We start from the raw sequence: 144179 nt of genomic DNA on the forward strand, positions 1-144179 counted from the left end.
GGAATGGGGAAACTGACACAAAAAAAATTAAACAATGCCAAAGAGTTTGAGCCACTTATAGGCAGCTGGTGAATCACAAGATCTCATCTCCCCTAACCAAGGACACTCAGAGGAAATGGTTTATGCCTCTCCTCCTTAACCAGAGAATGCATGGTTTGACTCAACATAGTCTGGGAAATAGAGAACAGAGACATAAGTACTGTTATTTGAGCCAGCTAAACACAAGGACAGATAAAGTCAGGTGAACAAATAACCAAAACCCTTTTAGAAGCCACACAGAGCCATGATGCAAGTGAAACAGTAGAGTAGACTGAAGAATATTCCCTAACACACCCACGTGCTCATTTTGATTCATCAACATATTAATAATGCAAGTGGAAAGCTAATACATATTCTGTTTAAAACCTGCCCTAAGATTCTTACCCAAAGAACAGAGATAAGCAGCCCACAGTTTAATGAAGTGTTAAGCTAGAAGCCCCCAAAATCCCCAAGGCCCCAGAGCTATTGCTTGGAGGAGGGGGGAAGCAGAGTGGGCCATTGTGAGTAAATTGGCATAGATGAAGAACTTGGCCAGTGTTGTAGAAATGTTAAAGGCTATGCTAGTTCAGAGCCAGGGACATGAGCCTGACTCTAACCCCGGTATAAGAGGTAGCTGGAAGGGATTGCTGTGCTTGTGAGAGAGTGCAGGAAGGTAGTTAGTTCCAAATCCCAGCGCCTTGCTTGCCAGGATAATCAATGACAGCCAAGAAAGGCAGAAATGACCAGTCTGCTGGCAAGTATAACCCTTTGGGGGAGGAGTCGGAAATGGAGTTACTGAGCAAGATCCATGCCATGATTTAAACCCAGGTACAGTGGCAACCAGAAGTGTGTGCTCTCTCTCCCTCCCTCTGCCTCCCCTCCCCCACCATCCCCACATCACACCCTACCACCAGCCCCATGCTGTGCCAGAACTCTGTACAATGTGGAATGGAGAGTAAGATATCACACGTAGGCTCTCTTTCGTGCATTCTCTTAACCATGAGTCTTGGGAGCAGAGACAGGATTCTTAGCCATGTGGTTTAAAAGTATGCAGAAGGATTCCTAGGGCCTACCCTGAGGATGTGGTTTTGGATTACAAGCAGGAGCCTTAGCCAAGCATGGATCTCTCTACAAAGCTGGAGTACAGACAGGAATTAGTCAGGGTAAGGTAGATTGTGTTTGCCTTCCTGGGAGACTGTACCTGTGACTGTCCAGCTTTGCCTCGGGGGCACTGGGGGTGGCAGTAGTGAACTAGGCACTTATGGGTGGTCTTTGTTTTCAAAGGGCATGAGCCCTAGCTGGTGTGGCTCAGGGGATTGAGCACTAGGCTGTGAACCAAAGGTTTACCAGTTCAATTCCCAATCAGGGCATACACCTGGGTTTTAGGCCCAGTCCCCTATGGGGTGCATATGAGAGGAAACCACACATTGGTGCTTCTTTCCCTCTTTCTCCCTCCTTTCCTCTCTCTCTAAAAATAAATAAATATAATATTTTTTTAAAAATTAAGGGAGTGAAATCTAACAGCAGAATTCCAATAGTATTCTAAACATGTTTAACTTTTAAATAAATAGCTCCTTTCCTTTTCATAAGACTCTGGCTTTGCAATTAACTGTTCTTATGGGTGTCAGGCAATAGAACACAGAGGTTCTGTTACAACAGGACGCAACTCAGAGCCAGCTACTCCAGAGCATGCCCATGGACCTCCCCAGGCATGAACTTTTTACTTCCTCCTAAATTCTAAGGGTCTTCACAAGCTTTGCAGCCCAGTAGCAGCAGAAATTATCAGCTCCACCCAGGTTTACCTGTTGGGAACCGCCCTGACTGGTATCAGAAACTGAGACCCCCGCCTAGCTAAGGCTAAGGGAACGCCCTTGGAACCGTGAGCCGGCAAGGAGACAAAAGCTTATCTTCCTGGCAGAAATGCTGTTTCTGCTGATGAACCCCAAAAAGCTTGGTCGGTTAGCCAAAGACGGGTAAGATTCCCCCACGGGGGAACAACCCAAGCCAGGCACGATCACTTTGGGAGGCCCCCCCCAAAAGAAGGACTTGGGGGGCTGCAGCAAAAGGGGGTGATGGACCCTCACTCCTCGGCTTTGACAAAGTCTGAGTTCTCAGCGTCCGGAAGAAAATCTCCTTATCTCTCGGTGGCCTTAGTTCCCGCGCTCCACCTAAGCCTGAAACAATGACGGGGAAGTACAGCTCGGTACTGGGAAGTGCAGATTTCCCGGGGTGATCAGGCCTAAGAAAGAACATGTAAATTACTGTGAAACCTTCTTTGTTCAAGAATGCTCTCAGTTGAATGAGGAGGGTCTTAGGAGGAAGCTAGTTTGTTCCTCAGCCTTACAGCTCTTTGACCCCCAACTCAATAGACCGGCAGAGCTCTTTGTTTTCTATATTCCTTACTTCCCCTAATGAGTATTGTACGTTACCTGAGTTATTATGCAAAATGAGCCTAATAAAAGCAGGTATGGACGGTGGATCAGGGCGCTCCCCACTAGGGGGGGTGGCCATTCTGTCCCTACTTCCCCACAGAAACTGGTTTGTCTCTGTGCATGTGTGTTTTTTCTCGCGTATTGTCGAGCCATCCACAGTGTGCCGTGGTCACTGCTAGCCGGTGACTCACGCGCAACATTTACCCAGTAATGGTGTCTCCATGGCCCCATTTTCTCTGACTTCCCAGTAGCCAGCAGTAGCCCTGCCTTGGCTCATCCTTTCCTATAATGTTTCTAGGGAGCCAAAGCAGAACACCACCTGGGCTCTCTCCTGTTACTTTTTCTACCCCAAGGCCTTCCTTTGTTTCACTGCAACCAGCCTCTAAAAAACGTACTCTCAAAACCACCTGGACTCGTGATGTGAACTCTTTCCTACTCAAAGTCAAGATTCCACACATTACATACTAGTTTGTTTGAGACAGACCCACTCAGGGCCATTTCTCCTACAGTAAGATTCTGGTCTCCAATACGGGGCACTGGAGTAATTTTCTCTTTTCTTGTTTTTCTCTCCCTGTTTAATTCATCCTCCTGGCTGTTCTCATCCCTCCTGGGAGGAAACCTACCTGTCAGCTGCAGAGTAAGTCCCTTGTCAAAATGTCAAAGCTCAAACTGAAGGTAAGGCTGCCCTCTGGACATGGAGTCATGTCAACACATGACTGTCCTCAGGTGACATCTGGGAGATGGGGTCCAGTGAGCCAGGAGCTGATCACCCCTGATGCCCAAAGGGTTCCCTTACCATGCCCTTTGCTGGTCTACATATAGTATGAGATGCATGGTAGACATGCCCATGGGGCAAACGTGCTTTGTATTTCTGTTCCTCTCTGTGCCATTCTGGAATTGAGGCTGCCTTCTGAATGGGGTGAATCCATCCCTGGGGCAGCTAGCCAATGTCCTGGTTGATGGAAAAAACACTTTCAGGGCACGAGGTAGACACGGCCATGAGACTACCACCCACTTTCTCTTTGTATTTCTTTATCTGCCAGTGTGGAGTTGACACTTCTGAGGAATAAATCTATCTTCAGATAATCTAGCCCAGGTCATTGGTGAAGCCACCTGAGGGCAATCCACAGGACATTTCTCCAGTTGTTCTATAACTCACCGTTCTCTCTCTCTGAGGCATTTATTACACCAATTATGGCAACCTCATTCCACTCATGACACATCTCATCTCTTGATACTGGGTTTTTCTTTCTCCCACTTGAATGCTTTTGGGCATGTGATATGTGTAAGTTTTTAAACTAGGCCTAGACTTTCTTTGTTTCCACAACTCATTCATGGCTTTTACAACTTTCATTGAGAGTCCTAACAAATCTTCCTACTGGGGAATTAGAATAAAAGAGATATAGTAAGCCTTTTTAACATCCTAAACTGTGCAGGCTGTGGAAGCAGTAAAGGTGAGTGTCCCTCCCTCCAATGTGAAAGGAAAAAACAGGTAATTTTTAAAACTGTAGCAGCTGAAATCCCCCCAAGACTGATAGCTCACCCATCTCCCTCTTCTCCAGCCTCCTTAAAGTTGTCAAGGACAAATAAAAAGGAGAAAAATCTGTTTTCTCTACAATCAATAATACTGCTTTGTGTGTGGTAAAGAATAAAGAACTATGTCAAATTCTTCTTCATGATCCTGTGGTCTGGGAAAATATTTGATACTGCAGCTGGTTTAAGTCTGGGTACTATCTTTTAAAGTTATTAACATAAATACCAAAACAGTAATTACTAGGCAAGTCTTAAGTTCACCTGCTTTTAACTTTTTATTACAGAGAAGGTAGAAAATAAGTTTGAGGCTGTTAGTCAATGTCTTATTCTTCATTAGAAATATGTCAGCCCTGGCTCACATAGCTCAGTGGATTGAGCACGGGCTGCGAACCAAAGTGTCGCAGGTTCGATTCCCAGTTCAGGCTACATACCTGGGTTGCAGGCCACGGCCCCCAGCAACCGCACATTGATGTCTCTCTCTCTCTCTCTCTCTCTCTCTCTCTCTCTCTCTCTCCCTCCCTTCCCTCTCTAAAAATAAATAAATAAAATCTTAAAAAAAAAAAAAGAAATATGTCTCTGCCCTGGCTGGTGTGGCTCATTGGACTGAGTGCCAGCCTGGAAAACAAAGTGTCTCACACTGGATTCCCAGTCAGGGCACATGTGTGGGTTGTGGGCCAGGTCCCCAGTAGTGAGTGTGAGAAAGCCAACTACACACTGATATTTCTCTCTCCTTCTCTTTTGTTCCTCTGTTCCCCTCTCTCTAAAATAAATAAAATCTTTAAAGAAACAAAATGTCTCTCAAAGTTACACATGTGATTTAACAATGGAGGACCCTGAGTTTCTAGAAGTTATGAAATATATTTGCCAACCTAAACAATGCTTTTATTTACACAATACAGCACTCACTTTAGAAGCCTGTCTGCATCACCACCTCCTGAAGTGAGTCTCAATTGTTGGCTGAATGGACTTGTCATGAGATGGTTGAGTTGGTCACAAAAATTCCCTATCAAGGTGATAGTGCCTTGGGGATTCCAGCCTATCCCTACTCTGGGAGAATCAGCTAACAGCCTCTGTGTTCCAGGCTCAGATCCCATTCCCTTGTCTCACTTCCATCAGGCAGGGAGAGACTTCAGTGTCCTACACACACGGGGACCTGGTTCTATGTCAAAATTTTGGGCATGTTTGGTTGGAGAAAGACAAACCCACATCCTCCTTGGCATTCTCAGCCTCTGCCTTCTTCTGCTCCTCTTGGGGTATAGCTGGTACTGTACTTGTAGTAGGTACATTCAATGCACCAATGCTCTCACCACCCAGGGACTTCTCCAAAACAACTAATGCAAAGATTGTGAGGTGTAGGGGTACTGTCTTCATGGTGTATGTGGTAGCTCAAGATATGGCACCTTCACCTCAGAGAACAGGTAGCTGCCAGGCCAGCAGCCTTAAGGGGCAAGGACAATAGCCTGTTGGATCTCCCGACCTTCTCAAGGCCCCTGTGTTTATCACAACCCTGCAGCATTCTCACAGGCTACCTGGCTCCCTCCCCAGATCTGTAAGTAACGCCAAGGCTGGATACAGGGTTCAGTCTGTCTTGAACAATGTGTCACCATAGGTGAGCTCCCCTATAATGTCAGTAATAAATGTCATGTCCACAGCATGTGCACCTCTGCTGGTCCTCTGGGTGGTGTGTTTCACAATATCACAAACACAAGTGCAGTGTAGCTGCCTGGTTTGGAACTCCTGAGAAACATACAGTTCGGCAATAAAAGATACAAAAAGGTGAAAATACTTGATGAAAGAGAAAGAATTTGTTCTAAAGTTGGTTATTTCTCGATGACTTAAGAAGAAACAAAGCAAAAGGACTGTGTAAGTGGCACATGGTTTATATAAGTTAAAGAAGCTTTACAAAAAGATCTGGAAGTTATATAGGTAAGTTTAATAATCAATTTAATTAGGTAAATGAGTCTAAATATGAAAAGTACACTAACACAGAATTTATATGGCTCTCTTTCAGTATGTTAAGCAGAAAAAAGTTCTTCTTGTAACTGCCTACAAAGGTCAGATTCTGTTTTATTACATTTATGTGTCATGTTGTGGTAATAAGATACTTGTAACTTGATGAAATTTCAAGAGAATCATTTCTATTCATTATAGGTACTGAAATTTTGCCTGCATGGATTAATGTTTCATACATTTGATTATTACCTTAACTTAATAAAAGTTCAAATATCATTTCATAACAATATATACTCCTTAGTTCAAATAAATTTGACAAACATGTTAAAATTGACATTTTAAAAGGCTCCTTCTTAACCTAGAAAAATCTTTGAGATGGTTCAGTGGGCCCCTGAAATATCTCAAGAATTTATTCTTTCTCCTCACAAAAGAGAAATTTTGGATGAATTAGGCCTATTTCCTATACTTATAGCACATGAGAAGCTTTTCTAATTAAAGAGAGAGTAACTCGGATCTACATGTACACATGGTTTATTAATAAAGCAAACATTCTAGAGGGTATGTAAAAATCTCTAAGAGTCTACACAGGGCAGACACACATTCATCTATATTGGGAAAATAATGGGATGTGGTGTCATGTGCGAAAGAGGGGGATCCATGAGAATCACATTGGGATCAGACGGGTGGGCAAGTCATTTATTTTTGTCATCTAGAGACAGTAACTGTTTTGTTACTGTCAGTTCCTCTTACTGTAACACAGAACTGCCAGTTACTGTCAGATCATTATTTAAAAATCCATGGAAGAGCTGTGAGCTATTCCAAATCATTTTCTAAAAATAAACTTTCAGAACATACCAATGAACAGGACAAGTTTACAAAACTCTAAGCAATAACAGAACTGGCCCTACATCTGCTGCCCCACATCCAGGCAAACAGAGCATTAGTCATCAGCTGCACCCATCAGGCAAAACAGACACAAAATGGGCTGCACCAAAGCATCCCTTGAGATTCCCCCAATCCCAGGGTGTCTCCTTGAAAATTGGGTCAAGTTAAGGGTAGTGCTCAGGAGAAAAAAAATACCTCATCATCCTTTGAAGTGACACTGGCCTCAACATAAACCCAAGGACAGAAAAGTCAGGCCTGTAACTGGATGTCTGAATTATAACACTAATGTCCAACTAGATTTGTTTTGCAAAAATGAAAGCAAATGGAATGAATGCCTTATACTCAGGTGTTCATGGCTCTTTACCAAGACAGGGATTAAGAAAGTCTTGTAGAATGTTTGTTGCCACAAAACAGATGACTTAGAGAAAGAACACCTTCCTCACAGCCCTGGTAAGAGACTGGACTACGTTTCCAGAGAATGAAACAAAACCCATGGTGAATGCAGAACAGCCTGCTACCCAGCTAACGGCCCTGCTGCTTCCCAAACAGCAGCAGCAGCTCTTTAATTTCTCTTTCTGCAACACAGAACTGCCAGCTCCTACGCAGGCTTAACAGTCCTGCCACTACCAAGAGTGGAACTAAGTATCATCCAAACCCTAACATGTCACTTCTGAGGGAAGGAGGAAATACAGAGCCTAGTAAAGAATTATAAAGATGCTAGGACAATTCCAGAGCCAGTGCAATATGAAAACTGAGACAAGAAAATTAAAGTCAAAAAGTTTGAGCAACTTACAGCCAGCAGGTGAATCACAAGACCCTATCTCTCCTAACCAGGGACACTTGAGCATAAATGGTTTCTATCTCCACTCCCTACCAGACAATACACAGCTTCAATCTCCCCGGTCTGGAAAATAGAGAACTGAGATCAAATGTCATTTGTGCCAGCTAACCCAAGGACACATGAATTCAGGGGAGCAAGTAACAATAAACCCCATTAAAGCCAGCCACACTCAAGAAAAAGGCGAACCACCATAGCACACCAAAATATATTCCCAAACTTTCCCCTAAGATTGTCACAAGCCAAACAGAAATAAAAAGCTCTCAGAAGAAACGCTCGGGGCTGGCTGGTTCTGGGGTACATCCATTCCCCTTCCCTGACATGAACTTTGTACTTCCTCCTAAACTCTACCTGTCCCCATGAGACTTGCAGCCACTGGCATCTTGACTCCAAACTACCCTTTGAAAATGTCTGCAAGGCTTCCTTTGCTCTGACTTTCCTGTGACCTGAAAGCAGCCTTCTTGTGGCTCACTCCTTTCTTACAACTTTTCAAAGGAGTGAAAGCAGAGCACCACCTAGTCTCCTGTTACTTCCTCTACCCTAAGTCCTTCCTTGGTTGCACTGTCCTCAGTCTTCATAAACATACTCTGAAAATCGCCTGGACTCTTGTTGTGAAATCTTTCCTGCACAAAGTCAAAACCCCACACACTATAGGCTGCCTGAGGAGGATCCACTCCGCTTTGGTGCCTTTCTGTAACAATTTGACTGTGGGTATCATTTGAGAATCTGAGATTTGAATGCAAAGTGCCTCATTCAGGCCATGGGAAGTCTGATCATGACCACCTATTTCACTGTGCATGAGCTTTTGGATTAGAAAACACTCTGCACATCCTGATGCCATTGGGTCTCCTTCAGAGGCCTGGTCTATCCAGAGAGCCCCCAAGATATAAAACCAGAAAAATGGGATTACATTACACTACAAAACAAGGGCTTATTGAATTATCAAATGACTAAACTTTTTCAACTGATAAAGAAGGTTAATACTGGAGGCTAAAACGAAAAGTGGTCAGTGCATTGTGCAAAATATAGAGAAAAAATATTAAAACTTGATTCCAATACAAAAAATTTTATTTCATGAAGCAAGAAAGGTCAGACATGAGAAATTCTAACATGCACTTTGTTGTTTTGCTGTCCTTTTGTTATAGAAAACTGCCAAAACTACTATCAGATTAGCTAGAACATAGGATCAGACACATAGCAAAGATACAGGCATAGCAAATGCACATCTGAGAAAAGGTTCAACAATAACCCTTAGAAACATAATTACTAAACAGTGAGATAGCAGCACAATGTTAAAAAAAAGGTTACCATCAAAACCCAAACATGACTGACCAAACCAAATATTCCCTAGAATGTTGAGGAACACAATCTTTCACACACTGCTTGAAGAATGCAAAAAGGTACAATCACTTTAAATCAAAAGTTGCTAATTTCTGTAACTTAGCATTCACCTGCCATATGACTCATATTGTGCAGTTATAGACAAAGGTAAATGAAACTCATATGTATATAAAGAATTATAACAAATATTTATACCGGCTTAATTTTAAATAGTCAAAAATTAGAAATAACCAAGAGGAATAGATCAATACATAGTGCTACCTTCAAAGATGAGAATATTTCTGACTTCTGGCCAAGATAGAGAAGGGAAATACACTTTGCTTCCTTGCGCAACCGAAAAATGAACAAATTTAAAAACAACAAAATAAACCAGAACTGCCAAAAATTGAACTATGGAAGTCTGACAACCAAGGAATTAAACATTCATCCAGCGAGGTAGGAGGGGCAGAGACAGGCACCTGCAGTGGCAAGGACACCTGATGAGGCAGTTACAAATTGTGTAGGCCATGCTCCAGCAGGCAGAAAGAAGGTCCAACATTCACGTGCAGTTATGCCAGGAGGAACAATTGGAGGGTGAGACGGACTGCACAAGTAAGGGTTCCAATGTGGGAAACTAAGGCCTCAAAACCTCTGGCTGTAAAAACCCGTTGGTGTTGCAGTGGTGGGAGTAACTTCCAGTCTCACAGGACAGTCCAATGGAGGAATACATCAGGCCCTAGAAAGTACACAAACTCACCCAACTGGGAATCAGTACCACAAGGCCCCAGTTCTCTGGTGGGTAGCAGGGGAAGTGACTTAAAGTGGAGCAACAACCAAGCAAGCTGCATTCCTTCTTCTCAGACACCTGCATTCTATACAGCACTTACAACATGGTGAAGGGGATTGTTCTGCACTGGTGAATACCTGAGGCCCTCCCCTTACCATGTAAGGCTGGCACCAAAACAAAGAAATATAGCTCAATGAAAGGACACATCAAAGCCCCAGGAAAATAACTAAGCGATTAGGAAAGAGCTAACCGACAAGATGCAGAGTTCAAAACACTGGTAATCAGGGTGCTCATAGAAAAGACTGAGTATGGTTGCAAAAGAGAGGAAGAAGGGAAGCCTGTGAAAAGTGAAATAAAGAAAGATATGCAGGGAGTCAACAGTGAGAGGAAGAAAACCAGGACTGAAACTTAACTATCTGAAACAGAAGGAAAAAATAAACATTCAACTGGAACAGGAGGGAAAAAAAAGATTCAAAAAAATAAGGAAGACCTTTAGGACCTCTGGTACAACTTAAACTTTGCACTGTCCGTATCATAGGGCTGTCAGGAAAATAGGAAAACCAAGAAATTGAAAACTTATGGGAAAAAGTAATGAAGCAAAAATTCCTCAAATCTAGCCAAAAAAAAAAAAAAAAAGAGAGAGAGAGACTTCCAGAAAGTCCAGAGACTTGCAGGATGTCCAAGCTCAGGGAGTCTGAAAGAAACTGGACCCAAGGAGGACCACACCAAGGCACATCAGGATTAAATTATCCAAGATTAAAGATAAGAAGAGAACGCTAAAAGCAGCAAGAGAAAAGCAGAAACTTAACTACGAGGGAGTACCAATAACACTATCACCTTATTTCTATAAAAAAAAAAAATCACACACACACACACACCTTACAGACAGGAAGTATTCAAAGTCATTAAAGGCAAGGACCTACATCCAAGATTACTCTATCCAGCAAAGCTATCATTGAGAATGCAAGGGCAGATAAAGTGCTTCTCAGATAAGGTCAAGCTGAAGGACTTCCTCGTCAACAAGCCCTTATTATATGAAATATTAAAGTGAGTTATCTAGAAAAAAAGATAAAAATTATGCACAGTAAAATGACAACAGACTCACAAGTGTCACCAACTGATCCTACAAACAAAAACAAACTAAGAAAACACCTAGAACAGGAACAGAATCACAGAAATGGAGGGTTACCAGTGGGGAGGCAAAGGGAGTAGAATGAGGGGAAAGGTACAGGGAGTAAGAAACATAAATGGTAGGTACAAACTAGACAGACACAGGGAGGCTAAGAATAGTATAGGAAATGGAGAAGCCAAAGAACTTGTATGTATGACCCATGGACATGATCTAAGGGGTAGGGGGAAGGCTGGAGAGAGTGGGGTACAGGGTTGAGGGGGAGAAAGGGCAGAAAAAGTAGGACAACTGTAATAGCATAATCAATAAAATGCACTTAAAAATGATTATTTCTCAGCATAAGCAGACGAGCCAAAATATATCATTAATAAATCTCCAAATACATATGCAATGTATATGATAGTGGAAACTTATTCACATCATCTAATATTAAGAAATTACAAAGCTATTTATTAAATGGAACATAAATCATTGTTTACTTCCAGAGCTGTGAGGGGTGGGAGAGATTAAAATGGCCATGAGGTAAATTCCCAGAGACAGTAATGGTCAGTACTGTGACAATGGTGACGGTTTCAATGTCATGTATGAGTGAAGACTGATCAACCATTATACTTGAAATATGTTTACTAATTGTGACATTTTAAAAGTGGATCAAAATATTTAAAATGTGTACATGCAACTCATTTTGAAAATAGGCTTAGCAACTCTATATTCAGTCCATGTTCTAATGTGTTGTGGGTGACCCTTTCCGTGAATAAGAGCATATAAAGATAAAATAAAATAAGTCACTGAAAGCAACAGCAATGCTGGCTGGGTCAAAAATCTACATCCCTGAATATAGCTTCACTTTTTCTTCATTTTTTTTTCTGCCAGGACACCAGTGCCTCTGACATTAACATCAATGAGGCAACAGAAATCCACAAACTTTTTAAAACTTTTTATTCATTTTAGAGAGAAACAGAAAGGGGGGGGCAGAGAGAGGGAGAGGGACAAAGGGGAGGGCAGAAAGGGTGAAAGGGAAGAGGAGAGAGAAAATAAAATCTGGGTTTTAGTTCCAATTATGTGTGCATTCATTTGTTGTTTCTTGTATGTGTCTGAACCAAGAATTGAAATCACAACCTTGACCTATCAGATGATACTCTAACCAACTGAGCAACCTGTCCAGGAACACAAACCATTTGACTATATTCAATGACAAAACTGAATAAACAGAGATAAATATTCCTGCAGATCCTGCCTTTTGTGTACACACCGATCCTGCAATCATTTTCTCAGAAATGTTTCTGGATGCATGCTGAGAAAATGCATATTCTGTCTAGTTGCCTCAGTCTCCTCCAGCACCTGTCACAGCAGTGTTTCTCTTGCAATCAGTTTCCCTCACCTCTATGGTGCTACCACCTGACCATCCACCATGGAATTGTAGAAATTATGGCACATGGCCCTTTGCAAGGCCTGGACCAGAGATTCCCTGCAAAAACATCACCATCCTTTACATGAAAAAAATTCATGCTGTTCCCGACATATTGAGGTTGGCATACCTACCCCTTCTTTGTAGTGATGTCCATGTCTCTTGAAACTCACACCATTGAAGCTTCTCATAAGAACTACAAAGCCCACAGTCTTGCCTGGGAACACATGAGCAGGAATGCAAGGCTGGCAAAAACCACTGAGTTGATTTCTGCTCTAATCTGTCCCCACCAAGCCAGAGAAAGTTGAGACACACTCAAATGTTCTTCACGGCTTGATGCTTGTGGGGCCCAAAACTCTTTATAAACTACCCCACACAATAAGTAGAACACCCAAGATTAAAGAAGACCTGGGAAAAAGTACTCCATTATTTTACCAAGCCAAGGGAGATCAGCTTGGCAGTTCCTGAATTGGTGATTTGGACACTCAAAAATGACCACTGGTTATGTAAAAAAAGCATGTCCCTCAAAAATGCAGTCCTCCTACAAGCTGACATCTGAATTCAGATGATGTTTTCTTGGCCAAAATTGAGTCATATCAATGCACCAAGTAGTGAGAATGTAAGGGAAAAAAAGACCTAAAAAGCTAAGCTACTCCTAATTTTTTCCAAGAAGTCACAGAACAATTACCTTTTCTGACCACATGAAGCATAACTCATGGAATCTCTTGGAACCTTATAGGTGGTACACAGAATATACATTCAAGAGAAATATGCAGTGAGGTGGATCTGGGAAACCACATGGATAAATCAAGAAAGTGCAACATGGACACACATGCTTCAAATATGAAACATAATGATGTGAAACCTCTTTATTGTTGATGCTTGGATGTATGAGATTTAATACAAGGCTTCACAGAATTGTTATTTTTACCATGAAAGTAAATCCTGTATATGTCCTAACATCTAAGACCTTTTGCACATTCACTGTACTAATAAGGCCTTTCTCCTCTGTGAAATCTCTCATGAGAGCACAAGCTAATTTTACTGTGATAAGATTTCCCACATTCACTGCACTGATAAGGCTTTTCTCCTGTGAAAATTCTGATGGTAACGAAGCCCAGTGTGACTGCAATAAGATTTCCCACATTCACTGCACTCATAAGGCCTTTCTCCAGTATGACCTCTCTGATGACAACAAAGTACACTCTTTTGGAAGAAACATTTCCCACATTCACTACATTCATAAGACCTTTCTCCAGTATGAAGTCTCTGATGACCACAAAGTGCTTTTTTCGGAAGAAGTATTTCCCACATTCAGTACACTCATAAGGCCTTCCTGTGTGAAATCTCTTATGAGAACGAAGACTACCTTTAATGCTATAACATTTCCCACATTCACTGCACTCATAAGGCCTTTCTCCAGTGTGAACCCTCTGAGGACAATGAAGTGAATTCCTTCAGAAAAAAAGATTTCCCACACTTACTGCACTCATAAGGCCTCTCCCCTGTGTGAACTCTCTGATGACAATGGAAACGAGTGCTATCGATGAAAGATTTCCCACATTCACTACATTCATAAGACCTTTCTCCAGTGTGAATTTTTTCATGCAAATAAAGGCTACATCTTGTTTTGAAAGTCTTCCCACATACACTGCACTGATAGGGCCTTTCTCCAGTGTGAACTGTCTGATGACAATGAAGTTGGGACAATGTTTTAAAAGATTTCCCACATTCACTGCACTGATGGGGCTTTTCCCACTGAGAACTCTCTGAAAATAACAAAACCTAGAAATTCTGGGGAAGTACTTTCCACCATCATGGCACACAAAACACTGTCCTCCAGTATGGACACCCTTCTTTTGAACATATGCGTGTTCGCAGCCAATGGGTTTTTTACATGCACTCAGGGTGAAATAATTTTCTCTGCTTTGATTAGTGTCTCCAGATGGCGAGATTTCATTTGGCCTGTCCCTGGTGTGAGTAGTCTCTTGTTGGAGATGTTCTGACTTGGTAAGGATGTCTGTTCCAACCTCCCCACAGGTGAAAAGCTTCTGGGACACACTGCCATTGCAGCCTTCTGCAAGTAGGATCCTGTTCCCACCTCTTCTGAAAGGATTCTCTTTCACATGGTGCTCTTGGTGCTGGTGGCACTTTGTACTGAAATAAAGTCTTTTTGCACATGCCCCACACTGCAGTGATTTCTGGCTGTGGTGTGTGTCCTGCTCTTCAGTCAAGTGGAAAATGTATCTCAGCACTGGCCCACAACTCTCACATGGGTGGCTCTTCTGGGAACACAAAGCCACTTTGGGATTCTCTGCCTCTATCACTCTTACAGAAATGTTTTGTTCAATCAGTTCTTGTACGTTCCCTGCTCCACAGCAGCAACCTAAACAAACAAACAAACAAACAAACAAACAACACTGCTGAAGTATATGTTGACCCTATGAGGAAAAAATATCCTCAGCATAAATGGCCAGCTCTCACAGCTAGGCATGATTCTATGAAGTCATTTTCAAGAGACATGAGTTACACACTGAAGAAATAGCTGTTATACATCACTGGCCAAAAAGCATGGCAGTCTTAGTGACCTCACCAAGGAAGAGACACGAGTGTAGGATGAAACAATGTAGGTAGTAAGGGTCTACTACTATTCTTCACATATGGTTTCCTGTAGGATCTTTCCCACTGGTAGGATGAGGTTGCGTAGAATAATTTCAATGAGCTCAACCTCATCGGGATCAATTATACTAGAGCCTGTGATGTTTAAGGTCAATGTAGTGATATGTGTGCACTCCAAGGGTTTGTAGGCATAGACCAAAGTTAGAGTGAAGTGAAAATAAATAAAACAAAACAAAACCTGTATTAGAAAGATTGAGGCCCTGGCTGGTATGGCTCTATGCATTCAGAACCAGATTACAAACTGAAAGGTCACTGATTCGAATCCTAGTCAGGGCACTGGCTTACAGGCCAGGCCCCCAGTTGGTGGTGCTCAGAAGGCAATCAATCGATGTACCTCTGATACATCAGATGTTTCTCTTACTCTTATTATCCCTCCTTTTCCCTCTCTCTAAAACTACATACAATCTTTTTAAAAAATGGTTGAGGAGCAAACTTTAGATAGGTAAAGATTACCTGTGGGCTGATAATCTGAGTAGAAATGATAACTCGGAACTGAATATTTGACACATTGTCAACAATAAACAAGCACAGGTAGAACAGGGTGAGGAACTGGCAATGGTAACAAATACTAATCAACAAAATGGGTCCCTAGTTATCTTTTTATTTTATTTATTTATTTATTTTATTTTTAAAACAATACACTTTTTTTTTACAGATTTTATTTATTTATTTTTAGAGAGGGAGGGGAGGGGGAGAGAGAGACACACACACACATATCAATGTGCTGTTGCTGGGGGCCATGGCCTGCAACCTAGGCATGTGCCCTGACTGGGAATCGAACCTGCGATACTTGGTTCGCAGCCCAAGCTCAATCCACTGAGCTGTGCCAGCCAGGGCCCTAGTTATCATTTTAGCAGAGCCAATGTGCCAAACCCTCTCCAACACCCCTTCACCAAAATGTGACAGTCTCTCCGTCCACTCTGCATGGAGAGAATTGTGTTTCTCCTGGAATGCACAAATGCAATGTCCCCTTTAATTCCAGTGGAGCTATTACATGGAATACACATGATATAAATTGAAAGAGAAGAACTGAAGAGGTGGGTGGGCAACATTCTGGTAGAACAAGACAGCACAAGAGACCACAGAGAAAAAGGTGTATGTGAGTGACTTCAGCAAGATGGGTGAGTAAGAAATAGGAGAATTCTCCCTTCTTCCATAGCAAGTAGATGGCTATCCAGAAAAACATCAATCCTGCAGGAGGGGAATACAGATTTAATTAAGCTAAATAGAAAATCAGACTTGATCAGGTAGCTCAGTTGGTTACAGCAGTGGTCCCCAACCCTGACCACGGACCCATACCACTCCTCAGCTTGTTAGGAACTGGGCTGCAAATGAAGCTCCCCTGAAGGAGAGGGGTCCTCCTGTAAACTCCTGGCCCCTTCCACAGTAGGTGAGCAAGAAGCTCACCTGAGCTGCATCTTCCAGTTCCACTCCCCTCAACCCCCTACACCCCCATGCCACCCACCCCACCTTCCAATATAAAGGTTCCTGACACCAAATAGGTTGGAGACTGCTGGGCTAGTACATCGATGTGATATGTCAAGATTGAGAGTTCAATCCTGGTCAAGGCACATACAAGAAGCAACCAATGAATGTATAAACAACTGGAAAACCAAAGTGATGATTTTTCCTCTTTCTCCCTTGCCCTTGTCTCTCTAAATTCAATAAACAAGCATACATACATACAGACACAAAAGACAAGCAGCAATCAATGTGCAAAAAACATAGAAGAGCACAGAAAAGATGACGGGGAAGATGGTTCAACAAACAAGTTTGAATATAGCAAGGGTCAAAAACAAGGGTCACAGTTACTTCAGTCAACTACTGTGACTGCACTCAGGTTGGCCTTAGTGGACTGTTCTGTGAAAAATACTAGAAATTTTTGCTTTGAAGAACCACAGAAATCCCTGCAACATTTGTGAACTCCCCATGGTTTATAAATCAGAGGACCCTACAGAATTTCTCAGCACGAAACCTAAAACACATCCCTTTGTCCACAACCTAGTCCAGGAAGAACCAAAAATCCAGTGCCACCAAAAACTTCAAAACCCTGGATTGTCATTGAAAAGAAATGCTGCCAAAGCAATGGATGACCTGCACTTTTTTTTGTTGTCATTCTGACCTCAGCTCATGTAGCATCAAGGAGACTAGGTTGGTGGGACTTGTCTAAGACTGGGACAGAACACCAACTCAGCTGACCTTGAAATCCACATGAAGATGAATCTATCCCTCTAGCCAGAATTAGTCCATAAAATGGAAAGGAGTTACTGCTTCATCAAATGCATAGACATTAAGAGGATTAAAAGAAATACTAGTCCTGGCTTGTTTGGCTCAATGGATTGAGCACTGGACTGTGAACCAGAGGGTCACAGGTTCAATTCCCAGCCAAGGCACATGCCTGGGTTGCAAGCCAGGTCCTCAGTTGGGGGCCCATGAAACGCAACCACATATTGATGTTTCTTCCCCCTTTTCTCTCTCCCTTCCCCTCTTGTCTAAAAATAAATTAAAAATATATTTTAAAAAGTAATTAGAAAACAATAATTAAAAAGCAAAAGAAATAGTAAAAACAAGGAAACTACCAACAGAACATAATAATTGCCCAATAATCGATAACATATGGATTTCAATGTACAGCCTGATAAGGAATTCAAAATATTTACTTTCAGAAATATCCATGAGCTGCCAGAGAATACCAAGGGAAGCAACTTAAAGTAGAAATTGTAATAAGAATAATAGGAGAATATCAGGTACACAGAAAAATTTAAATAATATAACAGCACTGATGGGTATGGATTTTACCATACCAACTGAGTGGTGGCCTGTGGACCAAAAGGTTATCAATTCCATTCCTTGTCAGGGCACATGCCTGGGTTGAGGGTCACGTCCTGGTGGAGGCCACGTGAGAGGCAAAAACAAATTTTGATGTCATCACATTTTCTGACTTCAATCTACAATAAAGCCACATCATCCAAACCCTGCGTCATTAAAATGAACACAGAGCAGTAGAACACAACAGAAAATACAGAAATAATCACAGGCACTTACGTTCAACTAATCTTTGACCAAAAAAACACAAAACCACAAGACATATGAGAAGGAAAAAACAGTTTGCTTAGTAAATACTGTTGGGGAAAATGGATATTCACATATAAAACAAAATAAAAAACTGGACACCACTGACAAAAATGAGCTCAAACTTCATGAAAAATTCAATGTCAGTACTGAAACTTAGAACTTCTTGAGACAACCTAGGGAAGTTTTAGACATTTGCATTTTTTAAAACCATGTAATTATTTCTTAAAAGAGTTTTACTTACTTTCTTCTCAAAAGAAGGGAAGAGAGAGAAAAAGAGAGAAAGAGAAACACTAATGTGACAAGAAGAAGCCACCAGTTGCCTCCCCCATGCAAACAACTGGACCCCTGGACTGCAGTCCAGGCATGTGTCCTCACTCCAGATATAACAGGCGACCTTCCAGTTTGCAGGACTTAGCTACAGAAGTGAGGGTTGAAGGTTTATTTTTCAAATAATCTTCTGAATGTGATAACCACCAGCAGGCAAAAAAGCAAATACAAAAAGACTGGACTATGACAAATGAAAAAATTTCTTCACAGGTCAGCACTTAACATAATGAAATGAAAAGGCAGCCCTGACCAGTGTGGCTCAGAGGATTGGGCATCACCCCTCAAAGCTAAAGGTGGCCTGCTGGATTCCCTGTCAGGGCACAGGAGTGGATTTAGGGTTTAGTCCCTGATGGGGGCAGGAAAGAGAGGGGAAGGAGCAATGTTTCTCTCTCACATCATTGTTTTTCTCCCTTCCTTCTCTTCTATTTAAAAATAGAAGTCAATATAATATAAAAATAATAATAACAAAAAGGAAGAAAAGGTATCCCCAGGATGGGAGAACATATTCGACACCATATAAAAATATGGCTTGGAGATATTGTGGGTTCAGGTTAGAAAAGTCACATAAATTTATGAATGCTATTAACAAACTAACATCTTAGTCTGAAAAAGAAAAGAAAACTTTCTACATAACTTAAATAAAAATAATTTATCCCTAAACAGCGGTACCCAGCATTTCAGCCCGATGAAAAACTGCAACACTACACTTGCTGAATGCAGAGATGTCATATTGAAATTCTAAAACAATAAACAAAAAAAGCAATATCTGCAAAGCAAAATTAAATGACAAAAGTTGTATACCAGTAGGTGAAAAGGAATTAATATATAAAATATACAAGGGATTCAAAATACTCATTAGCCAAAATTACAGAGACATTTTTTGAAATATTACATACAAATGACCAACAAGAATAGAAAAAATACTTTTTGTCACAAATCAAGGTGGTATTTATTAGTCTCCACACAACATTATGAATGACAAAACCTTCCCTGTGAGTTCACAAAAACAGATACAGGTATTGCAGGGTGATAAAAGAGTGGTGCAAACAAAGCAGCCCTACCAAGGAAAGAAACTGCTCAGAAACCTGGAAAATCGAGCAGTGCTTATAGTCCACGTATGAGGAGAGAGTACCCCATAGAGAACAGGGGGCATAAGGAAATGCAAAGCCTGGTCCACACCACTGGCACAGTGAAGGCATTACCTAGGGAAGATAAAAGCTCAAAGTTCTCCAGCATCACATCCAGGTACAGCTGTCTCTGAGCTTCACTGAGGAGACGCCATTCTTCCCTGGAGAAGTACAGGGCAATGTCCGCAAAGGTCACACCAACCTGTCGCAATGGAGATGAATGAAGAGCTCTCTATCTGAGAACTGGGGTTTTACTTCTTACAAATCTTCCTCTCCCTGTATTTCCTCCAGGGCTCTCCCAGTTCATTGTGGACATCAGGCCTTAATGCCAACGCGGGCTGCTCTCTCATCACAATCCCATTCATTACTGTTATCACAGTCAGCAACAGCAATGTGGCCAATCACAGACAAAGGTCTTCAAAGCCCTGGGCCACTACTACAGGCTCCCATCCTTCCTGTCACAGTCTCCCAGATCATGCCTCCAAGGCACAGCCAAGTAGGAGCTTAGGATTCACCCCCTTATCCTCACACCAGGGCCCAGGATATCCAGCTCACACTCCCTGTAGGTGTGCACACCATTGTGGAATGTCTGCCTCCTGCACATCTTCAGACCCCAGGTCCACTCCCTCAGGTCTGCCACCTTCCTGCTGCACACAGCACGGGCAGCTCTTTGGATTCACCCATGAACTAGGCATGCGGCAGCCAAAGAGTGCTTGATAAGTTCCAGCGGGATCCCGCACAACCACAGTTTTCTGTTGGATCTCACACACGGTAAAAACCCGAATCATTGGCTCTGAAGTCCACCCTGTCTCCTCTTTGCTTCAGTAATACTCACCGAGATCCGCACGGGAGTTTCAGATACGAATAAGCCCTGTCCACTCTGCACTGCACTTTCTGTGTCCTCAGAAACTGCAATACTCCTCTCTCCAATGAGCCTTCCTCTTGAACCCACCCGCAAAGCCTGGGCTGCAGGGCGTCCACACACGGGATGCGGGGTTCCGTGTGGTGAGGCTGTTGAGGTGGGTGAAGGTGTGAGGGGACACACACTTACCTCAGCCGGGTGTCTCAGGGAGGCCGCCAACACACTCCGAGCTCCAGGCGGGGACAATGCGGCGGGAGAGGAGGCTGCCTCCGCCATGGCGACCTCTGTCCCAGCCTTGGTGAGGGCCACCAGGTCAGCGTCGCCCAGCTTCTACCTCTCTGGTGAGCTTTGTGGACCGCGAATCTGGCACCTTCCCCGCCGGGGCATATCTACCAGCACCCAGAGAACTGGGCCTTCTGAGCATGTAATTGAGAGGATTCTGGCTAAAGGAATTTGCCTGCCAGGATGAGGACGCCAGAAGTCCCACCCCTGCAAGTGTGCAACAGAAATGACTTTTTTGACCTGCCCCAATTCGGTACGCGTGGCGGTATTACCTGCACTGTATCATGAGACTCCAAGGCGGTGACTAGGGGTCCTCCCACATCACTGCAGTAGAAATGATCAAGGCCCGTGGCTAAAAGCACTGGGAAATACCAGGTCCCTGCAAGGAACGCTTCACCTTTTCCTGGCGAAGGGGCTTCAGGCCATGTTAATTAAAACAAATGATCTGTGAGCCCAACACAGGAACTTGTAATATAAAAGGTAGGCCTGCACTGCAGAGTCCTGAAAGTATTTACACAAATGACCTACTTACACCATCATATATGTATGTGACAAGTATAACACAAGACTGTAGGGCAAGTCTTTGAAAGAAAAAAGACTAAATGCATAATATAAACAGTAAGTGGAATTCTATTGCTCAGTTATAATTTGAACATCAATTTATCAATTAAGATAAGTAATTTAAGTGAGAAAATTGAATTCTGACAGCAACTGGTATCTTTGTTAATGTGTAAATGCTTTTGTATTTATCATAGTGAAAGAGAATTTGTTCTTTACTGAAATATTTAAGACATGAGTTGAAATGCTGGCTCAGGCATTCTCAATGTTTCAGATTACAAGCGTGTATTCATTATAGTCAGGATAAAAGAAGCATATCTTTATAATGATAGTTGACCCATGTATAGCTCAGACACTTTAAAAAGCACATGAACCCACTGTAAGTTACAGTAATTATGGGTATGCGTATGTGTAATAAACATTAAATTTCATTATAATTAGGTGAGAAGCATTTCCTATTGAAAATTTCAGAGCAGCTATAGCCGGTGTGGCTCAGTAGATGAGTGCCAGCCTGTGAACCAAAGGGTTGCCGGTTCCATTCCTAGTCAGGACACATGCCTGGATTGAGAGCCAGGTCTCCAGTTGGGGATGTGTAAGAGGCAACCACACCTTGATGTTTCTCTCCTTCTTTTTCTCCTTCCCTTAGCCTCTCTAAATATACATAAATAAAATATCTTTAAAAAAAAGAAAATTTCAGAGCATCTATGACACTGAAATAGGAACCACAATTTGAAATAATTGAACTAAGTAATGTACCAGAGTTCAGAAAAATCTAAAAACTTACCAGAAATCATAAAGGTCACTTGTGCATGAACTTAATCCCCAGCACCCTGGAAATGGCACAAGGATCTCAGCAGTGGCCTGACACTGGAGGGGAACTACTCCCATGGGAAGACTCTACAGTGTTTTCTTGTACATGAAACATCTTTCCCATTAAATCAAATCCCTTGCCCCCTCCTTTAAATGTGTGCTCTTAACCTCCTCAGGATCCACATGCTTCTCACTCCTGAGTGCTGGTCAATCTATGTTTCCACATAACAGATCAGCTAACAATGTATTATACCATGGAAGATTTTCCTTTGGAATTGTTGGCTGCTCCTTCAATAAAGCCTTGCAACAACCCTGGTTGTGATCACATTTCTTTAATCACTGCTGTGTAACACACTCCTAGTTCAGCCTCTGAAGCAGTGAGATAATTAGTAAGTGATAATTAAAGCAATGAAACATAATGCCATGGCTATTTTCCACAATTCCAATTTTGTCTCCTCACACCTTACTGTATCTTTCTCACCTCACTTTTTTCTTTGGATCCAAAACCTTTTTCTTACAGTCATATGCCCACCTATAACACCTTCAAGGATGACAACATTTGTAGACATCTTGGTAGCAAATGTAAATTTGCTAAAGGACCCTACTCCCAGATATACACTATATTCTTAGAAAATACAAACCATATTCCCAAAATACATTAAGAAATGTTATGGGGGAAAACAAATATTTTCTGGGGTTGCAAAACAAATACCAAAAAGACCCAGATGGGATATAGAACCTGCAGGTCACCTTCAGCCAGATGAGATTCAGAGAGCTCTAGCGAGTCACCAGGAGATAGATTGCCAGGTTGCTACTGTGAGGTCGGAGTCGCTCAAGAAACAGGATGGACACAGCGAGCTAAGGAGAGCAGGGTTTATTAGCAGGGAATAAGAGGGAAAGTGAATCCAACCGAGGGAGCGTAAGAGGAAAGTGGGGCCAACCAAGGTATGTTGGGACTTGTGGGGAAAAGTGGAGCCAAACCAGGGAGGCTGGGACTCGCTGGGTGTTCTCAGATCAGGGTGTTTAAAAGCAAAAACCTGCAGTTGGGGCATTAGAGTCTGATTGGCTGGAACTGGTTGCTGGGTGAAAGCTGCATCCTATTATGCCATATAGGCAGACCCCAGACCCTAATTTTCCTGGGAAGGGTCTGCAGGCAGCTTTCTACTGTGCCATTTTCTCCCCTGGTGAATTTCATTCCTCCTAGGCCTGCCTAGATCTAACAGAAAGCCCACACAGAGGCCTCAGTGCCCACTACACCTGCCTCTGCATGTGGGTCAGCGGGTTGCTTCAAGCCTGATTACATTCACAAACACACCCCAAAACAAAGGTGCTTGTGAGTACTGGGGGAGTGAGGGGTGCCTGTCCTGGGAATAATTCTGCAGGCAGAGGTGGCAGTGGTCTGAATCTGGGCAGGCTGCAGTCACATCCACAGCTCTGCCAATGCACACCTCAGCACTTGACCTCCAACAGTCTAGAAATAAAACATACCTTATATTCATTTTACAGATGAGAAAACTGAAGCCCAGAACAAGAAAACAGTTCATTTTTTGAAAGAATAGGAAGAACCTAGGAAAATCTAGGCTAGTAGAATGAGGAAACTGAGACAAAAAAAATTAAACAATGCCAAAGAGTTTGAGCCACTTATAGGCAGCTGGTGAATCGCAAGATCTCATCTCCCCTAACCAAGGACACTCAGAGGAAATGGTTTATGCCTCTCCTCCTTAACCAGAAAATACATGGTTTGACTCAACGTAGTCTGGGAAATAGAGAACAGAGACATAAGTAATATAATTTGTATCAGCTAAACACAGGGACATATGGTTAGGTGAACAAATAACAAAGATCCTTTTATAAGCCACGCAGAGCCATGATGCAAGTGAAACAGTAGAGTAGACTGAAGAATATTCCCTAATACACCCATGTGCTCATTTTGATGCATCAGCATGTTAATAATGCAAGTGGAGAGCTAATAAATATCTTCTCAACCCTCCCCTAAGATTCTTACCCACAGAAGAGAAATAAACAACCCCCAGTGTAATGTGGTCCTGAGCTTGAGATCCCCCAAAATCCCAAAGCTCCCAGAGCTATTGCTTGGAGGAGGAAGGAAGCAGAGGGCCATTGAGGTTACTGCCCATAGCTGAAGAACTTGGCCAGTGTTTCAGAAATGTTAAAGGCTGTGCCTGCTCAGAGCCAAGGAGATGGGCCTGACTCTAACCTCTGATAAATGTAGCTGGAGGGGCTTTTGTACTTGCTAGAGTGCAGGAAGGTGGTTAGCTCTAAGTCACAGGGCCTTGCTTGCCTGGACTATCAATGACAGCCAAAAAAGGCATAAGAGACCAGGCTGCTAACAGGTGTCACCCTTTATGGGAGAAGTCGGAAATGGAGATACTGAGCAAGTACACATTTGGATTCAAGCCCAGGTGCAGGGGTAACTGGGAGCCCACATGTGTTCCCTCTCTCTTTCTCTCTCCCTCTCCCCCCTCTCTCTTTCCCTCTCCCCCCTCCCCCACCCTTCTTTCCTCCCTCCATATATCTCTCTCTCCCTCTCTCCCTCTCTCCCTCTCTCCCTCTCTCTCCCTCTCTCCCTCTCTCTCCCTCTCTCTCCCTCTCTCTCCCTCTCTCTCCCTCTCTCTCTCCCTCTCTCTCCCTCTCTCTCCCCTCTCTCTCCCTCTCCCTCTCTCTCTCCCTCTCTCTCTCTCTCTCTCTCTCTCTCTCTCTCTCTCTCTCCCTCTCCCTCTCCCTCTCCCTCTCCCTCTCCCTCTCCCTCTCCCTCTCCCTCTCCCTCTCTCTCTCTCTCTGCTGTGATAGAGCTGTGGACCATGTGGGAAGGAGAGTAAGACAGCCATGAGAGGCTCTCTTTTATGTGTGCTCTTAAACATGAGGCTTGGGAGCAGACACAGGAGTCTTGGCCATGTGGTTTGAAAGGGATTCCAGGGGCCTACCATGAGGATGTGGTTAAGAGTAGGAGCCTGGCCAAGCATGGACGACTCTTGAAAGCTGGAATACAGACAGGAAACTGCCCAGCTAAGCTAGACTCTCTCTTCTTGAGAGATGCTACCTCTGACTGGCCAGATTTGGCCCTGATGAGGGGGGGCGGGGTAAGGGAGGCAGGACTATGCACATATGGGTGTTTCTTTGTTTCTAAAGGGAGTGAGCCCTGGCTTGTGTAGCCTAGTGGATTGAGTGCCAGCCTGTGGACCATAGGGTTGCTGATTCAATTCCTAGTCAGGGCATATGACGGGGTTGTAGGCCCAGTCCTTTGTGGAGAGCACATGAGAGACAACTACACATTGGTGTTTTTTTCACTCTTTCTCCTTCCCTTCCCCTCTCTCTAAAAATAAATAAATAAATAAATAAATAAATAAATTTTAAAAAGAAAGTGATATATAACAGCAGAATTCCACTATTATTCTAAACCTGTTTAACTTTTGAATAAATAGCTCCTTTCCTTTTCATAAGATCCTGGTACTGGGAGTCATGGTTCTTATGGGTGGCAGGCAACAGAACCCTGAGCAATGCAACACAGTGGTTCTGTTACAACAGAACAGAACTCAGAGCTGACTCGCTCCAGTGCATGTCCATGGCCCTTCCCAGACATGAACTTTTTACTTCCTCTTAAATTCTAAGGGTCCCCACGTGCTTTGCAGCCCACACGGCAGCAAAGATTAGCGGCTTGGCTGAAGCTTACCCACTGATCCTATCTCCATGGCCCCATTTTCTCTGGCGTCCCAGTGAGCCAACAGGAGCCCTGCCTTGGCTCACTCCTTTCCTAGAATGTTTCTAAGGGAGCCAAAGCAGAGCACCACCTGGGCTCTCTCCTGTTACTTTTTCTACACTAAGGCTTTCCTTTGTTTCACTGCAACCAGCCTCTAAAAAAATGTACTCTCAAAACCACCTGGATTGATGATGTGAAATCTTTCCTCATCAAAGTCCAGAATCCACACACTACATGCTAGTTTGTTTGAGACAGACCCGCTCTGGGCTGGTTCCCCTACAGGAACATTCTAGTGTCCAATGTGGGGCACTGGAGTTATTTTCTCTTTTCTTGTCTTTCTCCCCCTGTTTAATTCATTCTCCTGGCTCTTCTCATCCTCCTTGTGGAGGAAACCTACCTGTCAGCTGCACAGTATATCTCTTCTCAAATCGTCAATGCTGAGACTGAAGTTAAGGCTGCCCTCTGGACATGGAGTCATCTCAACACATGACTGTCCTCAGGTGACATCTGGGAGATGGGGTCCAATGAGCCAGGAGCTGATCACCCCTGATGTCAAAAGGGACTCCTTACCATGCCTTTTGCTGCCCTGTGTCGAGTTTAAGATGTGTGGTACACATGCTCACGGGGTAAACGTGCTTTCTATTTGTGTTCCTCTCTCCATTCTGGAATTGACACTCCCACCTGAGTGGGGTGAATTCATCCCAGGACATCTAGCCAATATCCTGGTTGACAAGAAAACCATTTTCAGGGCACAGGGTAGATAGGCCTACAAGACAACCACACACTTTCTCTTTGTATTTCTTTATCTGCCAGTGTAGGGTTGAGTCTTGTGTGTGTGTGGGGGGGGTAAATCTATCCTCAGGGCATTTACTCCAGGTCATTTCTGAGGCCCCCTGAGGGCCCCAGGTAACCACGTCCACAGCACATTTCTCTACTTGTTTTAGAACTCTCGTCCTCTAGCTAAAGCATTTATTACACCAATTTTGACAACCTCATGCCACTCACGACACATCTCATCTCCTGTTACTGTTTTTCTTTCTCCCACTTGAATGTATTTGGAGATGTTACATGTGTAATTTGTTAAATTAGGCCAAGACTTTGTTTCCACAATTCGTTCATGGCCTTTAAAACTTTGAGAGTCTGGACAAATCTTCCTGCTGGGCAATTAGAATAAAAATATACAGTCAGGCTTTTAAACAGCCAAACCCTGTGCAGTCCTGGAAACAACAGAAGTGATTGGCCCTCCCCGCCCAATGTGAGAGGAAAAAAAATGGTAACATTTAAAACTGAAGCAGCTGAAATCCTCCCAAGCCTGATAACTCCCCCACCTCCCTCTTCTCCAGCCTCCTTAAACTTGTCAAGGACAAATGAAAGGTGAAAAAAACTTTGGTTTCTCTACAATTAATAATACTGTTTATGTGTATGGTAAGAATAAAGAACTATCTGAAAATATTTTTTCATGACCCTGTGGTCTGTGAAAATATGATACTAAAGGTGGTTTAAGTTCGGCTAATATCTTTCAAAGTTATTAACATAAGTACCAAAATATGAATTACTAGACAAGTCTTCAGTTCACTTACTTTTAACTTTTTATGACAGAAAAGGTAGAAAATAAGTTAGAGGCTATTAATCAATGTCTTATTCTTTATTAGAAATGTCTCTTAAAATTGTAAATATGTGTTTACCAGTGGAGGGGCCTGAGTTTTTAGAAGTCTCAAATGTATTGGCTAATCTAAAGGATACTTTTGTTTATACAATACTGCACTCACTTCAGAAGCCTGTGTGCATCACCACCTCCTGAAGTGAGACTCAATTGTTTGGCTGAATGGACCTGTCACGAGTTGGTTGAGCTGGACACCAAAATTCCCTATCAAGGTGATGGTGCTTTGGGGATTCCAGCCTATCCCTACTTTGGGAGAATCAGCTAACAGCCTCTGTGTTCCAGGCTCAGACCCCATTCCCTTGTCTCCCTTCCATCAGGCAGGAAGAGACTTCAGTGCCCTACACAGGGCAGGGACCTGGTTTCTCTGTCAAAATCCTGGACATTGTCTGGTCAGGGAATGACAAAAGCCATGTCTTCCTTGGCATTCTCAGCCTCTGCCTTCTTCTGCTACTCTTGGGTATAGCCGGTACTGTACTTGTAGTAGGCACATTCAATGCACCAATGCTCTCACCACCCAGGAGCTTCTCTTCCAAAACAATTAATAACAAAGATTGTGAGGTGGAAGGCTAATGTCTATATGGTGTGTGAGGTAGCTCAAGATATGGCCCCTTCACCTCAGAGAACAGGTGGCTGGCTGCTTGGCCAGCAGCCTTAAGGAGCAAGAACAACAGCCTGCATAACCCAGACTTCTGAAGGCCCCTGTGTTTATCACAACCCTGCAGCATTCTCACAGGCTACTGTGGCTCCCTTCTGGCTGCCAGTGCTCCCTCTCTAGACCTGTAAGTAGCACCAAGGCTGGATGCAGGGTTCAGTCTGTCTTGCAACAATCTGCTGCCATTGGTGAGCTCCCCTGTAATGTGAGTAGTAAGTGTCATGTCCACAGCATGTGCACCTCTGCTGGTCCTCTGGGTGGTGTTATTCAGAATATCACAAACAAGTGCAGTGTAGCTGCCTAGTTTGGACTCCTGAGTAACATGGTTTGGCAATAAAAGATACAAAATGTGAAAACACTTGTTGAAGAAAAAGGAAGAATTTGTTCTAAAGTTGGTTATTTCTTAAAAACTTAAGAAGAAACAAAGCAAAAGGACTGTGTAAGTGGCACATGGTTTATATGAGTTAAAGAGGCTTTATAAACAGATCTGGAAATTTTATAGGTAAGCTTAATAATGAATTTAACTAGGTAAATGAACCTAAATATCACAATTAAGCTAACAGAATTTATATGGCTCTATTTCACTATGTTAAGAGGGAAAAAGTTTTGATATCTGTCTAGAAAGGTCAAATTTTGTTTTATTACAACATTTATGTGTCATGTTGTGGTAATAAGATACTTGATGAAATTTCAAGAAAATAACTTCTCTTCATCCTAGCAATTGAAAGTTTGCCAGCATATATTAATGTTTCATATATTTTATTATCACCTTAACTGAATAAAGTCAAATATTATTTCATAACAACATATAATCCTTAGGTCAAATAAGTTTGACGAGCATCTCAGAATTGAAATTTTAAAAGACTCCTTCTTAACCTAGAAATGTCTTGGAGATCATTCAGTGACCCCTGAAATATCTCAAGGATTTATTCTTTCTCCTTATAAAAAGAAATTTTGGATGACTTAGGCCTATTTTCTTTGCTAAAAACACATGAGAAGTTTTGCTAATTAAACAGACAGTAACTAGGTTTGACTTCTGCACACATATTTTTATTAGTAAAGTGAATATTCTAGAGAGTATGTAGAACTCTCCAGGAGTCTACACACTGCTAACACACCTTTACCTACATTTGGAACGTGACTGGGATGTGGTGTCATGTGCAAAGGAGGGAGATCCCTGAGAATTGCAAGGGATCAGACCTGTAAGCGGGTCATTCATTTTTGTTATCTAAAGACAGTCACTGTTTTGTTCTGATACATTTACAAACAAGTCTCACTGTTTACAAATCCATGGAAGAGCTCTGACCTATTTCAAAATTACATTTTCTAAAAATAAAATTTCAGGTCATACCATTGAACAGGACAAGTTTATAAAACTCTAAGGAATAACTGAATTGGCCCTGCATCTGCTGCCCCACATCCTGGCACAGGGAGCCTCCATCATCAGCTGCACCCACCAGGGAAAACAAGGACAAAATGGGCAGTAGCAAAGCATCCCCTGAAATTCATCCACCCGGGGTGTCTCCCTGACAATTGGTCCAACTTAAGGGTGATGAGCATGAAAAAAAAAATGCCTCATTTTTCTTTACAATGTCACTGGCCTCAATATAAACTCAAGGACAGAAAAGTCAGGCCTGTAACTGGATCTCTGAATTATAACACTACTGTCCAACTAGATTTGTTTTGCAAAAATGAAGACAAGTGGAAGAAATGCCTTATACTCAGATGTTTGTGGCTCTTTACCAACACAGGGATTAAGAAAGTCTTATAGAATGTTTGTTGCCATAAAGAGAGATGACTTAGAGAACACCTTCCTCACAGCCCTGGTAAGAGGCTGGGCTGTTTCTAGAGATTCAAACAAAACCCATGGTGAGTGCAGAACAGCCTGCTCCCGCTCACTCCCCTGCTGCTTCCCAAAAGCAGCTGCAGCTGTTTCATTTCTCTGTCTGCAACACAGAACTGCCAGCTCCTGCCCAGGTTTACAGTCCTGCTACTACCAGAAGTGGAACTCAGTAACACCCAAACCGAAACATGTCACCTCTGAGGGAAGTAGCAAACTTGGAGCCTGGTTAAGAATTATTTGCATATGTGTTCCCTTTTCTATGTAGTAAGAAGCAAGGAAAATTCCAGAGCCAGTGCAACAGGAAAACTGAGACAAGAAAATTAAACAAAGTCAAAAAGTTTGAGCAACTTACAGCCAGCAGGTGAATCACAAGACCCTATCTCCCCTAACCAGGGACAGTTGAGCACAAATGGTTCATAACTCCCCTCCCTGACCAGAGAATACACAGCTTCAATTTCCCTGGTCTAGAAAATAGAGAACTGAGATCAAATGTCATTTGTGCCAGCTGACCCAAGGACACATGAATTCAGGGGAGCAAGCAACAATAAACCCCATTAAAGCCAGCCACACTCAAGAAAAAAGCAAACTACCATAGCACACCAAAAAATATTCCCAAACTTTCCCCTAAGATTGTCACAAGCCAAATAGAAATAAAAAGCTCTCAGGACAAAGGCTCAGGGCTGGCTGGTTCTGAAGCACATCCATGCCCCTTCCCTGGCATGAATTTTGTACTTCCTCCTAAACTCTACCTGTCCCCATGAGACTTGCAGCCACTGGCATCTTGACTCCAAACTACCCTTTGAAAATGTCTGCAAGGCTTCCTTTCCTCTGACTTTCCTGTGACCTGAAAGCAGCCTTCTTGTGGCTCACTCCTTTCTTACAACTTTTCTAAGAAGCCAAAGCAGAGCATCACCTAGTCTCCTGTTACTTCCTCTACCCTAAGTCCTTCCTTGGTTGCACTGTCCCCACCTTCCTAAACATACCCTGAACAATTGGGTGGACTCCTGTTGTGAAATCTTTCCTGCACAAAGTCAAAACCCCACACACTATAGGCTGCCTGAGGGAGATCTGCTGCACATTGATTCCTTCCTGTAACAATTTGACTGTGGGTACCATTTGAGAATCAGATTCAAATGCAAAGTGCCTCACTCAGACCATAGGATGAATGATCATAACCATCTATTTCACTGTGCATGAGCTTTCAAAACACTCTGCACATCCTGATGCCATCGGGTCTCCTTCAGAAACCTGTCCATCCCAAGAGCCCCCATGATATAAGACCAGAAAAATGGGATTACATTACACTACAAAACAAGGGCTATTTGAATTATCAAATGACTGGACTTTTTCAACTGATAAAGAATGTCAATACTGGAGACTAAAATCAAAAGTGGCAGTACATTGTGCAAAATATAGAGAAAAAGTATTAAAACTTGATTCCAATATGAAAAAAATTATATTTCATGAAACAAGAAAGGTCAGACATGAGAAATTCTAACATGCACCTTTGTTGTTTTGCTGTCCTTTTGTTATAAAAAAACTGCCAAAACTACTATCAGATTAGCTAGAACATAGGATCAGACATTTAGTAGAGATACAGACATAGCAAGTGCACATCTGAGAAAAGGCTCATCATAAATCCTCAGAAACATAATTACGAAACAATGGTGCAATAGCAGTACAAAGTTAAAAAAAAAAGTTTACATCAACATTTGACTGACCAAATCAAATATTCTCTAGGATGTGGAGGAATGGAACCTCTCACACAATGCTGGAAGAATGCAAAAAGGTACAATCAATCAGTTTAGATAAAAAATTGCTAATTTCTGTAACTTAAGCACTCAGCTGACCTATGACTCAGACTATGCACTGAGTTATGGACAAAAGTAAATGAAACTTATATCTATGTAAAAAATTATAACAAATATTTAGCCTTGGCTGGTGTGGCTCAGTGGATTTAGTGCCAACCTACAAAACAAGTGGCAACTGGTTCATTCCCAGTCAGGTCACAAGCCTTGGTTGTGGGCCAGGTCCCCAGTTGGGGACACACGACAGGCAACCACACATTGATGTTTCTCCCCCTCTCTTTCCCTTCTCTCTAAAAATAAAGATATTAAAACAAGGAGAAAAACATTGTACCAGCTTAATTTTAAATGGTCAAAAATTAGAAATAACCAAAATGAATGTATAAACACATAGTGCTACCTTCAAAGATGAGAATATTTCTAACTTCTAGCCACGATACAGGTGTAGGTAGATGCATTTTGCTGCCTTACACAACTGAAAGGACAAATTTAAAAACACAAAAAAAATAAACCAGAATTGTCAAAAATTGAACTGTATGGAAGTCTGACAACCAAGGAGTTAAGAATATTCATCCAGAGTGGTAGAAGGGGCAGAAACAGGCAGCTGGGGTGGAGATAACTGTTGCAGTTGCAGACTGTGTGAGCAAGGCTCTGGATGGCAGAATGAAAGTCCATTTGTGTGCAGATAAACCAGGAGGAACAACTGGAGGGCGACACAGACCACACAATCAAGGGTTCCAATCTGGGAAACTAAAGCCTCAAAACTTCTGGCCGCAAAAACCTGTGGATGTCGCAGTGGTGAGAGTAACTCCCAGTCTCATAGGACAGTCCAGTGGAGGGACGCATAATGCCCTAGAATGTACACACACCCACCCAACTGGGAGTCAGTACCAAAAGGGCACAATTTGCAGGTGGGTATTGGGGAAAGGAACTGAAAGTGGAGAGAGAGCCAAGCAAGCCACATTGCTCCCTCTCAGCCCCCTCTGTCATATATAGCAAATACAACATGGTGAGGTGTGTTACTCTGCCCTGGTGATACCTAAGGCCCTGTTCCTTACCATGTAAGACCAGTACCAAGAAAAAGAAATATAGCCCAAATGAAAGAACACATCAAAGCTCCAGAAAAACAACTAAGCAATGAGGCGATAGTTAACCCACAAGATGCAGAGTTCAAAACACTGGTAATCAGGATGCTCACAGAAAAGACTGAGTATGGTTCCAAAAGAGAGGAAGAAGTGAAGCCTGTGAAAAGTGAAATAAAAAAAGATATGCAGGGAAACGACAGTGAGGGGAAGAAAACTGAGACTCAACAATTTGAAACAATGAAAAAATAAACATTCAACTGTAACAGTAGGAAAAAACAGGATTCAAAAAAATGAGGAACAGGCATAGGAACCTGTGGGAAAACTTTAAATGTTCCACTGACCAAATCACAGAGGTGCCAGAAGAGGAAGAGCAAGAAATTGAAAACTTATTTGTAAAGGAGAAAAACTTCCCCAATCTGGCCAAGGGGATAGACTTCCAAGAAGTCCAGGAAGCTCAGAGAGTCCCAAAGATATTGGACCCAAAGAGGAACACACCATGACACATCAGAATTAAATTATCCAAGATTAAAGATAAGAAGAGAATCCTAAAAGCAGCCAGAGAAAAGCAGAAACTTACCTATTAAGGAGTTCCCACAACACTATCAGCTGATTTGTCAAAGCAAACCTTACAGACAAGAAGGGGCTGGAAAGAAGTATTCGAATTCATGAAAGGAATTCATGACCAATATCCAAGATTACTCTATCCAGCAAAGCTCTCATTTAGAATGGAATGGCAGACAAAGTGCTTCTCAGATAAGGTGAAGTTGAAGGAGTTCCTCATCACCAAACCCTTATTATATGAAATATTCAAGTGAGTTATCTAAGGGAAAAAGATCAAAACTATGCACAGTAAAATGACAACAGACTCACAAGTATCACAAACTGAACCTAAAAACAAAACAAAGAAAACACCTAGAACAGGAACAGAATTAGAGAAATGGAGGTCACATGGAGGGTTATCAGTGGGGACAGGGAAGGAGTACAATGGGGGAAAAGGTACAGGGAATAAGAAGCATAAATGTTAAGTACAAAATAGACAGAGGGGGGCTAAAAATAGTACAGCAAATGGAGAAGACAAAGAACTTATATGTATGACTCATGGACATGATCTAAGGGGGAGAGGGAATGCTGAGGAGATTTGGGTACAGGGCAGAGGGGGAGAAAAGGGAGAAAAAAATAGTACATCTATAATAGCATAATAAAAAATATACAGTAAAAAATAATTAATTCTCAGCAAAAAGAGATGAATCACTAATATACCATTAATAAATCTCCAAATATATATGCAATGTATAAGGTAGTAGAATGTTAGTCACGTCATCTAAAATGAAGAAACTGCATAGCTATCTATTAGAATGGAATGGAATGATTGTTTACTTCCAGAGCTGTGAGGGGTAGGAGAGATTAAAATGGCCATGAGGTAAATTCCCAGAGACAGTAATGGTCAGTACTATGACAATGGTGATGGTTTGAATGTCATGTATAAGTGAAGACTGATCAACCATTATACTTGAAATATGATGTTTACTAATTGTAACATTTCAAAAGTGGATCAAAATTTTTTAAATGTGTACATGCATCTCATTTTGAAAATAGGGCTAACAACTCTACATTCAATCCATGTTCTCATGTGCTCTTATTGGCACGTTCCCTAACAGCATATAAAGCAAAAAATAAAAAACTCACTGAAAGCAACAACACTGCTGGCTGGGTCAAAATAGCTACACCCCTGAAAATAGATTCACTTTTTCTTCACTTTTCTTTCTACCAGGGTACCAGTGGCTCTGACATGGACATCTTGGACATGACAGAAATCCAAAAACGTTTTTAAAATTTTTATTCATTTTAGAGAGAAACTGAAAGTGGGGGACAGAGAAGAAGAGGGAGAAAAGAGGTGGGAGGGTAGGAGAGAAAAATCTGGATTTGTAGTTCTACTACATGTGAATTCATTTCTTGCTTCTTGTATGTGTCCTAACCAAGAATTGAAATCAGAACCTTGACATGTCAGGATGATACTCTAATCAACTAAGCAATCTGGCCAGGGCCACAAAACCTTTTGATTATATTCAGTGACAATGACTGAATCAACAGAGATAAATATTTCTGAAGATCCTGCCTTTTGTGTACCACTGATCCTGTAGTCTCAGAAACGTTTCTGGATGCATGCTGAGAAAATGCATATTCTGTCTAGTTGCCTCAGTCTCCTCCAGTACCTGACATAGAAGTCTTGCAATCAGTTTCCTTCGCCGCTATGGTGCTACCACTTGACCATCCACCATGGAATTGGAAACATTTTGACATATGACACTTTGCAAGGCCCAGGCCAGAGATTCCCTGCAATACTATTGCCATCCATTACAAGAATAAAATTCATGCTGCTCCCAGACATATTGAGGTTATCACAGCTATCCATTCCTTGCGGTGATCTCCATGTCTTCCAAACCTCACAGCATTGAGGCTTCCCATATGAACTACAAAGTGCACAGTCTTGCCTGGGAACACATGAGCAAGAATGCAAGTCTGGCAAAATCACTGAGTTGATTTCTGCACCAAACTGTCCCCATGGAGGCAGACAAAGTTGAGACACACATAAAAGTTCTTCACATCTTGATGCTTGTGGGGCCCAAAACTCTTTGTAAACTACCCCACACAATAAGTAGAGCACCCAACACTAAAGGAGACTTGGGAAAAAGTCCTCCATTATTTTACCAAGTCAAAGGAGATCAGCTTGGCAATTCTGGCATTGGTGATCTGCACACTCAAAAACGATCTCTGGTTATGGAAAAATGAGCATGTCCCACAAAAATGCAGTCCTCCTACAAGCTGACATCTGAATTCAGATGATGTTTTCTGGGCCAAAATTGAGTCAGGTCACTGCACCAAGTAGTGAGAGTACAAGGAAAAGAGAATGAAAAACCTAGGCTACTCTTAATTTTCTCCAACAAATCACACAACAGTTACCTTTTCTGGCCACATCAACCATGATGACTCATGGAATCTCTTGGAACATTATAGGCAGTACACAGGATATACCTTCAACAGAAATATGCAGTGATGAGGATCTGGCAAACTATGTGGGTAAATCAAGAAAGTGCAACATGGACACACACGCTTCACATATGAAAGGTTATCACGGGAACCTCCTTACTGTTAGTGCTTGGCTGTATGAGATTTCATTCAGACAAGGCTTCACAGAATTCCCTGTTACTGTTACCATGAAAGTAAAATCCTGAACATGTCCCAACATCTAAGACCTTCTGCACATTCACTGTACTAACAAGGCCTTTCTCCTGTGTGAAATCTCTCATGATAGCGCAGGCTAATTTTACTGCGATAAGATTTTCCCACATTTGCTGTACTCATAAGGCTTTTCTCCTGTGTGAAATTTCTGATGATAATGTAGGCTAGAGCTACTGTGGTAAGATTTCCCACACTCACCACATACAAAGGTTTTTCTCCTGTGTGAAGATTCTGATGATAATGAAGGCCAGTTTTACTGTGATAAAATTTCCCACATTCACTACACTCATAAGGCCTTTTTCCTGAATGAAAACTCTGATGACAATGAAGGACAGTTTTACTGTGATAAGATTTCCCACATTCACTGCAATCATAAGGCTTTTATTCTGTGTGCATATTCTGATGATATTGTAAGCCAGCACGACTTCGGTAAGATTTCCCACATTTACTGCACTCATAAGGCCTTTCTCCTGTGTGAAAACTCTGATGACAACGAAGGCCAGTTTTACTGTGGTAAGATTTACCACATTCACTACACACATAAGGCTTTTCTCCTGTATGAATATTCTGATGACAACGAAGTTCATTCTTTCGGAAGAAAGATTTCCCACATTCACTGCACTCATAAGGCCTTTCTCCAGTGTGAAGTCTCTGATGACAACGAAGTGCACTCTTTTGATAAAAGGATTTCCCACATTCACTACACTCATAAGGCCTTTCTCCAGTATGAACTCTCTGATGACAAAGAAGTGCATTCTTTCGGAAGAAAGATTTCCCACATTCACCACACTCATAAGGCCTTTCTCCAGTGTGAAGACTCTTATGAGAGAGAAGTCCAGTTTTACTCTGATAAGATTTCCCACATTCACTGCATTCATAAGGTGTTTCCCCAGAGTGAACTCTCTGATGAGAAAGAAGGTGATCACTTCTGGTAAAAGATTTCCCACATTCGCTGCACGCATAAGGCCTTTCCCCTGTGTGAACTCTTTGATGATAATGGAAGTGAGTGCCTTTCGTGAAAGATTTTCCACACTCACTGCATTCATAAGATCTTTCTCCAGTGTGAAGTCTTTGATGACAACGAAGTGCATTCTTTCGGAAGAAAGATTTCCCACATTCACTACACTCAAAAGGCCGTTCTCCTGTGTGAAAACTCTGATGAGAGTGAAGACCAGGTTTACTGCGATAGGATTTACCACATTCACTGCATTGATAAGGCCTTTCTCCAGTGTGAACCCTCTGATGACAATGAAGTGAATTCTTTCGGAAAAAAGATTTCCCACATTCACTGCACTCATAAGGCCTTTCTCCAGTGTGAAGTCTCTGATGAGAGAGAAGGATATCGCTCCTGGTAAAAGATTTCCCACATTCACTGCACACATAAGGCCTCTCCCCTGTGTGAACTCTCTGATGACAATGGAAGCGAGTGCTATCGGTGAAAGATTTCCCACATTCACTACATTTATAAGACCTTTCTCCAGTGTGAATTTTCTCATGCAAATAAAGGCTACTTCTTGTTTTGAAAGTCTTCCCACATACACTGCACTGATAGGGCCTTTCTCCAGTGTGAACTGTCTGATGACAACGAAGTTGAGACAATTTTTTAAAAGATTTCCCACATTCACTGCACTGATGGGGCTTTTCTCCACTGGGAACTCTCTGACAATAACAAAAGCTAGAAATTCTGAAGACATTTTTTCCACCATCATGGCACACAAAACACTGTTTTCCAGTATGGACACTCTTCTTTTGAACATAGGTATGGTTCCAGCCAATGGCTGTTTTAGATTCACTCAGGGTGAAATGATTTTCTCTGCTTTGAATACTATCTCCAGATGGTGAGATTTTATTTGGCCTGACCCTGGTGTGAGTACCCTCTTGGAGATGTTCTGACTTGGTAAGGATGTCCTGTCCAACCTTCCCACAGGTAAAAAGCTTCTGGGACATACTGCCATTGCAGCCCTCTGCAAGTAGGATCCTGTCCCCACCTCTTCTGAAAGGCTTCTCTTTCACATGGTGCTCTTGCTGCTGGTGACACTTTGTACTGAAGCAAAATCGTTTTGCACATGGCCCACACTGTAATGATTTCTGGCTGTGGTGTGTTTCCTGCTCTTCAGTCACATGGAAAATGTATCTCAGCACTGGCCCACAACTCTCACATGGGTGGCTCTTCTGGGAAGACAAAGCCACCTTGGGATTCTCTTCCTCTACCACTCTTACAGAAATGTTTTGTTCAATCAGTTCTTCCACGTCCTCTGTTCCACAGCAGCAACCTGAACAAAAGGAAACACTGGTGAAGTATATGTTGACCTTATGAGGAAGCATAAATGGTCAGCTCTCACAGCTAGGCATGATTGTATGAGGTCATTTTGAAGAGACGGGAGTTACACACTGAAGAAATGGCTGTTATACATTACTTGGTCAAAAAGCATGCCAGTGTTGGTGACCTTAACAAGGAATAGACACGAGTTAGGATGAAACACGAAGTAGATAATCAGGGTCTACTACTACTCTTCCACAAATGGCTTCCTCAGCCTTTCCCGCTGGTGAGGTGAGCCTGTGTAGAACAATTGGAATGAGCTGAACCTCATCTAGATCAGTTGTGAACACTACTAAAGCCTGTAATGTTCAAGGGCAGTGTAATATATGTGTGTACTCCAAGGGTCTGTAAGCATAGACCAAAGTTAGAGTGAAGTCAAAAAAAATAAAACAAAACCAAACCTGTAATAGAAAGAGTTGAAGCCCTGGTTGGTGTGCCTCAATGGAACGAGCACCAGACTGCAAACAGAAAGGTTGCTGGTTCTATTCCTAGTCAGGCCACATGCCTGGGTTGCAGGCCAGGCCCCCAGTTGGGGGCACACGAGAGGCAATCGATCAATGTACCTCTCACACATCGCTTGTTTCTCTGTCTCTCTTTCTCCCTCTTTCCCCCTCTCTCTAAAAATAAATACAATCTTAAAAAAAGAGAAATAATTGAGGAGCAAAGTTTAGATAGGTAAAGATTACCTGTGGACTGGAAATCTGACTAAAAATGATAACTCAGAACTGAATATTTGACACTTTGTCAACAACACACACACATAAATAGAATAGGGTGAGGAACTGGCAATGGTAACCAAATACTAATCAACAAAATGGGTTCCTAGTTATGACTTTAGCAAAGCCCATGTGCCAGACCCTCTCCAACCCCCTTCACCAAAACATGACAGCCTCTGTGCCTACTCTGGCATGAATAGAATTGTGTTTTTCCTGCAATGCAGAAATGAAACATACCTTTAAATCTCAGTGGAGCTATTACATGGGATACAGATGACATAAATTCAAAGAGAAGAACTGAAGAGATGGGTGGGCAACACTGTGGTAGAACAAGAAAGCACAAGAGACCACAGAGAAAGGGTCTATGTGAGTGACTTCAGCAAGATAAACAAATAAGAAATAGGAGAATTCTCCGTTCTCCACAAGTAGATGGCTATCCTGAAACAAAATCAATCCTGGAGGAGGAGAATACAAATCTAATTAAGACAAATAAAAAATCAGACTTGACCAGGTAGCTCAGATGGTTAGAGCAGTGATCCCCAACCCTGGCCATGGATTCACACCACTCCACAGCCTGTTAGGAACTGGGCTGTAACTGAAGATTCCCCGAAGGACGGGGTCCTCCTGTCTCCTCCCTGTCCCTTTGAATTGGGTGAGCAAGAAGCTCACTTGAACTGCACTTCCCATTTCCCCTCCCCTCAACCCCGTACACTCCCGTGCCACCCACCCCACCTTCCAGTATAAAGGTTCCCAGGGCCAAAAAGGTTGGAGATGCTGGGCTAGTGCATCTACCTGCTAAGCCAAGATTGTGGGTTCAATCCCTGGTCAAGGCACATACAAGAAGCAACCAGTGATGCATAAATAATTGGAACAACAAAGTGATGTTTTTCCTCCTTTTCATTGTCACTCTAAAATCAATTAACAAACAAACAAACAAACACAAAAGACAAGCAGCAAAGCAATGTGCAAAAAACACAGAAGACCACAGAAAAGAAGACAGCAAAGAAGGGTTAACAAACAAGTTTGAATGTAGCAAGGGTCAAAAACAAGGGTCACAGTTACTTCAATCAACTACTGTGATTACACTCAGGTTGGCCTTAACGCACTATTCTGTGAAAAACACAGGAAATTTTTGTTCTTAGGAAGCAGAGAAGGTCTTGTAACATCTGTGAACTCCACATGGTTTATAAAGCAGAGGACCCTACAGAGTTCCTCAGCATAAAACCCAAAACACATCCCTTTGTCCACAACCTAGTCCAGGAAGAACCAAAAATTCAGTGCCATCAAAGACTTCAAAACCCTTGACTGTCATTGAAAAGAAATGCTGCCAAAGCAACAGTTGATCTGCATTTTTTTCTTATTCTGACCTCATCTCATGTAGCATCAAGGAGACTAGGTTGGTGGGACTTGTCTAAGACTGAGACACAACACCAACTCAGGCGACCCTGAAATCCACATGTAGATGAATCTATCCCTCTAGCCAGAATTAGTCCATAAAATGGAAAGGAGTTACTGCTTCAGCAAATGCATAGACATTAATAGAGGTTTAAATGAATACTAAACAAGGACATGACCAAGAGAACAAAATAATTTCCTAGTGATCGATAACAAACAAATGGATTTCAATGTACAGCCTGATAAGGAATCCAAAATATTTACTTTCAAAAATATCCATGAGCCACCAGACAATGCAAAGGCAACCAAGTTAAAGAAGAAACCAGCATGACAACAATAGGAGAATATCAGGTACACATAAAAAATTTAAATAATAAAACAGCACTGATTGGTGTGTCACAGTGGATTGAGCACCGACCTGTGGACAGAAAAGCTCTCAGTTTGATTCCCAGTCAGGGCACATGCCTGGATTGAGGGCCAAATCCTTAGTGGGGGCCATATAAGAGGCAAACATACACTGATGTTTCTCCCCCTCTTAATTTCCCTCTTAATTTCCTTCTCTCCTAATTTCCCTTGATGTTGTCCCCCTTAATTTCCCTCTAACAAATAAATAAAATCTCTAATTGAACCAAAGAAAAAAGAAATGAAGTCGTACCGAGGTGGCTCAGTCAGCTGGAGCACAATCTTGAACATCCAAAAGGTTGTGGGTTTGATTCTAGGTCAGAGTACACAAGTAGGTAGCTGGTTGGGTCCAAGGTTGGGGCATATATAGGAAGCAACCAAGTGATTTTTCTCTCACATCCATGATTCTCCCTCTCACCCCATTCGCCCTCTCTTTCTAAAATTAATATAAATGTCCTCAGGTCAGGATTAACAAGTAAATAAAGAAATTAAGAAGGGGAACTCTAACTTCTGGCCAAGAGAGAGGCATAGGTAGACACACTGTGCCTCCTTGCACAACCAAAGGAAAGAGAACAACAATTTAAAACCAAAAAACAACCAGAACTGACAGAAAATCGAACTGTATGGAAGCACAATAACCAAGGAGTTAAAGAAGACAGACTCATCCAGACTGGTAAGTGGGGCGGAGACAACTCCCCAGCAAGGCAACAGCTGGAGGACCCAGTACCAGATTGTGGAGCTGGGGTGCAAGGCTACAGCGGCCAGCAAAGCTACAGTGGTGGCTGGTGGAGCAGGTGGTTGTACATTCGCACACAGATAAACCGGGAGGAATAACTGGGGAGCAAAACAGACTGTGCAACTCAGACCTCCAGCACTGGGAAATAAAGCCTCAAACCACTGATTGAAACACCTGTGGGGGTGGCAGCAGCAATGGGAGAAACTCCCAGCCTCACAGGAAAGTTCAGTGGAGAGACCCACAGGGTCCTATAATGTACACAAGCCAACCCACCCGGGAATCAGCACCAGAAGGGCCCAATTTGCTTGTGGGAAGTGGGGGCAGTGACTAATATCTGGCAGAGAGCGCCATTGTTCCCTCTCTGGCCTCTTCCCCACATGCAGTGTCACAACGCAGCACAGGGGTTACTCCTCCCAGGTGAATGCTTAAGGCTCCACTCCTCACTACGTAACAGGTGCATCAAGACAAAAAAAATGGCCCACATGAAGAACAGATCAAAGCTTGAGAAAAAATATAACTAAGCAATGAAGAGATGGCCAACCTATCACATGCACAGTTCAAACCACTGGTAATCAGGATGCTCAGACTTGGATGAATTTGGTCACAAACTAGATGAAAAAATGAAGGCTAGGCTAAATGAAATAAAGGAAAATGTACAGAGAACCAATAGTGTTGGGAAGGAGACTGGGACTCAAATCAACAGTGTGGACCAGAAGGAAGAAAGAAACATCCAATCAGAAAAGAATGAAGAAACAAGAATTCAAAAAAATGAGGAGAGGCTTAGGAACTTCCAGGACATCTCTAAACGTTACAACATCTAAATTACAGAGGTACCAGAAGGAGAAGAAGAAAAGCGACAAGTCGAAAAGTTATTTGAACAAATAATGAAGGAGAACTTCCCCAATCTGACAAAGGAAATAGACTTCCAGGGAGTCCATGACACTCAAGAGTCCCAAATAAGTTGGACCAAAAGAGGAACACACCAAGGCACATCATAATTACATTACCCAAGATTAAAAATAAAGAGAGAATCTTAGAAGCAGCAAGAGAAAAGGAGATAATTATCTACAAAGGAATTCCTATAAGACTGTCAGCTCATTTCACAGAAGAGATCTTACAGGCAAGAAGGGGCTAGAAAGAAGTATTCCAAGTCATGAAAGACAAGGATCTACATCCAAGATTGCTCTATCCAGCAAAGCTTTCATTTAGAATGGAAGGGCAGACAAAGTGCTTCTCAGATAAGGTCAAGTTAAACGAGTTCATCATCACCAAGCCCTTATAATAATATGAAGTGTTATAGGGACTTATCTAAGAAAAAGATAAAAAATATGAATAGTAACATGACAGCAAACTCAGTTATTAACAACCACATCTAAAACAAAAACAAAAGCAAACTAAGCAAACAACTAAAACAGGAACAGAACCACAGAAATGGAGATCATATGGAAGGTTATCAATAGGGGAGTGGGAAGGGGAAAAAGAAGGAAAAGGTACAGAGAATAAGTAGCATTAATGGTAGGTAGAAAATAGACAGGGGGAGGTTAAGAATAGTATAGGAAATGTAGAAGCCAAAGAACTTATATGTATGACCCATGGACATGAACTATGGGAGGGAATATGGTTGGGAGGGGGAGTGTAGGTCGGAGGGGAATAAGGGGGGGAAAATGGGAAACTGTAATAGCATAATCAATACATTTTTTAAAAAATGAGCTGAAACTTGTAGAAAAATTCAATGTCAGTCCTAAAACTTAAAACTCCTCCAGATACCCTAAAGAAGTTCTAGAGATTTGTTTTTTTTAATCTATATTATTTTCTAGAAGATTTTTACTTACTTTTCTTCTCAAAAGAAGGGGAGAGAGAAAGAGAGGGAGAGAAACACCAATGTGAGAAAAAAATCCATCTGTTGCCTCCCACATGCAAACAACTGGGATCCCAGACTGCAATTCAGGCATGGGCCCTGACCTTGAATCCAACAGGTGACCTTCCAGTTTGAAGGACTTAGCTCCAGTAGTCAGGGCTGAAGATTTGTTTTTGAAATAATCTTCTGAATGTGACAATACCACCAGGCATAAAGCAAAGACAAACAGTCTGGACTAAGACAAATGAAAAAGCTTCTTCACAGGTCAGCACTTAACATAATGAAATGAAAAGGCAGCCCTGCCCAGTGTGGCTCAGAGGATTGGGCATCACCCCTCAAAGCTAAAGGTGGCCTGTTGGATTCCCTGTCAGGGCACAGGAGTGGACTTGGGGGTTCAGTTCCTGATGGGGGCAGGAGAGAGAGGGGAAGGAGCAATGTTTCTCTCACATCATGGTTTTTCTTCCTCCCTTCTCCTCTATCTAAAAATAGAAGTCAATATAATATTATAATAATAAAAATAGTAGTAGTAGTAGTAATAAAGAAAAAAGGCAATCTCAGGATGGCAGAAAAAACTTATAATCTATATAAAAATATAGCTGGGAGATATTGTGGGTTCAGATCAGAAAAAGTCACATAAATGTATGAAGGCTATTAACAAAGTAACAATTTAGTTAAAAAAAAAAAGAAAACCCTCTACATAACCTAATTAAAAATAATTTATCCCTAAGTGCAGTATCTGCAAAGCAAAATTAAGGAAATGAGAAAAGATGTGTACCAGTAGGGGAAAAGGAATTAATACATAAAGTACACGAGGGATTCAAAAGACTCATTAGCCAAAATTGTAGAGACAATTTTCATACACACACACACACAACCAAAAGTAATACAAAAAAATTTTTTCTCACGAATCAAGGTGGTATTTATTAATCTCCATGCAACATTACAAACCACAAATTTCTCCTTGTGGGTTTAGAACAACAGGTACTGGTATTGCAGAGGGAGAAGAGTAGTGCAAACAAAGCAGCCCTAATAAGGAAAGGAACTGCTCAGAAACCTGGAAAATCGAGCAGTGCTTATAGTCCACGTATGAGAAGAGAGTAACCTCTAGCGAACAGGGGGCATAAGGAAATGCAAAGCCTGGTCCACACCACAGGCACAGTGAAGGCATTACCCAGTGAAGATATAAGTTCAAAGTTCTCCAGCATCACATCCAGGTACAGCTGTCTCTGAGCTTCATCAAGAAGACGCCATTCTTCCCTGGAGAAGTACAGGGCAATGTCCGCAAAGGTCACACCAACCTGTCACAATGGAGACAAATGAATGAAGAGCTGTCTATCTGAGAACCCCGATATTACTTCTTACAGATCTTCCCCTCCTTGTATTTCCTCCAGGGCTGCCCAGTTTAGTGTGGACCTCAGGCCCTAAGGCCAGCGCTAGTCCCATTAATTACTATTAGTACTTCCAACAACAACAACAGCCTACAAACTGGCACATAAAGGTCATTGAAACCTTAGCCTTGGGCCATGACTACAGGCTCCCATCCTTCCTGCCACAGTCTCCCAGATCATGTCTCCAGGGTATAGTCAAACATAAGCTTAGGATTCATCCCCGTATCCTCACACCAGGACCCAGGATATCCAGCTCACACTTCCTCTAGGTGTGCACACCATTGTGGAACATCTGCCTCCTTTACAACTTCAGACTGCAGGTCCACTCCCTCAGGTCTGCCACCTTCCCGCTGTACACAGGACGGGCATCTCTCTGGACTCATCCATGAACTAGGCATATGGCAGCCAAAGAGTGCCTGCTATGTTCCAGCAGGATCCCGCACAACCCCAGTTTTCTGTTGGATCTTATAGCCCGGTAAAGCCCCGAATTATTGACTCTGAAGTCCACCCTGCCTCCTCTAGGCTCTTTGCCTCAATAATCCTCACCGAGATGCGCGCGGGAGTTTCAGATCCGAATAAGCCCTGCCCACTCTGCTCTGTACTTGCTGGCCTCAGAAACCACAACACTCCTCTCTCCAATGAGCCTTCGTCTCCGACCCACCAGCGAAGCTTGGACTGCAGGGCGTCCGCACACGGGATGCAGGGTTCTGTGTGGTGAGGCAGTTGAGGTGGGTGGAGGTGTGAGGGGGCTGCACTTACCTCAGCCGGGCGTCTCCGCGAGGCCGCCAACACACTCTGAGCTCGAGACTGGGAGGTAGGCGTGGGAGAGGCGACCGCCTCCGTCATGGCGACAGCTGTCTCAGCCCTGGCGCGGGTCACCCAGGCAATGTCGTCCACCTTCTTCCTCTCGGATGATCTCTGTGGACCGCGACTCTGGCGCCTTCCCCGCCCGGGCATCTCCACCAGCACCCAGGGAACTGCACCTTGTGAGCACGTAATTGAGTGAATTCTGGCTGAAGCCAAAGACCACGGAGAGGGGGACGCCGGAAGTCCCGCCCCAGCAACGGTGTCTTAACGGAAATGACTTTAATGACCCCTCCCTCCGCCATTGGGTAGACTTGACTGTGTTCCCTGCTTGATACGCTGAGACTCCAACGTGGTGTTCCGAGGTCCTCCCACATCACGACAGTAGAAATGACTAAGCCACGGCTAAAGGCACTGGGAAATGCCAGGTCCCCATGAGGAACTCTTCTTGCACATGGCTAAAGAAAGTTGTTATCTTTTCCTGGTGAAGGGGCTTCAGACCATGTTAATTACAACAAATTATCTGTTTGCTCAGTACAGGGTAAAAAAGTTACCCATAATACAAAAGGTATACCTGCATTACACAGTCCTGAAAATATTTACACAAACGACCTACTTACACCATCATATATGTATGTGACAAGTATAACACAAGACTGTAGCACAAGCCTTTGAAAGAAAAAAGAACTAAATGCATAATATAAACATTAATGGAATTCTATTGTTCAGCTATAATTTGAACATCAATTTATCAGTTAAGATAAATAATTTAGGCGAGAGATTGAGTTGTGACAGTGATTGGTGTCTTTGTTAATGTGTAAATGCATTTGTATTTATCATAGTGAAAGAATTTGTGCTTTATTGAAATATTTAAGACATGAGTTGAAATGCTGTCTCAGGCATTCTCAATGTTTCATATTACAAATGTGTATACATTATAGTTAGGATAAAAGAAGCATATATTTATAATGATAGTTGACCTATGTATAGCTCACTTTAAAAATCACATGAACCATTATAAGTAACAAGTAATTATGGGTATGCATATGTGTAATAAACATTAAATTTCATTATAATTAGGTGAGAAGCATTTCCTATTGAAAATGTCAGAGCAGCCCTAGCCAGTGTGGCTCAGTGGATGAGTGCCAGCATGTGAACCAAAGGGTTGCCAGTTCCATTCCTAGTCAGGGCACATGCCTGGGTTGAGAGCCAGGTCTCCAGTTGGGGATGTGCAAGAGGCAACCACATGTTGATGTTTCTCTCCCTCTGTTTCTAACTCCCTTTGCTTCTCTCTAAAACTAAATAAATAAAATCTCTTTTTTAAAAAAGAAAATTTCAGAGCATTTATGACACTGAAATAGAAACCACAATTTGAAATAATTGAACTAATGTACCAGAGTTGAGAAAAATCTAAAAACTTACCAGAAATCATAAAAGTCACTTGTACATGAACATAATCCCCAGCACCCTGGAAATGGCACAAGGATCACAGCAGTGGCCTGACACTGGAGGCCAACTACTACCATGGGAAGACTCTACAGTGTTTTCTTGTACATGAAACATCTTTCCCATTAAATCGAATCCCTTTTCCCCTCCTTTAAATGTGTGCTCTTAACCTCCTCAGGGTCCACATGCTTCTCACTCCTGAGTGCTGGTCAATCTATGTTTCCACATAACAGATCAGCTAACAATGTATTATACCATGGAAGATTTTCCTTTGGAATTGTTGGCTGCTCCTTCAATAAAGCCTTGCAACAACCCTTGTTATGATCACATTTCTTTAATCACTGCTGTGTAACACACTCCTAGTTCAGCCTCTGAAGCAGTGAGATAATTAGTAAATGATAATTAAAGCAATGAAACATAATGCCATGGCTATTCCCCACAATTCCAATTTTGTCTCCTCACACCTTGCTATATATTTATCACCTAACTTTTCTGTTCTCAAATTCTAATGAACACAAAAGATTCACACTTCGTAGAAATGAGACTTTCATGGTAGCCAAGTTTCCCTCATAGCTATAGTTCAAGTAAACACTCTTACCTCTTAGAACTCACTGTCCATTAAAGACCACCCATTGCGACTTACCTGTTGTTAGGCTTCAGAGCATGTTGTTTTCTAGCTATTTAAAAATGCTCATTAAGGGGGAGGTGGGTATAAGGGGGTTAAACAACAAGGCAAAAAAGTAAATAAAATTTGAAACAAAATTTTAGAGAAGAAAAACAAAAAATACTTAGAGATTTGGCATAAATTGATCAAAACCTTTCAGAAAAAGGAAAATAAAGACTACAGAAAAGTGAAAATTTAAAAAAATGAAAAATGCTGATTTTATAACCCTACTAATCATCATTCATATATCTCTGCAGTGTTCTCACCTTAATTTTTATGCCAGAAAGAATCTCCAGTCCTTTGGATACACTGTCACTGCATTAACCGGTATAGGTGTCATCACTTACCAGCAAGGGGGTGAAATTCTGAAGTGAAAACTTTTAAGTTCAGATGCCCACATTCCCAAACCACACAGATGCCAACATTACAGCCATACTGTCACAGAATATATATTTGGTACATTGTCTTTGCTTCTAAGCATATGTCATACTCTTAGACTTTTGGAATAGACCGTGTGTAGAAAATTCAATAAGAAAAGTCATTTGCAAATACAGGTGAAGTGATCATTCTTTCTTGGCAGAGATGAGATCCTTGGATACAAAACCTTTTTTCAGAGTCGGATGCCCACTCGCAACACCTTCATGGATGACAATCTTTGTAGACATCTTGGTAGCAAATGTAAATTTGCTAAAGGACTGCATTCCCAGATACATGGTCCATTCTTAAAAAATACAAACCATATCATGAAAATACATTAAGAAATGTTACGGAGGAAAACAAACATTTTCTGGGGTTACAAAACAAATACCAAGAAAGACCCAGACAGGATACAGGACCTGCAGGTTACCTTCAGCTAGATGAGATTCAGGGAGCTCTAGCTAATCACCAGGAGATAGATCCCCAGGTTGATGTTCCACACAGAGATCTCAGTGCCCACAGCAACTGTCTTCCTGCACATGGGTCAGTGGGTTATATGAAGCCTGATTACATTCACAAATACACCCCAAAACAAAGGTGCTTGTGAGTACAGGGGGAGTGAGGGGTGGCTGTCCTGGAATAATTCTACAGGCAGAAGTGGGAGTGGCCTAAATCTGGGCAGGCTGCAGTCACATCTGCAGCACTGGGAATGGATACCTCAACACTGATCTTCTCCAACAGCCTAGAAATAAAACATTCTTTTAAAAAAAAAAGATTTTATTTATTTATTTTTAGAGAGGGAAGGGAGGGAGAAAGAGAGAGAGAGAGAAACATCAATGTGCAGTTGCTGGGGGGCCATGGCCTGAAACCCAGGCATGTGCCCTGACTGGGAATCGAACCTGCGATGCTTTGGTTTGCAGCCCGCGCTCAATCCACTGAGCTACGCCAGCCAGGGCAAATAATAAAACATTCTTATATTCATTTTACAGATGAGAAAACTGAAGCCAAGATGAAGAAAAGAGTTCATTTTTTGAAAGAACAGGAAGAAACCAAGAAAATTTCTAGGCCAATGGAATGAGGAAACTGAGACAAAAACAAAACAAAACAAAACAAAACAAAACAAAAAAACATTAACGAGGCCTAACTGTTTGAGCAACTTATAGGCAGCTGGGGAATCACAAGAACTTATTTCCCCTAACCAAGGACACTCAGAGGATATGGTTTATACCTCTCCTCCTCAACCAGAGAATGCATGGTTTGAGTCAACACAGTCTGGGAAACAGAGAACAGAGATGTAAGTAATGTGATTGTGGGAGCTAAATACAAGGAAAGATAAAGTCAGGTGAACAAATAACCAAAACCCTTTTAGAAGCCACAAAGACCCATGATGCAACTGAAACAGTAGACAGAAGAATATTCCCTAACACACCCACGTGCTCATTTTGATGCATTAGCATATTAATAATGAAAGTGGAAAGCTAATAAATATTGTTTAAAACCTACCCTAAGATTCTTACCCACAGAAGAGGAGCTGCCCACAGTTTAATGAGGTGCTGAGCTAGAGGTCCCCCCAAATCCAAAAGCCCGCACAGCAATTGCTTGGGGGATGGGGTAAGCAGAGAGGGCCATTGAGGGTTACTTTGAGTAGTTAAAGAACTTGGCCAGTGTTTTAGAAATGTTAAAGGCTGGGCTTGCTCAGAGCCTGAGAGATGGGTTTGACTCTAACCACTGATCTTCTGTAGCTGAAGGGGTTGCTGTATTTGTGAGAGTGCAGGAAGGTGATTAGGTCCCATTCACAGGGTCTTCCTTGTCTGGGACTAACAATGGCAGCCAGGAAAGGTACAAGAAATCAGACTGCTGGCAGGTGTAACCGTTTGTGGGAGTAGTTGGAAATGGAGTTACTGAGGAAGATCCATGCCATTATTTAAACTCAGGTACAGTGGTAGCCAGGAGTGTGTGCTATCTCTCTCTCACCCTCCCTCCCCCTTTCTCTCTCTGCTTGAGCTCTAGACCATGTGGAAAGTAGAGTAAGACAGCCATGAGAGGCTCTTTCGTGTGTGCTCTTAACCATGAGTCCAGGGAGCAGAGAAGGGAGTCTTGGCCATGTGGTTTGAAAGGATGAAGGATTCCCAGGCCCTATCATGAGGATGCGGTTTTTGGTTTAAAAGCAGAAGCCTGGCCAAGCATGGACAACTCTACAAAGCTGGAAAACAGACAGGAATCTCCCCAGCTAAGCTACAGAGTGTTTCTTTTCCCGGGAGACCGTATGTTTGACTGGCCAGGTTTGGCTGGGGGTGGGGGTTGGGGGCAGCAGAACTATGCCCTTCTGGGTGTTTCTTTGTTCCATGCTGGAATTGACCCTCCCACCCAAGTTGGGTGAATCCATCCCCAGGGCATCTAGGCAAAGTCCAGGTTGACGGGTAAAACAGTTTCAGGGTATGAGGTAGACACATCCATGAGACTACCATGTATTTTGTCTTTTTATTTCTTTATCTGCCAGTGTGGAGTTGAGACTTCTGTCTGAGTGGGGTAAATCTATCCTCAGATAATCTAGCCCAGGTCTTTGGTGAGGCCACCTGAGGGCAAAGGATAACCATGTCCACAGCACATTTCTCCACTTGTTCTATATAACTCACTGTCCTCTGCCTGAAGCATTCATTACACCAATTATGACAACCTCATTCCACTCATGACACATCTCATCTCTTGTTACTGGGTTTTTCTTTCTCCCACTTGAATGCAGTTGAAGATATGATATGTGCAAGTTTTTAAATTAGGCCAAGACTTTTTGTTTCCACAACTTATTCATGGCTTTTACAACTTTCACTGAGTCTTAACAAATCTTCCTACTGGGCAATTACAACAAAAAAAAATATAGTGAGTCCTTTAACATCCTAAACTGTGCAGGCTGTGGAAACAGCAGAGGTGATTGCCCCTCCCTCCAATGTGAAAAAAAAAAAAACCCAAAACAGATAATTTTTAAAACTGAAGCAGCTGAAATTCCCCCAGGACTAATAGCTCATCCATCTCCCTCTTCTCCAGCCTCCTTAAAGTTGTCAAGGACAAATAAAAAGGAAAAAAATCTTGTTTTCTCTGCAATCAATAATACTGTTTATGTGTATGGTAAAGAATAAAGATCTGACTTCCGGCAAGATGGAGGCATAGGTGGACGCACTGTACCTCCACACAACCAAGATTAGAACAACAACAATTTAGAGTCAGAATAACACCCAGAACTGATAGAGAATTTATCTGAATGGAAGTCGGACAGCCAAGAAGTTGAAGTAGACCCGTTCATTCAGACTGGTAGGAGGGGCTGAGAGGAGTGGGCGCGGGTCTCGGCAAACAGAGATTGGGGAGAACTGGGCACATAAGGCAACCGGGAGACCGTAAGCCTTCCGGGACACAGCGGTGGGCTCTGAGTATGCAAGCGGCAGCTGGTGGGCCCAGTGAGGCGGCATTGTGAACCAGGGCAGAGCGCTCAACCCAGGATCCCAGAGACGGGACTGAGATCCCAGGAGAACGGAGCTACCGCCATTGTTCCCTCCTGCCCCCGCCCCCACATACAATGTCACAATCTAGCAACTGGGGTGCCCAGCCCAGGTGAAGACCTAAGGCTCCGCCCCTCACCCTAACAAGAGTGACCAGACCGGGGGAAAAAAAAGGAGAGAGACATGTCTCTAACAGAAGAACAGATCAGTCCCCCAGGACTCACCCTTTTGAGCAACCAAGAAATAGCCAATCTATCAGATGCACAGTTCAAAACACTGGTGATCAGGAAGCTCACGGAATTGGTTAATTTTGGGCGCAAATTACATGAAAAAATGCAGGTTACCATAAAAGAGATGAAGGAACATGCACAGAGAACCAATAGTGAAGGGAAGGAAACTGGGACTCAAAACAAGAGTGGAGCAGAAGGAAGAAAAAACAACCAAGCAGGAAAGAATGAAGAAATAAGAATTCAAAAAAAACGAGGAGAAGCTTAGGAACCTCCAGGACATCTTTAAATGTTCCAACATCTGAATTATAGGGGTACCAGAAGGGGAAGAGGAAAAGCAACACATTGAGCACATATTTGAACAAATAATAAAGGAGAACTACCCCACTCTGGCAAAGGAAATAGACTTCCAAGAAATCCACGAAGCTCAGAGAGCCCCAAAGAAGTTGGACCCAAGAAGAAACACACCAAGGCACATCATAATTACATTAGCCAAGGTAAAAATGAAGGAGAGAATCCTAGAAGCAGCAAGAGATAAGGTGACAGTAACCTACAAAGGAGTTCCCATCAGACTGTCAGCTGATTTCTCAAAAGAGACCTTACAGGCAAGAAGGGGCTGGAAAGAAATATTCCAAGTCATGAAAGACAAGGACCTACATCCCAGATTGTTCTATCCAGCAAAGCTCTCATTTAGAATGGAAGGACAGATAAAGTGCTTCTCAGACAAGGTCAACTTAAAGGAGTTCATCATCACCAAGACCTTATTTTATGAAATGTTAAAGGGACTTATCTAAGAAAAGAAGATAAAGAAAAAACATGTATAGTAAAAGGCAGCAAACTCACAATTATTAACAACCACACCTAAAGCAAAACCAAAAGAAACTAAGCAAGCAACTAAAACAGGAACAGAACCACAGAAATGGAGATCACATGAAGGGTTAGCAACAGGGGAGTGTGAGGAGGAGAGAGGGGGAAAAGGTAGAGAATAAGTAGCATACAATGTAGGTAGAAAATAGATAGGGGGAGGGTAAGAATAGTATGGGAAATGTAGAAGCTAAAGAAATTATAAGTACGACACATGGACATGACTAAAGGGGGGATATAGGTGGGAGAGGGTGTACAGTAGGGAGGGGAGTGAAGGGGGGAAAATGGGACAACTATAATAGCATAATCAATAAAATATATTTTTAAAATGTAAAAAAAAACAAATAAAGATCTGAAAATTTTTTTTCATGACACTGTGGTCTAGGAAAATATTTGATATTAAAGCTGGTTTAAATTTGGCTATTATCTTTCAAAGTTATTAACTTAAAATATAGAAAGATTAATTACTAGGCAAGTCTTAAGTTCACCTACTTTTAACTTTTTATTATAGAGAAGGCAGAAAATAAGTTAGAGGCTGTTAATCAATGTCTTATTCTTTATTAGAAATATGTCTCTGCCCTGGCTGGTGTGGCTCATTGGATTGAGTGCCAGCCTGGGAACCAAAGTGTCACAGGCCGGATTCCCAGGCAGGGCACTTGCCTCAGTTGTGGGCCAGGGCCCCAGCTGGAGAGGCGTAAGAGCCAACCACACACTGATATTTCTCTCCCTCTCTTCCTCCCTCTCTTTCTCTTGCTCTAAAAATAACTAAATAAATCCTTAAAAAAATAAAATGTCTCTCAAAATTATAAATGTTTTTACCAATGAAGGTCCCTGAGTTTCTAGATGTTATCAAATATATTTCCCAATGTAAAGAATGCTTTTGTTTACACAACACTGCACTCACTTCAGAAGGCTGTCTGCATCACCACCTCCTGAAGTGAGACTCAACTGTTGGATGAATGGACTGGTCACAACGAGATGGTTGAGTTGGACACAAAAATTCCCTATCAAGGTGATGGTGCTTCAGGAATTCCAACCTATCCCTACTTTGGGAAAATCAGCTAACAGCCTCTCTGTTCCAGTCTCAGATTCCATTCCCTTGTCTCTCTTCCATCAGGCAAGGACACTTCAGTGCCCTACACAGTCAGGGACCTGGTTTCTCTGTCAAAATTCTGGGCATTGTCTGGTCGGGGAAAGATAAAAGCCATGTGCTCCTTGGCAGTCTCAGCCTCTTCCTTCTTCTGCTCCTCTTGGGGGTATAGCTGGTACTGTACTTGTAGTAGGTAGATTCAATGCACCAATGCTCTCACCACCCAGGGGCTTCTCTTCCAACACAAGTAATGCAAAGATTGTTAGGTGGAAGGGTAATGTCTGCATGGTGTGTGTGGTAGCTCAAGATATGGCCCCTTCACCTCAGAGAACAGGTGGCTGCCTGGCCAGCAGCCTTAAGGAGCAAGAACAACAGCCTGCATAACCCAGCCTTCTAAAGGCTCCTGTGTTTATCACAACCCTGCAGCATTCTCACAGGCTACTGTGGCTCCCTTCTGGCTGCCACTGCTCCCTTTCTAGACCTGTAAGTAGCACCAAGGCTGGATGCAGGGTTCAGTCTGTCTTGCAACATTCTGCAGCCATTGGTGAGCTCCCCTGTAACGTGAGTAGTAAGTGTCATGTCCACAGCATGTTCACCTCTGCTGATCCTCCAGGTGGTTTTCTGCAGAGTATTACAAAGACAAGTGCGGTATAGCTGCCTGGTTTGCAACTCCTGAGTAACATATGGTTTGGCAATAAAGATACAAAATGTGAAAATACTTGTTGAAGAAAAAGAAAGCATTTGTTCTAAAGTGGGTTATTTCCCGATAAGAAGAAACAAAGCAAAAGGACTATAAAAGTGGCACATGGTTTATATAAGTTAAAGAAGTTTCATAAAGAGATCTCCAAATTATATAGGTAAGCTTAATAATGAATTTAACTAGGTAAATGAATCTAAATATCAAAAGTAAGCTAACACAGAATTTATATGGGTCTCTTTCAGTATGTTAAGCAGGAAAAAGTTCTTGTATCTTCCTAGAAAAGTCAGATTGTTTTATTACAACATTTATATGTTATAGTGTGGTAATAACATACTTGATCAATTTCAAGAAAATAATTTCTCTTCATCCTAGGAATTGAAATTTTGCCAGCATGTATTAATGTTTCTTACATTTTATTATCACCTTAACTAAATAAAAAATCAAATATTATTTCATAACAATATATAATTAGGTCAAATAAGTTTGACGAGCATCTCAGAATTGAAATTTTAAGACTCCTTCTTAACCTAGAAATGTCTTGGAGATAATTCAGTGGGTCCCTGAAATATCTCAAGGATTTATTCTTTCTCCTTACAAAGGAGAAATTTTGGACGAATTAGGCCTATTTCCTATGCTTAAATCACATGAAAAAGTTTTCAAATTAAAGAGAGAGTAACTAGGTTCTATGTGTACAAACATGTTATTAGTAAAGCAAACATTCTACAAGGTATGTAAATCTCCAAGAGTGTAACAGTGCCCACACACGTTCAGAAGGTGATTGAGATATGGTGTTCTGTCCAAAAGAGGTAGATCCCTGAAAATCACATTGGGATCAGACCTGTAAGCGTGTCATTTCTTTTTGTTATCTAAAGACAGTCACTGTTTTGTTCGGATACGTTTACAAATAAGTCTCATCATTTACAAATCCATGGAAGAGCTGTGAGCTCTTCCAAATCATTTTCTAAAAATAAAATTTCAGATCATTCCAATGAACAGGACAAATTTATAAAATTCTAAGCAATAACTGAACTGGCCATGCATCTGCTGCCTCAAGTCCGGTCAAGCAGATCATCAGTCATCAGCTGCACCAACCAGGGAAAACAGACATGAAATGGGCAGTGCGAATGCATCCCCCAAGATTCCTCCACCCTCACCCTAGGTGTCTCCTTGACAATTGGTCCAAGCTAAGGGCAATAATCGGGAGAAAAAAATGCCTCATCATCCTTTGCAATGCCACTGGCCTCAATATAAACTCAAAGACAGAAAAGTCAGGCCCGTAACTGAATCTCTGAATTGTAACATTACTGTCCAACTAGATTTGTTTTGCAAAAATGAAGACAAGTGGAAGAAATGCCTTATACTTGGATGTTTGTGGCCCTTTACCAAGATAGGGATTAAGAAGTCTTGTAGAATGTTTGTTCCCACAAAGAGAGATGACTTAGAGAAAAAAACACCTTCCTCACAGCCCTGGTAAGAGGCTGGCCTATGTTTCTAGAGATTCAAACAAAACCCATGGTGAGTGCAGAACAGCCTGCTCCCGCTCACTCCCCTGCTGCTTCCCAAACAGCAGCAGCACCTGTTTCATTTCTCTGTCTGCAACACAGAACTGCCAGCTCCTGCCCAGGTTTACAGTCCTACTACTACCAGAAGTGAAATTCAGTTAACACCCAAACCCTAACATGTCACCTCTGAGGAAAGTAGCAAACTTGGAGCCTGGTTAAGAATTATTTGCATATGTGTTCCCTTTTCTATGTAGTAAGAAGCAAGGAAAATTCCAGAGCCAGTGCAATAGGAAAACTGAGACAAGAAAATTAAACAAAGTCAAACAGTTTGAGCAACTTACAGCCAGCGGGTAATTCACAAGACCCTATCTCCCCTAACCAGGGGCACTTGAGCACAAATGGTTCATAAGTCCCCTCCCTGACCAGAGAATACACAGCTTCAATCTCCCTGGTCTGGAACACAGAGAACGAGATCAAATGTCAACTGTGCCAGCTAACCCAAGCTCACATGAATTCAGGGAAGCAAGTAACAACAAACCCCATTAAAGCCAGCCACACTCAAGATAAAAGTAAACCACCATAGCAAACCAAAAATATTCCCAAAATTTCCTGGAAGACTGTCACAGGCCAAATAGAAATAAAAAGCTCTCAGGACAAAGGCTCAGGGCTGGCTGGTTCTGGAACACATCCATGCCCCTTCCCCGGCATGACCTTTACCAGTCCCCATGAGATTTGCAGCCAGTGGCATCCTGACTCCAAACTACCCTTTGAAAATCTGTGAAAGGCTTCCTTTGCTCTGACTTCCCTGTGACCTGAAAGGAGCCTTGCTATGGCTCACTCCTTTCTTACAACTTTTCAAAGGAGCCAAAGCAGAGCACCACCTAGTCTCCTGCTAATTCCTCTACCCCAAGTCCTTCCTTGGTTGCACTGTCCCCACCTTCTTAAACATATCCTGAACAATCACCTGGACTCCTGTTGTGAAATCTTTCCTGCACCAAGGTCAAAACCCCACACACTACAGGCTGCCTAAGGAGGATCCGCTCCACGTTCGTGCCTTCCTGTAACAATTTGACTGTGGGTACCATTTGAGAATCAAAGATTCAAATGCAAGGTGCCTCACTCAGACTATGGGAAGTCTGATCATGACCACCTATTTCACTGTGCATGAGCTTTCAGATTCCAAAACACCCTGCACATCCTGATGCCACCGGGTCTCCTTCAGAAACCTGTTCCATCCCAAGAGCCCCCATGATATTTAAGACCAGAAAAATGGGATTACATTACACTACAAAACAAGGGCTATTTGAATTATCAAATGACTGGACTTTTTCAACTGATAAAGAATGTTAATACTGGAGGCTAAAACAAAAGTGGCCAGTACATTGTGCAAAATGTAGAGAAAAAATATTAAAACTTGATTCCAATATGAAAAAATTTTTATTTCATAAAGCAAGAAAGGTCAGACATGAGGGAAATTCTACTCTGCACCTTTGTTGTTTCACTGTCCTTTTGTTATAAGAAACTGACAAAACTCCTATCACATTAGCTAGAACATAGGATCAGACATTTAGCAGAGATACAGACATAGCAAATGCACATCTGAGAAAAGACTCACCATAAATCCTTAGAAACATAATTACAAAACAACAGTGCAATAGCAGTGCAAAGATAAAAAAGTTTATGTCAAAAAATTTGACTGACCAAACCAAATATTCTCCAGGATGTGGAGGAACGGAATCTCTCACACAATGCTAGTAGAATGCAAAAAGGTACAATCAGTCTAGATCAAAAGTTGCTAATCTCTGTAACTTATGATTCAGCTGCCCTATGACTCAGACTGTGCACTGAGTTATGGACAAAGGTAAATGAAACTTATGTGTATATAAAGAATTATAACAAATATTTATACCAGTTTAATTTTAAATAGTCAAAAATTAGAAATAACCAATTATATGGATCAATACATAGTGCTACCTTGAAAGATCAGAATATTTCTCACTTCTGGCCAAGATAGAGGTGTAGGTAGATACAATTTGCTTTCTCACACAACTGAAAAGACAGCAAATTTAGAAACAAAAAAGTAACCAGAACTGCCAAAAATCGAACTGCATGGGAAGTCTGACAACCAAAGACTTAAAGACACATTCATCCAGAGTGGTAGTAGGGGCAGAGACAAGCAGCTGGGGCAACAAGGTCACCCGGCAAGGTAGTTGCAGACTGTGTGGGCCAAGCTCTGGCTGGTAGAATGAAGGTCCCACATTGCGTGGGGATAAACCAGGAGGAACAATTGGAAGGCAAGATGGACAGCACAACCAAGGCTTCCAATGTAGGAAACTAAAGCCTGAAAACCTCTGACTGTAAAATTCTGTGGGTGTTACAGTGGTGGGAATAACTCCCAGTCTCACAGGACAGTACAATGGAGGGACATACAAGTCCCTAGAATGTACACAAACCCACCCAACTAGGAATCAGCACCACAAGGGCTCAATTCTCTGGTGGGGAGCAGAAGTGACTGAAAGTGGAGACACAGCCAAGCAAGCCACATGGTTCCCTCTCAGACCCCTCCCTCATATACAGCACTCACAACATGGTGAAGTGGGTTACTCTGCCCTGGTGAATACCTAGGGCCCTACCCCTTACCATGTAAGACCAGCGCCAAGACAAAGAAATATAGCCCAAATGAAAGAATACATCAAAGCTCCAGAAAAACAACTAAGCAATGAGGACATAGCTAACCCAGAAGATGCTGAGTACAAAACACTGATAATCAGGATGCTCACAGAAAATCCTGAGTATGGTTGCAAAATAGAAGAAGTCTATGAAAAGTGAAATAAAGAAAGATATGCAGGGAACTAACAGTGAGAGGAAGGAAACCAAGACTCAATGATTTGAAACAGAAGGAAAAAGTAAACATTCAACAGGAACGGGAGGAAAAAAACCAGGATTCAAAAAACTAGAGAGACTTAGGAACCTGTGGGACAACTTTAAACAGTCCACTGTCCATATCATAGGGGTGCCAGAAGAAGGGGAAGATCAAGAAATTGAAAACTTATTGCAAAAAATAATGAAGGAAAACTTCCTCAATCTAGCCAATGAAAGAGAATTCCAGGAAGTCCAGGAAGCTCAGAGAATCCCAAAGAAATTCCACCCAGGGAGGACCACACCAAGACACATTAGAAATAAATTATCCAAGATTAAAGATGAGAAGAGAATCCTAAAAGTGGCCAAAGAAAAGTAGAAACTTAACTGCAAGGGAATGCCCATAACACTATCAGCTGATTTCTCAAAGCAAACCTTACAGACAAGAAGGGGCTGGAAAGAAGTATTACAAGTCATGAAAGGCAAGGACCTACATCCAAGATTACTCTATCCAGCAAAGCTATCACGTAGAACGGAAGGGCAAAGTGCTTCTCAGATAAGGTCAAGTTGAAGGACTTCCTCATCAACAAGCCCTTATTATATGAAATATTAAAGTGAGTTATCTAGAAAAGATAAAAAATATACACAGTAAAATGACAACAGACTCACAAGTATCACCAACTGAACCTAAAAACAAAAACAAAGAAAACACCTAGAACAGGAACAGAATCACAGAAATGGAGATCTAATGGACGGTTACCAGTAGGGAGGGGGGAGGGAGTAGAATAGGGGGAAAGGTACAGGGAATAAGAAACATAAATGATAGGCACAAAATAGACAGACAGAGGGAGGCTAAGATGTGGAGAGCCGAGAAAGGTAATACGTGCCAAAGGAGTTGGAAGCAGGCCTTGGAAGATTGCCTGATAGACTGTTGTAAGAAAAGAATGACTTGGCTGCTTGCTATATCACTGTACCAAGAAGGAGCAACAAATGTTCTTTAAAAATAAAATGTACCTAGCCTTGTGGTTTTTCTTTCTCACGCTCTGCTTCAAAGCTTACTCAATATATACAGCCTGACTTCACCAATAGAGTTCCCTCCTCTGCATTCCAGAGAAGGGACTCCACCTGACCCCCCTCTGACACTGTCTCTTTATTTCTTAATCCCCCATTGCCTTTGTCGCCTTCCATTGGGACCTGACAGATACAGCTGCACTGGTCAAGGCACTAAGAATAGTATAGGAAATGGAGAAGCCAAAGCACTTGTATGTATGACCTATGGACATGAACTAAGGGGGAGGGGGAATGCTGGTGAGAGTTGGGTACAGGGGGAGAAAGTGGAGAAAAATTGGGACAATGGTAATAGAATAATCAATAAAATATACTTAAAAATAATTATTTCTCAGCAAAAGCAGAGGAGCCACTAATATATCATTAATAAATCTCCAAATACATATGCAAAGTATATGATAGCAGAATGTTATTCGTACCATCTAAAATTTAAAAACTGCAAAGCTATTTATTAGAATGGAACAAAAATCATTATTTACTTCCAGAGTTGTGAGGAGCAGGAGAGATTAAAATGGCCATGAGGTAAATTCCCAGAGGCAGTAATGGTCAGTACTGTGACAATGGTGATGGTTTCAATGTCATGTATAAGTGTAGACTGACCAACCATTATACTTGAAATATGATGTTTACTAATTGTAGCATTTTGAAAGTGGTTCAACATTTTAAAAATGTGTACATGCAACTCATTTTGAAAATAGGATTAGCAACTCTATATTCAATTCATTTTCTCATGTGCTCTGGGTGTGGCTTTGCCTCAGTAACAGCAAATAAAGGAAAAAATAAAAAACTCACTGAAAGCAACAGCACTGTGGCTGGGTAAAAATAGCTACATCCCTGAACAAAATTCACTTTTTCTTCATTTTTCTTTCTACCAGGACACCAGTGGCTCTGAAAGGAACATCTCAGAGGTGACAGAAATCCACAAACTTTTAAAAAAATTTTTAATCATTTAAGAGAGAAACAGAAAGGGGGGAGAAAGGGGGAGACAGGGAGAAAGGGGGCAAAAGAACAAGAAATCTGGATTTGTAGTTCTACTTACAAGTGCATTCATTTGTTGCTTCTCGTACGTGCCCTGACCAGGAACTGAAATCAGAACCTTGACATATCAAGATGATACTTTACCCAACTGAGCTACCTGTTCGGGGCCACAACACCTTCTGATTATATTCCATGACAATGACTCAATCAACAGAGATAAATATCCCTGCAGATCCTGCAATTTGTGTAAACACCAATCCTGCAGTCTTTTTCTCAGAAACGTTTCTGGATGCACGCTGAGAAAATGCACATTCTGTCTACTTGCCTCAGTCTCTTCCAGCACCTGGTCACAGAAGTGTTTCTCTTGCAATCAGTTTTCCTGACTTCTGTGGTTCTACCACTTTACCATCCCTCATGGAACTGCAGACATTATGGAACATGGCACTTTGCAAGGACTGGGCCAGAGATTTCCTGCAATAATATTGCCACCCTTTATATGGAAAAAAATCATGATGCTCCCAGAAATATTGAGGTTGGCATACCTACCCCTTCTTTGCACTGATGTTCATGTCTCCTGAAACTCACAGCATTGAAGCATTGAAACTATAAGAACTACAAAGCCCACATTCTTGCCTGGGGAGACATGACCAGGAATGCAAGACTGGCAAAAACCACTCAGTTGATAACTGTAGCAAACTGTCCCCATGCAGGTAGAGAAGGTTGAGACACACATAAAAGTTCTTCACATCTTGATGCCTCTGGGCCCAAAACTCTTTATAAACTACTGCACACAATAAGTAGAGCACCCAAGATTAAAGAAGGCCTGGGAAATAGTCCTCCATTATTTTACCAAGTCAAGGAAGATCAGCTTGGCAGTTCCTGCAATGGTGATCTGCACACTCAAAAACGATCTCTGGTTATGGAAAAATGAGCATGTCTCACAAAAATGCAGTCCTCCTACAAGCTGACATCTGAATTCAGATGATGTTGTCTGAACCAAAATTGAGTCAGGTCACTGCACCAAGCAGTGAGAGTACAAGGAAAAGAGAATGAAAAACCTAGGCTACTCTTAATTTTCTCCAATAAATCACACAACAGTTACCTTTTCTGGCCACATCAACCATCATGACTCATGGAATCTCTTAGAACATTATAGGCAGTACACAGGATATACCTTCAACAGAAATATGCAGTGACGAGGATCTGGCAAACTACGTGGGTAAATCAAGAAAGTGCAACATGGACACACAGGCTTCACATATGAAAGGTTATCATGGGAACCACCTTACTGTTGCTGCTTGGCTGTATGAGTTCAGACAAGGCTTCACAGAATTCCCTGTCACTGTTACCATGAAAATAAAATCCTGAACATGTCCCAACATCTGAGACCTTCTGCATATTCACTGTACTAACAAGGCCTTTCTCCTGTGTGAAATCTCTCATGATAGCGCAGGCTAATTTTACTGCGATAAGATTTCCCACATTCACTGCACTCATAAGGCTTTTCTCCTCTGTGAAATCTCTCATGATAGCGCAGGCTAATTTTACTGCGATAAGATTTCCCACAATCACTGCACTCATAAGGCTTTTCCCCTGTGTGATAATCCTGATGGTAACGTAGGCCAGAGTGACTGCGGTAAGATTTCCCACATTCGCTGCACTCATAAGGACTTTCTCCTGTGTGAAAACTCTGATGAGAACGAAGGCCAGTTTTACTGTGGTAAGATTTCCCACATTCACTGCACACATAAGGCCTTTCTCCTGTGTGAAAACTCTGATGACAACGAAGGCCAGTTTTACTGTGATAAGATTTGCCACATTCACTGCACACAAAAGGCTTTTCTCCTGTGTGAATATTCTGATGACAACGAAGTTCATTCTTTCGGAGGAAAGATTTCCCACAGTCACTGCATTCATACAGCCTTTCTCCAGTGTGAAGTCTCTGATGAAAACGAAGTACACCCTTTTGGGAGAAAGATTTCCCACATTCACCGCATTCATAAGGCCTTTCTCCAGTATGAACTCTCTCATGACGACGAAGTGCACTCTTTTGAAAGAAAGATTTCCCACATCCGCTGCACTCATACGGCCTTTCTCCACTGTGAAGACTTTTATGAGAGCAAAGGCCAATTTTACTCTGAAAAGACTTCCCACATTCACTACATTCATAACTTCTCCCTCCAGTATGAACTCTCTGATGAGAACGAAGTGCACTCTTTTGGAAGAATGATTTCCCACATTCACTGCATTCATGAGGTCTTTCTCCAGTGTGAAGACTCTTATGAGAGCAAAGGCCACTTTTACTCTGATAAGATTTCCCACACTCACTGCATTCATAAGGCCTTTCTCCAGTGTGAACTCTCTGATGACAATGAAGTGAAGTCTTTCGGAAAAAAGATTTGCCACATTCACTGCACTCATAAGGCCTCTCTCCAGTGTGAAGTCTCTGATGAGAAAGAAGGATATCATTTCTGTTAAAAGATTTCCCACATTGATTGCACACATAAGACTTATCTCCAGTGTGAATTTTCCCATGTAAATACAGGCTATTTCTTCTTTTAAAAGACTTCCCACATACACTGCACTGATAGGGCCTTTCTGCAGTGTGAACTGTCTGATGACGATGAAGTTGAGACAGTTTTGTAAAAGATTTCCCACATTCACTGCACTGATGGGGCTTTTCTCCACTGGGAACTCTCTGACAATAATGAAAGCTAGAAATTCTGGAAACATTTTTCCCGTCATCATGGCACACAAAACACTGTCTCCCAGTATGAACACTCTTCTTTTGAACATAGGCGTGGTTACAGCCAATGGCTTTTTTAGATTCACTCAGGGTGAAATGATTTTCTCTGCTTTGATTAGTGTCTCCAGATGGCGAGATTTCATTTGGCCTGTCCGTGGTGTGAGGAGCTTCTTGTTGGAGATGTTCTGACTCAGTAACGGTGTCCTGTCCAACCTCCCCACAGGTAAAAAGCTTCTTGGACACACTGTCATTGCAGCCCTCTACAAGTAGGATCCTGTCCCCACCTCTTCTGAAAGGCTTCTTTTTCACATGGTGCTCTTGGTACTGGTGACACTTTGTACTAATGTAAAATTGTTTTGCACATGCCCCACACTGTAATAGTTGCTGGCTGTGTTGCATTTCCTGCTCTTTGGTCAAGTGGAAAATGTATCTTAGCACTAGCCCACAACTCTCACACGGGTGACTCTTCTGGGAAGACAAAGCCACCTTGGGATTCTCTGACTTTACCATCCTTACAGAAACATTTTGTTGAGTCACTTCTTCCACAACCTTTGCTCCACAGCAGCAACCTGAACAAAAGGAAACACTGGTGAAATATATGTTGACCTTATGAAGAAGGAATATCCTCATCATAAATGACCAGCTCTCACAGCTAGGTATGATTGTATGAAGTCATTTTCAAGAGATGTGAGTTACACACTGAAAAAATGGCTGTTATACATTACTTGGCCAAAAAGTACAGCAGTGTTGGTGACTTCACCAAGGAATAGACACGAGTTAGGATGAAACATGAAGCAGATAGTCAAGGTCTTCTACTACTACTACTACTACTACTACTACTACTACTACTACTACACTACTACTACTACTACAAGGCAGGGCAGGGCCGGGCAGGACAGGCAAGGCTGGTGTGGCTCAAAGCATTGACTGTCAGCTTGCAAAATGTAAGGTTACTGGTTCAATTCCTAGTCAGGACACATGCCTGTGTTGTTGGTCAGGTCCCCGGATGAGGTCGTACAAGAGGCAACCGATCGATGTACCTCTGACATGTTCCATGTTTCTCTCACTCTTACTGTCCCTCCTTTCCCCTCACTCTAAAAATATATACAATCTTTTTAAAAAATTGTTGAGGAGCAAAGTTTAGATAGGTGAAGATTACCTTTGGACTGGAAATCTGACTAGAAATGATACCTCAGAACTGAATAGTTGACACTTTGTCAACAATAAACACACATAAGTAGAATAGGGTGAGGAACTGGCAATGGTAACAAAATACTAATCAACAAAATGGGTTCCTAGTTATGACTTTAGCAAAGCCCATGTGCCAAACCCTCTCCATCACTCCTTCACCAAAACATGACAGCCTCTCTGTCCACGATGGCATGGACAGAATTGTGTTTTTCCTGGAATGCCCAAATGAAATGCCCCCTTTAATCCCAGTGGAGCCATTACATGGAATACACATGATATAAATTCAAAGAGAAGAACTGAAGAGGTGGGTGGGCAACACTGTGGTAGAACAAGAAAGCCCATGAGACCACAGAGAAGAGGTCTATGTGAGTGACTTCAGCAAGATGGGTGAATAAGAAATAGGAGAATTCTCCCTTCTTCTACAACAAGTACACAGCTATCCACAAACAGAATCAATCCTGGAGGAGGGAAATATAAATCTAATTAAGATTTTTAGAAAATCAGCCTTGACCAGGTAGCTCAGTTGGTTAGAGCAGTGATCCCCAACCCTGACCACAGACCCATACCACTCTTCAGCCTATTAGGAACTGGGCTGCAAGTGAAGCTCCCTTGAAGGAGAGGGGTCCTCCTGTCTCCTCCCGGACCCAACCACAGTGGGTGAGCAAGAAGCTCACCTGAGCTGCATCTCCCAGTTCCCCTCCCCTCAACCCCCTACACTCCCATGTCACCCACCCCACCTTCCAGTATAAAGGTTCCCGGGGCCAAAAAGGATGGAAACTGCTGGGCTAGAGCATCCACCCAATAAGCCAAGATTGTGGGTTCAATCCCAGGTCAAGGCACATACAAGAAAGAAGTAACCAATGAATGCATAAATAATTGGAACAACAAAGTGATGATTTTTCCTCTTTCTCCCTTCTCCTTGTCTCTCTAAATTCAATAAACAAGCATACATACATACATATAAACAAACACAAGACAAGCAGCAAAACAATGTGCAAAAAACATAGACCACAGAAAAGAAGACAGCAAAGATGGGTTAACAAACAAGTTTGAATATAGCAAGGGTCAAAAACAAGGGTCACAGTTACTTCAATCAATTACTGTGATTACACTCAGGTTAGCCTTAGTGCACTATTCCGTGAAACACACAGGAAATTTTTGTTTTTAGGAAACAGAACAGACCCTGCAACATCTGTGAACTCCCCATGGTTTATAAATCAGAGGACCCTACAAGTTCCTCAGAAACCCAAGTCCTATGAAACCCAAAATACATCCCTTTGTCCACAACCTAGTCCAGGAAGAACCAAGAATTCAGTGCCACCAAAGACTTCAAAACCCTTGACTGTCATTGAAAAGAAATGCTGCCAAAGCAACGGCTGACCTGCACATTCTTTTTTATTTTCACCTGAACTCATGCAGAATCAAGGAGACTAGGTTGGTGGGACTTGTCTAAGACTGAGACACAACATCAACTCAGGCGACCCTGAAATCCACATGTAGATGAATCTATCCCTCTAACCAGAATTAATCCATAAAATGGAAAGGAGTTACTGCTTCAGCAAATGCATAGACATTAATTGAGGATTAAAAGAAATACTAAAAACAAGGACATGACCAAGAGAACATAATAATTTCCCAGTGATTGATAACAAACACATGGATTTCAATGTACAGCCTGATAAGGAATCCAAAATATTTACTTTCACAAATATACGTGAGCCACCAGACAATGCAAAGGCAACCCAGTTAAAGAAGAAACCAGCATGAGAATAGGAGAATATCGGGTACACAGAAAAATTTAATAAAACAGCACTGATAGGTGTGGCTCAGTGGATTGAGTGTTGGCTTGTGGACCAAAAGGTTGTCAATTCCATTCCTTGTCAGGGCACATGCCTGGGTTGAGGGCCAGTTTCTGGTGGGGGCCATGTGACAGGAAAAAGCAAATTTTGATGGCATCACACTTTCTGACTTCAATCTACAACAAAGCCTCAGCAACTAAACTGCGTTTCATTAAAATGAACACCGACCACTAGAACACAACAGAAAACACAGAAATAAACACAGGCACTTATGTTCAACTAATCTTTGACAAAAAAACACAAGACATATGAGAAATAAAAAATAGCTTGCTAGTCCTGGCTGGCGTAGCTCAGTGGACTTAGCGCAGGCTGCGAACCAAAGTGTTGTAGATTTGATTCCCAGTCAGGGTACATGCCTGGGTTGCAGGCCATGACCCCCCCAACCGCACAATGATGTTTCTCTCTCTCTATCTCCCTCCCTTCCCTCTCTAAAAATAAATAAAATCTTTAAAAAAATAGCTTGCTTAGTAAATAGTGTAGGGAAAAATGGACATTCACATGTAAAACAAAAAAACTGGACACCACTGATAAAAATGAGCACAAACTTCATGAAAAATTCAATGTCAGTGCTGGAACTTAAAACTTCTTCAGACAACCTAGAGAAGTTTTAGATATTTGCTTTTCATAAAATCATATAAATTTTTAAAAAAGACTTACTTATTTTCATTCTCAAAAGAAGGGAAGAGAGAAAGAAAGGGAAAGAAACACCAATGTGAGAAAGAAAAATCAATCAGTTACCTCCCACATGTAACCAACTAGGACTCTGGACTGCAACACAGGCATGTGCCCTAACCTGGAAGCCAACAGGTGACCTTCCAGTTTGCAGGACTTAGTCTCAGCAGTCATGGCTGAAGATTTGTTCTTGAAATAATCTTCTGAAGGTGACCACCACTACCATGCAAAAAAGCAAATATAAGCAGGATGGACTACCACAATGAAAAAACTTTTTCACAGGTCAGCATGTAACATAATGAAATGAAAAGGCAGCCCTGACCAGTGTGGCTCAGAGGATTGGACATCATCCCTCAAAGCTAAAGGTGGCCTGTTGGATTCCCTGTAAGGGCACACAATTGGAGTGAGGATTCAGTCCCTGATGGGGGCAGCAGAGAGAGGGGAAGAAGCAATGTTTCTCCCTCACATCACTGTTTTTCTCCCTCTGTCTCCTCTATCTAAAAAGAGAAGTCAATATAATATAAAAATAATAATAACAAAAAAAGAAAAAAGTTAACCCCAGGATGGGATAACATACTTGGACACCATACAGAAATGTATCTTGGAGATATTATGGGTTCAGGTTACAAAAAGTCACATAAATTTATGAAGGCTATTGACAAAGTAACACCTTAGTCTAAAAAGAAAACAGAAAACTTTCTACATAACTTAAATAAAAATAATTTATCCATAACCACTGGTACCCATCATTTCATTTACTGAAAAATTGGAAACACTACATTTCCTGAATGCAGAGTTGCAATACTGAAATTCTAAAACAATAAACAAAAAAAAGCAATGTCTGCAAAGGAAAGTTAAACAAATGAGAAAAGCTGTATACCAGTAGGAGAAAAGGAATTAATATATAAAATACAGAAGTGATCGAAAAGACTCATTAGCCAAAATTGTACACTTTTCCAAAATATGTATATGCAAATGATCAATAGGAATACAAAAAATACTTCTTGTCACAAATCAAGGAGGTATTTATCAGACTTCACACAACATTACAAACCACAAAACCTTCCCTGTGAGTTCATTAAAACAGGGACTGGCATTGCAGGGACAGAAAAGAGTGGTGCAAACACAGCAGCCCTACCAAAGAAAGCAACTGTTCAGAAAACTGAAAATCGAGCAGTGCTTATACTCCACAAATGACGAGGGAGTACCCCCTAGAGAACAAGGAGCATAAGGAAATGCAAAGCCTGGTCCACACCACTGGCACAGTGAAGACATTACCTAGGGAAGATATAAGCTCAAAGTTCTCCAGCATCACATCCAGGTACAGGCGTCTCTGAGCTTCATCAAGGAGATGCCATTCTTCCCTGGAGAAGTACAGGGCAATGTCTGCAAAGGTCACACCAACCTATCACAATGGAGACAAACGAAAGAAGAGCTGTATATCTGAGATTCCCCCCCACCCCCAATATTACTTCTTTCAGATCTTCCCCTCCCTGTATTTCCTCCAGGGCTCCCCAGTTCAGTGTGGACATCAGGCCCTAATGTCAATGTTAGCTGCTCTCTCTTCACAGTCCCAGTAATTACTGTTAGCATGGTCAGCAACAGCAATGTAGACAGAAGTCATGGAAGCCCTAGGCCACGACTACAGGCTCCCAACCTTCCTGCCACAGTCTCTCAGATCATGCCTCCAAGGCACAGCCAAACATGAGCTTAGGATTCACCCCATATCCTCACACCAGGACCCAGGATATCCAGCTCACACTTCCTCTAGGTGTGTACACCATTGTGGAATGTCTGCCTCCTTCACAACTTCAGACTGCAGGTCCACTCCCTCAGGTCTGCCACCTTCCCGCTGTACACAGGACGGGCATCTCTCTGGACTCATCCATGAACTAGGCATATGGCAGCCAAAGAGTGCTTGCTATGTTCCAGCAGGATCCCGCACAACCCCAGTTTTCTGTTGGATCTTATAGCCCGGTAAAGCCCCGAATTATTGGCCCTGAAGTCCACCCTGCCCCCTCTTTGCTCTTTGCTTCTATAATCCTCACCGACTTCCGCACGGGGGTTTCAGATACGAATAGGCCCTGCCCCCTCTGCTCTGTACTCGCAGTGTCCTCAGAAACCACAACACTCCTCTCTTCAAAGAGCCATCGTCTCAGACCCACCCACGAAGCTTGGGCTGCAGGGCGTCTGCACACGGGATGCAGAGTTCGGGGTGTGGTAAGGCAGTTGAGGTGGGTGGAGGTGTGAGGGGGCAGCACTTACCTCAGCCAGACGTCTCAGCGAGGCCTCCAACGCACTCTGAGCTGCAGGCCTGGACTTAGACGCAGGAGAAGAGGGCGCCCCCGCCATGGCGACCCCTGTCTCGGCCCTGGCGCGGGCCACCAGGGCATCGTCGCCCAGCTTCTCCCTCTCAGGTGAGCTTTGTGAACCGCGAATCTGGCGCCTTCTCCGCTCAGGCATTTCCACCAGCACCCAACGAACTGAACCTTCTGAGCAAGTAATGAAGGGGATTGTGACAGAAGGAATTTGCCCGCCATGAGAAGGACACCGGAAGTCCCGCCCCTGTTAGTCTTTCCCACGGAAATGACTTTTCTGACACCCCCGACCCCCAATTGGGTAGGCGTGGTCGTATTCCCTGCAGTGTCCTGAGACTCCAAGGCCGTGACTAGGAGTTGTCCCACATCACTACAGTAGAAATGACCAAGACCAATGCCTAAAGGCGCTGGATATACGAGGTCCCAACAAAAAACGCTTCTTCAATATGGCTGAAGAAAGTCATCATGTTTTCCTGGTGAAAGGGTTTCAGCCTATGTTAATTAAAACAAGTTATCTGTGAGCCCAGCATAGGAACTCATAATACAAAAGGTATGCCTGCATTGCAGAGTCCTGAAAATATGTACACAAATGACCTGTTTACACCATCATATATGTATGTGGCAAGTATAACACAAGTCTGTAGGATAAGCCTTTGAACAAAAAAAGACTAAATGCATAATATAAACAGTAAGTGGAATTCTATTGTTCATTTATAACTTGAACATCAATTTATCAATTAAGATAATTGAATTCTGACGGTGATTGGTGTCTTTGTTAATGTGTAAATGCATTTGTATTTATCATAGAAAGAGAATCTGTTCTTTACTGACATAATTAAGACATGAGGTGAAATGCTGTCTCAGGCATTCTCAATGTTTCAGATTACAAACATGTATATACATTATAGTTAGGATAAAAGCAGCATATATTTATCATGATAGTTGACCCATGTATAGCTCAGACACTTTAAAAATCACATGAACCATTATAAGTTATAAGTAATTGTGGGTATGCATATGTGTAATAAACATTAAATTTCATTATAATTAGGTAAGAAGCATTTCCTATTGAAAATGTCAGAGCAGCCCTAGCCAGTGTGGCTCAGTGGATGAGTGCCAGCATGTGAACCAAAGGGTTGCTGGTTCCATTCCTAGTCAGGGCACATGCCTGGGTTGAGAGCCAGGTCTCCAGCTGGTGATGTGTAAGAGGCAACCACATGTTGATGTTTCTCTCGCTCTCTTTGTGCCTCCCTTTGCCTCTCTCTAAAAATAAATAAATAATACCTGTTTAAAAAAAAGAAAATTTCAAAGCATCTATGACACTGAAATAGAAACCACAATTTGAAATAATTGAACTAAGTAATGTACCAGAGTTCAGAAAAATCTAAAAACTTACCAGAAATCATAAAAGTCACTTGTGCATGAACATAATCCCCAGCACCCTGGAAATGGCACAAGGATCACAGCAGTGGCCTGACACTGGCAGCGAACTACTGCCATGGGAAGACTCTACAGTGTTTTCTTGTACATGAAACATCTTTCCCATTAAATCGAACCCTTTTCCCCTCCTTTAAATGTGTGCTCTTAACCTCCTCAGGATCCACATGCTTCTCACTCTTGAGTGCTGGTCAATTTATGTTTCCACATAACAGATCAGCTAACAATGTATTATACCATGGAAGATTTTCCTTTTGAATTGTTGGCTGCTCCTTCAACAAAGTCTTGGAACAACCCTGGTTGTGATCACATTTCTTTAATCACTGCTGTGTAACACACTCCTAGTTCAGCCTCTGAAGCAGTGAGATAATTAGTAAATAATAGTTAAAACAATGAAACATAATGCCATGGCTATTCCCCACAATTCCAAGTTTGTCTCCTCACACCTTGCTGTATCTTTCTCACCTCACTTTTTTCTCCTCAAATTCTAATGAATATAAGGGATTCACACTTTGTAGAAACGAGACTTTCATGGTAGCCAAGTTTCCCTCATAGCTATAGTTCAAGTAAACTTTCCTACCTCTTAGAACTCACTGTCCATTAATTACTATCCACTAAGACTTAGCTTCAGAGCCTGTTGTTTTCTAGCTATTTTAAAATGCTCATTTAGGGGGAGGTGGGTATAAGGGGGTTAAATGACAAGGCAAAAAAGTCAATAAAATTTGAAAAAAATTAAAGGAGAAAAGGAAAAAATACTTAGAGATTTGGCATAAATTGATGAAAACCTTTCAGAAAAGGAAAAAGACTACTGAAAAGTGAAAAATTTTAAAAATTAAAAAGGCTAAATTTATAACTGTATAAATCATCATTCATACCTTTATACAGTGTTCTCTCCCTCATTTTTATGCCAGAAGGTATCTCCCATCCCATGGAGACACTGCCACGGCATTAACTGGTGTAACTGTCATCATTTACCAGCAAGGCGGTAAAATCCTAATGTGAGAAACTTTTCTCTCAGGTTCATATGCCCACATTCCCAAAACACACTGAACTCAACATTACAGGCATCCTGGTGCCAAATGTAAATTTGGTACATTGTCGCTGATTCCAAGTAAATGTTTTACTCTTAAGTTTTTGGAATAGAACTTGTCTAGAAAATTCAATAAGAAATGTCATATGCATATACAGGTAAAATTATCATTATTTCCAGGTAAAGAGATGAGATCTTTGGACCCAAAACCTTTTTCTTGGAGTCAGATGACCACTTGCAACACCTTCATGGATGACAACCTTTGTAGACATCTTGGTAGCAAATGCAAATTTGCTAAAGGACCCTACTCCCAGATATACACTATATTCTTAGAAAATACAAAACATATTCCCAAAATACATTAAGAAATGTTATGGGGGAAAACAAATATTTTCTGGGGTTGAAAACATAGAAAGAAAGACCCAGATGGGATATAGGACCTGGAAGTCACCTTCAGCCAGATGAGATTCAGAGAGCTCTAGCGAGTCACCAGGAGATAGATTGCCAAGTTGCTACTGTTAGGTCGGAGTTGCTCAAGAAACTGGATAGAGATAGTGAACTAGGGAGAGTAGGGTTTATTAGTGGGGGAGTAAGAGGGAAAGTGGAGCACACCAAGGGAGGTTAAAGGAAAGTGGAGCCAACCAAGGGAAGTTGGGACTTGCTCGGTTGTTCTTAGATCGGGGTGTTTAAAAGCAAAAACCTGCAGTTGGGGCATTAGAGTCTGATTGGCTGGAACTGGTAGCTGGGTGAAAGCTGCATCCTGTTATGCCATATAGGCAGATCCCAGACCCTAATTTTCCTGGGAAGGGTCTGCAGGCAGCTTTCCACTGTGCCATTTTCTCCCCTGGTGAATTTCATTCCTCCTAGGCCTGCCTAGATCTATCAGAAAGCCCACACAGAGGCCTCAGTGCCCACTACACCTGCCTCTGCATGTGGGTCAGCGGGTTGCTTCAAGCCTGATTACATTCACAAACACACCCCAAAACAAAGGTGCTTGTGAGTACTGGGGGAGTGAGGGGTGCCTGTCCTGGGAATAATTCTGCAGGCAGAGGTGGCAGTGGTCTGAATCTGGGCAGGCTGCAGTCACATCCGCAGCTCTGCCACTGCACACCTCAGCACTTGACCTCCAACAGCCTAGAAATTAAACATACCTTATATTCATTTTACAGATGAGAAAACTGAAGCCCAGAACAAGAAAAGGGTTCATTTTTTGAAAGAACAGAAAGAAGCCAGGAAAATTTCTGGACCAGTGGAATGGGGAAATTGAGACAAAGACATTAAACACGGCCAAACTGTTTGAGCAACTTATAGCCAGCTGGTTAGTCACAAGAACTTATCTCCCCTAACCAAGGACACTCAGAGGAAATGGTTTATGCCTCTCCTCCATAGCCAGAGAATACATGGTTTGAGTCAACGCAGTCTGGAAAATAGAGAAGAGACATAAGTAATGTGATTTATGCGAGCTAAACACAAGGACAGATAAAGTCAGGTGAACAAATAACCAAAATCCTTTTATAAGCCACACAGATCCATGATGCAAGTAAAATAGTATAGACCGAAGAATATTCCCTAATACACCCATGTGCTCATTTTTATGCATTAGCATATTAATAATGCAAGTATAAAGCTAATAAATATTCAGCTCAAACCCTCTCATAAGACTCTTACCCACAGAAGAGCAATAAATAGCCCACTGTGTAACGGGGTGCTGAGCTAGAGATCCCCCAAATCCCAAAGCTCCCAGAGCTATTGCTTGGGGGAGGAGGTAAGCAGAGAGGGCCCTTGAGAGTTACTTCCCATAGTTGAAGAACTTGGCCAATGTTCTACTAATGTTAAAGGCTATGCCTGCTCAGAGCCAAGGAAATGGGCCTGACTCTAACACCTGATAAGATGTGGCTGGAGGGTGTTTTGCACTTGAGAGAGTGCAGGAAGTTGGTTAGCTCTAAGTCACAGGGCCTCCCTTGCCTGGACTAACAATGGCAGCCAAGCAAGGCAGAAGAAACCAGGCTGCTGGCAGGTGTAACCCTTTGTGGGAGGAATTGGAAATGGAGATACTAAGCAAAATATGCATCTGGATTTAAACTCCTGTGCAGGGGCACCCATGATCTCCCATGCTTGCACTCACGCATGCGCTCTCTCGCTCGCTCTCTCTCTCCCTCTCTCTCTCTGCTGTGATAGAGCTGTGGACCATGTGGGAAGGAGAGTAAGACAGCCATGAGAAGCTCTCTTCATGTGTGCTCTTAACCATGAGGCTTGGGAGTAGAGACAGGAGTCTTGGCCATGTGGTTTGAAAGGATGCAAAAGGGTTCCCGGGGCCTACCATGGGGATGTGGTTTTTGATAAAGAGCAGGAGTCTGGCCAAGGATGGACCACTCTACAAAGCTGGAATACAGAAAGGAAAATGCCCAGCTAAGCTAAACTCTGTCTCCCTGAGAGATGGTACCTCTGACTGGCTAGGTTTGGCAGGGGCCGGGGAGGCAGGGGAGGACTGTGCACTTGTGGCTGTTTCTTTGTTTCTAAAGGGAGTAAGCCCTGGCTGCTGTGGCCCAGTAGATTCAGAACCATCCTGTGAACCATAGGGTCACCTGTTCAATTCCCAGTCAGGGCACATGCCGGGGTTGTAGGCCTGGTCCTCTGTGGAGGGCTCATCAGAGGAAACTACACATTGGTATTTGTTATCCTTTCTTTTCCCTCTCTTCCCCTGTCTCTGAAAAATATATAAATATAATATTTTAAAAAATTAAGGGAGTGAGATATAAAGTCAGAATTCCAATATTATTCTAAACCTGCATAACTTTTAAATAAATACTTTCCTTTTCATAAGATTCCAGAATTGGGAGTCATGGTTGTTAATGGGCAACAGACAAAAGAACCCAGAGCAATAGAACCCAGCGGTTCTGTTACAACAGGACAGAACTCAGAGCCGGCTCACTCCAGAGCATGCCCATGGCCCTCCCCAGGCATGAACATTTCACTTCCTCCTAAATTCTAAGGGTCCCCTCCAGCTTTGTAGCCCATGAGGCAGCAAAGATTAGCAGCTCAACCCACGCTTACCCACTGATCCTGTCTCCATGGCCCCATTTTCTCTGGTGTCCTGGTGAACCCACAGCAGCCCTGCCTTGGCTCACTCCTTTCCTATGTTTCTAAGGGAGCCAAAGCAGAACAACACCTGGGCTCTCTCCTGTTACTTTTTCTACCCTAAGGTCTTTGTTTCACTGCAACCAGCCTCTAAAAAAACATACTCTCAAAACCACCTCGATTGATGATGTGAAATCTTTCCTACTCAAAGTCCAGAATCCACACACTACACGCTACTTTGAGACAGACCCGGTCTGGGCTAGTTCCCCTACAGTATCATTCTGGTGCCCAGTGTGGGCCACTGGAGTTCTTTTCTTTCTCTTTTCTTGTCTGTGTCTCCTTCTCTAATTCATCCTCCTGGCTCTTCTCATCCTTGTTGTGGAGGAAACCTACCTGTCAAATGCAGAGTATATCCCTCGTCAAAAGTGTGTTTCATCAATGCTGAGACTGAAGGTAAGGATGCCCTCTGGACATGGAGTCATCTGAACAAATGACTGTCCTCAGGTGACACCTGGGAGAAGGGGTCCAGTGAGCCAGGAGCTGATCACCCCTGATGTCGAAAGGGACCCCTTACCACGCCTTTCGCTGACCTAAGTGGAGTTAGGATGTGTGGTACACATGCCCACGGGTCAAACGTGCTTTCTGTTTGTGTTCCTCGCTGTGCCATTATGGAATTGACCCTCCCACCTGAGTGGAGTGAATCCGTCCCCAGGGTAGACAAGTCCACAAGACTACCACACACTTTATCTTTGTATTTCTTTATCTGCCAGGGTTGAGTCATGTCTGTGTGGGGTAAGTCTATCCTCAGGGCATCTACTCTGGGTCATTGCTGAGGGGCCCCGAGGCCCTGAGGTAACCTTTCCTCAGCACATTTCTCTACTTGTTCTAAAACGTTTATTACAACACTTTTGATGACCTCATTCTACTCACGATACATCTCATCTCCTGTTACTGAGTTTTTCTTACTCCCACTTGAATGCATTTGGAGATGTTACATGTGTAATTTCTTAAATTAGGCCAAGACTTTCTTGGTTTCCACAACTCACTCATGGCCTTTAAAACTTTGAGAGTCTTAATAAATCTTCCTGCTGGGCAATTAGAATAAAAAAATATTGTGAGGCTTTAAACACCTAAACCCTGAGCAGGCCTGGAAACAAAAGAAGTCATTGGCCCTCCCCACCCAATATGAGAGGAAAAAAAATGGTAATTTTTAAAACTGAAGCAGTTGAATCCCCCCAAGACTGACAGCTTACCCATCTCCCTCTTCTTGAGCATCCTTAAAATTGTCAAGGACAAATAAAAAGGAAAAAAATTCCTTTTCTATACAATCAATAATACTGTTTATGCGTATGGTAAAGAATAAAGAACTATCTCAAAAAAAATTTCATGACACTGTGGTCTGCAAATACATTTGATACTAAAGTTGATTTAAGTTTGGTTAATATCTTTCAAAGTTATTAACATAAAATACAGAAACCTTAATTACTAGGCAAGTCAGTTCACCTACTTTTAACTTTTTATGACAGAGAAGCTAGAAAACAAGTTATAGGCTGTTAATTAATGTCTTATTCTTTATTAGAAATATGTCTCTTAAAATTGTAAATGTGTTTACCAATGAAGGACCCTGAGTTTCTAGATGTTATCAAATATATTTGCCAATGTAAAGAATGCTTTTGTTAGCCCTAGCTGGCATAGCTCAGTGGATTGAGCACGGGCTGTGAACCAAAGTGTTGCAGGTTCGATTCCCAGTCAGGGTACATGCCTAGGTTGCAGGCCATGACCCCCAGCAACTGCACATTGATGTTTCTCTCTCTCTCTCTCTCTTTCTCCCTCCCTTCCCTCTCTAGAAATAAATAAATACAATCTTAAAAAAATTTTTTTAAAAAAACACCAGAATGCTTTTGTTTACACAATACTGCACTCACTTCAGAAGGCTCTCTGCATCACCACCTCCTGAAGTAAGACTCAATTGTTGGATGAATGGACTGGTCACGAGATGGTTGAGCTGGACAAAAAATTTCCCTATCAAGGTGATGGTGCTTCAGGAATTCCAGCCTATCCCTACTTTGGGAAAATCAGCTAACAGCCTCTCTGTTCCAGTCTCAGATCCCATTCCCTTGTCTCCCTTCCATCAGGCAGGGAGACTTCAGTGCCCTACACAGTCAGGGACCTGGTTTCTCTGTCAAAATCTTGGACGTTGTCTGGTTAGGGAAAGACAAAAGCCATGTCCTCCTTGGCATTCTCAGCCTCTGCCCCTCTTGGGGTATAGCTGGTACTGTACTGGAAGTAGGTAGATTCCATACACCAATGCTCTCACCACCCAGGGGCTTCTCTTCCAAAACAAGTAATGCAGATTGTGAGGTGGAGGAGTAATGTCTGCATGGTGTGTGTGGTAGCTCAAGATATGGCACCTTCATCTCAGAGGACAGGTGGCTGCCTGGCCAGCAGCCTTAAGGAACAAAACAACAGCCTGGATCTCCCAGCTTTCTGAAGGCCCCTGTGTTTATCACAACCCTGTAGCATTCTCACAGGCTACTGTGGCTCCCTCCCCACTACCACTGCTCCCTCCCTAGACCTATAAGTAGCACCAAAGCTGGATGCAGGGTTCAGTCTGTCCTGCAACAATCTGCTGCCATTGGTGAGCTCCCCTGTAATGTGAGTAATAAATGTCATGTCCACAGCATGTGCACCTCTGCTGATCCTCTGGGTGGTGTTATTCAGAATACCACAACTCAAGTGTGGTGTAGCTGCCTGGTTTGGACTCCTAAGTAACATACGGTTTGGCAATAAAAGATACAAAATGTGAAAATACTTGATGAAAGAGAAAGAATTTGTTCTAAAGTTGGTTATTTATCAATAAGAAGAAACAAAGCAAAAGGACTATAAAAGTGGCACATGGTTTATATAAGTTAAAGAAGGTTTATAAAGAGATGTGGAAATTATATAGGTAAGCTTAATAATGAATTTAACTAGGTAAATGAATCTAAATATCAAAAGTAAGCTAACACAGAATTTATATGGCTCTCATTCAGTATGTTGAGCAGGAAAAAGTTCTCATATCAGCCTAAAGGTCAGATTCTGTTTTATTAGAACATTTATGTGTCTTATTGTGGTAATAAGATATTTCATCAAATTTCAAGAAAATCATTTCTCTTCACCTTAGGAATTGAAATTTTGCCAGCATGTATTAATGTTTCTTACATTTTATTATCACCTTAACTAAATAAAAAAATCAAATATTATTTCATAACAATATATAATCCTTAGGTCAAATAAATTTGACAAGCATCTCAGAATCAAAATTTTGAAAGACTCCTTCTTAACCTAGAAATGTCTTGGAGATAATTCAGTGGGTCCCTGAAATATCTCTAGGATTTATTCTTTCTCCTTACAAAGGAGAAATTTTGGACGAATTAGGCTTATTTCCTATGCTAAAAACACATGAGAAGTTTTGCTAATTAAAGAAAGAATAACTAGGTTCTAATTGTACACACATTTTTATTACTAAAGTGAGTATTCTAGAGGGTGTGTAAAACTCTCCAAGAATCTACACACTGCTGACACATGTGCATCTACATTCAGAAGGTGATGGGATGCGGTGTCATGTGGGAAGGAGGGAGATCCGTGAGAATCGATTTGGGATCAGCCCTGTGAGCGGGTCATTTATTTTTGTCATTTTGTATCATGTTTTTTGTGATACATTTACAAATAAGTCTCACTGCTTACAAATCCATGGAAGAGCTCTGACCTATTTCAAAATTACATTTTCTAAAAATAAAATTTCAGGTCATACCATTGAACAGGACAAGTTTATAAAACTCTAAGGAATAACTGAATTGGCCCTGCATCTGCTGCCCCCCATCCTGGCACAGGGAGCCTCAGTCATCAGCTGCACCCACCAGGGAAAACAAGGACAAAATGGGCAGTAGCAAAGCATCCCCTGAAATTCCCCCCACCCCAGGGTGTCTCCTTGACAATTGGTCCAACTTAAGGGTGATGATCAGGAGAAAAAAATGCCTCATTATCCTTTGCAATGTCACTGGCCTCAATATAAACTCAAGGACAGAAAAGTCAGGCCTGTAACTGGATCTCTGAATTTTAACACTACTGTCCAACTAGATTTGTTTTGCAAAAATGAAGACAAGTGGAAGAAATGCCTTATACTCAGATGTTCGTGGCTCTTTACCAACACAGGGATTAAGAAAGTCTTGTAGAATGTTTGTTCCTACAAAGAGAGATGACTTAGAGAAAAAAACACCTTCCTCACAGCCCTGGTAAGAGGTTGGCCTATGTTTCTAGAGATTCAAACAAAACCCATGGTGAGTGCAGAACAGCCTGCTCCCGCTCACTCCCCTGCTGCTTCCCAAACAGCAGCAGCACCTGTTTCATTTCTCTGTCTGTGCTGCAGAACTGCCAGCGCCTGCCCAGGTTTACAGTCCTGCTACCACCAGGAGTGAAACTCAGTAACACCCAAACCTTAACATGTCACCTCTGCAGGAAGTAGCAAACAGGGAGCCTGGTTAAGAATTATTCACACATATGCTCCCTTTTCTATGTAGTAAGAAGCAAGGAAAATTCCAGAGCCAGTGCAATAGGAAAACTGAGACAAGAAAATTAAACAAAGTCAAAAAGTTTGAGCAATTTACAGCCAGCAGGTAATTCACAAGACCCTATCTCCCCTAACCAGGGACACTTGAGCACAAATGGTTCATAACTCCCCTCCCTGACCAGAGAATACACAGCTTCAATCTCCCTGGTCTGGAACATAGAGAACAGAGATCAAATGTCATCTGTGCCAGCTAACCCAAACACATGAATTCAGGGGAGCAAGTAACAATAAACCCCATTAAAGCTAGCCACACTCAAGATAAAAGTAAACCACCATAGCACACCAAAGAATATTCCCAAACTTTCCCCTAAGATTGTCACAGACCAAGTGGAAATAAAAAGCTCTCAGGACAAAGGCTCAGGGCTGGCTGGTTCTGGAGCACATCCATGCCTCTTCCCTGGCATGAACTTTGTACTTCCTCCTAAACTCTACCTTGTCTGCATGAGATTTGCAGCCACTGGCATCTTGACTCCAAACTACCCTTTGAAAATGTCTGCAAGGCTTCCTTTTCTGTCTTCCCTGTGACCTGAAAGCAGCCTTCTCGTGGCTCACTCCTTTCTTACAACTTTTCTAAGGAGCCAACACAAAGCACCACCTAGTCTCCTGTTACTTCCTCTACCCCAAGTCCTTCCTTGGTTGCACTGTCCTCAGTCTTCATAAAGATATTCTGAAAATCACATGGACTCCTGTTGTGAAATCATTCCTGCACAAAGTAAAAACACCACACACTACAGGCTGCCTGAGGAGGATCCGCTCCACGTTGGTTCCTTCCTGTCACAATTTGACTGTGGGTACCATTTGAGAATCAGAGATTCAAATGCAAGGTGCCTCACTCAGACCATGGGAAGTCTGATCATGTCCACCTATTTCACTATACATGAGATTTCAGATTCCAAAACACCCTGCACATCCTGATGCCATCAGGTCTCCTTCAGAGACCTGTTCCATCCCAAGAGCCCCCATGATATAAGACCAGAAAAATGGGGTTACATTACACTACAGAAAAAGGGCTTATTGCATTATCAAATGAGTGGACTTTTTCAACTGATAAAGAATATTAGTACTGCAGGCTAAAATGAAAAGTGGCAGTGCATTGTGCAAAATATAGAGAAAAAACATTAAAACTTGATTCCAATACAAAAAAAATTTATTTCATAAAGCAAGAAAGGTTAGAAATGAGTGAATCTCTAACATGCATCTTTGTTCTTTCACTGTCCTTTTGTTATAAGAAACTGACAAAACTACTATCAGATTAGCTAGAACATAGGATCAGACACATAGCAAAGATACAGACATAGCAGATGCACATCTGAGAAAAGGATCATCATAAATCCTTATAAACATAATTATGAAACAACAGTACGATAGCAGTACAATGTTAAAAAAAAGTTTATATCAAAACATGACTGGCCAAACCAAATATTCTTTAGGATGTGGAGGAACAAAATCATTCACACATGGCTGGAAGAATGCAGAAACATACAATCAATTTAGATAAAAAATTGCTAATTTCTGTTACTTAAGCACTCAGCTACCCTACGACTGAGACTGTGCACTGACTTATGGACAAAGGTAAATGAAACATATGTCTATATAAAGAATTATAACAAATATTTAGCCCTGACTGATGTGGCTCAGTGGATTGAGTGCCGGCCTACAAAACAAATGGTCACTGGTTCAATTACCAGTCAGGGCACATGCTTGGGTTGCAGGCCCTGTCCCCAGTAGGGGGCACGTAAGAAGGCAACCACACATTGATGTTTCCCTCCCTCTCTTTCTCCCTCCTTTCCCCTCTCTCTAAAAATAAATATTTTAAAACAAAAACAAGTATTTATACCAGATTAATTTTAAATAGTCAAAGATTAGAAATAACCAAACTGAATGGATAAATGCATAGTGCTACCTTCAAAGATGAGAAGATTTCTGACTTCTGGCCAAGATACAGGCATAGGTAGATACACTTTGCTTCCTCCACAACTGAAAGGACAACAAATTTAAAAACAAAAAAAATAAACCAGAACTGCCAAAAATCAAACTGTATGGAGTCTGACAACCAAGTAGTTAAAGACATTCATCCAGAGTGGTAGGAGGGGCAGAGACAGGCAGCTGGGGTGAAGATGACTGTTACAGTTGCAGACTGTGTGGGCAAGGCTCCGGCTGGCAGAAGAAAGGTCCAACATTTGTGTGCAGATAAACCAGGAGAAACTACTGGAGGGTGAGACAGACCACACAACCAAGGGTTCAAACATGGGAAACTAAAGCCTCAACACCAGTGGCTGTGAAAACCTGTGGAAGTCACAGTGGCGGGAATAACTCCCAGTCTCATAGGACAGTCCAATGGTGGGACACACGAGTCCCTAGAATGTACACAAACCCACCCAACCAGGAGGCAGCACCACAAGGGCCCAATTCTCTGGTGGGGAGCAGGAGAAATGACTGAAAGTGGAGACACAGCCAAGCAAGCCACATGGTTCCCTCTCAGACCCTGACCTGATATACAGCACTTACAACTTAGGGAAGTGGGTTACCCTGCGCTGATGAATACCTAAGGCCCTGTCCCTTACCATGTAAGACCAGCACCAAGACAAAGAAATATAGCCCAAATGAAAGAACACATCAAAGCTCCAGAAAAACAACGAAGCAATGAGGAGATAGCTAACCCACAAGATGCAGAGGTCAAAACACTGGTAATCAGGATGCTCACAGAAAAACCTGAGTATGGTTGGAAAATAGAGGAAGAAGTGAAGCCTATGAAAAGTAAAATAAAGGTATGCAGGGAACCAACAGTGAGGGGAAGGAAACCGGAACTCAAACTTAACTATTTGAAATAGAAGGAAAAAATAAATATTCAACTGGAATGGGAGGAAAAAACAGCATTCAAAGAAATGAGAAAGAGGCATAGGAACCTTTGGGACAACTTTAAATGTTCCACTGACCGAATCATAGGGGTGCCAGAAGAAAAGGAACAGCAAGAAATTGAAAACTTATTGGAAAAAGTAATAAAGGAAAACTTCCCCAAACTGGCCTAGGAAATAGACTTCTATGCAGTCCAGGAAGCTCAGAGAGTCCCAAAGAAACTGGACCCAAGGAGGACCACAACAAGACATATCATAATTAAATCACATAAGATTAAATATGAGAATCCTAAAAGCAGCAAGAGAAAAGCAGGAAGTTACCTACAAAGGAGATCCCATAAGACTATCAGCTGATTTGTCAAAACAAACCTTCCAGGTATGAAGGGGATGAAAAGAAGTATTTGTATCCATTAAAGGAAGGACCTATATGCAAGATTACTCTATCCAGCAAAGCTATCATTTAGAATGGAGGGCAGACAAAGTGCTTCTCAGATAAGGTCAAGCTGAAGGAGTTCCTCATCAACAAGCCTTTATATATGAAATATTAAAGTGACTTATCTAAGAAAAAAGATCAAAATTATGAATAAAAGGACAACAGATTCACAAGTATCACCAACTGAACCTAAAAACAAAAATGAACTAAGGAGACACCTAGAACAGGAACAGAATTACAGAAATGGAGATCACATGGAGGGTTATCAGTGGGGATAGGGAGGGAGTAGAATGGGGGAAATGGTAGAGGCAATACAAAGCATAAATGGTAGGTACAAAATAGACAGAGGGAAGCTAAAAATAGTATAGCAAATGGAGAAGACAAAGAACTTATATGCATGACCCATGGAAATGAGCTGTTGAGAGTGGGGTGCAGGGCAGAGGGGGAGAAAAAATAGGACAACTGTAATAGAATAATAAAAAAATATATGGCAAAAAGAATTATTTCTCAGCAAAAAGAGATGAGTCACTAATATATCATTAATCTCAAAATATATATGCAATGTATATGATAGCGGAATGTTAGTCACATCATCTAAACTGAAGAAACTGCATAGCTATCTATTAGAATGGAATGAAAATCACTGTTTACTTCCAGAGCTATGAGGGGTAGGAGAGATTAAAATGGCCATGAGGTAAATTCCCAGAGACAGTAATGGTCAGTACTATGACAATGGTGATAGTTTTAATGTCACGTGTAAGTGAAGACTGATCAACCATTATACTTGAAATAAGTATATGATGTTTATTAATTATAACACTTTTAAATAGATAAAGGTCTTTAAAATGTGTACATGCAACTCATTTTGAAAATAGGGTTAGCAACTCTATATAGCAATCCATGTTCCCATACACTCCGTGTGACACTTTGCCTCAGTAACAGCAAATAAAGCAAAAAATAAAAAACTCACTGAAAGCAACAGCACTGCTGGCTGGGTCAAAATAGCTACACCCCTGAAAACAGATTCACTTTTTCTTTCTAACAGGGCACCAGTGGCTCTTACATGAACATCTCAGAGGTGACAGCAATCCACAAACTTTTAAAAACTTTTTATTCATCTTGGAGGGAAACAGAAAGTAGGGGACAGAGGAGGAAAGGGAGAAAAGAGGTGGGCAGAGAGAGGGAGGGTGGGAGGGGAAGAAAGAAAAATCTGGATTTTTGGTCCTACTACATGTGCATTCATTTCTTGCTTCTTATATGTGTCCTTACCAAGAATTCAAATCAGAACCATGACATATCAACATGATACTCTACCCAACTGAGCTACCTGTTCGGGGCCACAAAACCTGCTGATTATATTCAATGACAATGACTGAATCAACAGAGATAAATATTCCTGCAGATCCTGCCTTTTGTGTACACACTGATCCTATACTCTTTTTCTCAGAAACGTTTCTGGATAAACACTGAGAAAATGAACATTCTGTCTAGTTGCCTCAGTCTCCTCCAGCACCTGTCACAGCAGTGTTTCTATTGCAATCACAGTTTCCCTCACCTCTATGGTGCTACCACTTGGCCACCCCCCATGGAATTGCCGACATTATGGCACATGGCACTTTGGAAGGCCTGGGCCAGAGATTCCCTGCAATAATATTACCATCCTTTACATGAAAAAAATTCATGCTGTTCCCAGACATATTGAGGTTGTCATACCTACCCTTTCCTTGCAGTGGCATCCATGTCTTCTGAAACTCACAGCATTTAAGCTTCTCCTAAGAACTAGACAGCCCACAGTCTTCCTGAGGGGATATGAGCAGGAATGCAGTCTGGCAAAAACCACTGCGTTGATTTCTGCACCAAACTGTCCCCACAGAGGCAGAGAAAGTTGAGACACACATAAAAGTTGTTCACTTCTTGATGCTTGTGGGGCCCAAAACTGCTTATGAACTATCCCACACAATAAGTAGAGCACCCAAGATTAAAGAAGACTTGGAAAAAACTTCTCCATTATCTTACCAAGCCAAGAGAGATTAGCTTGGCAGTTCTGTCATTGGTATTCTGCACACTCAAAAACGATCTCTGCCTATGTAAAAATGAGCATGTTCCACAAAAATGCAGTCCTCCTACAAGCTGACATCTGAATTCAGATGATGTTTTCTGGGCCAAAATTGAGTCAGGTCACTGCACCAAGTAGTGGGAGTACAAGGAAAAAAGACCTAAAAAGTTAGGCTACTCCTCATTTTCTCCAACAAATCACACAATAGTTACCTTTTCTGGCCACATCAACCATGATGACTCATGGAATCTCTTGGAACATTATAGATGGTACACAGGATATACCTTCAACAGAAATATGCAGTGACATGGACCTGGCAAACTACCTGGGTAAATCAAGAAAGTGCAACACAGACACACAGGCTTCACAAATGAGAGGTTATCATGGGAACCTCCTTACTGTTGGTGCTTGGCTGTATGAGATATGGTTCAGCCAAGGCTTCACAGAATTCTGTTATTTTTACCATGAAAGTAAAATCCTGTACATGTCCTAATATCTAAGACCTTCTGCACATTCACTGTACTAACAAGGCCTTTCTCCTGTGTGAAATCTCTCATGATAGTGCAGGCTAATTTTACTGCAATAAGATTTCCCACATTCACTGCACACATAAGGCTTTCCTCTTGTGTGAAAATTCTGATGATAACGTAGGCCAGAGCTACTACGGTAAGATTTCCCACATTCACTGCACTCATAAGGCCTTTCTCTTGTGTGAAGAATCTGATGACTACGAAGGCCAGTTTTACTGTGATAAGATTTTCCACATTCACTGCATTCATATGACTTTTTTCCTGTGTGAATACTCTGATGACGATGAAGGCCACTTTTACTGTGATAAGATTTCCCACATTCACTGCACACATACGGCTTTTCTCCTGTGTGAATATTCTGATGACAACGAAGGCGAGTTTTACTGTGGTAAGATTTACCACATTCACTGCACACATAAGGCTTTTCTCCCATGTGAATATTCTGATGACAACGAAGGCCAGTTTTACTGTGGTAAGATTTCCCACAGTCACTGCACACATAAGGCTTTTCTCCTGTGTGAATATTCTGATGACAACGAAATTCATGCCTTCGGAAGAAGGATTTCCCACATTCACTGCACTCATAAGGCCTTTCTCCAGTATGAACTCTTTCATGACAATGAAGTACACTCTTTAGAAAGAAAGATTTCCCACATTCACTACACTCATAAGGCCTTTCTCCAGTGTGACGACTCTTATGAGAGCAAAGGGCACTTTTAGTCAGATAAGATTTCCCACATTCACTACATTCATAAGACCTTTCTCCAGTGTGAATTTTCTCATGCAAATAGAGGCTACTTCTTCTTTTAAAAGACTTCCCACATACACTGCACTGATAAGGCCTTTCTGCAGTGTGAACTGTCTGATGACAACGAAGTTGAGACAACTTTTTAAAAGATTTCCCACATTCACTGCACTGATGGGGCTTTTCTCCACTGGGAACTCTCTGACAATAACAAAACCTAGAAATTCTGGAGACATTTTTTCCACCATCATGGCACACAAAACACTGTCTTCCAGTATGGACATCCTTCTTTTGAACATAGGCATGGTTGCAGCCAATGGGTTTTTTACATTCACTGAGGGTGAAATAATTTTCTCCGTTTTGAATAGTGTCTCCTCCATATGGTGAGATTTCATTTGGCCTGTCCCTGGTGTGTGTAGCCTCTTGTTGGAGATGTTCTGACTTGGTGAGAATGTCCTGTCCAAACTCCCCACAGATAAAAAGCTTCTGGGACACACTGACATTGCAGCCCTCTGCAAGTAGGATCCTGTCCCCACCTCTTCCGAAAGGCTTCTCTCTCACATTGTGCTCTTGGTACTGGTGACACTTTGTACTGATGTAAAATGGTTTTGCACATGCTGCACACCGCAATGATTTCTGGCTGTGTTGTGTGCCCTGCTCTTCAGTCAAGTGGAAAATGTATCTCAGCACTGGCCCACAACTCCCACATGGGTGGCTCTTCTGGGAAGACAAAGCCACCTTGGGATTCTCTGCCTGTACCACTCTTACAGAAATGTTTTGTTCAATCAGTTCTTCCACGTCCTCTGTTCCACAGCAGCAACCTGAACAAAAGGAAACACTGGTGAAGTATATGTTGACCTTATGAGGAAAAAATATCCTCAGCATAAATGGCCAGCTCTCACAGCTAGGCATGATTCTATGAACTCATTTTCAAGAGACTTGAGTTACACATTGAAGAAATGACTATTATACATTACTTGGCCAATAAGTACTGCAGTGTTGGTGACCTCACCAAAAAAGAGCCAGGAGCGTAGGATAAAACACAAAGTAGAAGTCCTGGCTGGCGTAGCTCAGTGGATTGAGCGCGGGCTGCGAACCAAAGTGTCGCAGGTTCGATTCCCAGCCAGGGTACATGCCTGGGTTGCAGGCCATAACCCCCAGCAACCGCACATTGATATTTCTCTCTCTCTCTCTATCTCCTTCCCTTCCCTCTCTAAAAAATAAATAATAAATAAAATATTAAAAAACAAAACAAAACACAAAGTAGATAGTCAGGGTCTACTACTATTCTTCCACAAATGGCTTCCTATAGGATCTTTCCCACTGGTGAGGTGAGGCTGTGTAGAACAATCTGAATGAGCTCAAATTCATCAGCATCAATTGTACTAGAGCCTGTGATATTCATTATCAATGTAATGATATGTGTGCACTCCAAAAGTCTGTGAGTATAGACCAAAGTTAGAGTGAAGTAAAAAAATAAAACAAAACAAAACCTGTAATAGAAAGAGTTGAGGCCCTGGCTAGTGTGGCTCAATGCATTGAGTGTCAGCTTGCAAAATGAAAAGTCACTGGTTCGATTGCTAGTCAGGACACATGCCTGTGTTGCAGGCTAGCCATCCTGTTGTAGGTACACAGAGAGCAACCAATCCATGTACCTCTGACATGCAGCATGTTTCTCTTTCTCTTACTCTTATCATCCCTTCTTTCCCCTCACTCTAAAAAAATATACAATCTTTTAAAAAAATCGTTGAGGAGCAAAGTTTAGATAGGTGAAGATTACCTCTGGACTGGAAATCTGACTAGAAATGATAACTCAGAACTGAATATTTGACATTTTGTCAACAATAAACACACATAAGTAGAATAGGGTGAGGAACTGGCAATGTTAACAAAACACTAATGAACAAAATGGGTTCCTAGTTATGACTTTAGCAAAGCCCATGTGCCAAACCCTTTCCATCACTCCTTCACCAAAACGCCACAGACTCTGTATCCACGCTGGCATGGATAGAATTGTGTTTTTCCTGGAATGCCCAAATGAAATGCCCCCTTTAATCCCAGTGGAGCCATTACATGGAATACACATGATATAAATTCAAAGAGAAGAACTGAAGAGGTGGGTGGGCAACACTGTGGTAGAACAAGAAAGCCCATGAGACCACAGAGAAGAGGTCTATGTGAGTGACTTCAGCAAGATGGGTGAATAAGAAATAGGAGAATTCTTCCTTCTTCCACAAGTAGATGGCTATCCAGAAAAAAAACATCAATCCTGGAGGAGGGAAATACAGATTTAATTAAGACAAACAGAAAATCAGACTTGACCAGGTAGCTCAGTTGGTTAGAGCAGTGGTCCCCAACCCCGACCACGGACCCATACCACTCCCACTCTTCAGCCTGTTAAGAACTGGATTGCAGCTCTGGCTGGCATAGCTCAGTGGATTGAGTGCGGGCTGCGAACCAGGCATCACAGGTTTCATTCCCAGTCAGGGCACATGCCTAGGTTGCAGGCCATGGCCCCCAGCAACCGCACGTTGATGTCTCTCTCTCTCTCTTTCTCTCTCCCTTCCCTCTCTAAAAATAAATAAATAAAATCTTAAAAAAAAAAAAAGTACTGGGCTGCAAGTGAAGCTCCCCTGAAGGAAAGGGGTCCTCCTGTCTCCTCCTGGACCCAACCACAGTGGGTGAGCAAGAAGCTCACTTGAGCTGCACCTCCCAGTTCCCCTCCCCTCAACCCCCTACACTCCCATGTCACCCACCCCACCTTCCAGTATAAAGGTTCCCAGGGCCAAAAAGGATGGAAACTGCTGGGCTAGAGCATCCACCCAATAAGCCAAGATTGTGGGTTCAATCCCTGGTCAAGGCACATACAAGAAGCAATCAATGAATGCATAAATAATTGGAACAACAAAGTGATGATTTTTCCTCTTTCTCCCTTCCCCTTGTCTCTCTAAATTCAATAAACAAGCATACATACATACAAACAAACACAAAGGACAAGCAGCAAAGCAATGTGCAAAAAACATAGAAGAGCACAGAAAAGAAGACAGCAAAGATGGGTTAACAAACAAGTTTAAATATAACAAGGGTCACAGTTACTTCAATCAACTACTGTGATTGCACTCAGGTTGGCCTTGGTGGACTATTCTGTGAAAAACAAAGGAAATTTTTGCTTTGAACAAGTGGAGAAGGCCCTGGAACATCTGTGAACTCCACATGGTTTATAAATCAGAGGACCCTACAGAGTTCCTTGGCATGAAACTGAAAACACATCCCTTTGTCCACAACCTAGTCCAGGAAGAACCAAAAATTCAGTGCCATCAAAGACTTCAAAACTCTTGACTGTCATTGAAAAGAAATGCTACCAAACCAACAGTTGACCTGCACATTTTTTTCTTATTCTGACCTTACCTCATGTAGCATCAAGGAGACTAGGTTGGTGGGACTTGTCTAAGACTGAGACACAACACCAACTCAGGTGACCCTGAAATCCACGTGTAGATGAATCTATCCCTCTAGCCAGAATTAGTCCATAAAATGGAAAGGAGTTACTGCTTCAGCAAATGCATAGACATTAATAGAGGTTTAAAAGAATACTAAAAACAAGAACATGACCAAGAGAACATAATAATTCCCCAATGATTGATAACAAACACATGGATTTCAATGTACAGCCTGATAAGGAATCCAAAATATTTACTTTCAAAAATATCCATGAGCCACCAGACAATGCAAAGGCAACCAAGTTAAAGAAGAAACCAGCATAAGAACAATAGAATATCAGGTACACAGAAAAATTTAAATAATAAAACAGCACTGATTGATGTGGCTCAGTGGATTGAGTGCTGGCCTGTGGACCAAAAGGTTGTCAGTTCAATTCCCAGTCAGGGCACATGCCTGAGTTGAGGGCCAGGTCCCCAGGGTGGGCCATATGAGAGGCAAAAGCAAACTTTGGTGGCATCACACTTCCTGACTTCAATCTACAAGAAAGCCACACCAACCAAACCATGTGTCATTAAAATGAACACCGACCAATAGAACACAACAGAAAACACAGAAATTAACACAGGTACTGACGTTCAACTAATCTTTGACCAGAAAAAAAATGCAAAACATATGAGGAAAAAAAAAACAGTTTGCTGAGTAAATAGTGTTGGGTAAAATGGACATTCACATGTAAAACAAAAAAAAATGGATACCACTGATAAAAATGAGCTCAAACTTCATGGAAAATTCAATGTCAGTGCTGAAACTTAAAACTTCTTCACACAAGCTACAGAAGTTTTAGACTTGCGCTTTTTAAAATCATATAATTATCTCTTAAAAGAGTTTTACTTACTTTCTCCTCAAGAGATGGGAAGAGAGAGAGAAAAAGAAGGAGAGAAACACCAATGTTTAAAAGAAAAATTAATCAGTTGCCTCCCACACACAACCAACTGGACCCCCAGACTGCAGTCCAGGCATGTGTCCAGACTTTGAATACAACAGGCAACCTTCCAGACTCCAGGACTTAGCCATAGCGGTCAGGGCTGAAAATTTGTTTTTCAAATAATCTTTTGAATATGACCACCATCACCATGCAAAAAAGCAAATATAAACAGACTGGACTACCACAATGAAAAAACTTCTTCACAGGTCAGCATATAACATGATGAAATGAAAAGGCAGCCCTGACCAGTGTGGCTCAGAGGGTTGGGCATCGTCCCTCAAAGCTAAAGGTAGCCTGTTGTATTCACTGTCAGGACACATGAGTAGACTGGGCATTCAGTCCCTGATGGGGGCAGGAGAGAGAGGGGAAGGAGCAATGTTTCATGGTTTTTCTCCCTCCTTTCTCCTCTATCTAAAAATAGAAGTCAATATAATATAAAAATACTAATCTTAATAAAAAAGAAAAAAAGGCAATCTCAAGAAGGAGAAAATACTTCTAAAACATAAAAATATGGCTTAGAGGTATTCTGGGTTCAGGTGACAAAATCTCACATAAATTTATGAAGGCTATTAACAAAGTAAAACCTTAGTTTAAAAAAAAGGAGAGAGAGAAAAACCCTCTTCATAGCTTAACTGAAAATAACTTATCCCTAAACACTGGTAACCAGCATTTGAGCCTGCTGAAAAATTGGCAACATTACACTTGCTGAATGCAGGGAGGCCATATTGAAATTATTAAAAACAGAAAACAATAAACCCAGTCTCTGCAAACCAAACTTAAATGAATGAGAAAAACTGTGTATTAGTAGCTGAAAAGTAATTACTATATAAAATATACAAGGGATTCAAAAGGCTTATTAGCCAAAATTGTACAGACACTTTTCCAAAATATGTATATAAAAATGACCAACAGGAATGCAAAAAAAAAAAAATACTTTTTGTCACAAATCAAGGTGGTATCTATTAGTCTCCATGCAACATTCCAAGTCACAAATCCTTCCCTGTGAGTTCACTACAACGGGTACTGGTATTGCAGGGGGAGAAAAGGGTGGTGCAAACAAAGCAGCCCTACCAAGGAAAGGAACTACTCAGAAAACTGGAAAATCGAGCAGCACTTCTAGTCCACGTATGAGGAGAGAGTACCCCCTAGAGAACAGGGGGCATAAGGAAGTGCAAAGCCTGGTCCACACCACTGGCACAGTGAAGGCATTACCCAGTGAAGATATAAGTTCAAAGTTCTCCAGCATCACATCCAGGTACAGACGTCTCTGAGCTTCATCAAGGAGATGCCATTCTTCCCTGGAGAAGTACAGGGCAATGTCTGCAAAGGTCACGCCAACCTGTCACAATGGAGACAAATGAACGAAGAGCTGTATATCTGAGAACCCACCCCGCCTCCCATATTACTTCTTAAAAATCTTCCCCTCCCTGTTATTTCCTCCAGGGTTCCTCAGTTCAGTGTGGACATCAGGCCTTAATGCCAACACTGGCTGCTTTCTCATCACAGTCCCATTAATTATTGTTATCACGGTCAGCAACAGCAATGTGGCGAAACACAGACAAAGGTCATCGAAGCTCCCGGCCACTACTACCGGCCCATCCTTCTAGCCACAGTCTCCCAGATCATGCCTCCAAGGCACAGCCAAGCATGAGCTTAGGATTCACCCCCATATCCTCACACCAGGGCCCAGGATATCCAGCTCACACTCCCTCTAGGTGTGCACACCATTGTGGAATGTCTGCCTCCTTCATATCTTCAGACCCCAGTTTCTCTCCCTCAGGTCTGCCACCTTCCTGCTGCACACAGCACGGGCATATCTCTCTGGACTCACCCATAAACTAGGCATACGGCAGCCAAAGAGTGCTTGATATGTTCCGGCAGGATCCCGCACACCCCAGTTTTCTGTTGGATCTCACACACGGTAAAGACCCGAATCATTGGCTCTGAAATCCACCCTGCCTCCTCTTTGCTCTTTACTTCAATAATCCTCACTGACTTCCGCACGGGAGTTTCAGTTATGAATAAGCCCTGTCCACTCTGCACCGCACTTTGTGTCCTCAGAATCCACAACACTCCTCTCTCCAGTGAGCCTTCCTCTCCGACCCACCCGCGAAGCTTGGGCTGCAGGGCGTCCGCACACTGGATGCGGGGTTCGGTGTGGTGAGGCAGTTGAGGTGAGTGGAGGTGTGAGGGGACACGCACTTACCTCAGCCGGGCGTCTCGGCGAGGCCGCCAACACACTCTGAGCTCCAGGCCAGGACTTAGCAGCGGAAGGGGAGGCTGCCCCCGCCAGGGCGACTGCTGCCCTGGCGACCCCTGTCTCGGGCCTGGCGCGGGCCACCAGGGCATCGTCGCCCAGCTTCTCCCTCTCAGGTGAGCTTTGTGAACCGCGAATCTGGCGCCTTCTCTGCTCGGGCATCTCCACCAGCACCCAGAGAACTGGACCTTCTGAGCAAGTAATGAAGGGGATTCTGGCTGAAGGAATTTGCCCGCCACGGAAAGGACGCCGGATGTCCCGCCCCTGCAAGTGTTTCCCAACGGAAATGACTTTTAAGACATGCCTGTCCCCCGAATTGGGTAGACAGGGCGGTATTCCCTGAACGGTGTCCTGAGATTCCAAGGCCGTGACTAGGGGTTGTCCCACATCACTACAGTAGTAATGACCAAGGCCAATGGCTGAAGGCGCTGGGAAATAATAAGGTTTGCACAAAGGACGCTTCTTCAATATGGCTAAAGAAAGTCATCATGTTTTCCTGGTAAAAGGGTTTCAGCCCATATTAATTAAAGCAAATTATCTCTGAGGCCAGCACAGGAATTCATAATAAAAAGGGCAGGCCTGAATTGCAGAGTCCTGAAAATATTTACACAATAACCTACTTATATCGTCATATATGTATGTGACGAGTATAACACAAGACTGTAGGACAAGCCTTTGAACAAAAATACTAAATGCCTAATATAAACAGTAAATGGAATTCTATTGTTCATTTATAACTTGAACATCAATTTATCAATTAAGATAAATAATTTAAGTGAGAGAATTTAATTCTGACAGTGATTGGTGTCTTTGTTAATGTGTAAATGCATTTGTATTTATCATAGTGAAAGAGAATTTGTTCTTTACTGACATATTTAAGACATGAGTTGAAATGATATTTCAGGCATATTCAATGATTCATATTACAAACATATGTATACATAATACTTAGGGTAAAAAGTATATATTTATAATGATAGTTGACCCATGTATATAGCTCAGACACTTTAAAAATCACATGAACCATTATAAGTAACAAGTAATTATGGGTATGCATATGTGTAATAAACATTAAATTTCATTATAATTAGGTAAGAAGCATTTCCTATTGAAAATGTCAGAGCAGCCCTAGCCAGTGTGGCTCAGTGGATGAGTGCCAACCTGTGAACCAAAGGGTTGCTGGTTCCATTCCTAGTCAGGGCACATGCCTGGGTTGAGAGTCGGGTCCCCAGTTGGGGATAGATGTGCAAGAGGCAACCACATGTTGATGTTTCTCTTGCTCTCTTTCTGCCTCCCTTAGCCTCTCTCTAAATATAAATAAATAAAATATCTTTTAAAAAAAGAAAATTTTAGAGCATCTATAACACTGAAATAGGAACCACAATTTGAAATAATTGAACTAAGTAATGTACCAGACTTCAGAAAAATCTAAAAACTTACCAGAAATCATAAAAGTCACTTGTACATGAACTTAATCCCCAGCACCCTGGAAATGGCACAAGGATCTCAGCAGTGGCCTGACACTGGAGGGGAACTACTCCCATGGGAAGACTCTACAGTGTTTTCTTGTACATGAAACATCTTTCCCATTAAATCAAATCCCTTGCCCCCTCCTTTAAATGTGTGCTCTTAACCTCCTCAGGATCCACATGCTTCTCACTCCTGAGTGCTGGTCAATTTATGGTTCCACATAACAGATCAGCTAACAATGTATTATACCATGGAAGATTTTCCTTTGGAATTGTTGGCTGCTCCTTCAGTAAAGCCTTGCAACAACCCTGGTTGTGATCACATTTCTTTAATCACTGCTGTGTAACACACTCCTAGTTCAGCCTCTAAAGCACTGAGATAATTAGTAAGTGATAATTACAGCAATGAAACATAATGCCATGGCTATTCCCCACAATTCCAATTTTGTCTCCTCACACCTTACTGTATCTTTCTCACCTCACTTTTTTCTCCTCAAATTCTAATGAATACAAGGGATTCACATTTTGTAGAAATGAGACTTTCATGGTAGCCAAGTTTCCCTCATAGCTATAGTTCAAGTAAACACTCTTACCTCTTAGAACTCACTGTCCAATAATGACCACCCACTGAGACCTACCTCTTGTCAGGCTTCAGAATGTGTTGTCTTCTTGCTATTTAAAAAATGTTCATGTAAGGGGAGGTCAGTATAAGGGGATTAAATGACAGTGCAAAAAAGTCAATACAATTTGAAAAAAATTTTCAAGAAGAAAAAGAAAAAATACTTAGAGATTTGGCATAAATTGATCAAAACCTTTCAGAAAAGGGAAAATAAAGACTACTGAAAAGTAAAAAATTTAAGAAGTGAAAAATGCTGATTTTATACTCTACTAATCATTATTCATAGCTTTCTGCAGTGTTCTCACCTAATTTTTATTCCAGGAAGAATTTCCAGTCCCATGGAGATACTGTCACTGCATTACCCAGTGTAACTGTCATCATTTACCCGCAAGGGGGTGAAATCCTGAAGTGAAAAACTTTTCTCTCAGGTTCAGATGCCCACACTCCCAAACCACACAGATTCCAACATTGCAGCCATCCTGGCACCAAATGTAAATTTTGTACATTGTTCTTGATTCCAAGTACATGTCATACTCTTAGATTTTTGGAATAGACCTTGTCTAGAAAATTCAGTAAGAAATGTCATATGCAAATACAGGTGAAGTGATCATTATTTCCTGCCAAAGAGATGAGATCTTTGGATCCAAAACCTTTTTTTGGAGTCAGATGCCCACTTGCAACACCTTCATGGATGACAACCTTTGTAGACATCTTGGTAGCAAATGTAAATTTTCTAAAGAACTGTACTCCCAGATATATGTTCTATTCTTAAAAAATACAAACCATATCATGAAAATACATTAAGAAATGTTATGGTGGGAAACAAATATTTCCTGGGGTTGCAAAACAAATACCAAGAAAGACCCAGGTGGGATATAGGACCTGCAGGTTACATTCAGCCAGATGACAGTCATGGCGCTCTATGGAGTGACCAAGAGATAGAGTCCCAGGTTGATACCCCACACACAGAGGCCGCAGTGCCCACAGCACCTGCCTCCCTGCATGTGGGTCAGCAGGTTGCTTCAAGTCTGATTACATTCACAAACACACCCCAAAACAAAGGTGCTTGTGAGTACTGGGGGAGTGAGGGGTGCCTGTCCTGGGAATAATTCTGCAGGCAGAGGTGGCAGTGGTCTGAATCTGGGCAGGCTGCAGTCACATCCACAGCTCTGCAAATGCACACCTCAGCACTTGACCTTCTCCAACAGCCTAGAAATGAAACACACCTTACACTCATTTTACAGATGAGAAAACTGAAGCCCAGAACAAGAAAAGGGTTCATTTTTTCAAAGAACAGAAAGAAGCCAAGAAAATATCTGGGCCAGCGGAATGAAGAAACTGAGACAAAGACATTAAACACAGCCGAAGAGTTTGAGCCACTTATAACCAGCTGGTGAATCACAAGAACTCATCTCCCCTAACCAAGGACACTCAGAGGATATGGTTTATGCCTCTCCTCCATAACCAGAGAATACATGATTTGAGGCAACGCAGTCTGGAAATAGAGAAGAGACATAAGTAATGTGATTTGTGCGAGCTAAACACAAGGAAAGATAAAGTCAGGTGAACAAATAACCAAAACCCTTTTATAAGCCACACAGAGCCATGATGCAAGTGAAAGAGTATAGACCAAAGAATATTCCCTAATAAACCCATGTGCTCATTTTGATGCATCAGCATATTTTTAAAAATATATTTTATTGACTATGCTATTACAGTTGTCCCATTTCCCCCCTTTATTCCCCTCTGCCGTGCACATCTCCTCCCACCCACATTCCTCCTTTTTAGTTCATGTCCATGCATCATACATATAAGTTCTGTGGCTACTACATTTCCTATACTATTCTTGCCCTCCCCCTGTCTATTTTCTACCTACCATCTATGCTACTTATTCTCTGTACCTTTTCCCCCTCTCTCCTCCTTTCACTCCCCTGTTGCTAACCCTCCATGTGATCTCCATTTCTGTGGTTCTGTTCCTGTTCTAGTTGTTTGCTTAGTTTGCTTTTGTTTTTGTTTTAGGTGTGGTTGTTAATAACTGAGTTTGCTGTCATTTTACTATTCATATTTTTTATCTTCTTTTTCTTAGAGAAATTCCTTTAACATTTCAATAAGGGCTTGGTGATGATGAACTTCCTTAACTTGACCTTATCTGAGAAACACTTTATCTGCCCTTCCATTCTAAATGAAAGCTTTGCTGGATAGAGTAATCTTGGATGTAGGTTCTTGCCTTTCATGACTTAGAATTCTTCTTTCCAGCCCCTTCTTGCCTGTAAGATTTCTTTTGAGAAATCAGCTGACAGTGTTATGGGAACTCTTTTGTAGGTAACAGTCTCCTTTTCTCTTGCTGCTTCTAAGGTTCTCTCCTTATTTTTAATCTTTGATAATGTAATTATGATGTGCCTTGGTGTATTCCTCCTTGGGTCCAACTTGTTTGGGACTCTCTGAGCTTCCTGGACTTCCTGGAAGTCTATTTCCTTTGCCAGATTGGGGAAGTCTCCTTCATTATTTGTTCAAATAAGTTTTCAATTTCTTGTTCTTCCTCTTCTTGTGGTACCCCTATAATTTGGATGTTGGAACATTTAAAGATGTCCTGGAGGTCCCTAAGCCTCTCCTCATTTTTTAAAATTCTTGTTTCTTCATTCTTTTGTGGTTGAAATTTTCTTTCTTCCTTCTGGTCTACACCGTTGATTTGAGTCCCAGTTTCCTTCCCATCACTATTGGTTCCCTGTATCTGTTCCTTTATTTCACTTAGCATAGCCTTCATTTCTTCATCTAATTTGCAACCAAATTCAACCAATTCTGTGAGCATCCTAATTGCCAGTGTTTTCAGCTGTGTATCTGATAGGGTTGGCTATCTCTTCATCACTTAATTGTATTTTTTCTGGAGTTTTGATCTGTTCTTTTACTTAGGCCATTTTTTTGTCTTGGTGCACTAGTTAGGTATGAGGGGCAGAGCCTTAGATGTTCACCAGGGCGGATCAACCCACGTCGCTGGGTTGTGACGCTGTATGTGGGGAAAGGGTCCAAGAGGGTACAGTGATGCTCAGCTCTGCCAGATTTCAGTCACTTCCCCCACTACCCACAAACAAAGTGGGCCCTTCTGGTGCTGATTCCCAGCTGGGTAGGCTTGTGTACGTTCTAACACCCTGTGGGTCTCTCCAACGAACTCTCCCGTGAGGCTGAGAGTTTCTACCAGCGCCACCCCAACCCCCACAGGTGTTTTCAATAGGTGGTTTGAGGCTTTATTTCCCCACGCTGGAGCCCTGGGTTGTGCGGTGTGTTTCATTCCACAGTTGTTCCTCCCAGTTTATCCCCACATGAATGTGGGACCCCCGGCTCCACCAGTTGCTGCCTTGCTGGCCAGCCACTACCTTGCCGAAATCCTCTCTGCCCAGCTGCCAGTCTCCGCCCCTCCTACCGGTGTGGATGAATGTGTCTTCTTTTACTCCTTGGTTGTCGGACTTCCATACAGTTTGATTTTCTGTCAGTTCTGGTTGTTTTCTGTTTTTAAGTTGTTGTTGTCTTCCTTTTGTTTGTGCAAGGAGGCACAGTGTGTCTACCTATGCCTTCATCGTGGCCAGAAGTCTGCATCAGCATATTAATAATGCAAGTTGATAGCTAATAAATATTGTGCTCAAACCCTCCCATAAGATTCTTACCGAAGAGAGATAAACAGCCCATAGTGTAATGGGGTACTGAGCTAGAGATCCCCCAAAATCCCAAAGCCCTCCCAGCAATTGCTTGGGGGAGGAGGGAAGTAGAGAGGACCATTGAGAGTTATTTTGCATAGCTGAAGAACTTGGCCAGTATTTTAGAAATATTAAAGGCTGTGCCTGCTCAGAACCAGGAAGATGGGCCTGACTCTAACCCCTGATGCGATATGGCTGGAGGAGCTTGCTGCACTTTCAAGAGTGCAGGAAAGTCGTTAGCTCTAAGTCACAGAGCCTTGCTTGCCCAGAATAACAGTTGCAGCCACGAAAGGCAGAAGAGACAAGACTGCTGGCAGGTGTAACCCTCTGTGAAAGGAATGGGAAATGGAGTTACTGAGGAAGATCCATGCCATGATAAACCCAGGTGCAGTGGCAACCAGGAGTGTGCTTGCTCTCTCCTCTCTCCCTCTCCTCTCTCCTCTCTCCCTCTCCCCTCTCCTCTCTCCTCTCTCCCTCTCTCCCTCTCTCCCTCTCCCTGCTATGCTAGAGCTCTGGACCATGTGGGAAGGACAGTAAGATAGTCATGAGAGGCTCTCTCCCATGCATGTTCTTAACTATGTGGCTTGGGAGCAGAGACAGGAGTCTTAGCTCTGTGGTTTGAAAGGATGCAGAAGAATTCTCAGGGCCTACCACGAGGATGTGGTTTTGGATTAAGAGCAGAAGCATGGCCAAGCACGGATGACTCTACAAAGCTGGAATACAGACAGGAATCTGCCCAGCTAAGCTATAGACTCTGTTTCTTCTCCTGAGAGATGGTACCTCTGACTGCCCAGGTTTGGCCCAGGCTGGGGTAGGGGGGTGCCAGCAAGACTGTGCACTTGTGGGTGTTTCTTTGTTTCTAAAGGGAGTGAGCCCTGGCTGGTGTGGCTCAGTGGATTCAGCACTGACCTGTGAACCAAAAGATTGCCAGTTCAATTCCCTCTCATGACATATGCCTGGGTTGTAGGCCCGGGCCCCTGTGGGGAGTGCATAAGAGGCAACCACACATTGGTGTTTCTTTCACTCTCTTACTCCCTTCCTTCCCCTCTCTCCAAGTATAAATAAATCTTTTTGAAAAATTATGGGAATGAATTATAATAGCAGAATTCTGCCATTATTCTAAATCTGTATAACTTTTGAATAAAGGAAAGCTCCTTTCCTTTTCATAATACTCTAGCTTTGGGAGTCATGGTTGTTATGGGCAACAGGCAACAGAACTCAGAGCAATAGAACCCAGTGGTTCTGTTACAACAGGATAGAACTCAGAGCTGGCTCACTCTAGAGCATGCCCATGGCCCTCCCCAGGCATGAACTTTTCACTTCCTCCTAAATTCTAAGGGTCCCCTCCAGCTTTGCAGCCCAGGTAGCAGCAAAAAGTAGCAGCTCAACCCAGGCTTATCCACTGATCCTGTCTCCATGGCCCCATTTGCTCTGACCTCCCAGTAGCCAGCAGCAGCCTTAACTTGGCTCACTCCTTTCCTATAATATTCCTAGGGAGCCAAAGCAGAGCACCACCTGGGCTCTCTCCTGTTACTTTTTCTACCCTAAGGCCTTCCTTTGTTTCACTGCAACCAGCCTCTAAAAAACATACTCTCAAAACCACCTGGATTGATGATGTGAAGTCTTTCCTACTCAAAGTCCAGAATCCACACACTACATGCTAGTTTGTTTGAGACAGACCCGCTCTGGGCTAGTTCCCCTACAGTATCATTCTGGTGCCCAATGTGGGCCACTGGAGTTCTTTTCTTTCTCTTTTCCTGTCTGTCTCTTCTCCTCTAATTCATCCTCCTGGCTCTTCTCATCCTTGTTGTGGAGGAAACCTACCTGTCAACTGCAGAGTATATCCCTCATCAAAAGTGTGTTTCATCAATGCTGAGACTGAAGGTAAAGCTGCCCTCTGGCCATGGAGTCATCTGAGCACATGACTGTCCTCAGGTGACACCTGGGAGAAGGGGTCCAGTGAGCCAGGAGCTGATCACCCCTGATGTCCAAAGGGATCCCTTACCATGCACTTTGCTGGCCCGAGTGGGGTTTAGGATGAGTAGTAGACATGCCCATGGGCCAAACATGCTTTCTCTTTGTGTTCCTCTCTGTGCCATTCTGGAATTGCACTCCTGCCTAATTGGGGTGAATCCATTCCCAGGGCATCTAGCCAATGTCCTTGTTGACAAGAAAACCACTTTCAGAGCATCAGGAAGACACATCCAGGAGACTACCACACACTTTCTCTTTGTATTTCTTTGTCTGCCAATGTGGACTAGAGAGTTCTGTCTGACTGGGGTAAATCTATCCTCAGATAATCTAGCCCAGGTATTTGGTGAGGCCACCTGAGGGCAAGGGGTAACCATGTCCAGAACACATTTCTTTACTTATTCTATAACTCACAGTCCTCTATCTGAAACATTTATTATACCAGTTTTAACAACCTCATTCCACTCACAACACATCTCATCTCCTGTTACTGGGTTTTTCTTTCTTCCATTTGAACACTTTTGGGGATGTGACATGTATAAGTTCTTAAATTAGGCCAAGAGTTTCTTTGTTTCCACAACTCATTCATGGCCTTTAAAACTTTGAAAGTCTTCAGAAATCTTCCTATAGAGCAATTAAAATAAAAATATACAGTGAGTCTTTTGAACACCTCAAACTCTGTGCAGGCTGTGGAAGCAGCAGAGGTGATTGCCCCTTCCTCCAATGTGAGATGAAAAAACAGGTAATTTTTAAAACTGAGGATGCTGAAATCCTCCCAAGCCGGATAGCTCCCTCACCACCCTCTTCTCCCTCTTCTCCAGCCTCCTTAAAGTTGTCAAGGACAAATAAAAAAGAAAAAATCTTGTTTTCTTTACTATCATCAATAATACTGTTTATGTATATGGTAAAAAATAAAGAACAATCTCAATTTTTTTATGATCCTGTGGTATGGAAGAATATTTGATACTAAAGGTGGTTTAAGTTTGGCTAATATTTTTCAAAGTTGTTAACATAAATACCAAAACATTAATTACTAGGCAAGTATTCAGTTCACCTACTTTTAACTTTTTATTACAGTGAAGGTAGAAAATAAGTTTGAGGCTGTTAATCAATGTCTTATTCTTTATTAGAAATATGTCTGCACTGGCTGGTGTAGCTCAGTGGATTGAGTGCCAGCCTGGGAACCAAAGTGTCACAGGCTGGATTCCCAGTCAGGGCACATGCTTGGGTTGTGGGCCAGGTCCCCAGTAGGGAGTGGGTGAGAGGCAACCACACACTGATGTTTCTCTCCCTCTCTTCCCCTCTCTCTAAAAATAAACAAATAACATCTTTAAAAAATGAAATATGTCTCTTAAAATTATAAATGTTTTTGCCAATGGAGGACCCTGAGTTTCTAGAAGTTATGAAATATAGTTGCCAAGCTAAAAAAATGCTTTTGTTTATATAATACATCAATTGTTGGGAACCGCCCTGCTTGGTTTCAGAAGCTATAACCCCCCCATGGCTAAGGCTGAGTGAGCAACCTTTGGACCATAAGCCACTAAGGAGACAAAGCTTATCTCCTTGGCAGGGGCACTGCCTCTGCCACTTTTACTTCACTCTGCCTGGCCCCCAGTGGCATGATCAGTTAACCAGTGATGGGTAAGATTCCTCAAGGGAGGAATGACATAAGATAGGTATGATCACAGGGACCCCCCAGGGAAGGACTTGGGGGGCTATAGCAAAAGGTGGTGATGGACCCTTGCCCCTCAGCTTTGACATAGCCTGACTCTTCATTCTGTCTGCGAGAAGTCTCCTAATCTCTTGGCTGCCTTACTTCTTCTTCCTGACTTCAGCCTGAAACAAGACAAAGGGCAGTGCAGCCCTGTGCTGGAAAGGGTGGGTTCCTTGGGTGATCAGGCCTAAGGAAGAATATATAAAATCCTGTGAAATCTGCTTTGCTAAGAATGATCTCAATTAAATGATAAGGGCCCCAGCAGGAAATGAGTTTGTTTCTGAAAGTTTTGTAGCCCTTTAGCTAACAGACCCTGACTCAGAATAAGCCCTCTTAGTTCTTTGTATGCTGTCTATTGTTTGATCTTTACTTCCTGACAATGATTAATGAGCTTACCTGTATTCCTGTGCAAAATGAACCCAATAAAAGCCCATTGAGGAAAAGGCTTTTGGCCCTTCTCCTTTGAGAGATTGGACACCTTTCCTCCCCAAGCAGATCATGTCTTGGCAGACTTATTCTCATCTATGGCGGCTGGGGGTGGGGGGTGCCCAGCAGGTGGAGCCCCCCCACAAGCACTAACTTTAGAAGCCTGTCTTCATCACCACCTCCTGAAGTGAGACTCAATTGTTTGGCTCAATGGACTGGTCACAATGAGATGGTTGAGCTGGACACAGAAATTCCCTATCAAGGTGATGGTGCTTTGGGGATTCCAGCCTATCTTTACTTTGGGAGAATCTGCTAACAGTCTCTCTGTTCCAGTCTCAGATTCCATTCCCTTGTCTCCCTTCCATTAGGCAGGGAGAGACTTCAGTGCCCTACACAGGCAGGGACCTGGTTTCCCTGTCAAAATCTTGGACATTGTCTGGTTAGGGAAAGACAAAAGCCATGTCTTCCTTGGCATTCTCAGCCTCTGCTCCTCTTGGAATATAGCTGGTACTGTATTTGTAGTAGGTAGATTCAATGCATCAATGCTCTCACCACCCAGGGGCTTCTCTTCCAAAACAACTAATGCAAAGATTGTGAGGTGGAGGAGCAATGTCTGCATGGTGTGTGTGGTAGTTCAAGATATGGCACCTTCATCTCAGAGAACAGGTGGCTGCCTGGCCAGCAGTCATGAGGAGCAAGGACAACAGCCTGTTGGATCTCCAGCCTTCTGAAGGCCCCTGTGTTTATCACAACCCTGCAGCATTCTCACAGGCTACTGTGGCTCCCTCCTCCCTGCCAGTGCTCCCTCCCTAGACCTATAAGTAGCAGGAAGGCTGGATATCAATGTTTCATGCATTTTATTATCACCTAAACTAAATAAAAAATCAAATATTATTTCATAACAATATATAATCCTTAGGACAAATAAGTTTGACAAACATCCCAGAATTGAAATTTTAAAAGACTTCTTCTTAACCTAGAAATGTCTTTGAGATGCTTCAGTGGGCCCCTGAAATGTCTCAAGGATTTGTCTTTCTCCTTACAAATGAGAAATCTTGAATGAATTAGGCCTATTTTGTATGCTTAAAGCACATGAGAAGCTTTGCTAATTAAAGAGAGAGTAACTAGGTTCTACTTGTAAACACATATTTGTATTATTAAAGTGAGTATTTAGAGGATGTGTAAAAATCTCCGAGAGTCTACAAAGTTCTAAAACACTTTAATCTACATTCTGAAGGTTATTTGGAATGTCCTGTGTGTGTGAAGGAGGGGGATCCATGAGAATCGCATTATGATAAAATCTGTGAAGGGATCTCTTCTTCTGTCATCTAAAGACAGTCACTGTTCTAATATGTTTACAAATAAGTCACCTTTTATTTAATTATTTTAGACAGAGGGGAAGGGAGGGAGAAAGGGAGAGAAACATCAATGTGTGGTTGCCTCTTTCATGCCCCCTACTGGTGACATAGTCCACAACTCAGGCATGTGCCCTGACTGGGAATAGAACCAGCAACCCTTTGGTTTCCAGGCCAGCGCTCAATCCAGTGAACCATACCAGCCAGGGCATAAGTCTCATCTTTTAAAAATTTATGGAAGAAACCTGACCTATCTAAATTATAAATTTCTAAAAATAAAATTTCAGATCATACTGCTGAATGGGACGAAAGTTTATAGAACTCTAAGGAATAACTGAACTGGCCCTGCATCTGCTGCCCCACATCCTGGCACAGGGAGTCTCAGTCATCAGCTGCACCGACCAGGCAAAAGAGAGATGAAATGGGCCGCACCAAGGCATCCTCCAACGTTACCCCCACCCTAGGGTGGCTCCTTGACAATTGGTCCAACCTGAGGGCAATGATCAAGAGAAAAAATGCCTTATTTTCCTTTACAGTGTCACTGGCCTCAATATAAATTCAAGGACAGAAAAGTCAGGTCTGTAATTGGGTCTCTCAATTTTAACTCTATTTTCTACCTAGACATTTTGTGCAAAAATGAGGGAAAATGGAATGAAATACCTTGTATTCAGATGTTCGTTTCCCTTTACCAAGATAGGGATTTAAGGAAGTCTTGTAGCCTTGGCTGATTTTGCTCAGTGGTTGGCTTGCTAGCCCGTGAACCAAAAGGTTGCTGGTTCAATCCCAGGTCCAGACATATGCCTGGGTTGTGGGCCAGGTCCTCAGTTGGGGGTGTATCTCTCACACATGATATTGTTACAGTGGAATGAGCAGCTAGAAAGGAAATAAAGGCAGAGCCCTAACCATTGTAATCTAAGAAATAACTTAATACAGGAGGCTAGAAGCAAAAGCTCACACGTTGACCCAATAATGCTGAGCCTGGTCTGACAAGGCTTCCAGGTGTCCCAAACAAGTGAAACTATGACAGTGTAGTGGGTGGGCAAGCCCTTGAAAGTCTGTGCGTATCATCTCCACTAGCTGGGGAAATGAAAACCTTGAGACTGTACATTCATCCCAAGGCCTGGGAGGGAGATGGGGAGGGGGTCCACAGTGCCCAAAGAAAAAAGCCTTAAAACAACTTTATTTAACTGCCTGCCTCCTATCATGTATTAGAACAAATAGAATCTGGAGGAAGATAAAGATTTGGGTTAACAGACGCTCACCCATACCTACCTTTGGGTAGTCACGTGTCCCCTAGAAAGCTGGCACCACCCTTACCGCCAATCAAAATGTAACTTCTTCACCCCATCCCACCAACTTATATAAGTCCTCAGAACAAAGGAGTTTTCTCTCTTGACTTTGTGGTTCCCTTGCTACACAGGGGAACCCCTGGCCACCTCATTTGGCCACCCAAGTGCTGGCCACCCAGCCGTTTGCCACCCCTGCACTAGCCACCCTTGCTTTGCTCCCCCATTAGAACTTAGCACTAATAAACTTTCCTTGCACACTAGTAGGCTCTCTGGCCTGTAACTCTTTACTGTGTCAGTGAGAAGAACTGAGTGAGTTTCTGGGAGCTTCTCTGTAACAAATGGTGCTGGTACTGGGACAGTAACTCGCTCTCACCCTTTGTCTCCATCTCTTTGGAATACAGGGAGTACAGCCTCTCACCTCTGAGGTAAAGGAGATGCTGTGCTGTGGGGGAGGGACATTCAAATATGCTGTGCCTGTGTTTGGAGGTAGAAACAATGAAATCTGAAATGAGTGTTCAGGCTCTGCTGGGGCTTCGAAGACAAAAAAAAAAAAAGAAAAAAAAGGCACTTCCTCCCTCCAGCCCAGGTTCCTTGGCATTCCAAGTGGGGGCCTTGTGCAGTTGTCTGGGGTCAGTTCCTAAGACGTGCAGGAGCCTCATAATGAGCTCCCATCATCCACCACCGTTAACCTTTTCTGCCTCTAAACCTGGCCAGAAGAAAAGTCAGTTTAGATTGTTGGCCTGTTGTAGGCTTGCAGCATCTCTCTCCCCCGGGCGGCTTCTTCCAGAATCTCTTCTCCAGCACTTCAATTTATATCCAAATACTCCTTGCAGGATTTGCAGGGAGGGGCATGTTACTTTTGCCGGGTGAAGGTCTTGCTCTCTCCCTCTCCATACCCAGTGGTCACAGGTCAAGCATTTGCCTCAACAAAGACATCTGTGAGTGGATAAGCTAGGACATGTCCTGGGACAGAAAGCTAGAATCCTGCTCCCAACCCTGCGGTGCATTCCCCACTTAGGTTTAGTTCTCCGCAGGGGAAAGCAGGATTTTAGCCATCAGTGGGAAGTGCTGGCTTTTCCAGGTTCTTTTCTCCTAACTTGGCTTTTCTTTGCTCAAATTTGCTTCACTCATAATTTTCTCCCTCTTCAACCGAGGTTCTGGGGGTTTCCCCTGTAACAGTCTTTCTCTCCCTCTCTCTCCTCCCTTCTCTCTAAAAATAAATTAATAAATTAATTTTCTAAAAAAGCTTTGTGACAGGCACTTTACCACAACACATATACAAAATGAGTTGTGTCCATACAAGGGAACATTATTTTCACTACAAAGAAGTGGAACTTGGGCACACAGTGCAACATGGATGGACCCTGAAAACCTTACACTAAATGAAAGACACAAATGACCACATAGGGTGCGACTCCATTTATATGAAACATCCAGAAGAGGCAAATGCATACGGACAGAAAGCAGATCCGTGGGTGTGAAGGAGGGGGTAGAGAGGGGAGTCGGGGTGACTGCTAGTAGGTGCAGGCTTTCTCCTTGGGCTGATGGAAACGTTTAAGAATTAGTGTGAGTATTGCACAACATTCTAAATATATATATGTATATACATTTAAAACCCACTGACTAATTAAATCAGAAATTCTATGTTAAGTAAATTTTAATTTAAAATAGTAATATAAACACTTAAAGCCAAGCACTGAAAGAACAGCCACTGATGTACTGCTACATGGCCGTCGTCCAAGTACCACGCAGTCCGGCAGCCTCCACACTTCGCTGGCCTGAAGAAATCCCGAGGCTCCAGGAGCCCAGGGGCACACATTTTCAAAAACTGGGCTGCTGGTCTAGGCGGTTACGTGTCTTAGGGTTTTTTTCCTTTAACATCATGCTGTGAACATTTTCTCTGTCATTGGAAAGTCTTTGAAATATATTTAAAAAAATCAAAAGATGTTGGATTTAAAAATCTTGATACATTCAGACACTGCACCCATTTTCTGCTGATAGAAAGTTTGAGATGAATCTATGGCTCCTCACACCAAAACAGTTCTAACCTTTTTCTTATGTTAAAAAAGCAAAATAACGAAAGTTGCTTATACACATCAGTTAAAACAGAGAAGAAAACATCCATTTTTCAACATGCACTGACATGTTTAATATATTCCAGGCACTGTTTGAAATCCTCTACAAATATTGACTCATTTTACCTGGTTTCCATCATCATTTTACAGATGAGGAAACCAAGGCACAGAGGCATCATCACTCCCAGAACCACAGGGTGAGTAGCAAGGCAGGGTCTCACCGGGGCCCTGCAGCTGCAGAATTCCCGCTCCCCCAGCACCTGCTGCTCCCATTCTGTCTGTGCAGATATGCACAGAACCTTCTGGAAGGTCACACTGCCACTGTCCATAGTGTGATTTTGAGGCAGGAGACAGCATAGGAAGAACTCTGAGACTGCAATACTATCACTGGCCAGCATTTATCACCCTGGTTACCAGGAAACACCTTTTACCAATTAGGTAGAATAAATAGTAAACTGAGGCAGGGAGGAGGAAGGAGACAAGTCTCACATGCTAAGTCAGCAGTCCTAAGTCTGAACACCTGATAATATCGCCAGGTGTTCCAATATCACAAGAAACACTATATTAGCAAGAAAGAGCCCATAATTCGAGTTTGGTTAATTGTCTACCTCTGGTCACTATCTGTTTTAGGAGAGAGTCCCTGATTCTTACAGAAAGAGCCCATAAATAACTTTGGAAATTGCCCCAAAATTTAATTAACTGCCTCCTGTCACGTATTTGTTTTACAACAGAATGACCAAATGGAGTCTGGAACAAGATCAGAATTCGGGCAAACAGACCCCCATTCATCCCTAAATTTGGGTAGTCACATTCCCCCAGGAAAGCTGGCACTACATTTACCCATTAATCAATATGTAACTTTTTTCCCTCCTATCCCACCAACTATATAGGTCCTGAGAACAAAGGACTCTCTCTCTCTCTCTCTCTCTCTCTCTCTCTCTCTCTCTCCCTCTCTCCCTCTCTCCCTCTCTCCCTCTCTCCCTCTCTCCCTCTCTCTCTCTCTCTCTCTCTCCCTCTCTCCCTCTCTCCCTCTCTCTTGGTTCTCTGGCCACAGGGCCTCTGGCCACCCGGTCTTAGGCTGCCCAGGGGCTTGCTACCCTGGTCTTCTGCTCTTCACCTGCTCTTGCTTTTCTCACCCTGCTTTGCTCTGAAACTTTCCCTTTCACCCTCTAATCTACCCAGTCCTGTTCTCTTCCATGGAAGCAAACCACTAATAAACTGATTACATACTACTAGATTTGCTGATATGTAATTCTTTACATGCGTCAGCAAGAAGAACCAGGTCTCTCCTGCCAACACTTTGGAGGGGAGGATGACAAGGGCTGAGGATGGGGAGGAGCTTTGCTTTTTTATTTGACTTACATGCAAAGGCTTCTGCCAAATGGCAGGTCTGGACTTAGTGACACAGAGTAGAGACAGAGGTCCGAGTGGACAATGCCCAAGGCTCCGGGCCTCCTCCTCAGAGGAAGGACTGATTCTCAGGGGCCCCCCTCAGCCAGTGGTGGTGGGCGGGGGACTGAACAACACGGGGAAGATTGAACCTTCAACCAAAGGCTGTTTCAGCTCAGGCCCCTCAGTCTAGGTCGCAGCCCCCCCCCACACACCAGCATTTCCGGAAGTCTGGGACACCAAGTGGGGGGTGGGGAGTCTGCTCGACTGAGATCCATTTCAGGATGTAGGAGGGTGCAGCCAAAGGGTCCCCAAAAGAAGGATTTGTAATGGAGTTCAGAACTCAAAGTGTCCAGGAAATATTAGAAAAATATATAGAATGTCCTCACCCTCCACCCCAGGGGAAGGGACAAATGGAGGAGGGCCATTGAGAGCTGTTTTGCATAGCAACAGCCTTGCAGCTACCCTCTGGCATGGTCATTTAGCATATCCATAACCTTTAACTGGTTGCATAGATATGTTAAATAGCTGTAGCCAGCTCTGAGCCAGGGGAATGGAAGTAACTTCCCCACCCAAATGTAACTGTGGGGCAGGTCCCTGGAGTTACAGCGCCTGCATAGGAGCTCAGAGGAGATTGGCCCCATGACATGGGGCCACGCCTGCCCAGACTCCTGATGGCAGCCCAGTAAAGCTGGAAGGCTTTGAGAGTTCTGGCATGTGAAGCCAAGTGTGGGAGTGTTACAGGGTGCAGCCAAGAGGGGGGACCCCAAATGGGCATTTAAAATGGGGTCCAGAACTCAAGGTGTCTAGGGATTTTAGGATGTCTTCACCACCCCTCCCCCCCCTCCGCCCCGCCAGGGTGTGGGTTGAGGGAAGGGACAAATGAGGCAGGACCTTTGAGAGCTGTTTCGCATAGCAACAGCCTTGTAGCTAACCTCTGGCGTGGTCATTTAACATATCTATAGCCTTTGGCTGGTTGCTTAGATATGTTAAATAGCTGTAGCCATGCTCAGCCAAGGGAATGGAAGTAACTTCCCCACCAAGGCGTAACTAGGGGGCAGGTCCCCCGAGTTACAGCGCCTACGTGGGAGCTTGGAGATGATTGGCTCCAGGACTTGGGGCCACACCTGCCCAGACTCATGATGGCAGCCCAGTAAAGCTGGAAGGATATGAGTTCTGGCGTGTGAAGCCGAATGTGGGAGGAGTCGGAAATGGGGCTGCAGAGGTAGGCGGGCACGGGGATTTAAAATCCAGAGACGGCAGCCCTGAGAGGGAGAACCACACAGCTTTAGCAGAGTGAAGATTCCCACAGCCCTGAGAGAGAGAACCACACGGCCTTGACAGAGTGGAGACTCCCGTGGCCCTGGGAGAGAGGACCACGTGCCTTTGCCAGAGTGGGGACCCCCGCAGCTTTAGAAGGGGGAACCACCACCTGGTTTTAGCAGAGATCCTGGTGACTCAGCTGAGGGTGCTGGGAACCCAGGGAGGTCTCCCAGTCGAGATGGAGGACTAACTGGGAAGAACCAGAGGACTGCCTGAGCCATGGACTTCTATTTCCTTTCCTGAGATATGGTACTCTGGACTGGGCAAAGGGGGAAGGAAGGAAGGACTGTGTCTGTTTGTGGGTGTTTTTAGGGACTTTAGGATTTTTGATAAAGACATTAGGTCACTACTTGAAGTTTGTATAGCATTAAATAAACATTTCCTTTCCTTTTCACGAATCTCTGGCATTGAGAGACGTCTTTCCTCGGGTGGCGGACATAAGGGACCCAGGGACTTCTTTCAATAAAAGTATATTGTCCCAGGCCCCCCCTTGTTTGTTCTGTAACAGGAGGAGTCGGAAATGGGGCTGCAGAGGAAGGTTGGCCAGGGGGATTTAAAACCCAGACTTGGCAGTCATTGAGAAGAGAACCATGCGGCTTTAGCAGAGTGGGGACTCCCGCAGCCGTGCAGACACCATCCGCGATGCAGCTGCCTGCGGCTCCTCTGCCACCCAGCTCCGAGCCCCAGCCGACTCTGCGGCCACGAGAAGGGGCCACCAGTAAGTGACTTGGGAGCACTAGTCGCCGCCCTGCCGCCCTGCCACCGCAGCCACCGCCAGGCCTCGGTGCGCTGCACCCACGCTCTCACCGCTCGGGCTCTTGGAGCCTTAGGCCAACCTCGCAGCCACCTGCTCTGGACCTGGGGCCAGGACACGATAAGCTCCAAGCTAGCCCTCTGGGCACTGCTGCTGCTTCTACCGCCGTCATTCTCCCAGAAAGGGGGATCTCCACCACCATCACCTCCCCCACCCCCGCAGCCATGAGAAGAATCACCACATGGCTTTAACTGGAGATCCTGGCAACACATCCAGTGGTGCTGGGAACTAAGGAAGGCCTGCCAGCTGAGCACAAATTACTAGGAAAAACCGAGAGCTGCCTAAGCCACGGACTTCTATTTCTTTTCCTGAGATACGGTACCCCAGACTGGGCAAAGGAGGGAAGGAAGGACTGTGTGTGTTTGTGGGTGTTTCAAGGGACTTTGGGATTTTAACAAAGACACTAAGTCATTACTTTTAGTCTGTATAACTTGAATAAATAACTTTTCTTTTTCACCAATCTCTAGCATGGAGAACTATAATTCTCTGGCGAAGGGAAAGGTGAGCCTAGTACAGGAGAACCCCAGGAGAAATGGGGATTAATTCCGTAGCATTGTGAGACCCTCTTCCCTGGTGGCCAGTTGGGGAGGATCGTGGGAAACCACATGCACAGTAGCTTTAAAGTAATGCAACTACTTGTATATACTCAGTAAGAGCCCACCAAAACTAGCTAGGAAGGATCCTCCCTATAAGAATAGAGTCCCTCCAGCCTATGAGGTCAATCTCTGCTTGGAGTTGGCCTGCTCCCATGTTCTCTTCTATGAACTCTGGGTGTTCGGTTCAATTCTTTGTCCCGATCACTAAGAACTTGGTTACCTGTGACACCTGGACAGGACAGGAGGCATTTGCTACCTCTGTTCCAGGTCTGCTCAACCCGCCCCTCCCACCCTATCCCCTGGGCCTACTGTGAGCCGCTTGCCCCTCCTCCCTGCACCGGATCGCTGCTCTTTCTAGAAGTTCTGCTTCAGCACAGGACTGCAGCTCCTCTCGGGTATTGTAGTCGGAGAGTGCAGAACGTGGGAAAGGAGTTTGTGCCCTTGGTTTAGGGTGAAAGGGCACAATTGGAAATGCTGATGCCCCTTTGGTTTATTTATTCCAAGATGATTTTAGGGAGGCAAGTTAAATTCTTCCTGCCTGTGTGTCTCCGCCACCAGGGCATGCCTTTCTGCTGACAGTGACAAGTGGAAAGTCCAGCCCCAAGCTGGCTCTCAGGAGCAGCGCCCTTTTCCTCCCCAGTGCTGGGACGCCTCGCAGGTCCACATTCAGAGCTTCCACCTGACCCGTGCCCACCAGGGGGCGAGGCTGCCACAACCTCTCTCCCCTGGAGCAAGACGCTAAAGCCCCTTCCTTCCCTGGGGATCACGTCCCTCTCCCTGTCACAAAAACTGCTGAGGGCGAGACAAAAACGGGAGCCCAGTGATGACATGGAATTTTTATTAGTGAAAACAGAGGATCATGGTGAATACAGGCACCTTGAAATTTGCTTATATTTGGCAAAAGTGGACAAACCTTGCGACCCCTTGAAGCCAAAGAAAGGACCCCCTGTCTACCACTTATGACCCTTCCCAACCGTTCATGAGCCAGGACAGTATGTGTACAATTACAAAGTTGTTATAGTGCCTTGTGTTTTGCAGTGGGTAGAGAAAATGGCCTGAGGTCATGAACCATCTCAGAGAAGGGGCCCCAGTGCCTGGGGATGCTGCTCCATGAGACTGGCTCTAGGTGTCCGGACCCTCCAACAGCAAAGCAATCTCTCCATGTTGGCCAGAGTCATGGAAAGAGGACCAGCCACCAGCGCAGGGCAGGGTTAGTGTTAAAGGAGCAAGAACAAGACGAGCGATGAAGCTGAGTATCTCCTGTCACCAGGCATCTGTCCCATGCCCCAGAGCTCTGTCAGCACCAGGCCCTGTGTCCCGGCTCACCCAGGAAGCAGAACCCAGCAGCGGATCCTCTGTCAGCTGACACTGCAAAGAGAGGGGGCCAGAATTGGAGGGACGGACAGAACACGGGCAGAGGGGTGGAAAAGAGAGACACGAGAAGGACAGCAAAGAGGGAGACAGAGACATCAGAGCAAGAGGAGAGAGAAAGGGACAGGTAGATGAAGAGAGCAGGTGGACGGGGACAGGGAACACTGACAACAGGGTGCAGAGGTGGTATCATGGACAGACCTGGCATCCAGACCCTCCCGGGCCCCCCAGGCCCCATTCCTGTGAAGGGGACAGGACCTTACCTGGAACAAACCCTGTCGTCCGAGGACCGGGGCAAGGAACATGCCTGGCCTCTCACTTTGACCACGAAGGTCTCCTGGTGTGAGAATGACCAGGGACAGCACTGCTCAAAGCAGACCCTGAAGGTGCAGTTCCCACACTTTCGGGTCCTGCTCAAGGGCACTACAGCGTTGTCGTAGCAACAGTGCTGCTGGGGGTCATAGAACTTGTCCCCACACCTTGTGTGTGACTGGCATAGCAGCAGCTGAGTGCCCGTGGGAGACACTGGGAGACAGAGCTGGTGAGAACCAGGTGGCAGGGCAGGCAGGGCCCAGCCTGGCGCGCTCTGGGAGTCACATCCAACCCCCACATGTCCCTGTCCCTCCTGGGCTCACCTGGGGCTCCATGTGAGCAGAGGAGGGTGACAATGCAGAGAGCAGCCGAGACAGCTGTGGGAGAGGAGACGGGTGGGTGAGGCCGAAGGGGAGCCATGGGCCCACCTTGGGGAGCCCAGCCTGAGCAGGGGAAGGTGTGAGGGGTCTCTGTGCTGCCTGAGGCTCAGGGGAAGCTTCAGAGCAGTGCAGGGTGGGACTGAGTCACCTGTGTCCAGGCTTCTTAGGATTATGGACCTGTGGAGGGTGAAGGATGCTGGCAGGACTCTTGGGAGAAGTGGGTGTAGGGTTCTCTGGGGAGGGTGAGTGTTTCCTGGGCAGGAGATGAAAGCAGGGAGCTCAAGGGCTGTCAGGTTCTCAGGGGGCTGAACTGGAGGCTTGTTTTAGGGAGGACCCCTGTGAAAAATTAGAAGATTGGGTTTGTGGGAGGAAGAGGGATACATGTGGCATTAGACATGAGCTTCAGAACTGAATCGGAGATGTGGATGGAGGTGATACTGAGGATGGAGATTGGCTAAGCCCTGGCGCTAAGGAGTAAGACTAGGCTGAGGTTGGGATGGGGTGATGTGGACACTGGCCCGCAGTGTCCATGGCATTATGGATGAGACAAGGCAAATTCACATGGATTACCGAGTCCTGTGGAAAAAAGGGATGGCACAGCCACTCTCTCAAGGGGAGAGTGCCCCAACCCTTGCCTTGCCAGGCTTTTATTGGCTTTCTAATAACATACATCAAAGAAGGTTTTCATTCACTATACTTGGGTTTGCTTTAGGTAATTACTTTTTACAGATAGCAATGGAAGGGATGTTACTGATTACTTCTTACAGATTAACCAGGAAAAAATTGTTGCAAATACAAAGGAACAATAAGAGTAACAGGTCTGGTTACATTTCAGTCCTTGGGAGAATTAGCACAGACTTCAGGAAGTTGCATTAAAGATATGCAGCAAGCATTTGCTGCTTGAACTCAGGGTGAGGGAGTTTTAGCAAGAACAAGGTATATATATAACAAGCAGCCTAGGTATAATGCAGGCCTGACTTCCCAGAGGTTTGGCTCCTGCGAGCCACCACGTGTCTATGGGCTTTCCCATAGGGCTGAGCTAAAATTGCCATGGCCAGGCAGATCGAATCCCTACAGTAGGGTGGTGGCTGAGATCGGAGATGAGCTCTGAGGGAATTGGGGTTGGGTCCCCCTTACCCAGGATGTAGTTTCGGGGAGTCATGGCTCTCGACTGGCTACAGCGAATCAGAGGAAGGTCTGCAGTCTCTAGCAGGTACTTTTATTTGATAAGGGGGTAATGTCATCCAGTCTCCTGCCTTCTGTCCAGGCCTGCAGAGACACGCTGAGCCCTGCCCTGGGGTCAGGAGGATCCAGACATCATCTTGGCACTGCGTACCCTTTGGCAGTGGAAGAGGATGGATGTCCTGCTTACCCGCTGTGCTACTCCCTCCAAGTGCCTCCCACTCATGCCCAACACCACAGCCTTGTCCACAAGCAGGATGGCACAGGGCATGCTTCACAGCCATCCCCTCTTCCAGAATGAATCCACCAAAGAGCTTTTATTTGTATCCTATGAATCTCCTCTTTTCCCCACTTTCTTTTGCGCGCTGTCCACCCCTTACACCCTCCGGGCCTGGGGGTGTCAGCTCCCTGACCTCACAGCCCCAGGCACTGCTCATTGAACCACAGCTCATAGTGTTTGGATGAAAGAGACCACTTTTCACATATTTGGAAATTCCAGGTTGAACAAGATTAGGGAAAGGAGGAGATATGTGGGTGACTCATGAAACCAAACCATGGGAAAGGCCTGGAGCCCTGGGACTCACAAACTCCCAGGTGCTCATCCCCATCTCCTATCGCTTCATCACTGTCACTCATTTAGGAGTTCATTGTCCACTTAGCACCTCACAGAGCCCAGGTTTGTTTCAGACACAGGTGAGAGAGAAGCAAGTAGCCCATTCACAGGTCCCAATTTTTAAGGAGTTCATGCGTGGGGGGCTAGGAGGCAGGGAGAGAATGAATTTCAGTTTGGTTGTCGTGGACAATGTTATTACCACTCTTACTTGTCTGTAAAGTTGTGTGAGAGACACTATACACTGTCAATAGATTTTCCAAGGCTTTGCTCCTTTACATGTATGTTCAGAGGGAAAAGAATGTGGGATTTCCCCTGAAAAGAGAGCCACATTGGGGTCAGGATATGAGGACAGAAGGTGAAGGATGCCTCCCCTGAGGGACACTGGGGGGTCAGCTCTGTGAGTTCAGGTCCCCACCCCATGCAGTGAGGACTAGAAGGCCCCTCCCCCAGTTCCTGCAAAAAGTCTTCTCTCAGGGACACCCCAGCACATTCCAGCATGGGCAAGGTTCTCTTTGGGGACACAGGAAAGGTGACCTGTCACTCTTGTAGGAGGCCATGTCCCTTACACCTCCTTTCTGCCTTTGCAAAGTTCCTGCCTTCCCTGTCCTTGCTTGCCCAAGAGAACTGCCAGCCTCACTTTCCCAGACACACCTCCCCTTGGAGCCCAGACCCAGCCAGAGGCTTCTTTCTCCATGAAGTGCACCTATTGCAGACAGAAACCTAGGTGAGGAAACTGAGAAACAGTTTCCCAGGACAGAGTCAGGCAGGCTGGGACCCAGGCCTTATCACCTCTGCAAAAATCTGGGACACAAGCAGGGTGAGGGAGAAAACACACTCCCAGGGAATGGTTGAGGCTGTGCCTGAATAGAAACAGTCCAGAGCACAGCCCCAGTCACACAACTGAGTGACAGGATGGTGGAGGGAGATCAGGACAGGGCAGGGGTTTGGGAGGCTGGATTGATGAGCACACAGCTGATCCTGAGATCTGTGGACACAGAACCATTAACCCAACAGCATGGAGGCCCTGGGGTGAGACATGCTGGGATTTGCATCCTGCATGGGCCCCTCCTGATGGTATCAGTGAGGCCTTTGCACGTGGCCCTGTCCAATTCCACCACCAGCTCCCCAGGCACCCCCTTCCTGTCATGTCCACTGTGGAACACAAGCCATCTGGGGGCCAGCTCTGTCTCCTGCATGGGAGCCCCCATCTGGGATACAGGATTGGGCCTGTCTTGGTTGAAGCTGTGGTTAGGTGTTGGGATTCTGCCTCTACTAATGGCTAGAAAAGGTTCTGGCTCTGTTGGTGGTAAGTGCAAGAACCTGACCTCAGTCATTGGTTTTATTCTCTCATCCTGCTCCCACTGAATCCAAGTAGGACACCCACCCACAGTCCTACTGATCAGTGACACAGTCTGGAACACAACCCTTCCCTCCTGAATCCCAGTCCAGGAACTTCCATGCACCCTTGGCCAGGCCCCTCTGGGAAGGACAGGCAGGCCCTGCTCACAGACACCCCTGGACAAACTCAGAGTTATTGTTCTGGGACTCCTGGTTGAGACTGACAGAGCTGGGCTGCTGGGTGTGAAACTAGAACACTGGCATTGCCAGCTTTCTTCCTGGCATTCCTCCTGACATTCCCTTTCCCCAGGGATTCATTGAAAATATCCCTCCTGTCAGCATCTGAGTGGGATTTCCATCTGGCCCAAAAAGCTGCTTTCCAGGCAACAGGCAGGAATGTGGTAGTTTCAGGTGTATAGAAAGAATGTCAGGTATGTGGGAGGCGGGGCTGGGGCTCTCCAGGGACAGGAAGTCCTCCTCCTTTGGATAGTGAGGAAAATGTGTCACTCCTTGGCTCTAATCACATCATCAGGATTTTAGTTACCTATCCCTCTCCCTGCAAAGGGACATCTGGTGACCAAAGGAAGAATGAATGGCCTCTCTCCACTCCAGCCCTGGTTTGACCCTGCAGGTACAACAGTGAGTTAAGAACCCATTTGTCATAGGAGGGGCTGGAGGAGCAGGCTCTATCTAGACTGTGATCCCAGAATGGCACTGCTGATGGGACTCAGAACCTGGATCTCACTTCTGCAGCCCCAGCAGCCTCAGGCACCTCAGAGCTATTGCCTGCACCCTTAGTGGCTGCTGGGGAGACACCTGGTGGATCTCTGTGCTGCCCATAGCTTCACATGCATTGCAGCTGCAAGGCCACCTGGGAAAGGCAGTCTGAGGCTGCCTGTCCTCTGGAGTCAGGGAGCCCCCTAAGTGGTTGGGAAGGATGCCCACTGTCCTGCACACATTTCACGGGTCCCCATCAGTGCAACCCCAAATGTGTCCCATGGCTCAGCCCACATGTCTCACAGCTGTGGCTTCACCACTCTCTCCCCACTTTCTGTTTCTCACTTCAGTGTCTGTGCCTCCCTCCACACCCACGTGTCCCAGGGTTCATGCCTGATGGTTCTCATCTGTGTCCCTTCTCTGTTCACGTGCATTCTATTTGTTCTCCAGCTTCCAGTTTAAATGCTACCCTCCAACACCTCACAACATCTCTGAACCCAGAGGCTTCAGGGAGTCACCCCATTATATTCTGATGGCACTTTAAATGTCTTCTTCTGCCGAGCACTTCTTACATCACTTTGTCCCTTTGCCATCAAGGGAGACACTTGAGAATCAGGCTCAGTTGTGGTTTTTGATCATCAGTGAGAAGGTAATGACGGGTCTCAGGGATGAATTAGATCAAGGGTTTTAGGCTTGGTTGAACCAGACCAGCCTCTACTCTGCACAAGCAGGTGGGAATCAGAATCACACTGTGAAGTGTAGATACTCCAGGGACATGTCATTCCAGCACCAGAAACAATGAAAGAATGCATGTGGTCAGCACCAGAGGTGTGGACAGTTCCACCTGCTACCTGGACACATACCCCACTCAACAATTTTCCTTTTCCTTTCTATGTGTGGTCAAATGCCCATACAGTACATTTACCATTTGAACCATTGTAAGTTCAGAGACATTTGGGTCATTCAAAATGTTGTGTAACCATCACCAGAATATTTCCTTCACCCCAAAAGGAAACCCTATGCTAAGAAGGAAAGAAAGAAAGAGAAATTTTCATACTCATTGAGTAATCACTACTCACTCCATCTTCCTCCCGGGCCCCAGAAACCACTGAATCTGCTCTCTGTCTCCATGTATTTACCTAGTTTAGATTTTTTATATAGATAGCAAGTTACAGTATATGCATTGTGCCTGACTTTTTTCACTTATCACGATGTTCCCAAGATTCATCCATGTTGTAGTATATATCAGTACTGCATTTCTTATGAGAAATAATATTTCCTTATATGGATATACCACCTTCAGTTTATCCATTTATCAACTGGTGGACATTTGTGATGTTTCCACCTTGTGACTCTTGTGAATAATGTTACTGTGAATATTTGTGTACAAGTGATTGTTTGAACATCTGTTTCGGTTATTTTAAGTATATATCAGGGGTAGAATTGCTGCTTCACTTGGTAATTTTATGTTTGATTTTTTGAGGAACATTTTCCAGAGTGGTTGTACCATTCTACATTTACACTAGTGTAGTATGAGGCTTGCAATTTTTCCACACCCTTACCAACAGTTTTTATCCATTTTCAAAATAATCATCATTCTAGTGAATGTGAAGTTGTAAGTCCTAGGAGGTCTGAATTGATTTTCTCTTTAAAGAATAATTTAGAAGACAGTAGTTCAAGATGGTGGCACAGAGAGGTCCTCACTTACCTCTTCCTGTGGGCACAACCATCAGTTAAGAAATATAGACACTCACACAAAATATGAAACAGCAAAAACATTAAGCATGGGGTGGGGAGGAAAAAACGTAGCTTTTGAATGTGTTCAGTCTTAATTTGGTGTGTACCTAAAAGAGCTGGTATGCATATAGGCTGGTATATGTGAACCTCATGATAGTCACGAGGCAGAAAACTATACCAGTGACACAAGAGATAGTAAGAATGGAATATAAACATAATACCAAAAAAAGTTATTAAGTCAGAAGAGAAGAGAACAGAAGAGACGAGGAAGAGAAACAGAGAAGACCTACAAAACAACCACAGGCAATGAACAAAATGGCAATGAGTACATACATCAGTGGTTGATACCATCTAACCCCCAGGAACAAAGCCACTTCAGCTAAAGGAGGGCTCTTGGAGCCATCCTCACTCTCCCAAATTGGAACAGCAAACCACGTTTTATCCATGTGACCCCTCAAGTCTTCTACTTTCCCCACATTCTCTTGTAAATTCAAACTCTCCTGAGGAAGCTGCCGGCACCCTGACCCACCTCTCATGCCCAGCACAGACCATAGTGTAGTGCTGCTCACCTAGCCCCAGCTGGTGCTATTCAGCTGAAAGAGACTGTGAGAGCCAGCGACCTTTCGTTTATAGGTCTGGGAACTCTAATTTGGATAAGTGGGCAAAATGGGAAATTTCTAGTTTTCTGGGGTCACTTCTGAAACCAAGACAGGAGCTCAAATGCCTAAAGGAGACTATGTCCACTTCTGGCGGTGGGGGGGTGTTTTTTTGTTGTTGTTGTTTATGGGGGGGGGGTTAGCTGTCTTTTGTTCAATGACACAATGCTTGTACACCTCAGGTGCAGTTGCTCACTCTGAGATTCATGCTCAGGCCGCCCTGCAAAAGTGACTGTTTTCATTTGGTTCCTGGAATGGGAAAGTGGGGCGGGAAGGGGGGAGGAAGAGGAGAGGAAAATATGCAGGGGAGAATAAAAAAGTTGTGCAGGACACTTGGTAAGTGATTGATGACTTGAGAGGTGATTGATATGACCAATGTCATTGTCATACTTACTTGTTTCACTGATGTTCTGGACACAAAGTCCAAAGACTCTCCATAGATTGGATCCCTGTAAGAGTTGGGAAACAGGACAAGTGAAAGGTTTTCCCTTGTCTCCTTCACAGAAATTCTTTCTGTTTGTGCCTGAATATGCTTGATCAGTGGGAAGGGCCACAGTTGTCCCTGAGAGAAGTCCCATGGGATCAGAAAGTGAAGGTGCTGATCCCCTGAGGGAGGCTGACAGTGCACTTCTTGGCCTGTTTTCACTTTCTTTTGCAACTGTGTGTAAGTGGCACAGTGATGCAATACCTGTTTTTTTCCAGTAGATGCAGCCAAATCAGTAGTGTCAATAGTTAGTAACATTACTAATGAAGAAGGCTCTGAGCCCTGGCCCAGCTCATTCACTCCAGGAAGGGCCTGGATGTTGGCAGCCTGGGTTGTGGCAAAGGGGAGCAGCACACAGGAGGCTGGGAGGGAAGTTCTTTTTGCACAAAGGGGGTCCTCAGGCCTTTGCAGCCCAGGAGATCCAGGGTCCAGCTGAACACAAGCATTGCAGGGAGGGCAGGGAGGCTGCCTGGAGAGGTTCAGGCACCAGTTCTCAGAGAGTCTGTATGTCAGGACAGACACACCCTGAACACAGAGATTTTTTTTTACATATGTACATGGAGTATTTATTCCTTTTTTAAATCATTTTTAATTGTTATTCTATTACAGTTGTTGCAGTTTCCCCCCTTTGCCCTTTTCTGCCCATCCCACTCCTGCTCCCACAGTCAATTCCCACATGTTGTCCATGTCTGTGAATCATTCCTACATGTTCCTTGACTCTTTCCTTCCCCTTCTTTCCCCCATTAGCCCTCTGCACCCTCCCCTCTGGTAACTGTCCATTGGTTCCTTATTTCCATGTCTCTCATTCTGTTTTGCTCATTTGTTTGTTTTGTTAATTAGGTTCCACTTATAAGTGAGAACATATGGTATATGTCTTTCACTGACTGCCTTATTTCACTTAGCATAATGCTCTCCAGTTCCATCCATGTTGTTGCAAAAGGTAGGAGCTCCTTATTTCTTTCTGCTGCAAAGTATTCCATTGTGTAAATGTACCACGGTTTTTTGATCCACTCATCTACTGGTGGGCACTTAGGCTGTTTCTAGCACTTGGCTATTGTAAATTGTGCTGCTATGAACATTGGGATGCATAGATTCTTTTGAATTGGTGATTTGGAATTCTTAGGGTAAATTCCCATCAGTGGAATCTCTGGGTCAAAAGGCAGTTCCATTTTTAGTTTTGTTTTGTTTTTTGAGGAAATTCCATACTGTTTTCCACAGTGGTTGCACCAGTCTCCTTTCCCACCAACAGTGCACTGGAGTTCCCTCCCACTCTTTCTTTCTTTCTTTCTTTCTTTCTTTCTTTCTTTCTTTCTTTCTTTCTTTCTTTCTTTCTTTCTTTCTTTCTTCTTTCTCTCTTTCATTGAATATTCCCTGTGCACCTATTGTGTCTGTCATCAGCCCTGAGCTAGCTGATGCTGGGGACCTAGTGGTGACTTAGTCCTAGACCCTGTCCTTCTGGTTCTCATGTCCAGTGACAGACACATACCACCCCAGACATGACCCAGAATGAATAGGGCTGGGAAGGAGGGCCAAGGGCATTCCTGGAGGAGGGGCTCTCTGAGGGTGATCTTAAGTATGAGCAGAAACTCTGACGATTTCAGTGTGGTTCGGCTGTGGGAGGGCAGAGGGCAGGGCAGGGCTAGTCTCCCTGTGGGACTTAATCTGGGTGCACTGAGACCCCCAGTGTGTTCTAATAGGGGATGAAAATGGTAAGATTTGTGTTCATGTAAGATTCCAGTGTGTGTTTTTTGTGGGGGACAGGGGGTTGAGCAGGAGATAGCAGAGATATCTATCTCTATCTCTGAGAGCAGAGATAATCATGGAATAGCATAACCCAAGGGCCAGGGTATAGCACGCTCCTCTCCCTGCTCTTCAGGTCTCTCCTCTCTCTTAAAGCTTCAGGGCAGAGAGGCACCCTCCAAACTGCAGATCATGACCATCTTTCCCCTTGTGTAGCCAGTGAGCTTGTCCAAATGGATATCCCAAACACTATGAGGATTTATTGAAAATAGAATGGTGTACACTATTCAACATGTCTTGGAATTGTGTACACCTCGCATAATGATTTAATTTAATATCTGTTTTCCAGTGAGTCACATACACATAGGTACTCAACATGGGGGTGGAAAGGCTCCAGGCACAAACTTGCATCTCCTTTCCAGACAAACTGCCTCATCACATCTTCTAAAAAAGTGGGTTAGGCTCTCACGTCTTCTGCTCCAGGTGTTTCCTGGGGAGACTGAAACTCAGCTCAGTGTCTCTGCCAGTCCCAGAGGTAAACAGGATCCCTGAGGCAGAGTTGGGTTGGCATCTCTGAGGAGAGAGGAGCCTATCTGCCCTCCTGGCTTGGATCCTAGTATCTTTAGGTGCCTGAGTCAGGACTTGAGTGGGAAAGGAAGGGAAGTGTGGGGGCATCTAAGGGACTGTGCATGTGAAATGGGCACTGAGGGCCAGTCCAAGAGCCAAACCCTGACTGGACAGTGATTAGATTTTGGGGCCAGGCAGTCCTGGGTTTGAATCTTTATACTTTCTCAAAGGACCATATACAATATTCACCAGTAGCTCTGTTCATCTCCGTGTATAACAGAAAGATTTGATGTTCCGTGTTGGATTCTGATGGCTTTGAGCCCCACCTCACTCACTCCCACCGCATGTCGGAACTGATCACATGTACTTTTCTTGGTGGCAGAACAAAAGTCCAATCCTCTGCAGCAGCCTGCATATAGGAGCCAAACCCTGGCCCGAGGTCCTAGGCCAAAAAAAAAAAAGAAATTTAGAAGACAACGTCCACATTCACAGCCATTTCACACAAGAATGAACCTGAACCCATCTCCTCAGGGGACTCCTGTTACTGCATCGTAGGCCAAGATAAACATTATTTCATATTCAGTTGTCTGAGCGTCCCTGTATGGTACCTGGGCTGACACCTGCACAGTAGACAACTGAAAGACCATACATGTTTAAAAAAAGAAAGAAAGAAAACTGAAAGACCATATAAACAGTGCCCAACAAGCTGCGTCTACACTCCCCATCCCTGTGCTGCCCATTCTGGGTTGCCCATCTGGGACGAGTCTAGCATCTCTGCTGGACCTAGGCTCCAGGCAGATGCTTGGGGCCCCATGGTGAGAAAGAGTCTACTGGAAGTCCCATTGGCTGTATTCTCTCTGCCCAGTTTTCTCAGGAAGACCCTGGCATGAAGTCCCACTGTATGCCACAGTCTGGACTGGACCCAGATAGCCCAACTCCCAGCCAGGGAGCCTCCACCTGTCTCAGGCCCAGCCCCTCTGGGAAGGGCATCTCTGGCACAGACCCCAGATGGGACATTTCCACAGTGCCCTGGTGGTGCTGGCAGACCCGTGATTCTGGACTATGAAACAGACCAACATTGCTATTTTGTGATGTCACAGGCTTCCCTCTACCACCAGGTGCTAAAGAACTTCCTCCTGGTTGCTCCAGTGTTATTTCCATCTGGCCTCAGGGAACTCTTTCCAGGGAATAGGCAGAAATTTGGTGGAACTTTCTGCCTTTCCAGGGAATAGGCAGAAATTTGGTGGAACTCTATTTTCAAAAAGAATGTCTGGTATGGAGGTGCTGAGAGCAGCTTCAGCAGCCGCCAGATGGAGGCTGAGGGTGGGGGTGGGTGGAAGAATGTCAGGTATGTGGGATGTGGCTGAGGAGGAGGGGCTAGACTCCTTAATGCCAGAGGGCCCATCCTCCAAAGTCTCATTGGGTGGAATAGTGCCCTTTGCTCCACCTGTATACTTCAAGTTAAAAGGCAGGTCTCTGCTATATGCAGAGGCTATTCATTACATGCCTATACCTGATGGTCAGGCTTCAGATGCTCTGAAGCAGCAGCAAGAACTTCAGATAAAAAACAAAAAAACAAAAAAAACAAAAAAACATACTCAAACTACTATAAATAGAAGGAGCTTTAGCACCAGAATAGGATCTGGTCAATTCCATGCCAAGGCTATGTTGCTGGGTCCATACCAGGACCCTGGAAATGACCCCTAACAAGGAACTGGGAACTTAACTTTTTTTTAGTAAACAATGTAAATGGAGACTATTCAGCATACACAATACAGAAGTGCCTCAAATACGCAGGTAATCCTGCCTTCAAATTTCAACAGAGAATTTCCCATTAGATACTAGATATAGGCAGAAGATCTACCACATGTGGATGCTGGGATGGCTGACCTCCTCTTCTTGGGGACACTTCTCTGAAGTGGCCACATTGCACTCAGGACCAGGTGCCCAGCAGTCTCCCTGTCACTTGGTCTGTGCAGAGAGGTTCCAACTCCCTCCTCCCAAGGGGGCATAGAAATACAATAGGAGTGAACAGGAATGGTGAGGAACACAGGCAGGTGATGGTCTTGGCAATTTCACCAAAACTCCTCTTGAGTCATTAGGTGAACTTGGTTCTTTATTAATCTAAGGCCCACTACCATCCCCCTGGACAGGGTACATTTTATGAGAGAATAAACTACTCGTACAGGTTGTTGGCAGAATCTCAATCATTTTTAAAGGACAGAAAGCTCAAGAAGTTGCATCCTCAAAAACTGCACCTGAAAATAATTAGCAGAAACAGTGTGAAAGGCACTGGGGGAAATGTGGGGGCAGTGGACACAGTGCAAGAGAAAGAAATGAGCTCTTAGGGTCATCAGACTCACCACCCAGTGAGATACAAGCTGACTTGGCAGCCTGAATATCAGCAAACTGTGACTAAACATGAGAGAGAGAGAGAGAACAGTTGACCCTTGAACAAAGAGGGCTCAAACAACTGTGGGGGATCCACTTGTGTACAGATTTTTTCACTAAATATGCAGTCCATCCTTGTATCCCTCGGGCGCTCATCTGCAGATTCAACAAACCACAGACTGAAAATAGTATTTTCGATCCACTTTCTCAAACCCATTTCTGTGTTCAGGGCATAACCTCCCCTGGAACAAGAATCTGGAACACACAAAATGTTCCTCTACAAACCTGGTGCAGTCTGTGCACCAGGACCTGGAATGCATCACTAGAATCAGACCTTTGAGTTTCCACCCAAACACCTGTGGGTTTGCATGCAGCATCTAGGGTGGAGCAATTCCCTCAAGGACAAGAATCCCTCCCTCACAGAATCACTCACTCTGCTTTTAAAAGGGTGAAGTCAATTGGAAAAAGACGAAAAAAACTGCTAAACTCAGCCACGTTTAATGGCATATCAGATATCTTAGTGGTTGCGGTTCGTGAAGCGGTGATCGAGTCTGTGTCTGAACAAGTGTGGGGGTGAGATGACCCTGCATTCGCACCACCCCACGACTCACAGGGATCAGCTTAATCCTCACAGTGTCTCTGAGTGATGAGAGCGAATCACATTGGACAGAGGAGGAAGCTGAAGCCCAGTGCGGTTCATGCATTCCCCCACACTTGTCCAGGACTCCCATTTGAGCCATCCTGTGGAGTTGGAGAAGTCCACATCTCCTCCACAGCCTCTGGGGGTGAAGGGCACAATATGCTGGGATCAGAAACACTAGTGAGAGTAGTAATGGGGGTGTGGATAGATAAACAAGATCTAGTCATTCTCAGCATTGTTTAAACCAAGTAAAGTAGCCCTGGCTGGTGTGGCTCAGTGGACTGAGCACCAGCCTGCAAAGCAAAGGGTCACCGGTTTGATTCCCAGTCAGGGCACATGCCTGGGTTGTGGGCCAGGTCCCCAGTAGGGGGTGCTCCAGAGGCAACCATTCATTGATCTTTCCCCCCCTCCCTTTCTGTCTAAAAATAAATAAATAAAATCTTTAAAAAAATTTTTTAAACACCATTTATATTTCAATAAGGATTATACAACATTTAATATTTTCCAGGAATAGGTCAAAATCCTTTACATATATTAATTTATTTTACCTGGGTTTCATCACCATTTTCCAATTCAGGAAACTGAGGCACAGAGGCCATATCACTGCCAGAATCACACAATTAATATCAGTGTGGGGTTTCACCTGGGAACCCTAGCTGCTGATTTCTTGCTCCCCCAGCACCTGCTGTCTCCATCGTGTTCATGCAGACATGCTTTTCAGGCAAAGAACCTTCTGGAAGATCACACTAGGCAATAGTGTGTTTTTTGAGGATGTGGAAGGCTGAGGATGGAAGGAGCTTTGCTTTACATTTTACTTATTTCTGTGCTGCTTAAATTCACAGTGTGCACTTCACATAAATAACATCAACATAAATTCAAAATAAATCATCAGCTAAGCCAATATAGGAAGAATGCAAATACTCAAAGATTAAAAAGAAAATAGATGAAGTTACAAAAGAAAAATAAGCAGATCCTTGAACCAAATATTTGTGTTTCCCATCACCGATGAACAAAGAGAAAAAAATCAAATGACAATGAGAGAAAATCCTGTGAAGAGTAAACTAATCAATACATGACTTTACGTTTCTACAGTTAAACGCTTTTGCCCAATATTTTGTAAGAAGGTTTTTAAATATTTTTGAAATGTTTTTACTGAAAAAAATTTATCCTGTGTAAAATGATGTACAGAAAGGAAAGTAAATTGGGGGATAAACACAATGTTCCTTCAACTGAAAAGCACTTTGACATTTTCAAGGTCATACTTCCAAATATTTCCTGTGCCCTCCCTGGGAAGGGTACATATAATCTGACTCAGAAATCAAAATCCAAAACCTCATTCTGATGATCCCTAAATGCTACTCATCCTGCCTTATCCAAGGACGTGGGCCATGCCTGCCCTCAGCATCAGCAAATCTGTGTCCCCGCCAGGTCCCACCACCTATAACCCACCTTCACATTTAGGACACTTCTGAGGCAAGAGATAGTCAGGAAGGAGGAAACTCCGGAGGAGCCCCAGGAGTAAGATAAAGGACATCAGTACAGGACAGAGACCCTCTTCTAAGACTGGTTGTTCCAGCTTTCTGGAGAAGCATTGAATCGTGGTGAATCATGAATGCACCTGTGCAGAAGATGCTACGTGACCCCTGCTTCATTAGAATAGCATTATAATAAATTAACATTGTGCAAGCCCCCTTCCCTGGTGTCCAATCAAGGAAAAATCATGGAAGACCACAAGCGTAGTAGCTTTAAAGTAATACAACTACTTGTACATGAACAATAAAAGTCTGCCAAAACTAGCCAGAATACATGTCCCATAAAAATAGAATCCCTCCAGCCCCTGTGGTCAATCTCTGCTCAGAGATGGCCCACTCCCATGTTCTGTGGAGTGTACTATCGCTTAATAAATCTGCTCTCTCTCTTTCTGCTATAAACTCTCTGTGTGTTTGGTTCAATTCTTTGTCTACAGTCACCAAGGGTATGGTTACCTTTGCTCACCTGTGATACTTGTCCACTTTCATCCCAAACAGGGTGGAAACCCCTTCCCCAAGGTCTTGGAGTTTCCTGACTGCCACACACAGGGAAGGAACCACAGTCACAGGTGACAGGCTCTGTGACACCAGAGGCCCAGCTTCTGAAAGAGAAACCTGGGTTGGGGACAAGGGATGCCCAGGACACTGCAACCAACTAAGCTGCCTGGCCAGGGCAATTTTTTTTATGTTTTTAATTGCATATGCTTGACATGTAATATTGTGTAAATATGAAGTACACACGTTACTTCGATGTTGTAATATGATGGCTGTTGTAGTGATATTTATCACATTACATAATTTTAATTTCTTTGTTTTTTAATTATTTGTATTTGTAGAGTTTACTTTCCTCTCCATAGCCAAAATGTCTTCTTTTTCCTGCTTCCTTTTTATTATCAACATTGGTGCTCGGGGGAGGATCATTTTTCATTCAATGTGTTATAATGCAGCACTGTACATTTAGAGGGTTCTCCAGTCTCTCCAGTTGGTATACAAAGATCCTCTTATTCATGCTGGGTTTTTTATCTTTCCAAAGTGTCCCAGTTCTTATTGAGAACGTCTTCACTCTCTATATCAACAACATATGCCAGACTCCCTTGGTCCTTTTCCTCACCCAGACCTGCAGTCAGCAATTTCCCCAAGCAGCCTGGGTCGTCCTGGGCGGGGGGTGGTCTTCAGAAACCAGTAGGACTCCCAGTTCCCATCCCTGCCCCAGAGTTTTTCTTCAACCTCCATATTCCTGACTTCATTCTCCCACCTTGGTGCTTTGTACCACATCAATGTGCATGATTATCATTTGCTCAGTATACATACAAAATATAAAGATTTTGGTTTGAATAGAAACGAATTCAGAAGTGTTTCTCACATGTACCGTCGTAAGGCATTTTTACCAACCGGCTTAGTTTCTTCTAATAATTTTGTTGCCCTCTTTATATTTAGCTCTTATATCCTGGATTACTTTATGAATGCTGTAAATTGGCATCTAGCTCTTTTTCTTCAAATTAGTAGCCATGCATCAGATACTATTTTTAAATATTCCATTTAACCTCATGGAGTTGAGATTTTTATCTTCAGCACACAATAAGTGCACAAATATAAATTGACCAGGCTTTTAAAAAAGATTTTATTTAGTTATTTTTAGATACAGGGGAAGGGAGGGAGAAAGAGAGGGAGAGAAAGATCAATGTGTGGTTGCCTCTTGAGCATCCCCTACTGGGGACCTGGCCCACACCCCTGACTGGAAATTGAACTCATGACTCTTTGGTTTGCAGAAAATTGGCCAGCCTTTTATTCTACTTTAGTTTACCTGATTTGCATAGTGTATCTCTCATGACAGCACTGCTTTTTAAAAAGATTTCATTTATTTATTTTTAGAAAGAGGGGAAGGGAGGGAGAAAGAAAGGGAGAGAAACAATGATATGAGGGAGAAAAATCTATCAGTTGACTCTCATATGTGCTCCCCAGCCATGTTCCTTGACTGGGAATCCAATAGGAGACCTTTTCCTTTTCGGGACAATGTCCAACCCCCTGAGCCAAACTGGTCAGAGCAGACCACACAGGTTTTAATAACACAGAAGTACATTGTGCTTTCATTTAATAATAGCATTGCAAGTAATTCTTGTCTATTTTCCCAATCCTACCTTTTCTGTTTGTGTTTAAGAATATTTTTTTCCCTGGCTGGTGTAGCTCAGTGGATTGAGTGCGGGCCTGTGAACCAAAAGATTGCTGGTTTGATTCCCAGTCAGGGCACATGCCCGGGTTATGGGCCAGATCCCCAGTAGGGGATGTGTGAGACACAGCCACACATTGATGTTTCTCTCCCTCTCTCCTTCTCTTCCCCTATCTATAAAACTAAAAATAAATCAATGTTTTTAAAAAGGAATATTTTTTTCCAGAAAATTCACAATCTGATTTTCAAATTTTATGAAAATCTGATTGGAATGGCACTATATATATTTATGTACTGCAGTGTTTTTAAAAATAAGTTCTTCCCATCCCAGATATGACATATTTTACATTATTTGGTGGGACATTCCTTGGAGGAGTATCATGTGGTGTTTTACAAGAAAGATAAGGTAAAAATTGTCTTTCTTTTGGGTTTACACAGAGGACTTTTTAACAAAGAACTTTATTTGCATATACATTCCACACCAATGTATGAAAATGAGAAAGGAATGAAGAAGACAAAGAGAGGTCAGTACAGCTACGCTGACTTAAAATAGAGTCTGTATGGTCGAGTTGATGATACTGGTTTAGAGCAAATGGGCTAAAGCATGAAGAATGCATTTTATTTTACTTCACCTAGCCTGAGGACTTATACTTTTGAACTTTTCAGTTATGTGTCAATGTTTGGAGATGTATAAATTCCTATAGATAACCATCTGAAAGACTTAGTAAAAAATGAAGAACTTAGGAAAGAATGTTTATGTGTCCAGAGCACCTGACATACACCGTTGGTCACTGGGGACATTGCCATCTTGGACCAATCCGGAAGCTAAGAATGCAGGACTTATTCTCAAGAATGCACATTTTGATAGAAGAATTCTCACCTTTTCTACAGTATTTCCTTTGGAACACACTGGATGTCACCTGGTAGTTTCAAATTTGCAAATCATAGGACCCTTGAATAAAATTTTCCATTAAAAAAAAAGATTTTATTTATTTATTTTTAGAGAGAGGGGAAGGGAGAAAGAGAAGGAGAGAGACATCAATGAGAGACAGAAACATCAATCCATTGCCTCTTGCACACCCCCAACCTGGGACCTGGCCCCCAACTAAGGCCTGTGCCCTGACTGGGAATCAAAAAGGTGACCTTTTGGTTTGTGAGACAACACCCAGCCCACTGAACCACACCAGCAAGAGCACTTAAAACTTAATGATTTTTAATTTTAGCAAAGCTTCCTGATTCATTGTCTCTCAGTCAACAAAAGAAATTTAATTATGAAGTCAAGTGAGAGGTATTGAGAGGTATCAGAACTATTTAAATTGCGGGACTTTGGATTGAGAACTCGCAGCCAGCATAGACACGATCTCTCTCTCCTTCAGTGTCTCCACCCTGGTCACTTTCCTCCCCTGGTAAATTGACCCCTCTCCTCAACCCATGAGTTTCTCATTGCACAGCCTCCCCAAAATTGCCTCTGCTGTGGTCTTGTGCAAAGCTCTGGAGACTGAGAAATGCACTAGCCAAGGACGCTTCCAGCCTCTGCACCTTCTATAGCTGATGGACAGTGGAAGACCTGGAATGGTTGTCTCTGAAATGCCCTCATGGTGACTGGGAAGGAGGGTCCCACTCCACTTTGCAGTGTGACTTTGTGTGGCTGATGGTCACTCTGAATTTCTTTTGTCAGCTCAACAGTGAATCCAGATGAATGAAGTTGCTCTATTAAAAAGCTTAATGGACATCACTGTCTCCCTTCTCATCTCCACTCATACCCATGGTGCAGTGGAAACATCCAGTGGACAGACAGGAGACAGGACAGACCTGCTGTTGGCATGGGCTCCAATATCCACTTACTGCTCACATTTCCTGTGGGGCATAGTGGAAGGTGTCTGGAGCATTCACAGGAATTTTATGTGCTGGATTTCAAGGCTTATTATGACTGTGTGGGTTGTGGAATATAAGTATGTGCTCGTGTTACCAGACAGGGCACCTGGCCCTCAGCGTGTCTGTCTAGGACCAGCCAACAGTGTGTGGGTCCTTAACTTTGTGTAGGAATGATTTCACACCATGAGTCCAGGTGACTGTAAGGGTGAATGTATTAAAACTGGGACAATGAAACAGAGAAGGGCTTAGGACAGAGGCAACAGGAGAGGGACTAGGAATGAGCCTGGGCTGGGCTGCCACCACCCACTGCTCCCCTGGTTGCAAGTCTCAGGTTCCCTTAGAGTTTAGGAGATGCATGTCCGTGAGGGAAGAAGTAGAGAGAGAAGAAGGGGAAGGGAAGGTTGTCTCCCAGATGGAGAACATTGGGTCCTTTGTCTTGGGTTTTTACCTCTCTCTGGCTCTCTTGCAGGCAGGAATCTTAGGGGAGGTCTCAGGGGAAGGTTTCAGCAGAATATTCATTAGTTCTCCAGGTGTGCCCTTTCAGGGTTGTGGTCTCCACTGATTGGTCAGCCCAGGGCAGGGAGTTGTTAGTCATTGCATCACCCACCTGGTTTTGCTGCCTTTCTAGGCCTGGAGCTGAAATACAGCTGAGACCTAGATGTTATCTCCAGGGAGAGGAGCTTCTGTATCTGGCTGTAAATTGCATGGCCAGTATGTTTAGCTCTCTGCCTCAGTTTCCCTTTTCCATATGCTAAGTTATTTTCCTAGCTTTTTATTATCATGCCTCAGTAAGAAAACAGATATTCTGGGCAAAACAGTGAGGGTGATGTTCATTTTTTTAAGTCAACTTGACTGGAATAACAGATACCCACATATCTGGTAAAACAGTACTTCTGGGTGTGGCTGTGAGGGTGTTTCCAGGAGAGATTAATTAGCATTTGAATCAGTAGGCTGAGTAAACAGATCTGTCCACAACATTGTAGGTGGACATCATCCAGTTCATTGAGGGATAGAATAAAAAGGCAGAGGATGGGCAAATTCCCTTTCTCTTCTTGAGCTGGGAGGTCCACCTTCACCTGTGCTGGGACTCTGGAGCTCCCCATCCTCTCAGGCCTTCACATTTATACTTATATCACTAGCTCTCCGGGCTCTCCAGCTTTCATAGTGGAGAATAAGGACTCTTATCCAAAAAAACATGAAGAACTCTTAAACTGAACAGTAATTCGACCAACAGTAAACAGCAAACATGCTTAGGTATTAGGTCATATGTGTATGGCCTTAAACTAAATGTTTCTGTTGCTTTGGTTGTCACGTGGCTTATAGTCAAAGATTAAGAAAGCATGTTAGTCACTCATAGTCAAAGATTATAAAATACGTACCACAGTTGCTTTTTGTTGTTTTTTTAAAAAATATTTTATTTATTTTTTAGAAGGAGAGGGAGGGAGGGAGAAAGAGGAAGGAGAAAGAGAGAAACATTGATGTGTGAGAGACACACCAATTGGTTGCCATTCACTCCCCCTACTGGGGACCAGCCCACAACCCAGGCCTGTGCCCTGACTGGGAATCAAAGCAGTGACCTTTCAGTTTGCAGGCTGGCACTCAAGCCACTGGGGCACCTGCTGGGGCTGTACCACAGTTTTTTGATACACTCATATACACAATGGACTACTACACAGAAGAAAGAAAGAAGGAACTCCTATCTTTTGGAACACTGTGGATGGAACTGGAAAATGCTATGCTAAGCAAAATGAGCCAGGCAGTGAAAGACAAATACCATATGATCTCACCTATAAGTAAGTAGTATCTAATAAACAAAACAAACAAGTGAGCAAAACAGAACCAGAGGCATGGAAACAAGGAACAGACTGAGAGCAACCAGAGGAGAGGGAGGAGGTGGGTAATGATGCAAAGAAGGGGAAGGGACTAGTCAAGAAACATGCATGAATGACCCACAGACATGGGCAACAGTGTGGGAATTGACTTTAGGAGCAGCGGGTGGGATGGGCAGAGGAGGACAAAGAGGGGAAAATTGGGACAACTACACTAGAATGACAATAAAAGTGATTTTTTAAAATATTATAAAATATAGTAGTCATGTCCTGAAGGCCTACTTATAAAGCAAGTTCCAGGAAAAATGTTTAAAAGTACATTTTGCTTGAAATACTAGAAAAATGTAAGCACAAAACAGTGACAGCCTAAATAATAATGAAGGTGCTTAGGTTTAGTTTCTGCCTTTTGCCTTAATGATAACATTGCTGATGCACAACCCTAAGATAGCTTCCAGAATCTTGGCTCCTAAATCCAGTTAGATTACCTGACTATAGCGACAAAGGCATCAGATAAGATAACATGAGGCACTGAATTAATCAGACTAAAAAACAAACCACTGCAGCTCGCATGAGAACTAACCCATCAGGTTTGCTCATGACCCCTAACCTCTAAAATTTAATCTCTGCCTTTAAAAATCCTTGATGAAAAACCACCAGGGAGTTGGGATTTTGAGCTCTAACACCTTAGCCTCCTGGCTTGGAACCCTACCAATAAATAGCTTTAATTTGTCTACTGCAAAAGTTGGTGTTCAGTGTTTAGCTTTGCTGCGTTTTGAGTGGGCAGACCCTCTTTGGTTTGGTGATAGAGGGGGCTGTTGTACAAGTGTGGGGACAAGAGACATATGTGAACTCCGTACTTTCTGCTCAGCTCTTCTCTGGACATAAAGCAGCTCACACAATAATGTTTTTTTTTTAAGAGCACAGTAATTGAACAATAATAAAATAATTAAAAGTAAATAAAAATAAGAGCACAGGACCCAGCAGGTAGGGGCTACCACTCACCAAATCTTGACAGTTCAAGAATCAATAATGATATTAATAGATTATAGCCCTGGCTGTTTCAGTTCAGTGGATTGAGTGTCAGCCTGCAAACCAAAGGGTTGCTGGTTCAATTCTCAGTTAGGGCACATGCCTGGGTTGTGGGCCAGGTCCTCAGAAGGGGGTGCCTGAGAGGCAACCACACATTGATGTTTCTCTTTATCTCATTCTCTCTCCCTTCCTCTCTCTAAAAATAAATAAATAAAATCTTTTAAAAAATAGATTATAACCCAATGAATAAAATAGAATTCTAAAAGTTCATAATGATATATGTAATGAATTAAAACATAAGTGAGAAGAGGAATATTTTTCTTACAGTGGAATGACAACTAATAAGCATAGAAGAAAAGACAGAATTAGAAAATTATCATGTGGCAACTTTCATAGTAATAATTAATTCAGCCAAGAAACATTGATGGACACTATAAATAGGAGTGGAAGTTTGATGAGGAAGGAGATATTTACATACTGTCAAACTATCTCTCCACCAAATATTTATTAATTCCAAAAGGAAAAAGAGCCACTTTACATAGGAGAAACCTGGTTGGCACCACCTGAGACTGCAAAAGTGATCAAGGTGAATCTCATGGTTAACGGGGCAAATCATAGTCCCGTATCGCCTGAAAGGATGCATGAGAAGACCACTGCACCACCTGTGTGGCATTCCTGCAAGAGATGAGAATATTGAAGCTAGTCATGAGAAAACACCAGATAAACCTCACCTGAAGAATGTTCTATAAAATGATACAAAAGTGTGAAGGCCATGAAAGTCAGAGTAAGCTGTGACGATGAAATGTGATGTGTGGGTTTTTTTTTAAGATTTTATTTATTTTTAGAGAGAGGGGAAAGGAGGGAGAAAGACAGGAAGAAAATCATCAATGTGTGGTTATCTCTTGCATGCCCCCTACTGGGGACGCTGCTTGCAACCCAGGCATGTGCCCTCTCTGGGAATCAAACTGGCGACCCTTTGGTTCACAAGCCAGAGCTCAATCCACTGAGCCACACTACCCAGGTTGAAATGTGATGTGTGGTTCTGATTTTGGCCCCTTTGTTATAAAGGCACCTTTGGAACAACTGGTGAAGCCTGAAGGAGCTCTGAGGATTAGTTGGCTGAGCTGTATTATGTAAATTTCTTGACCTTAGATTTGGTTATGCAGGGGAGGTGACCTTGTTTGCAGCAATTAGACACAGAAGCATTCAATGTTGAGGTGATGAGGCATTATGTTGGTCACTTACTTTCAAATGGCTTAGGAAACAAAAATAAGGAATAACATTTATCTCATAGGATAGATGTGAGGATTAAATTATATAATGTGAAAACTTATAATGTTTCTTGGCACATAATCTTTTAATGAATTGAAGATGTTATGATATAAAATCAAGACACTAAAAATATGTAACCAATGTGACATTTATCTGTATGTAGGTATTTCTTCACAAACACAGACCCAAACATGCATTTTTAGGCATGTATTTCTACTGCCAGAGGGCACCTCAGGTTTATGTTAGGGCTTGATTGGTTTTTAGTTTAAATAGACCAGTGGTGCTTACATGTTTTGGTACCAGAACTCCTTTATGCTCTTAAAAATTATTAAGGATCCACAAAGACTTGTTGTTTATGTGGGTTACATACAATATGGTGTCCTTGTAAACGAGCTCTCTGAAGGAAAAACAACCCCAGCTATCCTGTTACTGTGGTGTGAATACTCCCACCATATCCCATTTCAAGTTACCCAAGGTTTAACAACCCACTCACATGCCTAAAACTTGACCATTTGGCTCCCTGTGGCCAGGAGGGGGCAGCACCAGCACACCACTTAGACTCCTATTAGACCACTTTTACTCCTATTTACCTTAGGTAAATTAGGACTGAGAAAATGTTTAAAGATTTATTTACCTACTTAAAATAGCAAGAATAGTACTGTTCTGTTACTGTCATAGCCTGTTACTATCAGAGCAATGACATCATCACAGATCACATGGCCCCTGGAAGACCTCACTTACCCTGGGAGAAGGAGTGAGGAAACTCATCCCCACCATCATTTGGAAACTAGTTTTGACCTTGTGGGCCCAGAAAGGACCTCAGTGGCCCCCAGGGGTCAGTGGACTTCTGGAATCACTGGCTTAGACGTTCTGTTCTTAACTCTGTTCCATCCAGTGTCCTCCCTTTAAAAAAAAATCAATGTTTTACAATATTTCTTTTATTATTGTGAAATGAAATTCATACACAGCATGACTTACTTCTACATGTACATAATCTCTCATGTGAAAATTATTGCAGTACATTATCTGCAGTATAGAAAAGAAACAGAAGAAATATATAGTCCACAGTCCTTTACCAGACGTGAGGGTGTAAGCACCAACGAGGTATCTGGACTTCAGAGAGGCAGCATGTGCCCTGGCCAGTGCAGCTCCATTGGTTGAAGCATCATCTCCTAGACTGAAAGGACATGGGTTCAATTCCAAATCAGGGCACATGCCCAGGTTGTGTGTTTGATCCCTAGTTAGGATATATGCGAGAAAAGAGCCAGTCACTGTTTTTCTCTCACATTGGTGTTTCTCTCTCTTATACAGGGAGATAAACAGAGCTAGTAGTAAAAACCCCATATGGTCCTTTGAGAAAGTGTAAAGATTTGACCCAGGACTGCATGGCCCTGAACTCTCATCACTGTCCAGGCAGGGCTCTCAGTATCTGAGGACTGGTCCTTGGGGCCCATTTCACATGCACAGCCCCTGAGATGCCCCCACCCTACCCACACCTGCCTCCCTTTTCTACTCAAGTCCTGAGTCAGACACGTACAGAGACTAGGATCCAAGCCAGGAGGGCAGATAGGCTCCTCCCTCCTCAGAGATGCCAACCAGCTCTGCCCCAGGGATCCTGTTTACCTTTGGGACTGGCAGAGACACTGAGCTGCGTGCAAGGGCCACCTTCAGTCTCCACAGAAAACACCTGGAGCAAAGGATGTGAGAGCCAAACCCACTTTTTTAGAAGACGTGATGAGGCAGTTTGTCCGGAAAGGAGGTGCAAGTTTGTGCCTGGAGCCTTTCCACCCCCATGTTGACTACCTATGTGTATGTGACTCACTGGAAAACATATTAAGTTAAATCATTATGCGAGGTGTACACAGTTCAAAGTACACATGTTGAATTACCCAGTAATGGTCAACATTCTAAAAGTGCACACTATTCCATTTTTAATGAAACCTCATAGTGTTTGAGGTATCCGTTTGGACAAGCTCACTGGCTACACAAGGGGAAAGATGGTCATGACTTACAGTTTGGACGGTGCTTCTCTGTCCTGCAGCTATAAGGGAGGGGAGGCCTGAAGAGCAGGAAGAGGAGCGTGCTGTACCCTGGCCCTTGGGGCTCTGCTACTGCATGATTATCTCTGCTCTCAGAAGCCTCCTCCCTGCTCTTCTGCCTCCTGCTCAATGCCCTGTTCCCTCCTTCACAGGAGACAAACACTGGAATCTTCCACAGACACAAATCTTACTACTTTTGTCCCCTACTTAGGGCCCACTGGGGGTCCCAGCGCATCCAGATTAAGTCCCCCGGGGAGACAGACCCTACCCTACCCTCTGCCCTCCTAGTGCTGAACCCCACAGAAATAGAGTTCTTGCTCATTCTTAAGACCACAGGCCCAGTATCCCCTTCTCCAGGAAGTCACCCCTCATGCCCTTGGCCCTCCTTCCGAGCTCTATGAACCACTGTGTCACCACTGTCTGGGGTGGTCTGTGTTCTTCACTGGATGTGAGAACCAGGAGGACAGGGCCTGAGACTAAGTCACCACTAGGTCCCCAGCATCAGCTAGCACAGGGCTGATGACAGACACAATAGGTGAACAGGGAATATTCAATGAATAAATGAAAGAATGAATGAAGTGGTGGGAGGGAACTCCAGTGCACTGTTGGTGGGAAAGGAGACTGGTGCAACCACTGTGGAAAACAGTATGGAATTTCCTCAAAAAACTAAAAATGGAACTGCCTTTTGACCCAGAGATTCCACTGATGGGAATTTACCCTAAGAATTCCAAATCACCAATTCAAAAGAATCTATGCATCCCAATGTTCATAACAGCACAACTTACAATAGCCAAGTGCTAGAAACAGCCTAAGTGCCCACCAGTAGATGAGTGGATCAAAAAAACGTGGTACATTTACACAATGGAATACTTTGCAGCAGAAAGAAATAAGGAGCTCCTACCTTTTGCAACAACATGGATGGAACTGGAGAGCATTATGCTAAGTGAAATAAGGCAGTCAGTGAAAGACATATACCATATGTTCTCACTTATAAGTGGAACCTAATTAACAAAACAAACAAATGAGCAAAACAGAATGAGAGACATGGAAATAAGGAACCAATGGACAGTTACCAGAGGGGAGGGTGCAGAGGGCTAATGGGGGGAAAGAAGGGGAAGGAAAGAGTCAAGGAACATGTAGGAATGATTCACAGACATGGACAACATGTGGGAATTGACTGTGGGAGCAGGAGTGGGATGGGCAGAAAAGGGCAAAGGGGGGAAACTGCAACAACTGTAATAGAATAACAATTAAAAATGATTTAAAAAAGGAATAAATACTCCATGTACATATGTAAAAAAAAATCTCTGTGTTCAGGGTGTGTCTGTCCTGACATACAGACTCTCTGAGAACTGGTGCCTGAAACCTCTCCAGGCAGCCTCCCTGCCCTCCCTGCAATGCTTGTGTTCAGCTGGACCCTGGATCTCCTGGGCTGCAAAGGCCTGAGGACCCCTTTGTGCAAAAGAACTTCCCTCCCAGCCTCCTGTGTGCTGCTCCCCTTTGCCACAACCCAGGCTGCCAACATCCAGGCCCTTCCTGGAGTGAATGAGCTGGGCCAGGGCTCAGAGCCTTCTTCATTAGTAATGTTACTAACTATTGACACTACTGATTTGGCTGCATCTACTGGAAAAAAACAGGTATTGCATCACTGTGCCACTTACACACAGTTGCAAAAGAAAGTGAAAACAGGCCAAGAAGTGCACTGTCAGCCTCCCTCAGGGGATCAGCACCTTCACTTTCTGATCCCATGGGACTTCTCTCAGGGACAACTGTGGCCCTTCCCACTGATCAAGCATATTCAGGCACAAATAGAAGGAATTCCTGTGAAGGAGACAAGGGAAAACGTTTCACTCGTCCTGTTTCCCAACTCTTACAGGGATCCAATCTATGGAGAGTCTTTGGACTTTGTGTCCAGAACATCAGTGAAACAAGTAAGTATGACAATGACATTGGTCATATCAATCACCTCTCAAGTCATCAATTGCTGACCAAGTGTCTCGAACAACTTCTCCATTCTCCCCTCCATATTCTCCTCTCTTTTTAAAATTTTTTTCTTCTTTCTTTCTGGAAACATCACAAATGTCCATCAGTTGATAAGTGGATAAACTGAATGCAGTATATCCATATAAGGAAATATTATTTCTCATAAAAATGCAATATTGATACATGTTACAACATGCATGAATCTTGGGAACATTGTGATAAGTGAAAACAGACAATGCATATATTGCATCTTTCTATCTATATGAAAAGCCCAAAATAGGTAAATACATGGAGATGGAAAGCAGACTCAGTGGTTTCTTGAGAGTGGGAGGAAGATGAGTGGGCAGTGATTGCTCAATGAGTATGAAGATTTATCTTCTTTCTCCCTCTCCCTACCCCTCTCCGTCTGTTTCTTAGCATAGGGTTTTCTTTTAAGGTGAAGGAAATATTCTGGTGATGGTTACACAACGTCTTGAATGCCCTAAATGCCACCAAACTTACAATGGTTCAAATGGTAAATGTATCGTATGTGCAGTGGACCACACGTAGAAAGGAAAAGCATTGAGTGGAGAAAGGGAACTGTCCACACCTTTGGTGCTGACCACATGCATTATTTCATTGTTTCTGGTGCTGGAATGGCCTGTCCCTGGAGTATCTACACTTCACAGTGTGATTCTGATTCCTACCTGCTTGTGCAGAGTGGAGGCTGGTCTGGTTCAACCAAGCTAAAACCCTTGATCTAATTCATCCCTGAGACCCGTCATTACCTTCTCACCGATGATCACAAACCACAACTGAGCCTGATTCTCAAGTGTCTCCCTTGATGGCAAAGGGACAAAGTGATGTAAGAAGTGCTCGGCAGAGGAAGACATTTAAAGTGCCATCAGAATATAATGGGGTGACTGACTACCTGAAGCCTCTGGGTTCAGACATGTTGTGGAGGGCAGCATTTAAACTGGAAGCTGGAGAACAAATAGAATGCACATGAAGAGAGAAGGGACACAGATGAGAACCATCAGGCATGAACCCTGGGACACGTGGGTGTGGAAGAGGGCACAGAAACTGAAGTGAGAAACAGAAAGTGGGGAGAGAGTGGTGAAGCCACAGCTGTGAGACATGTGGGCTGAGCCATGGGACACATTTGGGGTTGCACCGATGGGGACCCGTGAAATGTGTGCAGGACAGTGGGCATCCTTCCCAACCACTTAGGGGCTCCCTGACTCCAGAGGACAGGCAGCCTCAGACTGCCTTTCCCAGGTGGCCTTGCAGCTGCGATGCATGTGAAGCTCTGGGCAGCACAGAGCTCCACCAGGTGTCTCCCCAGCAGCCACTAAGGGTGCAGGCAATAGCTCTGAGGTGCCTGAGGCTGCTGGGGCTGCAGAAGTGAGATCCAGGTTCTGAGTCCCATCAGCAGTGCCATTCTGGGATCACAGTCTAGAGCCTGCTCCTCCAGCCCCTTCTATGACAAATGGGTTCTTAACTCACTGTTGTACCTGCAGGGTCAAACCAGGGCTGGAGTGGAGAGAGGCCATTCATTCTTCCTTTGGTCACCAGATGTCCCTTTGCAGGGAGAGGGATAGGTAACTAAAATCCTGATGATGTGATTAGAGCCAAGGAGTGACACATCTTCCTCACTAACCAAAGGAGGAGGACTTCCTGTCCCTGGAGAGCCCCAGCCCCGCCTCCCACATACCTAACATTCTTTCTATACACCTGAAACTACCACATTCCTGCCTGTTGCCTGGAAGGCAGCTTTCTGGGCCAGATGGAAATCCCACTCAGATGCTGACAGGAGGGATATTTTCAATGAATCCCTGGGGAAAGGGAATGTCAGGAAGAAAGCTGGCAATGCCAGTGTTCTAGTTTCACACCCAGCAGCCCAGCTCTGTCAGTCTCAACCAGGAGTCCCAGAAAAATAACTCTGGGTTTGTCCAGGGGTGTCTGTGAGCAGGGCCTGCCTGTCCTTCCCAGAGGGGCCTGGCCAAGGGTGCATGGAGGTTCCTGGACTGGGATTCAGGAGGGAAGGGTTGTGTTCCAGACTGTGTCACTGATCAGTAGGACTGTGGTTGGGTGTCCTACTTGGATTCAGTGGGAGCAGGATGAGAGAATAAAACCAATGACTGAGGTCAGGTTCTTGCACTTACCACCAGCAGAACCAGAATCTTTTCTAGCCATTAGTAGAGGCAGAATCCCAACACCTAACCACAGCTTCAACCAAGACAGGCCCAATCCTGTATCCCAGATGGGGGCTCCCATGCAGGAGACAGAGCTGGCCCCAGATGGCTTGTGTTCCACAGTGGACATGACAGGAAAGGGGTGCCTGGGGAGCTGGTGGTGGAATTGGACAGGGCCATGTGCAAAGGCCTCACTGATACCATCAGGAGGGGCCCATGCAGGATGCAAATCTCAGCATGTCTCACCCCAGAGCCTCCATGCTGTTCGGTTAATGACTCTCAGTGTCCACAGATCTCAGGACCAGCTGTGTGCTCATCAATCCAGCCTCCCAAACCCCTGCCCTGTCCTGATCTCCCTCCACCATCCTGTCACTCAGCTGTGTGACCGGGGCTGTGCTCTGGACTGTTTCTATTCAGGCACAGCCTCAACCATTCCCTGGGAGTGTGTTTTCTCCCTCACCCTGCTTGTGTCCCAGATTTTTGCAGAGGCGATAAGGCCTGGGTCCCAGCCTGCCTGACGCTCTCCTGGGAAACTATGTCTCACTATCTCCTCATCCAGGTCTTTATGTGAAATGGGTGCACTTCATGGAGAAAGAAGCCTCTGGCTGGGTCTGGGCTCCAAGGGGAGGTGTGTCTGGGAAAGTGAGGCTGGCAGTTCTCTTGGGCAAGCAGAGACAGGGAAGGCAGGAACTTTACAAAGGCAGGAAGGAGGTGTAGAGGGGCATGGCCTCCTACAAGAGTGACAGGTCACCTTTCCTGTGTCCCCAAAGAGAACCTTGTCCATGCTAGAATTTGCTGGGGTGTCCCTGAGAGAAGATTTCCTGCAGGAACTCGGGGAGAGGCCTCCTAGTCCTCACTGCTTGGCGTGGGGACCTGAACTCATAGAGCTGACCCCCCAGTGTCCCTCAGGGGAACCATCCTTCATCTTCTGTCCTCACATCCTGACCCCAATGTGGCCCTCTCTTTTCAGGGGAAATCCCACATCCTTTTTCCTCTGAACATACACATTAAGGATCAAAGCCTCAGAGCTTTGGAGAATCTATGACAGTGTTGGAATTTCTCTCACCAAACTTTATTTGTTTATTTTTTAAAAGATTTATTTATATATTTATTTTTAGAGAGAGGTGAAGGGAGTGAGAAAGGGAGAGAAACATCAGTTTGTACTTGCCTCTTGTGTGCTCCCTACTGGGGACCTGGCCCGAAACCCAGGCATGTGCCCTAGACTGCAAATCAAGCCAGCAACCCTTTGATTTTCAGGCTGGCACTCAACCACTGAGCCACATCAGCAAGGGCTGGGTATTTTCTTTATCTGTTCCTGGGCTATGGGTTGTCTCTCCCTGTAACACAATGGCAGATACCATCTTGATTGATACCAGCCCTCTCGGGGCTCAAAGGTGCGATTACTTGTGGTCCCTTGAAGTCAGGGTGGGTCACACCTTCAGTTCCTGGAACAATTTGAAACCTTTTACATTCATTGACTACTAAGCTTATTACCTGTTACCTGAAACTAAAAATGTATAACTCTTCATTTCTCCCATCAAACCCACCAAACAGCTTTTCTGTCACAACCTATGAGTCTCCTCCTATCTCTACTTTCTTTTACACGTGTCCACCTCTTACACACTCTGGGCCAGGGGGTGTCAGCTCCCTGACCTCACAGCCCCAGACCAGGCACTGCTCACTGAACCACAGCTCGTAGTGTTCAGGTGAAACCACAGCTCATAGTGTTCGGGTGAAAGAGACTACTTTTCACATATTTGGAAATTCCAGGTTGAACAAGGTTGGGGAAAGGAGGAGATATGTGGGAAGGATGCTGAGGCTTCTCATGAAACCGAACCATGGGGAAGGACTGGAGGAGCCCTGGGACTCACAAACTCCCAGGTGCTCATCCCCATCTCCTGTCTCTTCATCGCCGTCACTCATTCAGGAGCTCATGTCCACTTAGTACCTCACAGGGCCCGGGTTTGTTTCAGACACAGGTGAGAGAGGGGCGAGTAGCCCATTCACCAGGTCCCAATTTTCAAGGAGTTCATGCAAGGGAAATTGGGAGGGAGAGAAAGAATTTTAGTTTGCTTGTTGTGGTCAATGCTATTATCACTATTTCTTGTCCTTAAAGTTTGGTGAGAGAGTCCTGGCAAGTGTGGCTCAGTGGATTGAGTGCTGGCCTGCAAACTAAAGGGTCAGGGGTTTGATTCCCAGTTAGGGCACGTGATTATGTTGCTGACCAGGTCC

The 144179-nt window shown here is 43.5% G+C and overlaps 3 protein-coding genes across 5 annotated transcripts; all 3 read right to left on the reverse strand.

Moving 5' to 3' along the window:
* Positions 1-33774: 33774 nt before the first annotated feature.
* Positions 33775-69960, reverse strand: LOC123822904 (zinc finger protein 256-like). Of its 3 annotated transcripts, none has more exons than XM_045845075.1 (5): positions 69685-69960; positions 68698-68824; positions 45601-45824; positions 44625-44751; positions 33775-38299 (listed from the first exon to the last, which is right to left on the reverse strand). In XM_045845075.1, the coding sequence occupies exons 1-5, from the start codon at positions 69880-69882 to the stop codon at positions 36408-36410; spliced, it is 2568 nt and encodes an 855-aa protein (XP_045701031.1). In that variant the 5' UTR covers positions 69883-69960; the 3' UTR covers positions 33775-36407. The 3 variants fall into 3 exon arrangements, with proteins under 3 accessions (XP_045701031.1, XP_045701032.1, XP_045701033.1); XM_045845076.1 differs by having other exon boundaries at positions 68698-68805; positions 69685-69815; XM_045845077.1 differs by lacking the exons at positions 33775-38299; positions 44625-44751; positions 45601-45824 and adding an exon at positions 60579-64266.
* A 14355-nt stretch (positions 69961-84315) lies between these two features.
* On the reverse strand, positions 84316-93420 carry LOC123823022 (zinc finger protein 211-like). The gene is made up of 3 exons (XM_045845311.1): positions 93143-93420; positions 92149-92275; positions 84316-87331 (listed from the first exon to the last, which is right to left on the reverse strand). The coding sequence occupies exons 1-3, from the start codon at positions 93353-93355 to the stop codon at positions 85758-85760; spliced, it is 1914 nt and encodes a 637-aa protein (XP_045701267.1). The 5' UTR covers positions 93356-93420; the 3' UTR covers positions 84316-85757.
* A 19860-nt stretch (positions 93421-113280) lies between these two features.
* On the reverse strand, positions 113281-115147 carry LOC123822924 (insulin growth factor-like family member 1). Its single transcript, XM_045845094.1, has 4 exons — positions 115123-115147; positions 113929-113982; positions 113557-113818; positions 113281-113290 (listed from the first exon to the last, which is right to left on the reverse strand). Exons 1-4 carry the CDS (start codon positions 115145-115147, stop codon positions 113281-113283), a joined length of 351 nt encoding a protein of 116 aa, XP_045701050.1.
* Positions 115148-144179: the final 29032 nt, after the last annotated feature.

The sequence above is a fragment of the Phyllostomus hastatus genome, unplaced genomic scaffold (genome assembly GCF_019186645.2).
Source record: "Phyllostomus hastatus isolate PE091 unplaced genomic scaffold, TTU_PhHast_1.1 phas_contig_468, whole genome shotgun sequence".
NCBI lineage: Eukaryota > Metazoa > Chordata > Mammalia > Chiroptera > Phyllostomidae > Phyllostomus > Phyllostomus hastatus.

Excerpts from the sequence above, each read along its gene's own strand:
- LOC123822904 (XM_045845075.1), bottom strand. The coding sequence starts at position 69,882 with ATGCCTGAGCGGAGAAGGCGCCAGATTCGCGGTTCACAAAGCTCACCT. Across the intron at positions 68,825-69,684 it reads CGCTGAGACGTCTGGCTGAG|GTTGGTGTGACCTTTGCAGA; the intron begins GTAAGTGCTGCC and ends CCATTGTGATAG. Across the intron at positions 44,752-45,600 it reads CGCGGAGACGCCCGGCTGAG|GTTGGTGTGACCTTTGCGGA; the intron begins GTAAGTGCAGCC and ends CCATTGTGACAG.
- LOC123823022 (XM_045845311.1), bottom strand. The coding sequence starts at position 93,355 with ATGCCCGAGCAGAGAAGGCGCCAGATTCGCGGTTCACAAAGCTCACCT. Across the intron at positions 92,276-93,142 it reads CGCCGAGACGCCCGGCTGAG|GTTGGCGTGACCTTTGCAGA; the intron begins GTAAGTGCGTGT and ends CCATTGTGACAG. Across the intron at positions 87,332-92,148 it reads TGAACTTATATCTTCACTGG|GTTGCTGCTGTGGAACAGAG; the intron begins GTAATGCCTTCA and ends CCTTTTGTTCAG.
- LOC123822924 (XM_045845094.1), bottom strand. The coding sequence starts at position 115,147 with ATGACTCCCCGAAACTACATCCTGG. Across the intron at positions 113,983-115,122 it reads TCCCCGAAACTACATCCTGG|CTGTCTCGGCTGCTCTCTGC; the intron begins GTAAGGGGGACC and ends CCTCTCCCACAG. Across the intron at positions 113,819-113,928 it reads CTGCTCACATGGAGCCCCAG|TGTCTCCCACGGGCACTCAG; the intron begins GTGAGCCCAGGA and ends TCTGTCTCCCAG.